The sequence below is a fragment of the Macaca nemestrina genome, chromosome 3, assembly GCF_043159975.1.
Source record: "Macaca nemestrina isolate mMacNem1 chromosome 3, mMacNem.hap1, whole genome shotgun sequence".
Taxonomy (NCBI): Eukaryota; Metazoa; Chordata; class Mammalia; order Primates; family Cercopithecidae; genus Macaca; species Macaca nemestrina.
Window position 1 is genome coordinate 40,656,191 of NC_092127.1, and position 126,182 is coordinate 40,782,372.

The 126,182-nt window shown below is 37.7% G+C and overlaps 1 long non-coding RNA gene, 1 other non-coding gene and 1 pseudogene across 3 annotated transcripts; 1 reads left to right on the plus strand and 2 right to left on the minus strand.

The window, feature by feature from the left end:
• Window positions 1-17,335: 17,335 nt before the first annotated feature.
• Window positions 17,336-18,669, minus strand: LOC139362245 (uncharacterized; annotated as a pseudogene).
• Window positions 18,670-47,081: 28,412 nt separating this feature from the next.
• LOC105463446 (uncharacterized) lies at window positions 47,082-118,022 on the minus strand. 2 transcript variants are annotated; one of them, XR_976330.3, is made up of 4 exons: window positions 116,950-118,012; window positions 96,304-96,509; window positions 78,732-79,530; window positions 47,082-48,185 (listed from the first exon to the last, which is right to left on the minus strand). It is a non-coding gene; the product is annotated as an uncharacterized lncRNA (long non-coding RNA). The 2 variants fall into 2 exon arrangements; XR_976329.2 differs by lacking the exon at window positions 47,082-48,185 and having other exon boundaries at window positions 72,519-79,530; window positions 116,950-118,022.
• On the plus strand, window positions 70,325-70,386 carry LOC112423457 (U7 small nuclear RNA). Its single transcript, XR_003013936.1, has one exon. It is a non-coding gene; the product is annotated as a U7 small nuclear RNA (small nuclear RNA).
• Window positions 118,023-126,182: the final 8,160 nt, after the last annotated feature.

Below are 126,182 nucleotides of genomic sequence, written 5' to 3' on the forward strand. Positions count from 1 at the left end.
GCACAGCCATAAAACATCCTGAGTCATATTAGGACAGTCCCCATTGACTCCTTGATGATGGAAACATACAGTGAAACGAGTCAGGATTCTGAGTTTACTGCTTGGAAGAGAGCCACCAAGGAGAGCCACTGACCAGGAACCTCCTCATGAGCCTCTGCATGAGCAAAAAATAAAACTTTGTGTATTAAAGCTCTGTGAGTTTCAGGTCGTCTTTTATATTTTATGGTAGTTAGCATACCCTGAGTAGCACAGATTCGAAGCATGGAAATAACAAGATCAAGCATTCCAGGTTCCATTTTTAAAATTCTACTTCATAGGGTTTATCCTTAGAAAAACCCTCTATCATCCTTAGGAAAGTATTATGGGTGTGCTACTCAATAAAGCAAAACTATTTATTATAACATGAATTTTTTAAAACATTCTAAATGTCAAAAATATACATTGATTAAAAATGTGGTACATTTGTAGGATGAAATATTATGAGAACACTAAAAATGAAGAAAAAATAGACACATATTTTGTGACAAAGTTAGGCTATCTAATGCCTTACATTTACATCTATGCATAGAAAATGTATTGAAAATATATGTTCCAAAATGTTAACAGTGATTACTTTAAGTTGTGGATGTGATTTTCATCTCTTTTTTGTTATTTTGCATTTTTAATATTAAAATTACAAAACCACATACACATATAATGTCTATCATCAGATATCTGCAAATTCTCACAGACAACAAGTAGGTGAAATTCAAGAATGGGTAGAATAGAGCCCTGGAGTATTCAGTGCCAGGGAAATGGCCATCAGGAGCTATGGAACAAAAAACTACTTCTGCAAAGAAGAGGCACACAGGTACCTGTAACAAAGCAAATAAACAAAAAGACTAAATGTGGAGCCATTGTCTCAGTCCCACCTGCTTTCACCTATCTAAGAGCTGATAATGACCCAGTTTTTAAATTTGCTATTGATCACTACAAATAACTGAGTACCTGAGGGGTAAATTCAGAGACTAGATTCAGACAGTTTGCTGGCAGAAGCATTTACCTGAAACTAACCTTACTTATGGGGTGAAGAGTAGAATGGCAGGAGAAAAGAATGGATATCATCTCCCTGCATTGCTAAATATCAATAAGTGTATTTATTGCAACATGTTTTGATCCAAAATGATAATGCAATAAGTATCTCCCTTGAATCTCAAAGGGAAAACAGAAAATGACAGATTCCTCTTAAATATTTTATTGTTCTCAGTTTAATAATACATCAACAGAAACAATTTTTATGCATTCAACTCAAATCATGTCTCTTTAAGTCTCTTTTCAGACTAAAAATTGTATCTTTGCAATTTGAATACTCTAGAGAATAACATCAAAAGTTAACAAAAATGTATAATATTCCTAATTTGCAAACATGGTATGTAACTAAAGAAATATATTCAGGGTTTTGTCTGTCTGCTTATTTACTTGGCTATTTTAAAATTGATCTTTATCTAGTTTCACTTCTTTCAGCTGTAGGCCTTTTTTGTTTCCCATTCTTCTTTGTGACTTGTCAGAGGTTTTAAAGAGTGGTAATCCAGAAACAAAAGTCAGGGAAATTAAACACTGTAGCATTTCAATGAAGGATTTAGCAAATCCCCTTTAATAAATGTTCAGAAATTCTGGCAATGAAGTAAGAAGTACTATAGGCTGAATTTCACCACCAAGACATTTGTATAGGTATTATACCAACAGGTAACATGGTGAAACTCCATCTCTACTAAAAATAAAAAAATATACTTGGGTGTGGTGATGTATGCCTATAGTTCCAGTGGCTTGGGAGGCTAAGGTAGGAAGATCACTTGAGCCTGAGAGGTTGAGGCTGCAGTGAGCCATGGTTGTGCCACTGTACTCCAGCCTGGGTGAAAAAGCAAGATTCTGTCTCAAAAAAAAAAAAAAGAAAATATTATAGCTACAGTATATTTCAATCTTTGGGGATATGGTTAACATAGATCATGATTTCTGATTGTACAATAGATCATATTTCATTCAGGAATCTCATTATGTAAAGCATTTCAAACCACAAAACCATGTTCTTTAAAGCATGAAGTTTGTGAGGGGTTTTTGTTGTTTATTTTTATCTCTTTTTTAAAATCTTATCTCTGTAAGACAAAATAAATGAAAAAATGTCCCATGTTCATGGGTTGAAAAAATTAATATTGTGAAAATGTCCATAGTACTCAAAGCAATCTACAGATTCAATGCAATTTTATCTGAATTTCAATGACATTTTTCACAGAAATAGAAAAAAAATTCTAAAATTCACATGGAACCCCAAAAGACCCCAAATAGAAAAGCAATCTTCAAGTAAAAAGAATAAAGCTGAAGATATCACATTACCTAATTTCAAAATATACTACAGAGTTATAGTAACAAAGACAGCATGGAACTGCCATTAAAAACAGACATACAGAACAATGAAACAAAATAGAGAGCCCAGAAATAAATCAACACATTTACAGTCAGTTGTTCTTAGACAAAGTTGTTAAGAACACACTATGGGGAAAGAACAGTCTCTTTAATAAATGGTGTTGGGAAAATTGGATATCCATGTATAGAAGGTAAAATTAGATCCTCACATTGTACCATCTACAAAACCCAAGTCAAAATGATTAGAGACTTAAATGTAAAATCTGAAACTATAAAACTACTAGAAGACAACATAGAAAAAACATCTTAACATTGGTGTGTGGGCAAATTTTTTTTGGATATGACCCTAAAGGCACAAGCAACAAAAGCAAAAGATATACAAATCAGATTTCATCAAACTAAAAAGCTTATACACAGCAAAGGAAATAATTAATAGAGTGAAAGGCAATTTATGGAATGGGAGAAAATATTTACAAACTAGGTATCTGATAAGGGATTAATACTCCAAATCTGTAAGGAACTCACCAACTCAATAGCAAGAAAACAACCCAGTTAAAAAGTGGGCAAAGGAGCTGAACAGACATTTCTCAAAAGAAGACACACAAATGATCAATAGATATATGAAAAAATGCTCAACATTTTTGTTGAGCATTATTGCAAAAATCAAAGAAGTTTCTCTAATCATCAGGGAAATGCAAATTAAATTCACAATGAGATATCATCTCTCAACTGTTAGAATGACTGCTATCAAAAAGACAAGATAGCAAGTGTTGGTAAGGATGTGGAGAAAAGAAAACCCTTGTGCACTGTTGGTGAGAGTGAAAATTGCTATAGCCATTATGGAAAGCAGCATAGAGTTTCCTCCAAAAAAAAACCAAAAACAGCACTATCATGTGATCCAGCAATTCCGTTCTTGGCTATATAGCCAAAGGAAATGATATCAATATCTCAAAGAGATATGCACTCCCATGCTCACTGCAGTATATTCACAGTGGCAAAGATAGGGAATCAACCTAAATGTTCAATGACAAATAAATGGATAAAGAAAATGTCTCATATACATATACAATGGAATATTACTCAAACTTAAATAAGAGGAGGCCAGGCACGGTGGCTCACATCTGTAATCCCAGCACTTTGGGAGGCCAAGGTGGGTGGATCACGAGGTCAGGAGATCATGACCATCCTGGCCAACATGGTGAAACCCCGTCTCTACTAAAAATACAAAATTAGCCGGGTGTGGTGGTGCACACCTGTAGTCCCAGCTACTCAGGAGGCTGAGGCAGGAGAATCACTTGAACCCAGGAGGCAGAGGTTTCAGTGAGCCGAGAGGATGCCACTGCATGCCAACCTGGGTGACAGAGAGAGACACCATCTCAAAACAAAAACAAACAAACAAAACAAAACAAAAAAACACCGTGCAAAGTGAAATAAGTCTAGCACAGAAGGACAAATACAAATACCGCATGATCTTACTTTTCTCCACATCATCACCAACACCTATCTTGTCTTTTTGATAGCAGTCATTCTAACAGTGGAATCTAAAGAAGTCAAGCTTATAGAAAGAGAGTAGATTAGTGGCTGCCTAGGGGCTGGAGGCTGGGGAAAAGGGGAGATGTTGGTCAAAGTGCACAAAGTTTCAGTTATACAAGATAAATAAGTTCTAGAGATCTAATGTACAGCATGGTGACTACAGATAATATCATTGGGTTGTATACTTGAAATTTGCTAAGAGAGTAGCTCTCACCACACACACACACACACGCACACACACACGCACACACACACACACGCAACAGATATAACTATGTGTAACTATGTGAGATGATATGTATGTTAATTAGCATGGCTGTGGTAATCATTTCACAATGGACAAAGCATGTTGTACACTAAACACATGTATTTTTATTTGTCAACAATACTTCAATAAAGCTGAAAAAAAATCCTGTCTCTTAATTATTGTAGAGAAAGTTACTATAGTCTGTTACACATGGTGATGGTACACTTCATATAAAGTCTTCGTGGCCAAATGTTTTCAATAAGGATGGAGGAAACACGGTTACGTAGATCACCACTGAGTGATCTCTCAGTTTCCTTGTGTGCAATATGATTTGTTGTAATAAATTGTATGTTTTATAAAGTACCAATTATTTTAAAAGTGTTTAAATGCAATTGTGCAAATATCTGTAGTGTGTCTAAATATGTACACTTTTCAATGATTTTACTCTTTTGAAGTTAAAAATGTCTGATGTCCAGAAATAAATTCATTTTCAGATATTTTTAGTTTCAAACTTATTTCTAATAAAATTCAATGAAACATTTTCTCCAAGCTGCTTTACATAAACAATTCCCATTGATTATTTCACTGGAAACAGCACAGCCAGTTAAATCCTCTGAAGCATTTTGGGGGATGATGGGGGCGGGGGTTCTTCACTAACAAGGCATTGAGTCATGAATCTGACCAGGGCTTCTTGTGTGAACACCAAGATGAACAAATTAACAGAACTAGGGCTAGAAATCCAAAAAATATATATCTTCGAGCAAGTCCAAAGCTATAGCATCCCTTTCAGGGCCAAACTGAGACATGTGGGCACACAGGGCATGCTAATGCTTTGGCACTGCTTCCAACTGATAGTTTTTGAACATGGAATATATATTAGCAGACAGACTGAGCACTGAGAGAAGCAAGAGCAGAAAAGTGTTGGTTCAGATAGCAGACTCTCCTTCAAACTGCAGAGCAATTCAGGGTACGTTCCCCACTCAAGGAACACACATTCTCTAGAGGGCATTTTAGAAGAAAATAAATGTTTCTTTGAAAGCATTTTAGAGACCATCAAGTGATCATTTCCTACTTGAACATGCCTCTGGAGGTCACACTTCCCATCATTTCTGGTTAATGAATATTATTTAGCACCTACTTTGTTTCAGGCACCCTGCTTAGCTGGGGCTACAAGGGTAAGGGAGCAGCTTATCATGTTATGTCTTCCAATCATCTGCAATTCCTCCTTGAGAGGAGCGCTGGAAAATGAAATCTGCTACAGCTCCCAGCATTTTCAGTCAGCTAGAGTGGCCTCACAGACATTTCAGTGCCCCTGGTGCTAGCTCTGCCGACCTATTCCTTATTCTGGCTCTGAGCATACTATTTCTCTATAGACAGAAATAGCTTGACCTTCAAGAAACCATTCTTATATTTCCTCTCTGCCAAACTATTTTAAATAACAACACAGGAATGGGCCATCATTACCGTGTTTTACTAACAACTTGGAGTTGGCTTAGCAAAGCTCTGTGAAGTCAGGTGGCAGGAATGGCATCTGAGGTGTAGGAGGGCCTGAGACCAGGGCTCCTCAAGCCTGGTGTGATCGGGCCATATGGGCTGTGAGGGTTTGCAGACTTTCACTGAATCTTTTTCCCAGGTAACATAGAAAGACAGGTGGACCACCAGGATTTTATGCGAGCCACTGTTTAACTCTCCTACTGTAGGTGGTTCCTTTGACATCATCTGTATTGCTGGGGAAAGACTTCCAATGGGTTTATAGATTCGAAATCTGTAACTCAGGAATGATACAAAAAAATGGGCCAACAAGCAAAAAGCATAATGCCTGTTCCACCTTCTCATATTCCCAAAGAGTTCAGAACAGATAAACAGTGATTTGTATAACAGGCGTTTTAGAGGTGGTAGAAATGCCTTTTGCTGTATCATATTTATTGTCTCCTTCATAGGCATAATACCAACTGACACTATTTGCTGAGGTTGAACCAATTCCTGAGGCTTGCTTTTGTGGCTTCTCCTGCAGAAGCAATCCTTTGGTACACAAATGTATTGTTTTGTGGTTTCAAGTACAATCCTTCACTCACTATTTTAACCTTAAAGCAATGGTTAATTTACTCCACTGAGATCATATGCTAATTTTAGCAATTTTTACTGCCTTGATATAATGGAAGAATCATAAAATAAGGTTTAAAATTTTCAATACAAAAATTATTTTCAGTCTGTAGAAGGAGGCCATTTTTTACATTAGTTTATCTGTACTTCTTGGCTTACTTGAAGAGAACAAAAATGCAGCACACCTATAAACGAGTAAAACTGGAATTTCCTCCTTCTTGAGAAAGTAAATCACAAGCATTCTTAGGCCCCATGGAGGTGTGTTTGTATGCATTTTTGGCTGTAACATAGCTCTACTATTGAACATTAACTTAAAAAGCAATAGGACCTTGATATTACAGTTGAACAATCTGTACATAACTTGCTTTCTCGTTTTTGCACATCATACCTCAGCCCCCTCTAGTATCCCTCTCTTCCCTGATTCTAACTAGCTCCATGCTTACTGATGTGAGGTGTTTTTTTTTTTTTTTTCTGATTTCACATTCACCACTACATTTAATTTGAACTAAGAGGTTAAATACTCCACCTCACATACGTGCCCTCAAAATGTGAAGATTTAAAGACTGGGCTGGGCTTATGAATCAGGAATGCAAATTATCAACCAAATGACAACTGTTAACTGAAGTCTCAAAGAAATTGTGCCTGTTTAACAGCTAGGTAGCTAATAACTATACTTATCTAAACATGCCTTGGGTTTTTATTCATTGCTGTATAAACAGAGATGGGGACAGCGCAAGAGAAGTTTTTCAATGTGGTAATTATTTTTCAGTCTCTTTGCTGTTCCTCTACATGTTGTGATATTCTGCCTCCCAAATTCTGGAAACAACTCTAATGATTTGATAAGAATGTCGTTCATGCAAACAGATGGAGTATTTGAGAGAATAAATAAAAATATTCAACGAAATTTCCATGCAGAAGTAGCATACCTTCTGTGAAACATCAATAATGGATTGATAGTTAATATTAACATTGTGAAATTATCAATTCTTACCAATAATATCCAAATTATTTTTGCTTTAAAATAAGAAAAAACTATTTGATGCTTTGGAATTGAGGAGGTAGAGTTAATGAATTTTTTTAATTTAATAAAACATGTATGTAACTGACACATGACCTCTGAAAATAAATAAAGCAGCCAAATGATCTCTCTATCCTTCTGGTGCTGTTGGGTAGATGCCAAAGTGCAGTGCAGCTGGTAGAAATGCATCTGTGCTCACAAAATATCATTGCTGCATATTCACTCATGAATGCAGAAGCTCTGGCATATCCAGAGACTGCTGGACAAATAGGCCAGACCCACACTGCTTGCACAGACATTTAGTTTCAATCACATATAGATTCCTTTACATTGATGTGTATTTGTGTGTGTGAGAGCACAATATTATTGAACCAAATTGTTCACTTAAAGTTAAATCCTCGCATGCACTTATCACAGTACCATATACGCAATACAGTAAGCACCAAGTAAATACCAATTAAGGTTGATGAGATGGATGGATATAAAGAAAAGATTGACCGCTTCCATGATGTGGAAAATGGTGTAATTGATACATTAGCTATGCAAATCTGAAAAAATTATACTTCTGTGAACATCTACACACACAACTGCTCAAGTTACAATTGGAATATGACATAAATGTCAAATGATATTGTTAATTTTCAGATTTCACAATAAAAGTAAAATATCTGAAATTCATAGTTTCTAAAACTGCACCAAAATATAAGAAATAAAAGATAGAGTCCTGATTTTGTAATTATTGTGCTACTGAATATGAAAAAATGGTATACACAAAATGCAGTTTTCAAATAGGTTTTATTACAATCTGAGAAATTTGTATGCTTACATCTCTGTGGTGCAAGGGACAGAAATGCTCAAATATTTCAAACCATTGAAAATTCACATCCAATATTTAACAAAAAGAAAAGATTAAATTGTGAATTAAGAGTAAGAGAAATAGACTTTGTGAAGAGGAAAATATTCTTCTGGATTGCCAGAGCATGTGTGGTTTGGACCTCACTTTCATGTTTTCCTCATACTGTTTAAAACATCACATTTTAAAGACAATGTGATTGTATTCATTTGTTTCCATAGATTCGTGTCATTACCACATAGTATTTTATGCAATTGTCTGTGAATTTATAACCAGTCATGTAATGAGAGAAATTTAAATACATATGCTCATTTTAAATAACATTTCTGAATTTAAAAATATATGGACACGTGAGTAAGATGTTTATAACCTTCACTGTGATCTGGCTAAGCATTTAGTATATTTAACATGGAATAAATGTTGGTTGTGTGCTCAGAAACACACAAATGACCACAACATGAATCCGTATATAATGATGGAGTCCCACACTTCGCACCTACAAATAACTTGTCTGCAAGAAATATGAATGAATGGAAAGATAAAGCTTGTGTTTTGCAACTTGATGTGTACAGGATCTCACCCATAATCACTTATTCCACAATCCATAGCACTGCAGAAAAACCTGCTTCCTGAATAGCACACAGCTTCTGTGAGCAAATAAGGCCCGTGGGTTAGCTACTCTGGAAGTTCAAGTTACACTGCTTCATTTGCCTGCCTTTTCACTGCTTTCCTTCAGCTGTGTGAACTATTTCATTTTGACATTTTAAATACCAACCTCCTTAAAATAAAATGTGACTGGGTCCTTTGGAGTGCTTCCTGACATGGATCCTCTTTGCAAAATGGATGTGCTTTAATAATAGAGATTATTCTAAAGCTACCACTGGGCTCCCACCTTTAGCAAGTGTCCGAAAGAATTACAGACCTTTAGTTTGGTAGGTGCCAAGCTGAGCACTGAAAAACCTGGAGGGGGAAGGAGAGGTGGAGGATAAGTATGCCATATATTTACTTACTTATTTATAAAATGGAAAGAAGAAATATTAGATAGAGCCTAATGTATTGCTACCTATGACCAAGTTGCTGCTGCTATCCAAGTCAGCTTTTAAAACTAATAGAAGCAATATATTTTAGTCTTTTCATTTGCTTTTGCCTGGTATTTCTGTGACTGTTCTCCTGTGTTAACCATAGAATCATCTCCTAATGCCACACTGAGATGTCTGGTAATATCTATAATTTAGAACAGCATATGAAGAATAACGGGCTATTGATGTTGTTCATGCAACCCCTGTTACTATACGTTCCAAAATACTATATGTAGGTTCTAAAGAAACAGTGGCTGGAGACAGCATCCAGGGTTTCCAACATGAAGATGACAGATTGCTCTAATACAGACCTGACAGGCAGTGTAATTTCTAAAAAATCTAATCTCACACTGCATGTGAAAAGAGTATACAGGAGTTACCCAAAAGGCCAAACAAAAATAAATAAATAAATAAGAGAGAAAAATAAAATCTTATGAAGCATTTTTTTCCCCACAGCATTTTTCTGAAGCAATAGCAAGGAGAAAAAAGCTATCGTGTCATAAAAAATAGATCTAAAATGTGCAGTAGCTGAGGAAGGTGGTGAAAATGCAATTGAACACCAGGCAGCTAAAGAGACATGGCCAACACTTTTGGAATAGCAAGCAGTTTGGTTAAACAATAAATGACATATAATTGAAGACTGCTCCAAAGAGCTTGCCTCTGGACTATGCTGTCTCTATTTACTGAACACAAACCTGCCATTGGTCTGTGCTGAGCAGACCTGCCACTCAGGTGACCTGAATTTGACTTCGAGAGTCCCCTAAGAAAACTAATCCAAGACAGGCTTAAGGAGAATCTCAGCATCTCACTATGTCTCCTTTCTCTTGCTATCTTGACACAATAGGTTAAAACTGGAAGATTTTCATATTAACTTGCTTTTCATTTTGAAACATAGAATATTTTGAAGCTGTATAAAAATATTATGTCAATTTCCTATTATAAGTACTACAGGTATAAACATTTAAAACAGACATATGGATCATGCTTAAATGGATATTTTAAGTGCAACCATTGGAGGGAAAGTACTCATCTCAGTAATATTGCTTAAAATAAAATTCCCAAGCATTTTTTCAAGGAAAATTCGGGGTTAGCAGGCATAAGGGGAGATTACAGAGAATGCAAGAACCAGACATTACAGGCAGGAACTATGTAACCCACTGCCCCCGCTCATGCATCTGCTGGATTTCTGAAACTCTGACTTGCATTTTAAAAGCTATTTCTTTCCTGTAGCCATCATGGGCTGACACCAGGGTCTGGTGGCATCACATGCACTGCCAACAATTGGTGAGACTGTGGGAGGACAAAATGAAACCCACAGACCTATCAACCTCTTTAACCACCAGGCCTGCAAGATGTTCATAGTTGAGCTTGTATCTTCCCATCTGTCTCCTTGAAGTGAAATTATTTTCATCAAAAAGAAAAAATGTATTCAGTGTTCATAGTGAGGAAAAAGTGCCTGGTGGAGAGTGTTTTCATTTAAAAAGAAATTAATTCCTAGCCCAAAAAAAGAGAGGTGAATCAGTTAGTTTTGACGGAGATGATAAGAAGTAGCAACGAGCTACTTAAAAAGTTATTAAATGAATATACTTTCCCTCGAAACTATACCTTAAGTTTATTTTTTATTCGCTTTCCCTAGTGTGGTATTTTCATCAACAGTGGAAAAGCCAACTATGAAGTCCCAGAGACAAGCTTCCTTCCAGTTTCTTAATTCAACTCAAACATACACTGAGGCTAATGTACCTGGCAGAGTGGAGGAGACGGAGAGGAGGCCTTCACAAAAGAGTAGGAAAATCTGCAGGAGAGGACAGGCATGATTAGTGACCTCTCAGCCAGGCAGACCCCCAGCCAGTCACAGGGAAGTTCTCTTCATATCCTGATGTGTCATGACTAAGCCTGTCTCTGGAACTATTAATCTGGTTCCCCACTGGGTCCCTGTTCGCCTCAATGAAGGTGCTCAAAAGCAAGTTCCATCAAGAGCAAGCAGCTGAGAGATGAAGGAGAAGCTAAAGATGCTGTTCATCCATAAGCCAGATGAGCAATGCTAGAATATTTAAGATTTCATCACAGCCATTTTTCCAAAAATAATAATATCAGAAAGGAAATTGTCTTCACATTTCACAGACATAAAACTTAGATTATCCTATTGGGAAGATTAAATATTGTAATGATACAATTCTTCCCAAATCAGTTTGTATCTTCAAATTTCAGTCCCCAAACAAATCCCAATGGAATTTGTTTTGTAATTTTGGAAAACTTACTGAAAAATGCATCTGAAAAAAATAAACAGTGAGGAACTATCCAAAATAATGAAAAAGAAGAATTAAATATTGGAACAAGAGGACTTATTCTGTTATAAGAGCCAATGATTTAAAACAGTGTGATATTGGCATAAGAATTCACAGACAGATCAAGGGAACAGAACAGATAACCCCAAAACAGATTCCAGAATAACAAGAGTCAGAAAATACTGCAAACTACTAGCGTTGGTTAATTGGCTATTAGGGGCAAAAATGAGTTGTGTTTTTACTTTTATAATATAAATGGCTAGATGGTAGATGGATAGATAGATATACATACATACATGCATAGATACAAAGATATATAGGTGCATAGATAATAGATATAATCTGAGCTGGATTACCAGTGTTCAATGTTAAAAAAAATCTATAAAAATTGGAAGAAAATACAACTAAATATTAATTGATCTCAGGATATGGGGAAAAAATTTTAAACATAAAAGCAGTTAAAGAGTTGGCATCTTGGAACTAGATATCTGCACATTGCATGTTCTTTATTGTCATAAAAAAATAAAAATAACAGCAGCCAATCACTAAGAGGGTTTGAATAATCGAGTGGAAATGCATAGCTTGCTAACGACTGTCAACTAGCCACAAAGAGTGCAATTTCCACGTCCCTGAGAATATAACTAAAACCTAAGCTTCTCATTTGTGTTTCAAATTTGATAAAGCATTTTTATGGCATGATAGTCACAGACCAGTTGGCTATTTAGCCTTTGGGACAGGTATAGAGGATGTGAGTTGTAGGATTCCTACTCTGTAATAATGTTAGATACCTGAAGGTAAGCAGAGCTTAAGGGCAAGGCAGGAGAACCTCCTCCCACTGAGGAGGAAGGCCTGAGACAAGGTGAGAGACTGGGAGTGGAGGCTGCTTCCCAGAGGAGGGCAGTAACTAGGTCAATCTGGCCGAAGAGCCAGGAGTTGAGAAACAGGGAAGTGAAGTGCGGCAAAGGAGGCAGACCAGGACCTCAGGGAAGGAGGCAGAGCGCCAGCTTAAGCTTTCAGGCCTTTATTTGCCCGCAATGGACAGGCTCTGCTGGTTGTAGAGGGTAGAATCAGGGTGGAAGTGAAATTATGAGGGTTTCCTCCAGAGTCCTTTTCCAGTATTTTCCCTCACCTTCTTTTACTTGTCTTGTTTTGGCTCAACGCAGCAATGACTTAAGAAAATCCATTTCTAACTAACAGCATTTTCAATGATCCAGCAAGATACTTCTCAGCTTTATTTTAAAGATCTTGGATGATGACTTTTATCAATGGCCTAAATATATGGCCCTTGAATAATACGCTCTATTCTCTGGAACACTATTATCTTCTGTCACAAATGCAGTATTTCTCTTCCGGTTCAGTATATTCACTACAATTTTACACATATTTTATCATGTTCATCTTTTTATTTTATAACTTACTTCCCCCGCTCCCCAATCCTTAATCCTAAATATCTAGGACTTAATGTTTGCATAGTTATCTTTCCTACCAACCATACGTGTCCTTCTCTCCCTTTCCTCTTTCTATAGCCTCACTTATATAGCTTTGCATTCTTAAGTGAGATTAGATGTGCACAAATATATATATATATACACACACACACACACACACACACACATATTTTATCTTTTCAGAGTTCTTTTCTATTTGGATCTCTGCCAACTCTATATCCCCATTTTACATTTCAGTGAATTAATTCAGGGGCTGAAATTGTTCTCCCTAGTGTTTTATGTATTCTGTCTAGCTCAAATTCACTAGTGAAGTATAAAAACTTTATCTTTTCCTTTAAAAAAGAAGAATTGGTGGGTGAGACAAAGCATGTTGAGGAACCAAAGCAGCAGTAAACAAGATAGGCAGCAACATGCTACCTTCTAGGGATCAGATCTGTGGGGTGTCCCCAGTCCCTGCTAGGAAGTGGTCTCCCCTGCATTCCCTAACTTCCATCTAAGGCATTTGCTGGCCTTAGATGTTCCTTGAGTGATTCGTGATTTAGGAAATCCCTTCTCAATCTTCCCACACTGCTTCAACCCTTTGTTCCCATTAAGAAAAGAATTTGTTGTCTATAGTTTTTCTCTTTATCGTGGTGGACAATTCAAATACTACATAAAAGTGTAAAGAAAAGACTATAATATTGATGAAAATTGATTTTAAAGAATTAACCCAGCCGCTCTGTCACTCATCAATATGTCCAATTGTCAGCTGGACTTTATTTTTATAAACATGGTTACAATTGCTACCATCAAAAATACTTTGCATAAGTACAGCTAATGTAGCTGTAGGGCAATATTTAGTGTAACAGCACAGGTATTTGAAAGAGTAGAGGTTGAAATACTAGTGTCTCAAGGGTTGCCTCTCTTTCATAATCCCAAATAGATTCCTGGCTTGGTAATCAAAGAAAATAATATATTTTACCTGATTTTAAATCTTCATTTTCCCTGAATTAAATAGACAATTTTCATCCTAGTTTGAAGCAAAGTCCTTCAGTTTCCAACCTATTGTGAACAACATATGTTGGTCTTCACATGCTCAAATATAGGCACACGCAGGCTGAAAGCACCAATGGAAAGAACCAGAATTCTTATTTCTGTAATCATGGTTTGATACAAAAAGGAAGCTACAGAAATTGTGTGTGGACAGAATTCTGCTTTTGAAATAAAGCAGCTCAGACGATAGAAGAAAGACATAGATGTGTAGAAGCCAATAGAATTTAGATTAGCCAATTCTCAAAATGTATTTCTTTAAATAATTTTTAATTTAATAGCTCCCTATCTAATATCAATGAATTTCTTAGTTTTCTTCTAGCATTGAAATAAACTCAGATGAGTTTGGTTGTCTTTATTCTGCCTGTGTATAAGGAAAAAACATCGTTAATTATATATTTGGATATATACACAGAAAAGTTTCCATCACGCTCAACAGAAGAGATGTCCCATCTTCAACAGCACAGAAAGGCAAAGACTAGAATTATGTCATATGTACAATTATTAATCCAGGTTGGCAATTTAGAGAGACAGTGTGGTCTAGCTGATAGAACACCAGATGGTGAGGCATGGGACCTGGTTTCTATTCCCAGTTTTTTCACTGTTAGATGTTTGGCAAGCGATTTCTCTCTGTGTCTATCTTCCCATGTCAAAGTGTTTATAATTCCTACCCTCTTTTGTCTTCACAGGTACAATACGAAAGGCAACCCAGAAAATGGCTAAGGATTCTCAAAAAGATATTAATAAATATAAAGATGTTTTCATGTTGAAGTGTTAACTGACTTTCTACCTCACTCTCGTTGAGCTCCAAATGCTTCCTCACCACAGCAGGTGGGTAGCTAGTTTGCTTGTGGTTGTTGACAAGCTCGGTCGTGGTAACATTGGCTCAGGCTTGAAAATAGCTTTCAAAACTCTTTAGCCTTCAAATATGTCTCATTTATTTACTTTGTACTGTTTCCCTGATACCTTCCTAACTTAACTCCTTTCTTTTATGATAATATCCACCTTCAACAACTCAACCAGGGCAAGGAAAGCATCTTTATTTTGCAGTCAATGCTAAGTTTATTAGCTTTTGCTAAGTCTGTGGGACTGCGGTGGGTACGATAGGGAATGCAGAGAAAGTCTAATACATCTTTCTCCATGAGAAATGATACAGTCAAATTTGGGAAGTAGACCTAACACAGATGAAACAATTAGATTAATTACTTGGTATGAACTATAAAATATGACAAGAGTTTACAGAAATAAAAACTAGTGGACTAAAAGGAAGGCTTCACAGAGTGTATGGAACTTGATTTATGCAAAATTAATAGGATTTGGGTCAGAAAAGAGAACAATAGAGGGCCATTCTGGAAGGCTGAAGTAAATACAGGAAGGCAGAATTAATTAAGAATTAGAGGAAATGGGTTTCACATAGATGCTATAGCTCCATTACAGAACACCTGGTTAATTATGGAAATTTTTATGCTCATAGGTTTTAAATAACCTTTTGGAAGTTTTCAAAAGAAGAATATCCTGATGAAAGGATCAATTTGGGCAAATTAGCCATGAAATGAATATTATGTAGGATGGCCTTGGGAAGGTCTGGATATTGGGAGACCGAGGGAAGGAGAAGTGAAGTAGAAGGAGAATATTCAAGGGGCATTTTTAAAAAAGAAAAGACCCTATGATTAAGAGCTGGTTTAAATGATCGGAAGAAAGAATGGGCATGAGTACTAAGGATTCCAAGGTAGGAAGAATAGCCTTCCCACATCAGGGGTATGATATTTTAGGTAATAGTGGGAGGGATTGAGTGATCATAGATACATGGAGATCCAAACTGATGGATTTGCTGAGAAAAAGTGACAATTGGCATGTTCAGAGAGGGACATTCCAAGGGAAGTGTTCATCTGAGGTATGGTGCTGTGTAATGGTCCGGAAAGGAAGCACACAAGAATGCAGTGATCAATGTAGACAGGGATTTGCAGTCACTGTGAGATGTAGGAATCTAATGTGAAGTCATTTGGGAGTGTATTAGTTAGGGTTCCCTAGAGGGACAGAACTAATAAGATAGATATATATATATATATAGAATAGTATATAATATGTATATATAATATATATATAGAATAGTATATAATATATATATACACATACACACACTAATAGGATATATATATATATATATATATATATATATATATATATATATATAGTGGAGTTATTAAGTATTAGCTTACATGATCACAAAGTCCCACAATAGGCCGCCTGCAAGCTTCGAGGAGCAAGGAGAGCCAGTTCAAGTCTCAAAACTGAAGAACCTGGAGTCTGATGTTTGAGGGCAGGAAGCATCCAGCATGGGAGAAAGATGTAGGCTGGGAGGCTAGGCTAGCCTCACCTTTTCACGTTTTTCTGCCTGATTTATATTCACTGGCAGCTGGTTAGATTGTGCCCACCAGATTAAGGGTGGGTCTGCCTTCCCCAGCCCACTTACTCAAATTTTAATCTCTTTTGGCAACACCCTCACACACACACCCAGGATCAATACTTTGCGTCCTTCAATCCAATCAAGTTGATGCTCAGTATTAACCATTACAAGTCCACCCCTTGTCAACTTGAACTCATATACATCTCCTGAGATCATATATACTCTCCAAATAAAGACAATAATAAAGTCATAATTTAGCTAACATAATACAAATATCCTTTGTACAACCAGAAACGCACCAACCCCCAACCCAAATACTGTTACGTAAAGTTAACAATACTTAATGGCAGATATGAAGTCAATAAATCTTATGTTACATGGTAAAGGAAAAAGAAATAAAAATGAAGATATTTTCTTAGTACAAGCATATACATGCACAAACATGTTTTTAATAAAAGAAGGAGGAAATACTCATGACAGTTATAGTCCTTGTTTCTGGATCTAGTCATATGGTTGTCACTGGTATTGATCACTACCTTCTTCTATTCCCCATTCTGTATTCCCAGCAAGCACCTCAGCAGGTCATGGTGTTTTTCCCAGTGGAGTGACCCGAATCTGCATTCCTGAGGGGTCTGGGTCATTTGTAGTCCTGCCTGGATTGGGCTGTTGTAGTTTCCTATTGACCTTAATCACAAGGTACGGTCATACTAAGAGACACCCTAATGGATTTCCTGTATTCCATGCATACTCTTCCTTACCTCCATTATGGAGTAGTAGACTGATTTCATCTTGACAGTCCAGGTCAATCACCCCACTGTAACTCCCTTCTTAGCCTGTTGACTTAAAGGTAGGAGAAGCCCAAAGTGTCCAGGTGGCAATCTTAACTTCCAGTGTCTTCTGGTGGCAGTGTTCCTCCCTCTGGAATGAAGACTGCTAGGCCAGAAGAACAGGGAGCAAAAATTTTGCTAGTGGATCACTAAGGGTATGGTGAATGGTACCACTTCCACTTCCACCCCTTGATTCCTGGACCCATGAATCCTGGCTACAGGAGAAACAGTATCATATGTTGGACGCTGATTCAGAGCATACATGGCCTTCTAGAGAACTTTGCCCCAGCTCTGCAAAGTATTGTTACCTAGTTGGCATTGTAATTGTGACTTCAAAAGGTCATTCCACTGTTCCATCAATCCAGTTGCTTCAGGATGGTGGGGAACATGGTAAGACCAGTGAATTTCATGAGCATGAGCCAACTGCCACACTTCTTTAGCTCTAAGGTGAGTGCCTTGATCAGAAGCAATGCTGCATGAAATACAATGATGCTGGATAGACCTTCCGTGAGTCCATGGATGGTACTCTTAGCAGAGGCATTGCATGCAGGATAAGCAAACCCATATCCTGAGTAAGTGTATATTCCAGTGATGACAATCCTCTGCCCTTTCCATGATGGAAGAGATCCAATACAATCAACCTGCTACCAGTAGCTGGCTGATCACCCTGAGGAATGGTGCCATATCAAGGACTCAGTGTTGGTCTCTGCTGGTGGCAAATTGGGCACTCAGCAGTGGCCAAAGCCAGGTCATCCTTAGTGAGTGGAAGTCCATGTTGCTGAGTCCATGCATAATCTCCATCCCTGCCACCACAGCCACTTTGTTCATGGGCATATTGGGCAATGACAGGGGTGTCTAGGGAAAGAGGCTGAGTGGTGTCCACAGAATAAGTCATCCTACCTACTTGATTATTAAAATCCTCCTCTGCTGAGGTCACCCGCTGGCAAGCACTCACATGGGATACAAATATCTTCACAGTTTTTGACTACTCAGAGAGGTCCATCCACATACGTCTTCTTCAAATTTCTTTGTCACCAATTTTCCAATCATGCTTCTTCGAAGTTCCTGACCAGCCAGCCAAACCATTGGCTATAGCCTGTGAATCAGTGTATAATTGCACATCTGGCCATTTCTCCTTCCATGCAAAGTGCACAGCCAGGTGCACTGCTCAACGTTCTGTCCATTGGGAAGATTTCCCTTCACTGCAGTCCTTCAGGGATGTCCTAGAAAGGGGCTATAGTGCCGCAGCTGTCCACTTTCAGGTGGTGCCTGCATATTGTGCAGAACCATCTGTGAACCAGGCCCTAGTCTTCTTTTCCTCTGGCAGCTGATCATAGAGAACCCCCCATTAACCATCAGTGCAGGCTGGGGAAGAGAAGACAGCGTGGCAGGAGTGGAGAGCATGGACATTTGAGCCACATCCTCATGTAGCTTGTGCCTTCATGACCTGCTCGAGCCTGATCACGTATATACCACTTTCATTTGATGACGGAGTACTGCTGTGCATGACCCACTTTATGGGTAGGTGAATCAGAAAGGACCCAGTTCAAAAGAGGCAGTTCAGGTCACATAGTGACTTGATGACCCATACTCAAATGTTCAGTTTCCACCAAAGCCCAGGAACAGGCCAAGAGCTGTCTCTCAAAAGGAGAGTAGTTATCTGCAGAATATGGCCAGGCCTTGCTCCAAAGTCCTAGAGGTCTCCACTGTGATTCACCTATGGGGACCTGCCAAAGGTTCCAAATGGCATCCCTATCTGCCACTGACACCTCAAGCACCATTGGATCAGCTGCGTCATATGGCCCAAGTGGCAGAGCAACTAGCATAGCAGCCCGGACCTGTTGCAGGGCCTTCTCCTGTTTGTGGCCCCACTCAAAACTGGCAGCCATTTGGATCACTAGATAAATGTGCCAGAGTAACACACACAAATGAGAATTGCATTGCTCCAAAATCCAAATAGGCCCACTAGGCGTTGTGTACCTTTCTTGGCTGTAGGAGGACCCAAATGCAGCAACTTATCCTTCACTTTAGAAGGAATACCTTGATAAGCCCCACACCACTGAACCTCTAGAAATTTTACTGAGGTAAAAGGTCCCTGAATTTTAGTTGGATTTACTTCCCATCCTCTGACACGCAAATGTCTCACCAGTAAGTCCAGGGTGTTGGATACTTCTTGCTTACTGGATCCAATCAGCACAATGTCATCAATGTAATCAACCAGTGAGATATCTTGAGGAAGCAAAAGCAATCAAAGTCTCTCCAAATAAGATTGTGACACAAAGCCAGAGAGCTGACATACCCCTGAGGTAAGAGAGTAAAGGTATATTGCTGGCCTTGCCAGCTGAAGGCAAATTGCTTCTGGTGGGTCTTATGGACAGGAATGGAGAAAATGGCATTTGCCAAGTCAATGGCTGCATACCAGGTACCAGGAGATGTGCTAATTTGTTCAGGCAATGAAACCACATCTGGTACAGCATCTGCAATTGGAGTCACACTTGGTTAAGCTTACGATAATCCACTTCTTCAAGATCTGTCTTCTGCACAAGCCGAATGGGAGAGTTGAACAGGGATATGGTGGAAATTATCACCCCTGCATCTTTCAAGTCCTTGATGGTGGCACTAATCTCTGCAGTTCCTCCAGGGATGCGATGTTTTTTATTTACTATTTTTCTAGGTAGAGACAGCTCTAATGGCTTCCATTTGGCCTTTCCCACCTTTCCCACCATGACAGTTCTCACTCTACCAGTCACGGAGCCAATGTGGGGGTTCTAGCCAGTTGCTAAGAATGTCTATGCTAATTATGCATTCTGGCACTAGGGAAATGACCACAGGATGAGTCCAGGGACCAAATGGATCCAATGGAAGTTGGACCTGAGCTAAAACTCCATCAATTACCTGACCTCCATAAGCCCCTACTTTAACTGGAGGACCACAATGACAGTGTGGGCTCCCTGGAATCAACGTCTGCTCAGAGCTAGTGTCCAGTAGTCCCCTAAATGTCTGATCATTTCCCTTTCCCCAGTGCACAGTTACACTGATAAAAGGCCAGAGGTCTCCTTGGGGAAGAATGGTAGAAAAATTAACTGCATAAACTGACAGTGATGTAGCGGGGTCCTTCCTCAAGAGGACCCAGCCTCACCTTCATTTAAGGGGTTCTGGGTTTGTAAACTGGCTCAAGTCTCAAAACTGATTGAGGGGCCGTGATTCTCTGTTTTTATAGTTCAAATTAATCTTTTGTCCATTAGACCTAGAACTTTTCTCCTTATATAAATTAAGTGGCAATGCAGTTGGCTTCCTATCAATTTTACTTCTAGGAACACTGTGATGAATTAGCCAGTGCCAGAGCTCTACACAAGTCAGATTATTTGTCTCTGCTGTCCATTCCAGTATCTATGCCCACCTTGTCTTTGACAGTTGAGTGCTGCCACTTGGCCCCTGCCACCTTTGGATCCAATTATTCCCATTGTACTTTAATTCTGTAGTTGAGTGACTGTGGTTCCCACTGTTAGATCCAACTTACAGAGAAGAGCAATTACAGGGTTCTTCAAAGATGCAGGTGTTGCCCTCACAAATCTATTTTGTAAGGCATTGGTCAACAGTATATTTTCTGGACCCTCCCAGCTGGAATGAGTAGGTCTAAAGTGACTAATCCATTCCACCATCCCAATCTCCCTAAGCCTTTTGATCCCTTCCTCTACATTAAGCCAAGGGAGATCAGGCATTACCAGCTCACTCACAGTGGACCATCTTCTAATCCATATTTCAGCTAACCAAGCAAATAAACTATTAGAACTTTTTAAACTCCCCATGCTGCAATATTAAACACAGAAACACAGAATATTAAACTTAGTGGGCCCAAATCTATAAATTCAGCCTAATCCAACTCTATGTTTCTTCCATCATTATCACATACCCTTAATATCCATTCCCATGCCTGTTCTCCATACTGCTGTTTATATAAACTAGAGAACTCAAGCAGTTCTTTTCAAGTATAGTACACCTCCTCATGGGTCACAGTCTTAACCTCACCTCTAGGGTTCCACCAGGACTTTAGTCTACTTATAGGTCTAGAAGCAAACAGGGGTGTTGGGGGTGGCTCCTGAGAAGAATCAACATTATTTTGCCAGGCAACTGTCTCAGGGGAGGCTGCCACTGTTGCCTCAGGCAGTGCAGGGTTTATCTCCTCAGACAAAGGTGGAAAGGCTGATGGCAGCATGGATTGGGGAGGGAACTTTGCCACTACTGGGAATGAGGAAGCTGTTCCTTCTGGCAAAAAAGCTTCATCAGAGTTTACAAACTCAGTGTCGCCAACTTCATCAGGGTCCTCCGACGCATCCCCATTCCAAGTTGCAGGGTCTCATTCTTTTCCAATCAATGCCCTTAGTTTAACATTAGACACCTGGCAAGGCTGTGCATGCACCTTTCATTGCAGGTCAGCTACTCACATAATAAGAGCTTGTGTCTGTTTTTTCACAATTTCAGCTCTTTCTCTACAAGAGATAAGACTCTCACTCACGGCAATGTTAGCATATTTGAGGCTCATTATCTGCTTCTGAAGCCAGGAGACAGAATGCCTGAGTTCATAGTTTTCTTTCATCACTTTATCTACCAAACTTAGAAACAACCAACCAGCTTCATTATGTTCCTGGTTCTCCACATATGGTCAAAGACATTATGTATAGAGTCACTAAACTCCTTGTCTCTCATGAGCAGGGAATCAGAAGTTTCAAATGCATTTATTTTGCATAACTCTCTAAACAGTTCACACCAAGGACTATCAGTGTTATCCATACTATTAGAAGGAGAGCCCTTAGCATCTTTGAGTCTAATTGTATTAAGCAGCCAACCCCAGAAACCCCAAAACCAATGAAAGAACTCCATTCTTAATATTCTGTTCCTCTACAACCACTCCTGGTACCAAAAGCTGTACTAGTCAAAGACTGTTTGTCTTTTGTTCCATATATATATATGTGAGTTCCACATATATATATATGAGTTCCCTATACACGGAATATATATATATAGGGAATAAACTCCTAGGCATTTATTTTATATATATATTATATATATATAGGAGTTTATTAAGTATTAACTTACATGTTCACAAGTTCCCAAAATAGGCTGTCTGTAAGCTTGAGAAGCAAGGAGAGCCAGTCCAAGTCTCAAAACTGAAAAACTTGGAGTCCAATGTTTGAGGGCAGGAAGCATGTGAGAAAGATGTAGGCTGGGAAGCTAGGCCAGTCTTGCCTTTTCATGTTTTTCTGCCTGCTTTATATTCTCTGGCAGCTGATTAGATTGTGCCCACCAGATTAAGGGTGGGCCTGCCTTCCCCAGCCCACTGACGCAAATGTTAATCTCTTCAGCAACACCCTCACAGACACATCCAGGATCAATACTTTGTATCCTTTAATCCAATCAAGTTGATGCTCAGGGGATAATTAACCCTCACGGGGGTAATTGCAGGGGAAAGACCCATATAGATATCTGAGAAAAGCAATCCAGAATGGAAGAGAGAGAAGAAATGTCTTTGGTTGAAATTCTCTTCATATTAGTATTGGATTCCTACTAAGTTGCTACCTTGGTTTTATTGGAGATACTTTAAATGTCCTTTAGACCTTGCCCATAAGGGACAGAGTTTATTTTGGTGAAAACACTGGCTGAACTGATTTTTTGCTGCAAGAACTAGTGAATAGGGTCAACAGTTGGCAAGAAAATTTTATGGTCATGTGACGGTCACTCATCCATCTACCCATTCATCTATTTCTTTATTTTTTCACTAAGCACTTCTTACATTCCAGAAATATACTAGTATAGGAAAACATGACGCTGTTCTCATGGAGCTTAAAGTATATGGGATTCATTTTTATAAAAGCTTAAGTAAAGACTTATGAAAATGTGTAGCAGTGGACACTGTGCTAGCCCAGAGTTTCAGGGAATGGTTCTGTGAGAAAACGTTATTTTTAGTAATTATTAGTAAAGAGGGTTAATATAAGAAGAGGAATATATAGCAAATCTGAAACTGTGATAAGAAATAAATACTAGGTCTCTATATGAGTCCAAAATTTCTGTGCTAAATCTCCATTAAATGCATATCTATGCATGTAAGCTAGTTTCTGCAGGCAATTGACTTCAGGCAGGAGCACGGCAAGACATCTTGGAGAATTGATACGAAACAAGGCAACTTCCCAAAGGTCAGAAATACAACTGCAGTAAATGTTTAGATTCTGGGAAATACAGCAGAGCAGCATTGGGAATGAACAACATAGGGAAATGTGCTCTGAAGATTTCTAGAGAACTCGGATAAGGAATAGACCTTATGAATAGGGCATTCCACTTCCGTCTAAGTCCCATGATGCTAGGTCAGTGCAGCTATGTCTGGAGGCAGAATGATGGCTATCAAAATTTCCGGACATGTGATAGAAACAACACCAGCAAAATGCATGAATATTATACTGACTTTATTTAAGGAATACTAAGCCTCTAATTTTTATTATTTCACTTTTATTCATTTTAATGTCACTTTTCTAATTACCAAAATAATATTGAAAAAATATCACCAGCTTTTGCTAGAGTCAGCTATATCTTTGTAAATACCTGGTTATATTCGTCCTTCTGCGGCATGTGTGTGTGTGTGTGTGTGTGTGTGAGAGAGAGAGAGAGAGAGAGAAAGAAAGAGAGAGAAAGAGAGAGAGAGAAAGAGAGAGAGAGAGAGACAGAATAGCTCATTTCATATTTGAGATGTTGCTATATATACTGATTTACACTTCTTGAGTATATTTTGGTAATCATAATTGGGGAAGAGAAAAATATAGTATCTTAGCAGCTGTCATTTGAGTTCCTTTCAGAAAGAATCTATTGTCTATTGGAAAATTACCTTGATAAGCCACTGGTATAGAAGATGAGATCTGGAAGACATGGGTGTTAGCAGAAACCAAGATTTTTACATGTATGCATAATAAAATGAAAGTATTATTGTCCTATGCAGTGCAGAGAGAAAAAGTTCGGAGTATAGAGAAGGAAGAGATGAGAGAGAGAAGTTAAAGAGATGTTGGGACAAGGATATGAAAAAATGCTCAATATCACTGATCATTACAGAAATGCAAATCAAAACCACAATGAGATACCATCTCACACCAGTCAGAATGGCTATTACGATAAGTCAAAAAAATGAGATATTTTGAAATTCTAAAATAATAGAATATGCAAATTTTAATAAGAATTTCAAAATATCTCATCTATTATGATACATTTTTGTCACACATAATGTCCTATATTTAATATTTTCTATCATTTTTATTCATAGTTTGATGTCTTCCAAAAGACCAAAATCTTGGATTAGTTGATCTATTCTCATCATTTTTGGTTTCCAATTCATTAATTTATAACTGTATTTAATTATTTATGCATATATTGGTCTTATGAATTTTTAAGATATATCAAAATACAGAGAATAAAATAATGTATACTCATCTACCATCCTAACTTAAAAATAATGCTCTTACTTTCTCGAATTGCCTTTTTATATCTTTTTGCCTATTTTCTGTTGGGTTGTTTGTCTTTTGTTACTGATTTTAAGAGTCTTCATATTTCTGGAACTTCCTTCTGTTATGTTGGTTATATTCGTTGCAAAAAAAACTTTTCTAAGCCTGTGTTTTGTCTTTTGCTTTTTTAAAAATGGTGCTTTGTGATGTATATACAATTTTAATATGAATGTGATCAGAGTTGTCAATTATTTCTTTATAAAATTATTTTAGGTTTGTAAAAGAAATCCTTTTTGGCCTCTATGGTCATGAAGGTATTTTCCAATATTTTATTTTTCCACTCTTGTTTCTGTTACATTTATTTGGTTGAATTTATAAATTTTGTATTTGTGGTGAGAGTAGTTCTTGTACTTTTCTTCATTGATTAAAAAATTCAATTTATAAATGTTCTGTCTATATCCCATTTGTTTATATATACAACATTGTCATTTCCCCCTAAATATTCCGTACAACATACAGCTTTTATTTCTTACTTGTTACTGAAATGATCTAATCAAACTACTTTGTTTAAAAGTTTGTCAATGATTTAATTTAAAAATGCCATCAGGATCCATCTAGGTATTGATTATTATCAGTTTTTTTTTTCTTATACAAATGTTATCATTCTATTTGTGTAATATTTTGTCTCAGGAAATTTCCTGTAAGCTTGCTTTTAGGATTGTTTGTATAGTAATATTTACCAGTGATCTGTATGCTGGTGCTTCACTTCTGACCTTTAGATCTACCATCTTCTCTCCCATTTGGTCTTTTTGTTCCTATTCTCTATGTCTATTTGGGGAAAGCTTTTATTTTACTCCTTTTACAACAAAAATTTATTTTTCTGCAGTGTCATTTCTGTCTTATTCTGAACCTGACTTTAATTTTGTGATTATACTTACGTTTTTACAATTTTTCCTTAGGCTATTCAATTTTTTTGTCATTTTAGTTGCGGTCTTACCATCCCATCCTTTCTCTTTTGTTTTGTAGCATACAGATTTCCATAAATGTTATCAAGAGGACAAAGCTTTCTAACATGCACTCCTTTTGAAGTTAAAAAAATCATTTGTATCTTACATAGTAATTCTGTTTTCATCTTGAAACATGTGGAGACTTTTCATAGACTTCACATGTTCTTTTCTTTATTTATAAGAAGCATATTCCGGTATGGATTACTAAGGGTTATTCAGGGTTCCCCAGGTTGACCTCTTGATTCTTGCAGAATCTTCTCATATAATGGGCTAAGAACTAGTTAACATTCTCCAGCCCTAATATTGGCAGTCTCTTATTTGAAATGGATCTGTTGGACTAGGGGAGGAGGTCTTCTACATCACCTGCCATGTCATTGCATAATCAGGAGTTGTAGAATTTATTCTTTGATGATCAAGCATGAGTATAGTGATTTAATTGCCCAAATCAGAAAATGAGACACTAATTTCCAGAATTGATTGTGCCCCCTGGTTCTTCCATTCCCATTGCTTGATTTACAATCCCTTCGTGTAAAGATTCTATTATTCTGTAATTCTGCCTCTAATTGCTACGCATTTCTTCTAATAGTAACAAAGGAGAGGTAACAATAGGTTACCTTGTAAAGTTCCTCCCAGGCAAATAGGTGGTGAATTCTCTTCCTCGGTTTCGTGTCCTTGCCTGGGAAATTGGGGTTTCCAGGAGGAGTGCTTGGCTGAAAATCAATGATCAATTTTCCTGCACCGTTCAACATATCTGTCTGAGAGATTTTATCCAAGCTTTGGATATTAAGAATTTCTAATATCCAGTATTTGAAGGGCCATATCCTGTATTTCTCATGTAAGTTGTGGTTAAACATTTGCATTTATCTTTTTGTGTGTGTTTTAATAGAATATTGAGAGAATATTGAGAGACAGAGAATTGGTCAATTTTGTCTTAGACTTCTGACAAAATTAGAGTGTATGTTATTTGGTCTCAGGTCCCCTTTACAGTTTTAGCAAATACTAAGAGCACAAAATAATCTTTGTTTACATGGTTCATTTCAATCAATACTTGCCATATTGGAAATTAAAAATGAAAAATATTTAAAATGCATATTTATTAGTTCACCTGAAATAACAATAAGCCCACTATACGTTAACATAAACAACACACTTTTATTTTTAAAAATCTATACTTTCCAAAAAAACAAAAGCCTAGGGAGAATAATGGTATTGTTTCACCCTTTTGCAGAACTCTTTAATGAGTAATTGAATAGAAGACAGTTCGATTATTCTACATTCAATCTGTTGTTATAAGTTACTTTGATTAATGTATATAAAACAAATCTGTCTTTATAAATACTTAATGCAAAAGTGAACCCCTTCCCCAGGGATCCTTGGATCACACTGAAGAAACATTTGAAAATGTGCTTTTTCATGTTGACATACCTCTATGCAACACAGATACTCTGATTACAGAAGAATAATTTAGAAGGATCAAGTGACTTGACTGACTAGTAATTAGTAAAAGCAAAACTTGAACTCGGAGGATCTAAATACAAAACCTTTTCTTTCCTGCACCTAAGCTTCATCTAATCAAGAAATGAATCAGCCATCTTGCTATTATATATTTTATGTTTGTATAACTCCAGGTAACTGGATGATAGGAGAATATCTCATGTTTAATCTCAGGTTTCAGAAACAAGATTCAATACTGCATGGCGTTCATCTTAGACATACAAAAAGTACAAATCTTTCACTTGTTCTCAATCGTTGAATTACAACAGAAGGAAAGAGAGTCAACGTGCAAGCTCCTTGAGGAGGGAAAACCTGTTCACTCTCCATTTGGTTCACCTTGTGCCTAGTACATAGCATATACCCTGATGGACAGATGTTTAACAGGGAATTATCAAGAATAAAAAAATTATCACTGTGTCCACAATGAGGAAAGTTTTCAATCACCTTAGGAAGGAAAAATCACAGGAATTGCCCTCATTTAAGGAAAGGCGCAGAGGGTGAGATGGGATTTTGGAGCTGGATCACTCATCAGCTGGCGAGCAATGAAAACCTAATAACTGGATTAGGAATAGCCATTGGTGTAAGGTAACAGGACAATTGTTAAACTTTTCACTAAAGGTGAACCGGAATGGTACAGCTGTGGAGGAAAGTGCACAGGCAGGTGCAGGTGCAAAGTGTCAGGTCTTTCAGAAAAGAAATGGGGAAATAGTAATGATAAAGATAATGGAATTGAATGGCAACTGCTGGGGACAATTAATGTTCTGGTGAAAGATGACAAAGGCTGAAGGTGATTATTCATTAATTACAAGCTAAGTGTGAACACCCAGAGGGTCTCCAGGGCAGCATACAAAGGCTTTCATTTTCTAGAGCAAAGATAAAGAAAGCCGAGGACCAAGCAGAGTTCCAAAGTTGGTAAATTCTCAACCTAGTCAGGTCCTCTCTGCTATGGGTAGAGGCCTAATGGGAAAGAATGGGACCTAGAAACAGGATGGGGACATTTGGGGTGATGAACTAAAACATCTCAAATCTCCTAATTCCATTAAGCTCTCTGAGCCTGCACAAGTAGCTCACCCCTCCCTGTAAAGACTTCACACTTTTCTTGTTACTTGCAGACAATGCAGAGGCCCCTTTTCTACAAGAGGCACCCCGCTCAGGATCTGCCACTATGTACTCCCCTTGACTCCAGGCCAACATGTAGGGTTAAGTTGCAGCATAAGACAACTAGAGAAGTGTTGGGCTTGCCAAGGGAGGAAAGCAAATATACACACATGGAGTCAATATGCACCAGAATGAAACTGGGGAGTACTATGTGCCTGGATTCTAAAGGTATTTGATTAAGGAAAGGCGGGATAGAATATAAAAAAGGACAAGAGAGAATTTACTATTAGAGCCCTCTCCAAGGATGTAGGATGTGATACCCTGGCAAGAGTCTTGGACAAAGTATAAATGTTCTGCTGGGATAGCTTGTGAAACTTGGAGAAAGCAGTGACCCAAATGAAATGAACTTGAGATGCCAGAAATATCATGGCAGGCAGTAAAAGTAGGGAGCAAAAGGGTTAGGCAAGTTGGCGTGCAAGAACGTATATACTGTGTAAGTCTAGGTAATACACCAGATGAATACATCCTAAGGAAAGGCCTGGAGGGCATGCAAATTACCAAAGTGAGTGAGATGGGTACCCACATCACTGAGAAGTTCAGAAGAGGCATTGTCCTGTAAATTAAGACTGATAGTAGGAGATGCTGTTGTGGAACTGGGCTCGATGATGGCAATGTGGATGATAGGCTCCCTCCTCCCATCTATCCAAAGTGGCCACCACTTAACCATAGGAAGCAAGATGGGCCAAATTATCATATGAAGTGGCAAAGGCGAGTAACATTCAGGGACTTGATCCACAGAAAGCTATAAATATGATTAATAGAACATGATATTCTCAGGGGCAAAATAAATGTATAGCCTGCAATGATGTTGTAAAATCTACAACCAAAATAGTTCAGGAAAGGATAATCAAGAGACTGAGGGCCACTAATACAATAAAAAGTCACAAACCCTGTCCAGTTTCCACATTTGCCCCAGTTTTCCAACTCAGAACCCACTGACTGAAGGAGGGGTGAATTTTCCAGAGGGAGCAGACTGGCAATACTATGGCAAATGCCTATGGTAAAAATTACCCTGATTCATTTCTTGATTAGATGCAGCTTAGATGCTATTTACTCAGGTAATTATAAACTGTGGAAAGAGAATTTTGAGAACAATTGTATACATTAGACATTGATACTTGATCATCCAAACATCATCAGGGCCTCCCTGTTAGAGTGGGGGCATGTAGAGTGGGTAGAACTCAGGTAATAAATTATAATCCTGGCTCAGATTCAGCTTACAAAAAATCCAATAGTTTCACAGACCCACCATCAACCATTTCATTAGTAATATATGATTGATTGGATATAAGTGGTAGTTTGCCCACCCTACTCCCAACCTTGGTTGATTGGACTGTGGGGTAAGAGATACCATTGTACAGAAAATCAAGTGGAAACCAAGAAGCCTCAGTCAATATAGTCAGAAACAAGATCATATTCCTGGTGAATGGGCAGGGATTAGCGTCATTCTTAACTACCTAAAAGATGCAGAAGATATAGTCCTTAATACGTCTCCAACAAATTTATCAGTCTGCTCCCCACAAAAGTGAAATGTTTCCTAGAAGAGGATACTAGACCACTACAACCTCACCCAAACATTAGCCCCAAGATTCTGTGCTAGATGCACTATCTCTGCTAGGGCAGATTAGCATGGCTTTGCTAATGCATGTAACCTCAAATGTTATAAATGTATCACTCTCCATTTTTATCAGAAAGGGTGTAAGGAACATGATTGTGCTGCAGTCAAGCAGGCATAAGGCAGCAGACATAGGCTGAGGTAAACAGCCTGGATGACTCAGCAGGTTTGTGGCACAGGTGCACAGTCCCATGTCTTACATAATCATAGCCACGTAGACATAACATAGAGAAGCTCCCCACCTGGCTTTCAGCCACTATTGTTTGTGTAGTGTAGAAATGTAACACTGACCCTGTGAAGGGGCTGCTGAATAAAGCCATGTCTCACCTACCTGCTGTCTTTCAAATGTTCTTCCAGCTCCCTGTCCGACATCCACCCACTCCCCTCAGCCCTCAGTTGGGGCTGGAACCTGACCCTGAGCATGACAAAGGGAATCAGAATCAATTCATGTTCACTCAGAAGGATCAAGAGTGAATACTCCTGACCAAGACTATGATATCTATCTTGACTTCTGTTATGTTATCAAAGATCACTTTGATCAACTATATTGATGATTTTATACTAAATTAAACCAGATACACAAGAAGACATAGAACTACAGAAAGAGGAGCCCCTTCTTAGGAAGAATTAGGGGTCTGACACAGCAGTAAACTTTTTAAAAGTCCAGTGGTCTGGGGCATGCCAGGATAAGCCTTCTAAAGTAAAAGACAAACTCAGGTTATTGCATCTCATGTGCCCTACCACAAAGAAGAACGCACAACAGCTGGTAGATGTCTTCAGGTGTTAAGAAGGAGCATATTCCACACCTGGGCATAGTTCTCCAGCCTAGGTATCAGATGTAAGGAAAGTCTGACAGCTTTGAATAGGATGTAGCTGGAAAGGGTTCTGCAGCAAGTCCAAGCTGTATTTATGACCTTATTTCCCAGCAGATACGATCAGATAGGAGACACATGGTGTGAGAAAAGATGCATGAGATGGAAGTGTGAGAGACCCCACTTAACATCCCTCCAAGTGACCCACTATGTGGATGTGAGCTGCCCATCCCCCAACTCCAGATGCTGTGGAGATAGAAGTCCTGGTTCTCAAAGAACACATCCACCTAGGGACACAGCAGAAGTCCCATTGAACCTTAAGTTACAGCCACTGTCCACACACTTACGACCCTTCATGCCAACAGAACACAGCTAAGAAGACAAGTCACCATTTCTGGAAAGAGTAATTGGCCCTAATCCTCAGGAGAAAGTAGAAATCCTGTTACACAGTGAGGGCATAGTGGAATAGGGTTGGCACCCAGGTGATTCACTTTGATGTCTCTACTTATTCTCACTCAGTTTTTGTGATTCATGAACAAATGATATGCCATGGCCTGAGAAGGGCATGATGGTTAGGGGCTCAGATTCCTAAGGCCCGAGGGTCTGTTTCAGAGCCACCCGAGAATGGAAGAAGTGCTAGCTGAGAATGAGCAGCATGCAGAATGGATAGTAGAGGGAAAAGCTGATGAGTGACAGTTGTGGCTACAAGTTCAGCTCAGGTGTTGAGAGGCTGTTGTTTGTCCCATTCGCCTTCCTCTAAGTTTCTCCCAGGACAAGAGGTCCATCAGAATTCGCTGCTCTCAGAGTCTACACAAAGAATTGGATTGGGACATCATATGGGGTGGTCTGTAGTGGGTGCTCTGATGCACCACCTCGATCTCCCTTTAGTACTAAGGGACATAATCTTTACGCTTCTGGGAGTGCTGTGGGATGACGATCCCAGCTGCCAGCCTCACAGGAATTACACTCACCTGGGGAGGTACCTTGCCAAGGCCATACTCCTCCCTGGGAAAAGCCTGTAGCCAATGAATAGTATGAATGGTCAACACTGTGGTATGAAGCTCAGCTGACTCTCTCAAGCTGGGAATAACTTTGAAGGGCCATCCCAGCTGTAGAGCCCTATATGGGTTTAATGGAGAGCTTTGCTGAAATTTCAACATAGCCCAGCTCCTCCCTCTGCCCCATCTTACTTACTCTTCTGCTACAGAGCTTGATCCTACAAGTAGTTCCTAATTTCTGCACATTAATCTCTATTTCAGAGTCTACTTCCCTGGAAAGATTACCTGCATGACCTACAACATGCACCTAGCAATCATTTATGTATTTGATATATTTTTTAATTCGAGCCACTATTATGTGCCTGGCATTGTGTATGGTAAGGGCAATGATTCAGAACACAAGCATAAAACATGAACTTATAAACAATTTACAACGAAGTTGTAATACACAGAGAATAAGACAATGCCACATAAAATAACATCAAACACGGGAATGACAGGAAGATAATGGTGACCAGGAGCTCAGACCTCTTAGACATGAGGGTTTGGGTCACGTTATCAAAGGAACTGCTTAGTAAGGATGAGAAGAGAGTTTGATTGTACACAATGAGTTCCTAATTGCATAGCAAAGCAGCAAGCAAAAAATGATTCTTTTTCTGGGAAGATATGGACTGTTATGCAGTTACCTTAGCAGAGCCTGCTGTTATCCCCAGCTATTTGTGACTGTGTGGGTGAGTCTGTCCATTTTATAGGTAAAATATTAGCAAGTTCATCTTGACACTTATCCTCCCACACACTTTTTAAAAACTCCACCTTATCCAGCCTGCCTTCATCATTTAAAAAAAGAAAAAGCTGACATTTTAACTCTCCATTTACTTACTGTCTAATTGGTTCTAACCTCTGATTCAGTGGAGCTGGTGATGGCAATTATTAACTCCCTATGATCCCAGTTGACTGTTAAAAAAAAGTAACCCAATTTCTGAGTATCTGGTCATCATTAGGGGAGAAACCGATGTTCAATTATACATGGGTAAGCATCCCTCTTCATTGCAGGTAGGTCTCTTTTGAAAAGAGAATTTATTCCACCTATGAACCTTTTAGAATCTTCAAATTTGAAGGTTATGCCCAAGATAGCAGGATTATTTTAAGAATAAGTATTTGGATACAGCTAAAATCTTGAAAGCTTATCCTTAAATATTGTAAGGAACGAAATTTCTGGGTTTTCTCCCATTCTCTGTTTTTTTATTACAGAGATTATTTTCTCTATCTTTTTTACACACACAAACTCACACGCAAGATAGAACTGAAACTAGTTTGTGTAAATATAGAACATCTACTAGCACATTCGTTAATTAAAACCTCATTTGTTTATTTTTTGCTCCATTTAAAATATAAAGAAGATACTACAGTATCCTGAGAATGATAACTCTATTAAAACACTAAAGAAAGATCCTTAATGGAAACTGTAAGCATTTGAAACAAAAACAAAAATTATCTCCTGCTGAGGTAAATGAGGAATACATAAACTTAGGAGACCTTGCTTAAAGTAACAATTATTATTAATTAAAAATGACTCTTAATAATGGTTGTATGCATTGTAATTCTTCCTAAAAAGAGATCATTATGTCTTCAGTTACTATATCACTTAGAACTCAGAGAGCAGAACCATTATAAGTGATATGGAAGTACAAATTTGTCCTAGGAGCTAGATGACGCATAATTTTTGAGACTGTTTGAAAAGGTCTACAGAAAGCTGTTGCTGCTACATCAGTTTATGGTTCTGATGCTGTTGTATGTCATCAGGGCTGCCAGTCAAGAAAAAACACTGGACATGAACTAGCATATAGCCAGGACCAACTGGAATCTGTAAGGAAAAAGTGGAACCCACGTCTGTCTCACCACCTCAAACCTTGATGACACAGATGGGGTGGGTGACCCACAGAGGAAGCTGGTGCCCTTTCCCAGAGACCTGCAAATGTGCCTAGTACAGGACATGGAAGAGCTGAAGGATGAGATCCAATGGGAGCTGAGACAGCTACAAGCCCAGTTACTGGCTACAAGCTCAGCTGCTAATTCACCTTGGCACAGGACTGGTTCAGCAGATCAGTGACAATGTGCATGAACTTCAGGGATGCCTGGAACCCTACATCAAGCTTCAAGGTGTAATGGCTGCTACTTTACTTTTACCTTCCAAAACTTGTGCAAATTTCTCTTGTGGCCAATCTCAATCAGGAGCCATAGAAGGAAGGGCATTCTCAGAAATGTATTTCTAACTCAGTTAATTTGACATTGAGCAAAAGAAGAAAATACGAGAGCCCACTCCTTGTCAACTTGGTACCCTTACAAAATTCTTTTAAGCATATTTAACTTCCAGGTAAACATGTTAGAACATGATGCAACTACAATTTGTACAGCCAAAAAGACACTTTCTCTATGAAACAGCCTCACACTCTCCCTCTGATATTCTGTAACTTAAATATTGAACTATGACATTAACCACTATTAACATTCCTTATATTGCATTATAGAAAAAGAGAAGAAGGGGACTAAATAATTTTTACACATACACACATATACAGTCATGCACCTTATAACGATGTTTCAGTCTACAATGATGGTCCCATGAGAATATAATGAAGCCGAAAATTTCCTATTGCCAGTGATGTCTTGATCCTGATTTTGTGCAGGCCTAAACTAGTGTGTGTATTGGTGTCTTCATTTTTAACAAAACATTTAAAAAGTAAAATAAAAATTAGAAATAGATAAAAGCTTTTAAATACAAATTAAAAAGAAGATATTTTTGTACAGCTATCCAATGTGTTTGTTTAAGGTAAGTGTTATTACCAAGATTTAAAAAGTTAAAAAATTTAAAAGCTTATAAACTAAAAATAAGCTACAGTAAGCTAATTTCTTATTGAAGAAAGATTTTTTAAAGTAAATCTATCGTAGCCTAAGTGTACCATGTTTATAGAGTCTGCAGTACTGTACAATCATGTCCTAGGCCTTCACATTCACCCACCGCTCACTCACTGACTCACCAAGAGCAACTTCCAGTCCCACAAACTCCATTCATGGTGAGTGCCCTTTGCACATGTACCATTCTTCATCTTTTATACTGTAATTTTTACTGTCCCTTTTCTATGTTTAGATACGCTTAGATGCACAAATCCTCACCATTGTGCTACAATTGCCTACAGTACTCAGTATGGTAACATGCTGTGCAGGTTTAGAGCCTAGGAGCAATGGGCTCTGTCATCATACAGCCTAGGTGTATAGTAGGCTATACCATCTAGGTTTGTGTAAGTACACTCCAAGATGTAAGTATGATGACAAAATTGCCTAATGACACGATTCTTAGACTCTATCCCTCTCATTAAGTGAAGCATGCCTGTATATAAAATTAAGAAAGAAATGCTCGTAACTATTAAGTCCTCATTGCTGCTATTGGCCATATGGTCATAGCTTGTATTGATGACTTCCTTCTTGCACTGCGCATTTCATATTTCCCTTGCCCTCAGTGAGCACCTCACCTTGCTGTGATCCCATGCCTAGTGGAGTGATTAAAACTCCATTCCTAAAATGTCAGCCATGAGAAGTCCTGTCTTTATTGGGCTACCACGGTTTTATATTAACTTTTACCACAGGATAAGGGAATAGTAAGCAGGACCCAAGGTGACCAGGGTATTCCAGAAAGCAGCTACCCCTGTGCCCACTGTATGCTGGAAACCCAGTTTCCCCCTTGATAGTCAGCATCAAACACTTCAGCCAATCTAGTAGCCACTTATTTGCAAGTTGATTTACTGGCATCACAGTTTTCAGGGAGGAGTCTCGACTTCCAATTTAACAGGAGTGTTAACTGTGTTTCCTGGTGGAAGCATTATTCTTCTGGAAAAGTAAAATGCCCTAAAGCAGCAGAGCCCAAAGTTGCCAGAATTAGAAGCAAAATTTGTTAATGGATCACAAAGGGTAATAATAAGAGCAACTGATTTCATTCCCATTCCTTGATCATGTTATGGGAGAAACAGCACTATACTTTGGTTGCTGATTTGGGATATGTACTACATCCATAGGACACTACCTCAGCCCTATAAGATGATGTCCCCCAGCTGAGAACATAACAAAATCTTCAAAAGTCCCTTCCTTATCCACACTTCATTAGCTGTGAGATGAGTTCCTTGGTCAGAAGTAATGCTACATGGAATATCATAACAGTGAATAAGGCATATACAGTGGTGGTTTTAGCAGAACAAATATGTGCAGTAAAAGCAAATTCATATTCTAAGCAAGTGTCTGTTCCAGTGAGGACAAAATGCTGCCCCTTCCATGATGGAAATAGTCCAGTGCCATCATCCTGCCAACACGTAGCTGGCTGACCCCTCTGGGGAATGGTGGTACCAGAAAATCTTGTAGGTCCTTTGGTAAACCAGACCCAAATATTTTCTTGTTCAGTGATGATCAAAGGGAACTCTGAAAGAGGCCACACCTGCAGTTGAGACAGAGGCCATGTAAAAGGAGTACGAACCATGAGCTTTTGCACAACTTGCTACGAAACTTACCTGTGCCTTCATGACCTGTACAGGTTGGATCTTATACTAACCACTTCCATTTGATGAGGGAATGTTGCTGTGCATACCCAACTTCACGGTTTTGATCAGACAACACCTAGTTCATGTTGGGTACCTCAGGTGGCACAGAAAATTGATGACTAATGGGCTAGCATTTAATCTTTACTAGTTCCCAGTAACAGACCAGAAACTATTTCTTAAAACAAGAATTGATATCTGCAGAAGATGGTATAGCCTTATTGTAAAATGATAAGAGTCTCCACAGTTATTTACCCGTAAGTGCATGCTATTGGCTCTTAACATCATCCAGTTGCCCATGGACACTTCAAGCACCATAAGATCTGATAAGTCCCAGGGCCCAAGTGGTACAGCAGCTTGCACATCAGCCTTGATCTGTTGCAGAGATGTCTCTTGTGCTAGGATCTACACAGAAAGCTGGCGTCCTTTCGAAGTTATTTCATAAATGAATGTAAGAAGCACACCCAAATGAGGCATATGATGTCTCCAAAATCCCCCTGTAGGTATGTCCCTTTTTTTTAGTGGTAGGAAATGTAAGACACAGCAACTGTTATTTTTAACTTTGGAAGAGATATCCCAAAATCTTCAGTCCACTGTTTCTCTAGACATTTCTAGGGATGGCAGATCCTAATTTTTGTGGGATCTATTTCCCACTACTTGACATGCATCTGTCTTATTTCATTATCTAGAGTAGCTTCTACTTCTGCTCACAAGTTCAATGAGCATGACATCAACAAGGTGATGGCCTACCATGATGTTCTTTGGAATTGTGAGGCAATTAAGCCCCCTGTGGACCACATTATGACTCAGGGCTCACGAGTTAGTATAGCCTTGAGGTAGGACAGTGAAGATATATTGTAGCCCTTTCAACTGAAAGCAAACTGTTCCTGAGATCTTTGCTAAATGGCATAGAAGAAAAAGTATTTGTCAGAACATTAGCTGTATGCCTTCCCAGCACCGATTTTTTCTCCAGAAAGAAAATACATCTGAAATAGCAGCTGGAATTGGAGTCACTACCTTTTTAAGGTTGTAGTCACTCACTACATACTGCAATATTGGTCCTCTGCACTGGCCAAATAGGCACGTTAAGTAGAGATCCCCAACCCTGTATTTTTCAAGCCTTTGATATTGGCAATAATTTATGGAATTTCTCTAGAAAGCCGTTTGCTTTTGGTTTACCATTTGGGTAGGTAGAGTCACTTCCAGTGACTTTCGCTTGGTCTTGGTCTGTTCTATCATAATAGCCCTGACTGCACGGGTTATGGAATCAATGTCAGGATTCTGCCAATAGTTGAGTCTATTATTCTATGTATTTCTAAGTGAATAAATTACCCCAGTGTAGGTTTGGGGGCCTCCTGGAGCCACTGTGAGAGGAAAGCAGTCCTGTGAGAGGAAAGAAGTGTTCACCTAACATCATTTGGTCTTTACTCTGACTAGTGGACCACAGTGATATTCTGTGTCTCCAAAAATTAAGATCAGAGCCAAGGACCAATAATTCTTCTGAGAAACGGCCACGTGTCCCTTCAGAGCAAAGCTGGGGAAGAACGTTTACAGTGTAAATTTTTGGCTGTAGGGCAGGATGCTTCCTCATTCATGTCCTGGCCTCCCCTTCATTCAGGGGCTCTAGGTCTATAAATCAGCTTGATTCTGGAGGTGGCTGAGATGCAGGATCATTCTAATGATTAAAGTTAGACTTCTATCCACCAGAAAAAATTGTTGCCATATATATATCAAATATTTTAAAAGTCTGCCAACCTATTTCTGTTTTAGTGATACTCTATTGGCCAACTCAAAGATCTCTGTGGGCCAAACCACTCTGTCTCCATCCATTAAGTGCCACAACTTGGTCCCTGTCACCACAGGATCACATCAGCCCCTCTGAATTTAGAGTCAAGTTGCAGTAGTATCCACTGATATTTCTCGACTGCTAGGAATACCCACCCTGGAGCTCCCTCACAAATGTGTGCTGCAAAGCCTGAGTGAGAGAATGTCCTCCAGACATAGTAGGAAGGTGAATGAGCAGGTCCTCTTCAGTATTCCAACCTTGGATGAGTACCACCATCTCCAGAGTACCAAGGAAGTTCACTCATCTAACCAAGATGACTATTAGAGTCATTCCCAGCTGCTAACATACTGAATCTACAATCTCTTTTAAGTGCACCCATATCAGCAAATTCAGCCTAATATGGTCTTCGATCCTTATCTAACACCCTTAGGATCCATTCTCATGCATGTTTCCAGGTGTGGTGATATAAATTGGATAATAACTTTGTTTGTTGATATAGGTAAATATTTTATTTTTTTGCCTTTACAGATACCCCTGGAGCCTTGCCAAGACTGGATTTTAATTGAAGGCCTAGAAGCAATAAGAGATGGTGGAGGCAGGTTCTGAAGAGGATCCACAGTCCCCAAACAGGCAATTATCACAGGGTAGACCAATGTAGGTTTTCCCGGCAAGGGATTTGACAATGCGGGTTACCCAGTGAAGAAGCTGGTATACTTTGCCACAAGTCTTTCATGCGTCTGGTCCAGAAATTGAAGAGCTGCAGGAGGAGATCAACCAGGCAAGAGCTGGGGGAGCTGCAAACCCCGCTGCTTCCCAGTGACAATCTGGCGAGCCAGGAGATCGGGGGAAGATGTGATCTGCTATGGTACCTGGAGTCCACACAGACAAATAGGGCATAAAGTCTACTTCCAAATCTCACACAAATTTCTCCTGTGGCCAACCCTAAACTGAATTTATACAAGCAAAAGAATTCAGGAAAACATGGTTCCAGCTTAACAGAGTTGATGCAGTAAGGAGAAAAAAAAATCGCAGTTACATATCCATATGAATGCAGATTTATACTTAAACATACAGTGATACTTAGAAAGAACCTTTTTTCCTGTTTGGTTTTGAACTTGATTTACATGAAGTGTCAAATTCTGACTACTACTTTCTTAGTGTCCCACTGAATTCTGATTGAATCCCTTTGTTTTCTTGCCTGATTATTGGATAGAACATTTGTATGATTTCAGGAAAAAAAATAATACAGAATTTAAGTTTTGAGTTTCTAGTGAAAATCTTTGACTGTGGGCAGAGTTTCCCAGATTAATATGTAGCCTCAGTGGTCTTCAGAATTCTTATCAGTCGGCTGGGCGCGGTGGCTCACGCCTGTAATCCCAGCACTTTGGGAGGCCGAGGCGGGCGGATCACAAGGTCAGGAGATCGAGACCACGGTGAAACCCCGTCTCTACTAAAAATACAAAAAATTAGCCGGGCGCGGTTGTGGGCGCCTGTAGTCCCAGCTACTCGGGAGGCTGAGGCAGGAGAATGGCGTGAACCCGGGAGGCGGAGCTTGCAGTGAGCTGAGATCCGGCCACTGCACTCCAGCCTGGGCGACAGAGCGAGACTCCGTCTCAAAAAAAAAAAAAAAAAAAAAAAAAAGAATTCTTATCAGTCCACATCATGATTATTTTTGCATGTAGATTTCAAAAGCACATTTATGTGTCAACATGGCCCACTGAGAAGAAACATTTCTCAGATATACAATGCATATTTTAATGGCAGAGACGAGATTCCTTGCTGCATCCTCAAGCATGGCTAATACATTATCGAATGCTTTATTCATTCAATTCAAACAAAACTCTAATTTGTCCTCATTATGTTCATTCACAGTATCAGAGATGGGAACTTTCTAGGTCCAATGTCAGGTCCAATATTTCTGTGCAGGGTAAAGTTGATTGGGAGGGGGAGTCTGGAGCTTCTAGAGATAGTACTTTACATGATATGAGGAAGAAAAATGGTCGAGGAAGAAAAACGGTCAAGGAAGAGGGAATTATAGCGATGAAGAGGGAGCCTAACTTCTCCACTGAGCCACCCTGGATGCTACCACTATCTTTGCTTTTGACTTGCCATTATCTAAGCCATTATCCTTTGAGATATCTCTGATGTGCTTAACTTCTTGGTTAGTAAAGAACAATGACTTGCCCCAATGGGCTGCCAATAAGAAGCAAATTCAATCCAAATCAAAATCTCTTCATTTATATTTCCTCAGCGAGTCTTGAGAAGTTGGCAAGGAGAACGGAAGAAAAGGAAGATATCAGGAAGGAAGGGGTCCATGTTTGTAACTCCTTGATTTACCAGACATGTGATTTTACAATATTTAGGTTCTCTCTTTCTTACGAAGTTTTGTACACAGTAAACCACTCAGTAGAATTTCATTTAGTTGAAAACACGGAAGTGATTTGCAAATGTGTGAAAGGAGATCAGTTTTAGGATTTCACATTATTGAGTAGTTGCAGATTTGAATCTATGCTACATTCAATAGAAGAAAAATAAAAGGCCACTTTAACCCTCTATCCGCCGGTTAGACGGAAGGGAGTTGAAAATGAAGGAGGTAAGAGGTAATTTATTGACACTGGGAATTAACTAAGCTTTTGCTTCCCTTTGCAGCTAGTCTACTTAAATATGAAAGATCCTCTAGACACAGTTATGCAGTGAAAACAAGCCACTAATTTTTGACAACTGCATTTTTTGTGTAGATCAAGTACAAAGTCTCCAGCACTTAAAGACTTTCTAAATGCAGATAAATGTTTTTTTTTTTTAAATTTATTTATTATTATTATACTTTAAGTTGTAGGGTACATGTGCATAACGTGCAGGTTTGTTACATATGTATACTTGTGCCATGTTGCTGTGCTGCACCCATCAACTCGTCATTTACATCAGGTATAACTCCCAATGCAATCCCTCCCCCCTCCCCCCTCCCCATGATAGGCCCCGGTGTGTGATGTTCCCCTTCCTGAGTCCAAGTGATCTCATTGTTCAGTTCCCACCTATGAGTGAGAACATGCGGTGTTTGGTTTTCTGTTCTTGTGATAGTTTGCTAAGAATGATGGTTTCCAGCTGCATCCATGTCCCTACAAAGGACACAAACTCATCCTTTTTGATGGCTGCATAGTATTCCATGGTGTATATGTGCCACATTTTCTTAATCCAATCTGTCACTGATGGACATTTGGGTTGATTCCAAGTCTTTGCTATTGTGAATAGTGCTGCAATAAACATGCGTGTGCATGTGTCTTTATAGCAGCATAATTTATAATCCTTTGGGTATATACCCAGTAATGGGAAGGCTGGGTCATATGGTACATCTAGTTCTAGATCCTTAAGGAATTGCCATACTGTTTTCCATAATGGTTGAACTAGTTTACAATCCCATCAACAGTGTAAAAGTGTTCCTATTTCTCCACATCCTCTCCAGCACCTGTTGTTTCTTGACTTTTTAATGATCGCCATTCTAACTGGCGTGAGATGGTATCTCATTGTGATTTTGATTTGCATTTCTCTGATGGCCAGTGATGATGAGCATTTTTTCATGTGTCTGTTGGCTGTATGAATGTCTTCTTTTGAGAAATGTCTGTTCATATCCTTTGCCCACTTTTTGATGGGGTTGTTTGTTTTTTTCTTGTAAATTTGTTTGAGTTCTTTGTAGGTTCTGGATATTAGCCCTTTGTCAGATGAGTAGATTGCAAAAATTTTCTCCCATTCTGTAGGTTGCCTGTTCACTCTGATGGTAGTTTCTTTTGCTGTGCAGAAGCTCTTTAGTTTAATGAGATCCGATTTGTCAATTTTGGCTTTTGCTGCCGTTGCTTTTGGTGTTTTAGACATGAAGTCTTTGCCCATGCCTATGTCCTGAATGGTACTACCTAGGTTTTCCTCTAGGATTTTTATGGTATTAGGTCTAACATTTAAGTCTCTAATCCATCTTGAATTAATTTTCGTATAAGGAGTAAAGAAAGGATCCAGTTTCAGCTTTCTACTTATGGCTAGCCAATTTTCCCAGCACCATTTATTAAATAGGGAATCCTTTCCCCATTTCTTGTTTCTCTCAGGTTTGTCAAAGATCAGATGGCTGTAGATGTGTTGTATTATTTCTGAGGACTCTGTTCTGTTCCATTGGTCTATATCTCTGTTTTGGTACCAGTACCATGCTGTTTTGGTTACTGTAGCCTTGTAGTAGAGTTTGAAGTCAGGTAGTGTGATGCCTCCAGCTTTGTTCTTTTGACTTAGGATTGTCTTGGAGATGCGGGCTCTTTTTTGGTTCCATATGAACTTTAAAGCAGTTTTTTCCAATTCTGTGAAGAAACTCATTGGGAGCTTGATGGGGATGGCATTGAATCTATAAATTACCTTGGGCAGTATGGCCATTTTCACGATATTGATTCTTCCTATCCATGAGCATGGTATGTTCTTCCATTTGTTTGTGTCCTCTTTTATTTCACTGAGCAGTGATTTGTAGTTCTCCTTGAAGAGGTCCTTTACATCCCTTGTAAGTTGGATTCCTAGGTATTTTATTCTCTTTGAAGCAATTGTGAATGGAAGTTCATTCCTGATTTGGCTCTCTGTTTGTCTGTTACTGGTGTATAAGAATGCTTGTGATTTTTGCACATTAATTTTGTATCCTGAGACTTTGCTGAAGTTGCTTATCAGCTTAAGGAGATTATGGGCTGAGACAATGGGGTTTTCTAAATATACAATCATGTCATCTGCAAACAGGGACAATTTGACTTCTTCTTTTCCTAACTGAATACCCTTGATTTCTTTCTCTTGCCTAATTGCCCTAGCCAGAACTTCCAACACTATGTTGAATAGGAGTGGTGAGAGAGGGCATCCTAAAAAAGTGGAAGAATTGATGGCTAGAGTAATTAATGCAGATAAATGTTAATTAATATATACCCTTATGTCTATTTGTGCTATTGGATCCTTAAATGAAAATTCTAATAAATGTTTTAACTTCCTCATTTTTGCACATAAATGAAACAATATATGGATTAAAGGTTATACTGCCTAAGCAGGTTTTTTCTTTAATAAGTTATTCAAATCAGTCAGTATTCAATGTCAACTATCACACATATATGAATTTGGATGGCCCAGAAAAATAGTGGATAGAAATCACTTGTTGGAATTTCTTATGAACAGAGATAGATAGATAGATAGATAGATAGATAGATAGATAGATAGATGATAGATAGAGATAGAGGTATAATTTCTTCATATATATTGTTCTTTATATTTTGAATTTCAGAAGCTTGTGCTTCAGAGGATGAATAAAGTTTGTCTTGAATCACGGACTGTTTGAATTATTTAGATATTTCCACTGGAAGCCAAAACATAACTGAAATTCTGAATATAATAGCACAATCTCTTAACGATATGGTTTGGCTGTGTCCCCACACAAATCTCATCTTGAATTCCCATGCGTTGTGGGAGGGACCTGGTGGGAGGTAATTGAATCAGAGGAGCAGGTCTTTCCAGTGCTGTTCTCATGATAGTGAATAAGTCAAACAAGATCTGATGGTATCACAAGGGGGAGTTTCCCGGTCCAATCTCTCTCTTTGCCTGCTGCCGTCCACGTAAGATGTGACTTACTCCTCCTTGCCTTCCACCATGATCGTGAAGTTTCCCAGCCATGTGGAACTGTAAGTCCAATTAAACCTCTATCGTTTGTAAATTGTCCAAGCTCAGGTATGTCTTCATCAGCAGTGTGAAAATGGACTAATACACCTCATCTTTCGGTGTCCCAGCCACCTCAGTAAACCCACATTCTTCCAAAACATAGTTGTTTTGAAAAGATAATTACATCTGGTCCCTATCTATGATTTTCCTTACGCATGTAACCATATCAACTATTTTGGCCTTTAATTTATTTAGAAGATAAACCAATTAGGTCTGAAAATATTCAGTTAAATCAATAGTCTGACTTAATCTGCTAATGTTATTCTGTTTTGCTTTGAGATTGGATTGTGCAGAGAAGGTATTTTGGGGAAATGGCCTGATGAATAATAACATGGGTTCTGTTGAGAGAACTTTTCCAAATAACACACCCCTCTGCAAAACAGAAGTGGGAAGAGACAGAGAGAGAGAGAGAGTAGAGAGAGTAGAGAGAGAAAGAGAAAGTTGGTGGTGGTTGTTTCCATTCCATGAAGTAAATGAGCAAGAATATCTGACAATCCAAATTTGTGGGCAGAAGCAAGTCCCAAACTATCTCACTGCTGTCCTCAGCCCTTGCCCAGTGATGCCCAGGCAGCTCTCCTGCTAGAATCCAAATAAATGGAAAGAACTGCTGAATCAGCAGGGGTTAAGTGACATCTAACAGAAACTGGAGAATAAAATGGATACTGTAAACCATAATATCTCCTGCGTCTGGATTAATTCCTTTAAGAATTTTCTTTTACTAAGTTCTGTAGGGAGATTCCTCCAAGGGTAACAAATGTTCACAAACTGCAGATCTTTTAAAGAAATAATTACTTTGCCCACATGAGACCTAAGAGAAATGTCTGCCTGTCTCTGCTTGGCATCACTGCCACCTCATGGATTAATGATTGGTGTGTCCTCCGGTCGCCTCATTATGTACCTCTGTTTCATGCGAGTAGCCAAATGTATCAGAATTCATTTTAATGAATGTGAGTCATTCCTCATTTTTCATAATTTAGACTCACTGGTTTGTAAGTAAGCCATTAACTAAGCTAAAAATAATAGATACTACCTGCTGGAAAACCTGTGTAGTAAAAGGGCTTATTGCCAAGAGCACCAAAGAAAGGGGTGGGAAGAAAAGGGGCTATGATGGTGGAAAAAAATACAGCCCCCACCATTTTTAAGGTTAAAGAAACAGTTCTTTTACCAGAAAGCTTAATTTTATAGTGCCGTGGATTCACAGAGCCAAACAATTTTGTGACCATATTCAGAACCACACTCAGTCTATTTTATAGTAAAGAATTCAAAACATCCATGTTTGTTTTCTCATAGAAAAAGAAGGCTCAGTCTTTCTGGTCATGATGACTCTCCCAAATTCTGTAGTTTAGCATCCCCAAGAGGAGCAAACAGGAGTCTGTGGTCTGAATTAGATGTTTCAGTATTTTAGTAGCTGCTTCTGCTAAATGATAGCTGCTTCTTAATAGTTCCCAATAAAACCCAAAGTCCATAAAACACATTTCCTTAAAAGGAGAGTCTCTGTCTGTCTATACATGTATGTGTTTGGTTCATTATGTGTCTTCTCCCTTAGAATGTAAGTTCTATGCGAGCAGGGATGTTGTTTTGTTAACTGCTATATATCTTCAGTGCTTCACCAGGGAGGGTTTGGCACATAGTGATTTATCCATAAATATAGGCGAGTGGATCACCTGAGGTCAGGAGTTCGAGACCAGCCTGACCAATACGGTGAAACCCCATCTCTACTAAAAATACAAAAATTAGCTGGGTGTGGTGGCATGCACCTGTAGTCCCAGCTACTCAAGAGGCTGGGACAGGATAATTGCTTGAACCCAGGAGGCAGAAGTTACAGTGAGCCGAGATTGTGCCACTACACACCAGCCTGGGCAACAGAGCTAGACTTCATCTCAAAAATAATAATAATAATAAAAATAAATAATTGGCCAGAATATGAGGTTATAATATCAGAAATGACTACAAAAAAATAAGTTCATTAAGTCAAAAACATGGGAACTAGTATTTCTCTTAATTCTACTCAATGATATGGTTATTCAGTATAGAATTTGTAAATGAAAAGGGGAGAAATTAATTCCACTATTTTAATTTGAAATGTGTAATTTAAATGGACTTCTGAGATTAGAGTTATTTTAAGATAAAATGCCATGAACTTCATCTCATTATATTGATTAGCTTCTTTGGCCAACTAGTGTTTATAATTAAATAAGTCCAAAGCATTAGCAGTTTCATTCATTCAACCAATTCATATTAATACCCCTCTATGAAAGGCTCTCTGCTAGGTATAATAGATACAAAGCTGGAAAAAAGAAAGGTCTTCTCCCCAGAATAGCTCATGGTCCAAAAGAGACACAGTAAATCAAAATTGTAGCAGCCAGTAATTCCTATGACAAATGTTCATGCAGTTTGCTGCCTGAGATGAGAGAAGTCATACTAATGATTGTGGAGAGTCCAGAGAACGTTTCCTGCGGGAGATGATGCTAGATTTGCCACTTGAAAGATAAGTAGAATTTGAGAAGAAGAAATGGAAAGGGACACTCTGGACAGAAGGGACTGTACATTGAAAGTAGAGTGGCCTGAAACATTATAATGCAATTTGAAAGCTGGAAGGCATTTTCTGTGCCCTCCCCCCGATAAAAGCAAGGAGATAATGTCCTGCTTCTCATGTGCACAGCCTTCACCAGTCTTCAATAATCATCTTGCCAGGCCAAGGTAGGGAGCCCACATGATACATGGATACATTTCTGGTTCGTTGGTTGGTTGGTTTTGAGTACCATTTGCATAGACTATAAAGGAGACACGTGGCTTTTCTCATTTTTTCTTTTTGAGATGATGTTGTGACATTGTGTCTGGGCATTTTATCTGTGTCATCAGTTGAAATGGTCATTGTCAGGTATTTACTTACAAATAAACCTACATGAACCTAATTCTACTGCAAGAGTGGTTTACTGTACACGTTGGAATGGGTTTCACTGGTAGAATATTGGGCCCATATCTCCACATAGGAATTTTTCCAATCTAGCTTAACAGTGTCCTCATTATGAGCTGCTCACAAACTCTAGAGTAGCCTGTCAGTCCCTCCCATCAGAACTCAATACCCAAATTTTCCAGTTGTAGTTAACCACAATGTATATGTAAAATAAACGAATTAAAAAGTCATTTGCTTTTTGCTATTTGCAAATCATAAAATTGTAAGGCTACATTTAACAAAAAGCATCTTCAAGCAGTAAAGGATATGACAAGTATAGAAAATTTGAATCCAATAACACAAGAAGAAGAGAAAGAAGTGGAGGAGAGGAGGGGGAGGGAGTAATAAATGGATGGCAATCTGCATGATATCTGGAGTACAGGACACATGTGGTGTGGTAGAGGGAGATTTGACTGGAGAGGGAGGCAGAGAGAATCATGAAGGACCATGGACGTGAAAGCTCTGGGGATAAGTTAAGGGTATTTTTACTCATTGGAGTGGCATGTAAAACTCTTCTTTTAAAATTTCAATATTAAAAGAAAATGCTGCCAGCAAGGTGTAAAACATAGATCTTCATTAAATAAAATTATTTTCAACATTTTCTTACACCAATGTTTAATGTCATCAGATGACTTGACACTACTGTCAAAAGAATTTAAGTATTTCTCCACTATCTTCAATATAAGTATTTTTCCATTAACATAAATAGCTATTATATATGTATAATGGAATATTATTTTGTATAATATCCTATTGGATTAATTTTTCTTTGTGTTCATGAGACTTCTAAATAAATCAAATTTAAATTTGTACTGTAGCATATATTCATGCCTCCTGCTACTTACACATGTGGATGGAAGAAACATCACCAGTTGTTTTTATTTTCTTTAAATGAAGAAAGAAAGTTGGAAGAAAAAGCTTCCCTTCTTTCAGGAAGATAGGTGCTTTTGTACAAAAAGAAATTGTTGAAGCATCTGTAAAATCTTATGTTTAATTAAGCACAGTTTTGTCACAATGAGTAAAACAGAAAAGACAGGGTTTTTCAACCTAAGGAAAAGTAAAATAATAAATAAAAACAGAAACATGAAAGCTGGTCTTCCATCCACCCACCTTGGTGGAGAACGAAAACAAACAATGACAACTAATTAGTATTGGCCCCAGTACTGTTCTAAGAAGCCAAAAATGAAACACCCACAAAAGAAAATGATTCCTTGTTCACTGCATTGTTTGCTTTTACTTTTGAATGATGAATAAATAAAATTCCAAATAGTCAAGATAATGCAGCAAATTCGAATACAGAAAGGGTTAGAACAGGAGACTGTTTAAACTTGTCTTTAGTCCATAGCCAAACCTGTAAAATTTTAAAGTAAAAATTTTAGAACATACTTCTAAGATTTTCCAAATTGAATATTTTATACCTCCCTTTCTCAATTGACAGAATGAATGAAATTTCTAAAATAAGTGAAAAAGGGAAAGAAAATAATACCCAACTCTTCTGCATCACAACACGATTGAATTTTGCTGTTGTCTTGAGGTGAGAAGCCTTAGCCGCTCTCCTAACAAACCTCACAAATATTTTACTTCCTGTTTTCTTTGTCAACAAACTGACATACCATGGGCATTACACAGAAGTCCTCTGAAAAGCTTTAAAACTGGATGTCTTTGTCCAGTACATGTGTCAAATTTATTTGACAAATTTATTACTTTCATTTCCATTTAAAGCTCTGTCTCCAACATCCTCACCTGTCTGCACTCTGCTGCTCTTAGGCCTGACCCTTTGTCTGTAATCCCGTTAAGAAAGCTGCAAGTTCAAAGTGGATATGAAATCTGAAACTTTTAAAAGACAGACACAAGGACAAAGAAGACCAGTTTATTCAATGGCCCTAACAGAAGAGCCAAGCAGCTCGGAAATATAGTGAGTTTAAGGTGACATATTTTAGGATGGATTATTTGGGAGATGGTGTAATATATATTTCTATTCCTTTTCCAGCTCAAATTGAGAAGACAGTAAGTTAAGTATAATTATTTGTATTTTGTGAAGAATAATAGCAGAGATTCCTTTTCCTTAAGAAAAATGAAATAAGTGACAAAATCAATCTTACAAATGAAATGCCTTCACACAAATCTAGGCACCCAGAGAACACTCAATAGTTATTGAACAGTTACTGTTGATCATGAGAGAAACCTACTTACAACAAGCTGCAGGGGACTTGGGAAAAACCGCAATGTCTTGTTTGCCAGACATAGGCTTGCCCACCCTCCAATGCTGGATTAGTAGCAAACAGTAAGAGTATTCGAAGCAGTGAACTCGAAGTTGGAATTCTTATTGAAATTCAATCACAGCTACCATCAAAACACAACTTTTGGATGGTCATACGTCCCTAAGTGACAGTGGCTCAGCTTTTATTCTCCACTCAGTTTAAAATTCGAACTAAAAAGAATTCTCTTCCCTATCATAATTACTAAATATCATCATTTTCCCTCAGAACTTTGTACTCCTCAAAAATGTTGGTTTTCCACTATACTAGTTAGTTCACCCTTAAGAGGACTTGAAAACACTTTTCAGCATTGAAAATGTGTTTGATGTTTCTCTTTAACTGTTTTAGTAAATGATGCTCTCTATTGGCAGAAAAATAAGTATTGAAACCATGGGTGAGTTTTTGCCCTTTTGAGTGAGTGACAGGTGTAAGTTGCACTCTACTGTTGGAGGCAGGAAGAAATGGAGACCCTGAGGCTCAGCATATGCTGCAGCCAGGAATCATTTTCAAAAGGGGAAACCCATTCTGCAGAAACAGAGGGGGTATTTTGCATCTTGTCATCGACCCAGGTGTGAAAGGGAGAAACTAGACTCAGCAGACTGCAGAATAGGAACTGTGAACCTAACTCAAAGTGGATTCACCCAGAAGGTATCTTTGAAAGATCAGTTTGTCTTTGGCAAGTTCAGTCTCCACTAAAATTAGGATTACTGTATATTCTGTTCTGGTATGATAGCTTAAGGGCAGGAAACAGTAATTGAAGTTTTAGAAAACTGTTAGCATTCTGTACTGAAAAATAAGTAAGTCTATAGTGCAAAGAGCCACCTTATCTCATGGACAGTGCAGGGTGGGCTTGGCCGTGGCTGCTCTGAAAAGGTTGCTCTGCACAACACGGTGGGAACTACCTTGGAATTCTCTTTATCATCTACAGAGTTCTCTTCTGAGTATCTTCAATGCTGCTGGGGAGTGTTTTCAATCCTGAGAAGAAATCAAGTGCTAATAAATGCATTATATTTTTTGAGGTTTAAAAAATGTGAAGCTGCAAAGCAAAGGTCAAACTGCAAATGCCTATAAGGGCCAGGCAGATAAAGAAGCAGGCCAGGTATAAGTGCTTGCAACATTGCAAGAGTCTTGTGGCCCATGGAAAAGACCAGAGCACTCATACCCAGGGAAACAGCAAGGGTTGCGTCCCTAGCCGGTTATTGCCATGTGAGATGCATATGTGGTCTTGATAAAGAGGGAACAAAATCTAGCATTTTAATATTGTGTATTACTTTTCTATTTATGTATAACAAACTACCACAAACTTAAATTACCACAAAAGCTTAAAACAATAGAAATTCATTTTCTCATACTTCCAGAAGACAGAAATTCCAAACCAAGGTGTCAGTAGAGTTGCTTCCCTTTGGAGATTCTGCAGGAGAAACCATTCCATGATTGTCTCCAGTTTCTGGTGACTGCCAGCAGCCCTTGCTGCTCCTTGGCTTAGGGCTGCATAGCTCCATTCCCTGCCTCCTCCTTCACAAAGGCTTCTTCTTTCTGTTCCTCTGTGTTACCAACTTCTCTGCCCACACTCATTCAGGATCATCTCATCTTGAGATCCTTACCTTAATTACAGGCAAAGACCCAATTTCTGAATAAGATCAGATTCTGAGGGTCAAGTAGACATATTTTTGGCAGCCACAATTCAACCCACTACACTTGGAACTTAAAATAATACGAATTTATTATCTCACAGTTCTTGTAGGTCAAAGCTTGAATGAGTTAGCTGAATCTTCTCTGCATCTCACCAAGCTGAAATCGAGATGTTGGCCAGGACTACAAACAATCTCAGCTCTAGGTCTTCTTCCAAGCTCACTGGCTGTTGGCTCAATTCAGTTCCTTCAGGGCATATGACTGAGGTCCCACCATTTTTGCTGGCTGTCATCTAGAATTTGCTCTCAGCTTGCAGGCTGCTTGACATCCCCTGCTGTATTGTCCTCTCTACAACGGGGCAGTTTGCTCAGTCAAGGCCAATAGGAGAACACAAACAGTTTTGAATCTGTGTGACATCTTCTCTCTCTGACCTCTAGACTGAGATTTAAATGACCTATTTGATTGTTTCAGGCTTACCCGAGATAATTTCCCTTTTGATTAATCTAAAATTAACTGGTTAGGGACCAGTTACATCTTTCCCATATAACATAATCTAATCCCTAGATTGAAATTCTATCATAATCACAAATCACTCACACTCCAGGTGAGAGGATTATGCAGTTGTGTGTACTAAGGGCGGGAATCTTGAGGGCTACAACAGAATTCCACTTTCCACAATGGGCTGTCTTTTTTTAACTACTATATACATAATACCAAAAACATATGCCCCATTTGCTCTGAGATCCCAAAGCAAAGAGATGGATTTTCTAAGCTGGCTCTAAAAACAGATGAGAAAGAGTGAAACTATTCTAAAAAAAAAAAAAATGAAAAAAAATGTATATTTTAGAAAGGTTGCACATTGAGAATGCAAATGATTCACATTCCAATGGAGTTAGTGCAAGGGAATAACAATTTTAGATACTGATTAGTTTGTTTAACAAAAAACCTAGTTTTCTTTAACTATCTTTTGATATAGCCTAGTATGGAACATTACTGACACACAGCATGTCCATGATATACATTACTGGGTAAAAAGCTAGCTAGACATACTCTGTACTGCACAATCCAATTTTGACCCCCCAAGATAATAACAATGCAGCCATATATGAGTCTATATGATACATGTGCACATGTGCATAAAGATGGATGTATGTATTTTAAAAGGCTCCACTGGATCACTGGAAAGATACATATCAAACTGATAAAAGTGACTAGCCCAAGTAGGAGCAGAAAGAGTAGAGGTGTTGTGATGGGGAAAATCTATATATACATTAAATCTATGTATACTTTGGTATCATTTCAAATGTCTACAATGAAAAAATTTTGTTTTTGAAATTTAAAATAGATGTTTAAAATCAATGTCTTCGGCCTAGGAAACAGAAGAAGACCTTATCTCTGCAAATTTCTTTTAAAAAAATTAGCAGGACACGGTGGCATGTGCTTGTAGTCCCAGCTACTTGGAGTGCTGAGGTAGGAAAATCGCTTGAGCCCTGGGAGGTCAAGGCTGCAGTGAGCCAGGATCGCACCACTGCACTCCAGCCTGAGTGACAGAGCAAGATCCTATTTCAAAAGAAAAAAAAGAAATCAATGTCCTTATTATATGAATCCCCCAGTTGCTAGGCTACAGAAGCTGAAAGGTGGCATTGATGAGTAAAAGGGGTTGGAAGTAACACCAAGACAGCCAAGTACCTCATGTGGCTGCTACAGGTTTCATCTCTCCCTTCTCCACTCAAGTTTTTACCAGGTTTCCACCATGAAGAAAGTAAGAAAAGAAGGAAAAAACACTGTGAGTGCTACATTCACTGGCCAAGGAATGCCCCAAAGGCCAAGAGGTGAAGGATTGCTCAATCCTTTATGAAAACTCCTCCCATTGTTGAAAATAAAAACCTACTTGGCCACCAGCTCTTGCTCGCTGGAGTACCTCATAATCCTGAGAACCTGATAGAGGAATGGTAAAATCTCCAAAGACCTCAAGAAACCTGATGGGTCATTGAACATTATTTGAAAAATAATGGCAGTTAAGCTACAACTATATATTAAGACTTAATAACTAACTTCAACCTCACTAATCACCACGATTTTATTGACGAAAATCTTAGACAGAAAATCAATGTTCTTGTTCAAGGCAGAGAGTTTGTTTAATTAGAATCAGCATTTAATAAGGGATAAACATTAATGTCTTACCCAGGACCATCACTTTTTAAAAGCCAAACCAAATGAGTTGATTGCATTAACTTCCCTTGCCAACAACAACAAACACTAAAAGAGGGACATCTTTGTCATAAGCATCTTTATCATTGAAGAGCTGAACCTTTTCTCTGGGATAGTTTAGAGTGTCTCTGTACTCAGTGGCAAAGCCCAGAGGTATATTTGCAAAGCATTTGCCTCTCCTCACTCAGGCATGCGCTATTGCATCCAAAGCACAGCATTCCTCACCCCATCAGAAACAGAGGCCAATAATGTGGCCAGAGGAGATGTCTCAAGAGTTCATATTTGCCCTATGAATATAAATGAAATTGGCAAATATTTTAAGAGAAATAAATTCTTAACTGAAGTGCCAGAAAGAAAAGGCAAACCAGACTCTGTGAAGGCGTTTACAAAGTGGGCAAGTTTGCATAAAGCACAGTGTCAAACACCAAGATAAAATGGCTTTGCCCCTTGGAGGCTGCAGTAACTAAAAGAACTGGGAAGGACTTAGCAGCCACTTAGGTGTTATTCTGGAGAGTTCCCTGCAGAGAGGCCCTTCTGCCACTGCAGCTATGGTAACTCTGACACTGTGAATATTTGAAGTCCTGGATCTATCAGGAAATTTCCCAAAAACTCTGGAGCAAATATATTCAATTTGGCACTTTATAAAGAAGCTATAGCCAATATACATCTAAGCAACCATGCTGCAAACAAAAGGCCAAGGTCAATGCAACACAAGCTAGAATTATCCATAAGCAAAGAAAAAAAAATGGAGGTTTTGTTTACACAACAATGTGGAATGATAATTCTTCATTTTGTGACTGATATGACTAGTTTTAATACATACATGTCTCCAAGAGCCAAATTAACTATACATTTTCCAGTTCCTTGTATCACTTTGCAGTATGCAAGCCAATGTCTAAAAGACAGCAAGTTAATTTATGTATCCTTCCCTTGCCAAGTGTGATTAATTGATGTAATATGTCAATTCCCTTTATGCAAATATTAAAAATGCATCTTCATTTCTATCCATATATATTGTAGATAAATGCTTTCAGAAGCAATGATCTCACTGGGGCAGTCGTGGCAGTTGTTTCTTCACAGTTCAATTTAGGAGATATTTATTGTACTTACTACTCAAAAGGCTCTGTGCTTTGTGCTATGAAGGACATAAACTCTTCCTTACTCTCAAAAAGCTTAAAATCTAGCAAGAAAGATCAGCTTTGCTCCTTACAAATCTGTCCTCTGCAGCCTCTTGTCTTCTTGATCCCAGTAAATGGAGCTACTATCTACTATATTACTGAAGCCAAAAATCTAAAAGTCATCCTTTATGCCCTCTTCTTCACTCTCTACATCCCTTTTCTCTGCAAGTCTTTTAGATTCTAACTCCAAAATATATCATGGATCTGCCTTCTGTCACCTTCTCTATAACCACTCGTTTCATTTTGATTTCTAAGAAACAGTCACCCCAAAAGTTAGTTTCATGAAATAACCTTTAAAAAAAGTGCTCACAGATTCTGTGAATTAGGAATTCAGACAGAGTACTACAGTTTGTGTTTGTTCATGATGCCCAAGCTTTAGCTGGAAGACCTGAAGACTGAAGGCAGAGATTATCTGAAGGCAGAATCACTTGCATGCCTGCAGAATGACACTGCCTGAGGGCTGGAGGTCTCACTTCCTTTTCATATGGGTCTCTCCACATGAGTCCCTCCAAATGGCCTCTTCACACAAGATAATTTGCGCTTCCTTACAGCATGGTGGCTGACTGCCCCTAGCATGAATGCCCCCCAAAGAGAGATAGCAAGGAGGAAGTTGTATCCTTTCTATTGTCTAGTCAATGAAGTGACAGTATCAAGTCTACCCCACTCTACTGTTTGGAGCAGTCGTAAGCCATTATTCAGTTTAAGTGGAGAGAATATCAACTCCACCTCCCCATGGAAGGATGATCAAAGCCACTTGATGGAAGGTAATATCTGGTCGTTTATCCATAAATACAATATGCCATATCTGGACTATTGCAACACCCTTCTAATGAATCTTCCCCACTCTACTCAATCTCAAAATCCGTTTTCCCCTCGAAAGGCAGGGATCATTATTTTTATATTACCATATTTAAAACAGAAATGTCCCTCTTCATCTAGAGCCTATAGATGGATTCCCATTGCACTTACAAAAAATCCAAACTTCTTACTGTGGACCCCAAGCCCCTAAACATCTCCCTCCCCCTTGCTTTAGACAAAAATCATCATTCATTTCCTCAGGTGTGCCAAGCTCTTTTCTCCTCCTGGGCTTTTGTGCTCTTTCTTCCCCCTGGGCTTTTGTATATCTTTGCCTCTGCTTGAAACGCTCTTCCTCTGCTCCTTCCATAACTGTACCTTCTGATCCCTACCTCTTACCTTCAATTTCATCTTCTCAGGGAGGCCTTCCTTGACCAAGTATCTAAAGTTCCTCAGCCTCAGTGATAGTTCTAATTTGTTTGGTTGGGGGATTTTTTGCAGCATTTCTTACAATAAAATTTCATTATTTATTTGCTTCTTTTCTTCTCTCTCCTCTCGCTCCCTTTTTCTATGTTTTGGTCTATCCGTACCACTAAAATATAGGATCTCTGAAGTTGTTCACTATCATAGTCTAACACCAGCATTTTGCCTAGCACATAGTGGGTGCTTAAGAAATATCTGTGAGATGAAAAACAATATAAGTATATTTTCTAACAATTATAGAAGAATCTATAATGTGACTAAACATATAAAATTTAAAGTTGGATGGATTACATCTAACCAGAAGGATCAGAAAAGGTTTATGAAGACAAGTTTGAATTGGGTTTTAAAGTATGTACATAAGAAGAGAAAGATATTATGATAGAGAAAGAGAGTTATTCAGGTAAGAAAAGCAGAGACTGTTAAGGGAAATTCAAAGAAGCAAGAGTAGACAGAAAATAGGGTGTTTAAGAAGTTAGTGAAGGAAAGAATGGCGAGATAGTATGAAGCCAGACAATGAATGACCTTCAATGCTATATTTAGGGATTTTGACATTATTCTGTAAGTAGTAAGGCCTTATTTAATGGTTTAGAGCAGAGACCGAAATATGAGGCGAGTTATACTAAAAGACCATCCTGGCAATAGTGTGTAAGATAAACTGTATAGGATGAAACGGATTAGATATTGGGTAGAGGTTTTATTCCTATATATATTATCTGCCAAAGGTCTAAATTTTTCTCCATAACTTTTAGCTAAAACCCAATCCAGAAACATGAGGCAATTATTCTAGCACACAAACTTGAAATATGACACCTTTTCTACTTTTTACTAGCAGAGATAAGGGATATTCGCAAATGGATCCTTATTTACCCTGGAATTTACCAACCAACTACTAAAACTCCTCCTGCCTAACATGGATAGGCTTGGATTCCAAGTGTTAACATTATGATTTGTCAGCTTTCCTCTTAGATGATAGCATCATTTGCTGTATTAGTCCATTTTCACACTGCTATAAAGATACTACCCCAGACTGGGTACTTTATAAAGGAAAGAGGTTTTATTGACTCATGCAGCTGGGGAGACCTCAGGAAACTTACAAGCATGGCAGAAGGGGAAACAAACTCAGACCTTCTCACATGGCAGCAGGAGAGAGAGAACTGCTGAGCGAAGGGGGACGAGCCCATCAGCTCTCAGGAAAACTCACTCACTATCAGGAGAACAGCATGAGAGAAACCATCCCCATGATTCAGTTACCTCCACTTGGCCTCTCCCTTGACACGTGGGGATTATGGGGATTGTGGAGATCACAATTCAAGACGAGTTTGGATGGGGACACAAAGCCTAACCATGTCATTTGCCTAAATAAAACATGGATTGAGGAACATTATTTCCCTCAAATTCCAGGTTTTAGGCCTAAGTGGAGGAAAAACATTGTGATTAAAAATAAGGGAAATGCTGACCATTACAACAATTGAGATAAAAAATCTCTAAATGCAGAAACCATTTGTGAAAGGAAAATAAATCGCAGGACCCCCAAACCTGCCTCCCATTTTATTCCTAAATAAGAAAGCTACAAAGATTTTTAAAAAGCTTCATACCTCCCTCACAATTTGTCCACACGGAAATTCTTTGCAGACAAGGGACAGACAGAACTCAAAGTCATTCCTTTGCTCACGTGAGACAAATGCACATCTGATGGCTTCCTCTGCCCTCTTGTTTCACTAAGCCAGACTAGGGCATAAGTGACTATTCCTCTACCCACTTTTCACATTAAATTGTGCATTCAGCTAATCAGAGACTCAAAAGAATGCAAAAGGTTGTCTCTTATCTACCTATGACCTAGAGACCCCTCCCTGCTTGAATTGCCCTGCCTTTCTGGACCCAACCAACGTACATCTTACAAATTGATTGATGTCTCATGTCTCCCTAAAATGTATACCACCAAGCTGTGCCCCACCACCTTGGGCACATGTCATCAGGACCTGCTGAGGCTGTGTCTCCTGCACATCCTTAACCATGGCAAAATTGAGACCTGTCTCAGACACTTTGGGTTCACACATTCATTCATAAATTTCCAAGTTCAGGGAATAGCAATTTGTTACTTCTCATTTTGACTAAGCTTTCCAAGCAATACAGGTAGCACTCCTTCCCAAAAATGACCCTTAAGTTTTTTCTGTTATGGTTTCCAATGTAAAAGCCACCTCACTTTTGTCAAATCTGTTTACCTGACAGCAGGAGACCTGAAGGCTTGGAGCAGTAATGGTAATGCCATAGCTATGGATTATCTCAATCAGTAGGATTTTGCCCCATGGTGCTCTTTTCTGAGGATGGATAAAAATTCAAGAGGATAATAGCTAGTTAAATATAAGCACAATATTAAATTTGTCAATAGCAATCCATGAACAAAAGCCTGCTGTTGATCTTTTAATATTTAGACTATTTCTGTGTATTGTCACCCTTTGGGTGGATATATTTAGTGTCTTTGCCTATTGACCCCTTTATAGCTGTTGCTGCACTTGCTTTTACCCATAAGTAAACTTAGAGCATCACAAGGGAGCCACTAATATCTAACAAATTGGCTACCAAATTTTATAAATAACTTTTGTTGGAGAAAATCATTTTAGAACTATCTCCTGAGAGAGGGTTTCCTCCATATCTCTTACCAGTCGATTATTTAGATAATACATTTGGTTTTCAATGCCCCATGTTCTGATAAACAAGGTGCTAACCTCCTGGCTTTTGGTTCAACATGAATATTTTAGAAACACAGAAAAAAAAAAAGAACCCGAATAAGTTAGCACGTGGCACTTAAACTGAAGTATAAAAACTGCCTATGAATGTGTTGAGTTTAACAAATGCCCTATTACTTTTAAAAACTCGCAAAACCTGGAGTATAATAAATTCTAGTGGGAGGCCCTGGATTTGGCAGTGAGGACTAATAATTATGGTAGATTTTGGAACACAGTTGCTGACAGCATGGCTCTGGGTAAGGTTTCTCTGTGAGCCCAGATCTCTATTGGCATGTGGGAAGCTCATTCTCACAGCTCTCTGCCCCCAAGGCACCCCACATATCACTATCATGGCACAATTATAGCACATTGTTTTATAACTCTTTATTTGTCCATCTTTACCACTAGACTGTGAACTCTTTGAAGCCAGATTTTCTTCCCATTTTCATCTTATTGGGCTCTGTAGTCCTAGTAACTAGCATAAGTCTGACCCATAGAAAAAAATTATCAAAAATTTGTCGTGTATATGTGTTTTTTTAAATAACATGGACAATTGTCTCTAAAACTATAACCAAACTGCTTTTTCTAGGCGAGATCAATAACATCTTCAGTCATTATTCATCTTTACTAAGCATTCAGTTAAATAAGGACCCAGGAAAAATCTCTTACCCTCAGGGTTATATAAATTTAGGTGGATTTTAATCCTTGCCAATCACTGCAATCTATTCCTCAGGCAATACATTTTGTGATCATTCAATGTGTCTTACTCTTTAAAATCTTTAGATTCTATATATTTTCTGAATAGTACCTGAATGGATTACTATGTTTTCCTCTTCTTGGAAAAGGAAATGAAATACTTTGAAGGCATCAAAAAATTAGAGAACTATATAATGTACTCACTACCCAGGTTTATGAAATCTTAACACTAGGTCACATTTGCTTCTTTATTACTTTTGAGAAGTTGAATACTATATATATAAAGTCAAAGGTCATCGTGTACCTTTCCTGGTGACTTCTTCCTCTCCTTAACATCCTATAGATGTTTTTATACTTTTCTTATGTGATTCTGTTACTTAAGCATTGTAGATTACTACTTTGCAGGTTTAAATATCCAAATTAATGATATAACATTTCATATATACTTATGTAATTCACACTAATTGTCAATTTATTTATTTATTCAACTAACATCTATTGACCTTCTACTACAGGTCAACCAAAGTGCTGAAGATACAGCAGTAAACATGACCAGTAAATTGCCTTCATAGCATATTCAAGAAGGAAGAGGCAGCAAATGAACAAATAAGTGACACTTAACCTAATATGTCAGATGGTGACAGATATTACAGAGAAGAATCAGGCAAAATAAAGGAGATCCTAGTACTTAAAGAGGGGATGTGTTATCCAATGCTTGTTATTACGTAGAGTTTTCAGGAAAGACTTTATTGATAAGGAGACACTGGAGTACAATTTGAAAGCCAAGAGTGTGAGCCAAGAAGACAACAAAGGGAAGAAAATTCCAGACAGAGGGCCCATCAGGTGCAAAGGCCCTGAGGTAGAAAATGGACTGGGATGGTTGACAACGACAATGATATGTTGTATTTGGAGTAAGGAGCTATGTCATAAAAGGACTTGTAGCCATTGAAAGGACGTGGCTCTTACTTTGAGTGAAGTGGACAACCTTTGAGTGATTTTGAAGAGAGAAGTGATATAATAACACTTACATTATATTTGTTTTAGTCTGGCTGCTATGTAGAAAACAGACCATAGAAGGGCAATGGCGAAAGCAGGAAGACCCAGTTAGGAGGCCATTTCATAATTCAAGTTGAAATGCTGGTGGCTAGTAAGAAGTGGTCAGATTCTGGATACGTTTTTAAAGAAGACCTGGCAAAAGTTGGTGATGATTGGATGTAAAGTTTGGAAAATAGAGGAGTCAAGGATTACTCCAAAGTTTGAGATTTGAACAACTGGAAAGAGAGTTATTAATAACTGTGATGGGGAAGACTGGGGGAAAAGTCGGACCCAGAGAGAAAAACTTCCAGATTGATTTTAGTCATGTTGCGTTAGATATATATGTCTGTTAAACAGCCAGGAGTGTTCAGTGGTATATATCTGGAGTTCTGGAGTTCAGGGGAAGGTCCAATAAAAAATATGCAAAACTGATAAAGCTGGAATTCGGCCCTAATGTGTGTGCAAAACCATGAGACTTGATGAGATAAGCAAAGAAGGAGGTATGGATAGAAAAGAGAAAAGAAAAGGCTAAGAATGAATCCCTGGCATATCCCAATGTTTACAGTTTAGGGAGATAAGAAAGAATCAAGACAAGATCTCTAGGAATAAAAAGAAATATGTAAGGTTATATGAAAGGAACTTGCCAGAAAAAAATAAAAGAAATGAATGACACACCAAGCTCTTGGATCAAAAAACTCAATGTTACAAAGATATTAATTCTCTGTAAGTTAATTTATAAATGTAATGGGTTGCTGATAGAAAGTACCAATGAGATTTTTTGTGGCACTAGACACCTATGCTATCTTTGTGTGGAAAAATAGACAAGAATAGTGAAGGAACTCTCAAAAAAAGGTGGGGGGCAATAATGGAGGAATTAGCCTGATTAGATATTAAAATCTGCTTGAAGCCTCAACCCCTAAATTGAAACAATGTGTTACTGGTACATAAATAGACAAATAAATCAATATATAGAAATAAGGAAATCTAGAAGTAGCCTAAAGTTGGCCTTTAAAAGATGGAATACTCAAAAAAGATGGAATAACCTGGTAGCTATCTGGAAAAATAAAATAAAATTGGATCGAAGCCTTATACCATATTCTAAGCATAAGTTCTAAGAGGTCCGGAGATTTAAATGTTTTAAATAACAGCTCAATAAAAGCACCAGAAGAAAACTTGGGGAAATTGTTTTATAATTTGAGTGGGGCCAGTTCTTCTAACCAAGATATAATATCAACAAGTTACAAAACAAAAAGAAACGTCTGCATGGCAGGAAAAAAAAGAACAAAGTAATAGCAATAGCAAAAGTAAAAATTATGTCACAGACAGAATGACTATTGGAGTTTCTTTTATAGCTCCAATATTTAAAGAGCCCCTAGAAATTGATAATAGCAATAACCCAGTTTTTTTTTAAAACGGCAAACGAGAAAAACAAATAATTTGCAGAAAAATAAATACAAAATTTTAAACATATGAAGAAATATTCAACTTCAGCTAGAAAAATGCAAGTTAAAACTAGTTGCCATTTTCCACCTATAAGAATTTTTAAAATAAAAATTTCATGATAGGACTTCTCGGAGAGGTGATGGGGAAGCAGGTACTCTCATACATTGCTGGAAGTTTAAACTGTCATGATCCCTTGAAAAAGAAATTTGTCAATATCTAAAAAAAATTAAATGCCTTTTTTCTTTGACCTAGGAATTCTGCTTCTGGAAATTGATTCACATATCCTTACACACATACAAAATAGTATATACACAAGGTCATTTATTGCAGCATTGTAAATGCAAAAGTATGGAAACAATTGAAATGTTCATCAATAGAAAAGTGGTAAAATAAATTAACTAGACACTTGCTAAAAGATAATTGAAAAGCTGTTATGTGCTGATATGAAATGGCCTCCAAAACACATCATTAACTGAAAAAAAGAATTATATAGCAGTCAGCATAATATTCTACATTTATGTAGAAATATTCTACATTTATGTAGAAAATAGAGGAAAATAAGAATATTTATTTGCAGTTTCATGTGTTATACAAATAAACTGAACTAATACACAAGAAAGAAATAAGAGTTGAGAAAAGAGAGTGGAAATTGTGTAGAAGAGAGATTGGGGTGGATGGAAGAGTTTTCACTGCATATAGAATCTTTATATTTTAAAGTTTCTAAAATATGAGTCTATTATCTATTGAAAATATTTAATTAATAAAAGAAGAAGAATTGAAATTTGCAAATAATATTTTGGGAGTCATATATTATTGATATAAGAATTTAAAAAGATTAAGCAAGAGAATGGTAGGAGAATTGGAAACATTAAGTATAATCAACTCTTCAAAGAGTTCTACTATAAAGGAAATGGAATAGTAGCTGGAAGGGAGTATAAGACAGGACAAGGTATAGCAAGTTGTATGCTCATGGGAATAATCCAGTTGAAATAATAAATTTGATCATGCAGATAAGAGAGAAATTCTTAAGAGTGAGGTGCTATAGTGGGTGAGAAGAAATGGGACCTAGTGTACAAATCGTGATTAACATTATGTTTTTGATATTTATCCATGTTGATGGACATAGCCCTTGTTCTTGTTCATTCATTGTACTGAATGTACAGCTACTTTATATAAATTTACCACTATAGTATTTATCCATTCCTCTACTGAAAGACATTTGGGTTTCTTCCAGTTATTTACCATCATAAATGATATTATTAAGAATATTCTTATATGTTTCTTTTGCAGCATTCATACTAAATCCCTAGGGTTTATATTTTGGGAGTACAATTGTTGGATTATCTACCATGAGCATCATCAGTGTTCCTTGATAATGTCAAATTATTCATTATTCTCCAAATTGGTTGTAGTAATTTACCCTCCTCCGCCTCCTCCTCCTCCTTCTTCTTCTCCTTCTTCTTTTTCTTTTTTCTTTTTCTTTTCTTTTTTTTCTTTTTCTTTTATAGAAACAGTGTCTAGCTCTGTCACCTAGGCTGGAGTGCAGTGGCCTGACCTTGGTTCACTGTAGCCTCAACCTCGGGCTCAAGCAATCCTTCCACCTCAACCTCCCAAGTAGCTGAAACTACAGGCACATGCCACCACATTCAGCTAATTTTTGTACTTTTTGTAGAGATGGAGTCTCACTATTGCTGCCCAGGCTGGTCTCAAACTCCTGGACTCAAGTAATTCTCCCTCCTTGGCCTCTCAAAAAGCAGGGATTACAGATGTGAGCACCGCCCCTGGCTGTAATTTATATTCATAGCAAGTAGTTTGTTGATTTTCTATTGCTCTACACCCCTCCCTACACTTTGAATTTTGACAATCTCATGAGCATGAAACAGTATCTCCTTGTAGTTTTAATTTACATTTATCTGATCACTAATAAGTTTGACTATCTTTTCTAATAGTTATTGGAAATTTAAGTGTCCTATTCTTTGAAATGCTAAACCACATATTTGCCCATTTTTCAATTTATTTGTCTTTTTCTTACTTATTTTTAGTATTTCTCTATATATTTTAACACCAATTCTATAACATAATATCTAACATTATTAAGTGCTTATAATATGCCTGACCTTGTTTTGGGCACCTTATGTTAATTAACCCATTTGATCTTCATAACAGCCCTAAAAGATGGGGAGATTTATTAGCTCCAGTTTATGTATAGGGAACTGAAGCACATAGACGTGACATACCTTGCCCAAAGTTGTCCAGTGGTTAAATCTGGATTGAACTCTGATAATTTAGTTCCAAAGAATATTTCTCAATGTTTCTCAGTCCTGGTTTCATTTTGTATACTGAAAATATCTCCAGCTCTGGCACGCCTTTCTATTTTGTTTATAGTATCTGTTCATATGCAGACTTTTTCCTTCTTGTGTTTTTATTTTTTTAACTTCGATCTATCAATGTCTTCCTTATTTTTAAAAAACCGTTCCATTATCTTAGGATCATGATGACATTAATACTTACTTTCTCTAAAAGTTTTCAAGTTTTGCCTTGGACATTTTGGTCCGATTCCCCGCCCCACCTTAGGATTAATCTTTTCTCTTTGTATGTGTGTTGATGTAGGGTTCTATCATTATTTCTATATCCTCTGTGAATTATGAATTTCTCCATCAGCATTTATTGCTTAGTCCACTGGCTTATAAAGTCACCTCTGTCATATATCAATATAAGGATTATTTTTCTGGATCTCTGTTCTGTTCTCTTTGTCTGTCTGCCTCTGCATAATACACACTGTCTTAATTTCCAAAGTTTTCCAAGTTTTGTTATCTGCTAGGACTTGCCCCTCCCAATTTGTTCTTCCTTAGATTTTCCTTACTGTTTTTGACCTCTTGCTATTCTATATTAACTTTAGAAACCGCTGGTTTAGTTCCATGAAACACTGTACTTAGATTTTTATTGAACTAGCATTGAAATATATTGATTATTTGCCTAGAATTTATATTACTGCAATATTGAGTCTACATTTAAATTGACACCATGTATTGTTCCTTTACATACTAGCTTATTTTATGTTTTTAAGAATTTTTATAATTCCTACATAAATTCTTAGAGATTTTTGTGATATTCAGCATTACATGCCTTTAATATTTTGTAGCTTAAAAATGAGTTTTTTTCTATTATATTGTCTAAATGGTTATTGTAAAAGAAAGCGATTGAGTTGAGTATGTTGGGTTCATATCTAACAATTTAGTGTTCATATTAGTTGTAATAGTGTGCATATTATCTAAATATATGATAATTATATTGCCTGAGAAAAAATATTTTATTTTTTCCTTTTTTTTTTTGAGGCAGAGTCTCCCTCTGTCACCCAAGCTGGAGTGCAGTGGTGAAAACATGGCTCACTGTAGCTTCAACTTCCCAAGTGAGCCTTGACCTCCCAGACTCAAGTAATCCTCCCACCTCAGCCTCCTGAGTAGCTTGGATCACAGGCACACACCACCACCACATTCAGCTAATTTTTTGTATCATTTTGTAAAGACAGCACTTCAACATGCTGCCAGGCTGGTCTTGACCTCCCGGGATCAAATGATCCACCAGCCTCAGCCTCTCAAACTGCTAGGATTACAGGTATGAAGCAATGCTCCCGCCCCCAACCTATCTCTTCCTTTTTAATTCTTAACATTCTTACTTCTTTGTTTTGCCCTATTATAATGTCTGGGATATTAAGACAATATTGAATAGAAATGTTGAATGTAGGCATTATTATTTGCTACTTAAATGAGAATACTTCTAGAAGTTTAACATTAAGTATGATGTTTGCTACAAATTTCTAAACATGTATTTTCATATCAAAATCTACTTTGTCAGAAATTAAAATTAAACTGTATAAAGCTTCACTTTATTCTTGCTTTGTAAAGCATTTTTATCATGCATTAGTGTTAAATGTTATTTATTTCTTTTGAATTAATTGATATAATATGCATTACATTACTATATTCTGCCAGTGTTATATCTTCCTTCCTTTCACAGAATACTCAGCCACAATATGTTTTTAATACATTTTAATTTGCCAATTTTTAATTTATATATTTTTACATCTATATTGTTAAATGATATTGGTTAATAAGTTATTTTATTGTACTGATCTTATCGTGTACTTTATTGTCTTTATCAAGGTTATATTTACCTTGTCTCTTTTTCAATTCTCTGGAGTAGTCTATTAAAAGTGAGAATTATTGTTATATGAAAGCCTGGTAAAGCTCATTTATAAAACAATGCAAATGAACCCGTGGAGGCAGTATTTGATTCTTAGTTGCTATTAGTTTATTCATTTTTTTCTATTCTTCAGTTAGATTTGGTCACTGACAATAATATTAACAAAATAATAGAAAATATTTATGAAGCACTTAATATTTGTCTGGTGGTGTTCTATGCATGTTACAACCATTCTTATTTTTATCTTTATATCAACTCTATGAGATGTTATGATTACCCACATTTTCCAAATGGAAAAGTTGAGAATTTAATTAATTTGCTCCAGATCACACTACGAGTAAGGAGTAAGCTGAGATTCAGGCCCAGGAAATATGACACAGAAGCTACACTTTTAATCATTATACTATGCTGCTTCTAAAGAAAAACAATAACAAACATTTTTTCTAGAAAATTATTTCTTTTTCTAAGTATTCTAATTTATTGCAATAAGGTTGTTCATGATATTTTCTTACAAGTTTTAAGGCTCAAATGCATTTGCACTTGCCCCACTTCCATTCCTAATCTTGTTGATTTGTGTCTTTTTTTTAGATCAGTATTGATTGAAGTTTGTGGATTTTATTCATCTTTTTAAACAACCAGCTTCTGAGTTTGCTCATACTTGGTATTCTTTGCTTTCCAGTTTATTAAAATATGCTCTTATCTTTACTATTTCCTTCCCTCAACTTTCTTTCATTTATTATGTGGTTCTCTTTGCAGCATCTTAAATTGAAAGTTTAACTCCTTTATTTTTTATTCTTATTTTTAAATAAATGTCCTTAAAGCTGTACATTAATTACAAATATGGATTAAACTGGGTCACAAATGTTTTGATATGTAGCTTTATTGTCATTAACTGTAATTATTTCCTAATATCTATTTTACTTCCTTCCTTAACCAATAAGTATATGACTAAGTTAGTAAATTTATGTGGGTTGTGGGAGATACTTTTTACTATTGTTTTCTAGTGATCAGAGAAGGCAGCATACTAGCCTTTCTTGAAATTATGCTGTGACTGGTATTTTTAAGTAGTATATAATCAATTTTTTATAAATGCTCCATTTGTACTTGAAAAAATATGTATTCCCTGTTGTGAGACATTTTAATATATTTATTACATCAAGTCTATTAATTGTACCTTTTTTTTTTTCAGACAGGGTCTCACTCTGTTGCCCAGGCTGGAGTGCAGTGGCACAATCATGGCTCACTGCGGCCTCGAACTCCCAGGCCCAAATGATCCTCCTACCTCAGCCCTCCAAGTAGCTGGGACTTCAGGCGTACGCCACCATGCTTGGATAATTTTCATAATTTTTGTAGAGACAGGGTTTCCCCATGTTGCCCAGTCTGGTTTCAAACCCCTGGGCTCAAGCAATCTGCTCACCTCAGCCTCCTAAAGTGCTGGGATTACAGGTGTGAGCAACTCTGCCTGGTCATAATTGTACATTCTTGTACAAACCTTTTTTGTAGACATGTGTTTTCATTTCCTTTGGGTAAATACCTAAGAGTATAATTTCTGTGTCATAGGATATTTGTGTGTTTAGCTTTATAATAAACTGCCATTAGTGTTCCAATGTGGCTGCACCATTTTGTATTCCCAAAAGCAATGTGTGAGATTTCTTGCACCATATCCTCATCAATACCACTTATTGTGAATCTTTTTACTTTTAGTTAGTTGCAGTTCATTGAATTTTTTTTCTAACTAATGATAAGGAACATCTTTTCATATGCTTATTGGTCATTTGTATATCTTTTTAAATATCTGTTGGAGTCTTTTGCCTTTTTTTGTTTTTGTTTTTGTTTTGTTTTTTTGAGACAGAGTTTCACTCTTATTGCCCAGGCTGGAGTGCAGTGGCACGATCTTGGCTCACTGCAACCTCCATCTACCAGGTTCAAGCAATTCTCCTGCCTCAGCCTCCCTAAGTAGCTGGAATTACAGGTACCCACCACCAGGCCCAGCTAATTTTTTTGTATTTTTAGTAGAGATGGGGTTTCACCATTTTGGCCAAGCTGGTCTTGAACTCTTGACCTCAGGTGATCCAGCCGCCTTGGCCTCACAAAGTGCTAGGATTGCAGGCATGAGCCACAGAGCCCGGCCTTGCCCATTTTTTAATTGGGTTATATATTGTATTGTAAGAGACCTTCATACATTCAGCACAGATGTTCTCTTCTCCCAGTGTGTGGTGGCATTTTGATTGTCTTAATGATATCTTTTGATGACCAAAAGTTTTTAGGTTTTATATAATATCGTTTATAAGTGTTGATAAATCTTCGTCTACCCGTAGCTTGCAAATTTTTCTTCTAGAAATTTTATAGTTTTAATTTTTACATGTATATCAGATTAATTTTGAATTAATTTTGTGGTGAGGCAGTTAATTATAGGAAGTCCTCCTAGTGTCTCTCTACAACGTGCAGCATGGGGAATCTAATTTCCTTGAACTTTGAGCTATCTCACAAACAAAGTATGCAGAAAATAACTTCTTACACAGACATAGATCAGAAACATCAAAACTATAATATTAGATAATGCAGTTACCGTAACTGCTGCATTTTCTTCCTAACATCTCAAAACCCCATTCCAATGCTACCTCTCCCACGAATTTTTTTCCTGAATGGATTAGAGAAGGAATGATACCTTCATCTAAACTCCCAACACAGTTCATCCCTGTGTTTCTTCAGGAGCATAGCTCTTCCTGCCACATAGCAGAGTTATTTGTTATTTGTCTCATTTTGCCTACAGACGAAAAGCTCCTTGAGGGCAGTTCTCTTGTCTTATTTACTTTGTAATCTTGAGATCCTGGAAGAGGATGTGTTCTGTACATTTTTTGTGAGATGCATGGATATACTGGCAATTGATATTCTGTGGATGACAACAGCTGGTATTCTCTTGTTGGAAAACAAATCTTCATTTCATTCTGGATTTCACCACTCAACTTTACTGATATAACTGAATAAGAAAATAGTTCAGTTTATCAAACACAAAGATAACATCTGAATATTTACAATGAGCCGCTCATAGGTAATATTTAGGAACAAAAAGAAAATGGCCATATGGCCATGTGAACTAGGAGTCAGCTTTTATAACACGTGAAGCTTTTATCTCCCTCTCACAAACATCCCATTGGTAATCATTGTAGTTAACAAGCACTAGTCTTAAAAATCATTTATTAGCAACCAAACAGTGTTTAAGTGTTCTATGCATACTATCTCTCCTTCAATCCTTATAGCAATCTGGTAAAGTAAATAGGATCATATCATAATCCCCATTTACTTCTGAGAAAAATTAACGCTTAAAGAGATTAAATAATACACCCACAGTCACAGAGCCAGTTAGTGGTAGAGTCTGGATTTAAACTCAGGTCATCTAATTCCAGAGTCTGTGCTCTTAACCACTACCCAAGAGGGCCTCCCATTATTGTCATGAAGCTAGCTGCCTGGCAAGCATGCCTGCTAAAATTAAGCCTGCAGAGCAATTATTCCATTATTTTAGTTTAATCACACATAAGATTTTAAATATCTGGTACACATATTTGGGCTTCTACAAATAGTTTCTTCTTAAAATTTAATTCTTCAAAATTAAACTGATTGAAGTATACTTCAGTTATGTTACCTTCTCTAGTGAAAAAAATAGCAAAAATTTTGTATGAAACAATCCTGTAATGTAACATTTTTTGTGTGTATTTAATTCTGAACTCTGCTCCTTCCCTAAAACAATCCTGACACTTTTGTGGTATAAATTTCCCTTAAAGTTTGCCTTATCATGGGCTACACAGAGTTAGAGACTATTTTTCTTTGTGATTTTCAGACAGAAGGTATAACTCAGAGTGCAGAAGGTAGGGAGGTTGCTATCTCAAACTGCAGGGTGAAGGGAGCCATCAAATATGTGTTTATTAGAAAAACTCTCTACTATCTTATTCCTGGAGTCTGTGGATCCAATGGAGAGAAATAAGAGAAAGATAATTTCAAATTCGATATCCCAAGTTTGATAGATCTTTTTTTCTTATTGAAAAAACAAACAAACAAACAAAAACCAACAAAAAAAATAACCCGATGCTTTCCATGACTTATTGTTAAGGGCATTTGAATCATTTGGGAAAGTGTACACAACTATAATTCAACAGTAGTTATATCTGAGTATATCACACCCACACACAAAATCCATCCGAAGGAGAATGCAATTGCCTGTAATATGTATCTACTCTGTCAAGAGTTCTGGTGCTCCAATATGTCTCATTGCACATTTATGCCTTTTGCAATCAATGGGTTGCCTGTAATTATTGATTTTGATATAGTATATTCAGGTGATGGGAGAATTGCCCAAATCCAATGCATGACTTTATGAAGGTGTTAAACCATGAGAATAATACGTTTGTAGCTGCAACCAGTGGGGGCTATGAGAAGGGTTTAAAAGCCTGTCATATTTCACAAGACTCAACTTGCTACACAAGACATAAGAGATTTGTTTACAGATTTCAATGGGAATTTCTCCATAAGTCTGGTGAAACATGTAGTGTGTAGTTACACGGCAGCCCTAAATGTCAGGTGAGAGAAAATTTAATTATAACAGATGGCATTAACTATATAAAATTCAGGGGTTCTAGTTTATATATGAGTAAGCATGGAAGAATTGAGTGTTTGCCTGTATTGCCCCAGAACATGACTAGACTGTGTGAGATTATTGTAACTGGTTTCTAATCTAGGGATAGGTTAGCGATTTAGAAGGTTATAGGTAATGACACCTTCTCAGTAGTTAACTAATAATATTCCTTCTGAATGCTTTTCATAATGGATGTCCCTAAATGTTACAGCTCTTGTAGAATTTTTCTAGTAGATTTTCTGGTTTTTATTGGGAAACCACACCCACTTCCCAACCAACTCTCCGAAAAAAAAAAAAAAAGAAAAAAAGAAAACAGGAAAAGAAAAAGGTATCCCTAGATAACACTGGTTTTTCATCTTTTTTTTTCTACTAAGCTAAATAGTTACTAACCTGAGTTTGTTCGTTATTGGCCCCACCATTCATCCCAGACCATTAACCATATTTGGGTTCATGTTGACTAGCCTAATACCACCATTGTGAATAGAAAATAAGTAATATAAGGAGAAAAGAGAAAAAAATATTTTCTAAAAGTCTACAGGCTTTAAATCCAAATTTCTGAAAATTTGCAATAAGTTTTATTTTTAAGCAATTAAAGTAATACAAGCTTATTATAGACAAACTGGAAGCTAATTTAAAAAATTAAAAGAATATAAAAATCACACATAACTCCACCATCCAAAATAGATACTCTAATATTTTAGTATAGTTCCTTCTGCTTAATTTTAATAATTTTACATGGTCAAAATTACATAGGTTATAATGTTATGTAATTTAAAATTGTGACACATAAGCCAAACATTTTATGAATATAACTTATAATTAAAAGCTATTATTTTATTCTATGAATCGACTGTAATTTTCCAAATCATATTCCTTTATGGAGGATACTAATTTTTTTTCAGATTACTTTTAGTATTATCGAGTTATCAGAACATCAGGGAAAAATATTATTTTTTATTAATTTGCAAGGAGGAGTGAGAATATAATACGATTTTAGACACACACACAAAAAATGACTCATGTTTGAACAAAACATTTAAAAAGTCCTTTGGTTTAAAAACTAAGGCAGGTCCAGAGCAAAGTTTAGAATGGGATGTCAAAATTAAGGAATCTAAACAGCTCTGCAAAATAAAGTGAAAATATATTTCCTCTAAAGGAAAGGGTTTTGAAATAAAAAATGATTTGGAGCAGCTCTCTGGGTCCTCAGAGAAAAGTGTTGAGGCTGGAGGAAGGAATCCAGGAGGGCTAAGTTGCTAGGACCCAAGGAAGAAAGGACAGGAAAGGAAGCTTTGAAAGAAGAGACCAGGGCCCAGCAACATGGCTGCTGTGCAGAGCCCAAGGAGAGACTCAGCCAGGGAACAACTCCTGGATGGCCAACAAACTCTAACAGCATGGATGTGGCCCGTGTATTTTTAAGTAATTTTCTATTTTGCATTGTAAATCTTTCCACCACTCTAAATTCTAAATGCTGGAGAAATGACGGAAAAGGCATAAAAAGGAACCAGCAAAGCTTACATGACATACAAAGGCAGAGATGAGATGTCATAGGGATTAAAGAAAGGCCTGCTACAGGGCTTTAGAGCAAGTTATAGCAGAGACAAGGTAGTATAAGTATCTCTTGTCCCCACCTAATCACCCTATTTAGGCATTTTGAAAAGTCACTGGGACTCTGCAGTTAATGTGGGTGAGAGCTTGGCTTATTTAACTAGCATATTAAAACTATCTGGGTAATCCCAGATAGTTAAAGGACCTGGTGATCTTTGGGTTACATGAAAATCAACATATTGGCTTTTTTATTCTGTATCTGGTATTTTTTCTTATGATATATTCTAAAAAGAGAAATGACCAATTCAAGAGCTACATTGTTAAGATTCTTACAGCATATTACCAAGCTACTTTCTTGCTTACACCAATTTATAATCCCACAGTCACTGGACAAGAATGCCTAAAGATACTGAATATTTTAACTAAAATATGAAAGAATGATGTTGTTGCCAATGACATCAAGATGGGTCTAGAGATTTTCTAGGTGTTTACACTCTCATTTAAGACTGACAAGTTGGGCCGGGCGTGGTGGCTGAAGCCTGTAATCCCAGCACTTTGGGAGGCCCAGACGGGCGGATCACGAGGTCAGGAGATCGAGACCATCCAGGTTAACACGGTGAAACCCCGTCTCCACTAAAAGAAATACAAAAAACTAGCTGGGCGAGGTGGCGGGCGCCTGTAGTCCCAGCTACTCGGGAAGCTGAGGCAGGAGAATGGCGTGAACCCAGGAGGTGGAGCTTGCAGTGAGCTGAGATCAGCCACTGCACTCCAGCCTGGGTGACAGAGCGAGATTCCATCTCAAAAAAAAAAAAAAAAAAGACTGACAAGTTGCTAAATCAGACATTAATAAGATGTGATTCTTTCTTCATTGAAGGCCTCAGTATCTCATGAAAGAGTGAAATATCCATCACCTTAAATTAATAATGATGAGAAAAAAGGTCTGTTTTTAACCAAAATTGGCCAGTGATGCTTTTAGCTTACCCACAGTTCACACCTCTGGTTTTACTTTAAAAGTGAGTAAAGAAAATGTAAATTGTGATTCTTGATTTTTGCAATTCACTACAGTATGTCTTCTCCTTCCCCAGGCTCTATTTCCAGAAAAAAAAAAAAAATCTGACAGCTGAACATTCTTAAGAAATCACATAATTAAAGAAGGCAAATACAACACTTTGATTATGAGGCACAAATTTACCCACAAATGAATGCTTTAAAAAATAATACACTGGCTTGCTATTTTCTTCATGGGTGTAAACATCAGTGATATTCTGCTAACTGCTTTTTGAAAACATACATGACAGAAAAAGCAATGGTAGCAGGACCCTGGCATTTCCACAAAAGAGTAAGATTTATCTACTCTTTTTAATCAACACTGTTCTTTTCACCAAGCCCAAATCCACATATTCTAAAGCCTACTATTTTCTCTGGTAGTTTAAAAGGTAATAAATATCTGTTTGGTCAGCCTGGTGACAGGGTGCAGGTTGCAGCTCAGACCAGGAGAGGTTTTCCTAACATTTTATTGAGAAGGTTCTGTTTCTACTAAACACTCTTACTTGGAATAGCTTTTACAGAAAAAAAAAAAAAAAAAGAAAAAAATAAAGTTTTTTAAATGCAATATCTAAATAGAAGGGGAAAATAACAAGAAAACAGTATTATTTTTGGAAATAAACTTTTATTTTGGTCAAAATCTGTATGGCAATACAAGATAATGTAAACAGTTTTGTTTTAGCAAGAACAATTGTCAAAAGTCTAGCAACTTTGAACATTCATAAATCATTTCAGTTCCCTGAGGCTTTTATAAGTTTTGATTCTTCAAAGATAAGAAAGATCTGGCTCAACTCTAGAGACATTTGGTGTTTTGTATTTTGTTTTGTGTCTGAATGATAGATGTGTGAACAGGGGTGGTTACTACGAGTCCCTAATCATGTATTTGGACACATGAATGGGATTTAACAAACTGTCTCACACAGGATCAGCAAATTCCCATGATACCAATCTAGTAATCAAGTTTCTCAGAACCCCAGCTCACAGCTGTCCCCTGCCCCACCTCTACATGTATAGAAACTGAGGTTACTACATAAAAGAAAGGGCACATCTTAATGTACTCTCCAAATCTCTTTGGGGGCTTTATTAAAACCAATAATTAGGCCCTAAATAATTTTATATATTGGGCCAGGCACAGTGGCTTATGCCTGTAATCCCAGCACTTTTGGAGGCTGAGGCCGGCGGATCACAAGGTCAAGAGTTCCAGACCATCCTGGCCAATATGGTGAAACCTGATCTCTTCTAAGAATACAAAAATTAGGTGGGTGTGGTGGTACACACCTGCAATCCCAGCTACTCTGGAGGCTGAGGCAAGAGAACTGCTTGAACCTAGGAGACCGAGGTTGCAGTGAGCCGAGATCACACCACTGCACTCCAGCCTGGGTGACAGAGCGAGACTTCACCTTGAAAATAATAGTAATTGTAGATCTATGGATTTTTATGTCTTAATATACCTCCTCCTTCCACCCACCACTTCCAACTATCCTTCAACTTCTTAGTTGCTTCGATGTTCAGACCCTCAAATGTCATTTATGCAAGTGAAGTCGGCCTTCTTCATTTAAAGACATATGTTCTTATTAACCTGTTTAAAGTCAGAAAGTAGAAGGATCTCCGGGTTATGTTGGAGATCTCCAAGCTATCATTTTCTTTTTGCATTTGCAGAGTATGAATCAGGGAATATAGTCCAAAACATGTCTGTGTGGAAACAGTTTGCACTCTTAGCTTTTCGTTATGGCTTTGTACAAAACTTAATAAAGAGAGCTACTCTTGTGCAATTTAACTCTCCAGCTCACCCACCAAAGTTGACTGCTAGGTTTTTTATGTCACTACATCCAATTGTCCTCACATCATCCTCTTAATCCAGCTTTACAGGATATTTCTGGAAAAGATGAGGACATCCATATTTCTAAAGCCAGAAAAGTTGTGCACAGGAGAGAAGGAGATAGAAGAATTATAATTTTTTGCTACATTTTTCCCAGAAATACTTCAAACAGATACTATCTTATTCTTTTATTTGCATATTGTCTGTTCTAAATAATTCAATGTTTTACCTGTGGTGACCTGCCCTTGTTGAAAGTCTTCATCGAGGTATTCAAACTGATAAGAGTAATTCCTTTAAGTTCCTTTGACATTTTTGCTTTGGGAGGAGGGAATGATAGCCATAAGGGGTTAAAGTAACAGGCAATGACCTAGAAAGATAGGTTATTCAGAGTAACTGCCAGCCTTAGAAATGTGTGGGCCTTAGAAATGTGTGGTACCGGTGCCAGTACAGTAAATACACTTGGCATGTATTCTTCTATCTGACTCTCAGATGACCTTTAGCACAATACTAGAGGTGCCAAGGAAATAATAAAAGTGTCAGGAGGGGACCAACACACACCCAGCAACAACACAGCAGCCTATGAGTCAATGAAGCCTGTTTGATCAGGTCTTTAATGAGAATTCCTACAAGCACCACTGTTTCCATCTCAGAGTCTGGGAAGTAAGCAGGGGTTTATTAGCACAACCAACTCCCCCTCTCATCTTCTGGAATCAAATGGAAATAATTAGAGATATCATAGATTAAAAGCTAAGTGCATAAAAACGTGATAGTTTATGTCATTGTATTAGTCCATTTTTCATGCTGCTGATAAAGACATACCCAAGACAGGGAAGAAAAAGAGGTTTAATTGGACTCACAGTTCCAAAGGGCTGGGGAAGCCTCACAATCATGGTGAAAGGCAAGGAGGAGCAAGTCATGTCTTTCATGGATGGGGCAGGCAAGGAGAAGAGAGAGCTTGTGCAGGGAAACTCCCCTTTTGAAAACCACCAGATCTTATGAGACTCATTTGCTATCACAAGAAAAGTTCACGAAAGACCTGCCCCATGATTCAGTTACCTCCCACTGGGTCCCCTCCCACAGCACATGGGAATTCAAGATGAGATTTGGGTGTGGGCACAGCCAAACCACATCATTCTGCTTGTGGCCCCTCCCAAATCTCATGTCCTCACATTTCAAAACCAATGGTGCCTTCCCAACAATTGCCCAAAGTCCTAACTCATTTCAGCATTAACTCAAATGTCCACAGTCCAAAGTCTCACCTGAAACAAGGCAAGTTCCTTCTGCCTGTGAGCCTGTAAAATCAAAAGCAAGTTAGTTACTTCCTAGATACAATGAGGATATAGGCATTGGGCAAATGCAGCCATTCCAAATGGGAGAAATTGGCCAAAATAAAGAGGCTAGTCTGAAATTTAGCAGAACAGTCAAATCTTAAGGCACCAAAATGATTTCCTTTGACTCCATGTCTCACATCCAGGTCATGCTGATGCAAGAGGTGGTCTCCCACTGCCTTGGGCAGCTCTGCCCCTGAGGCTTTGCAGGGTATAATCAAAAGCAAGTTGCTGCTTTCATGCGCTGGCACTGAGTGTCTGACTGTCTGCAGATTTTCCAGGCATATGGTACAAGCTGTCAGTGGATCTACCATTCTGGGGTCTAGAGGATGGTGGCCCTCTTTCACAGCTCCACTAGACAATGCCTCAGTAGGGACTCTGTGGGGGCTCTGATCCCACATTTCTCTTTATCACTGCCTTAGCAGAGACTCTCCATGAGGGCCCTGCCGCTGCAGTAAACTTCTGCCTCGGCATCCAGGCATTTCCAAATCCTCTGAAATCGAGGCAGAGGTTCCCAAACCACAATTCTTGACTCCTCTGCATTTGCAGGCTCAACACCAGATGGAAGCTGCCAAGTCTTGGGGCTTGCACCCTCTGAAGCCATGGCTCGAGCTATACACTGGCCCCTTTCAGCCATGGCTGGAGCAGCTGGGACTCAGGACACTAAGTCCCTAGACTGCACATAGCACGAGGACCCTGGGCCCATGAAACCATTGTTCTTACTAGGCCTCCAAGTCCATGATGGAAGGGGCTGCTGTGAAGACCTCTGACATGCCCTGGAGATATTTTCCCCATTGTCTTGGGGATTAGCATTCAGCTCATTACTTATGCAAATTTCTGCAGCTGGTTTGAATTTCTCCTCAGAAAAAGGGATTGTCTTTTCTACCACATTGTCAGGCTGCAAATTTTCCAGCTCTTATGCTCTGTTTCCTCTACAAAACGGAATGCCTTTAACAGCACCCAAGTCATCTCTTGAATGTTTTGCTACTTAGAAATTTCTTCCACCAGATACCCTAAATCATCTCCCTCAAGTTCAAAATGTCACAAATCTCTAGGGCAGGGGCAAAATGCCACCAGTCTCTTTGCCTAAACATAACAAGAGTTACCTTTGCTCTAGTTCCCAACAAGTTCTTCATCTCCATCTGAGACCACCTCAACCTGGACCTTATTGTTCATATTACTATCAGCATTTCTGTCAAGGCCATTCAACAAGTCTCTATGAAGTTCCAAACTTTCCCACATTTTCCTATCTTCTTTTGAGCCCTCCAAAATGTTCCAGCCTCTCTCTACCTGTTACCCAGTGCCAAAGATGCTTCCACATTTTCAGGTATCTTTTTAGCAATACACCACTCTGCTGGTGCCAATTTACTGTGTTAACCTGTTTTCATGCTGCTGATAAAGACGTACCCAAGACTGGGAAGAAAAAGAAGTTTAATGGACTTATACTTCCACATGGCTAGGGAGGACTCACAATCATGGTGGAAGGCAAAGAGAAGAGAGAGTTTGCCAGGGAAACGCCCATTATTAAAACCATCAGATCTCCTGAGACTCATTCACTATCACAAGAGCAGCACAGAAAAGACATGCCCCCATGATTCGATTACCTCCCACTGGGTCCACCCCAAAACACATGTGAATTCAAGATGAGATTTGGGTGGGGACACAGCCAAACCATATCAGTGATCTTCAGATACTGCATCCCGTCGGTATCCCAGAACTGTTACCTAAATACATACTAAATATTTGGGCAGTACGGAGCAAATGATCTTGGAGAACAATTACTCTGTAGATAAGACAGGCCTTACTAGACAGACCACATTGATGGGACAACCCGTCTATAAACACAAACAGGTCCAAAGTCATAGTTGATACTGCTTTTGTTTCTTCTAGAGATGGAGCCTTTATAAAATTTAGACAGGTGAAATGTTAACATACTGATTCACATCAAGAAAGCCAGTGTAGGAATATCTCATCTCCACCTACACATGTGCACACACACACACACACACACATACACCACACATCATTTTTATTTTACACTTCTCTCAAGAGAGTGGTGACAAACTGTCATTTTTATCAAAGTCCCTGTTCAATCAACATATAGAGCTTTCCAAAGGTATTGAAAGGTTACGTGTTCTGTAGTTGTTGTTTTACACATATTTACATCAACCACAGCAAGACCATTTGCATTCCCCTTGAGAGACAAGAATTGCAGTGTGCCCTGGTTCATGTTTAGTACCTCTTCTGGCAGCGTTTCTATTTCAGTGATACCTGGAACCATCAGCTGAGAGGCTCCTGGAAGCCAAGATCTTGCTTTTAGCCTGTAATTCATTTTCATTTCCTTTCATTTTACTTAAATGTGCTTAAACTGTTGAACAGAACATACTATTACCTGTAAAAAAACCTGAGGGCCTTTAACCCAGAACTCTCTAATATATTTTTCGCTACCACCAGAGAGGAAAAATAGAAATGCAAAAATGAAAAATATCGTTATATTAGCTCACACGACCTTGCAAAGTTTTTCATTTGTTTGTTTAAGAAGAGGCCTGAGCAGAAAATTTCAACATACTACCTAAGTTACATCAAATCTCTGCTTCTGAAACTGACAACAGATCTAACCTGCCAGAGGGAAGAAATAACAGGAGCTGGCACCAGGAAATGGATTTGTCATTCTTACTTGGGGTGAGGTGGGGCGGGGAATAAAACACCTAAGCAGTTCATCATCTTACATTTGAACTTTCCAGCAAATTATAAACCCACAAGTTTAGTGTTCAAGATAGCAAAATTGGCATGCACGCACAAAAGGAAACCCAAATAATTATCGATGCAGAATAGAAGGTCTCTTCCATGACTAAAATAAATCAGACTCACCATTCTTCATGGCTGTTCAGTGCTCTTGAGACTGGAACTGTATTTCCTAGGAAGATGAATCAGAATCGTAGAAATGCAGAGCTAAAAGGGAACTTAGAGGGCAGCTAGTTCCTTCCTCTACAGCTGTTCAGCAATGGAGTCTGCACTCGACTTCACAGGTCCTGATTTCTTGTCAAGCACTCTCATCAAGGTGCCTTTCTTTCAATTACGTATTCATATTTGTTTGTCTTGTTTTGTTTTAAAAGCCAGTGTGTCCCTTCTTTATTTCTTGACCCTACTTCCTGTTACTGAATACCATAACTCTTTACCTAGATGAAATTATCATGGATGTGTTTAAGTCTTCATACGGTAATGTCAAAAACAGTCAAGACCTTAGCATCTTCAACAAATTATAGCATAGTTCAAGTCTGGTTCATTCACAAGGAATCTGGCTGAGCGTCATAATTGTCTATTTGTTACCCTGGTGCAGGACTGCTTCTCCAGGCAACAATTTTGCCAAAGCAATAAGATTTGGGTATTGAGGGGGAGAAAGAGCTGCTATCTTTACCGTTGTTTTCCTTCTTTGAGCCATGCTTTGCAATCTTTGGTTTCTTCATCTCTTGTTGGAGTGAGTAACATCTAAATTTGGGTACTTCCTTTATCAAGTTTCCTGCCCACGTGTCTGTCAGGACACAGAGTTCCACAGCATGCATCAATGGCCATCATCAACAAGGGTCCACCTGACATGCTCATTCAACATGGAAGTCCTCAAGAATGCAAGGCCACAGTGCATCCATAGTTCAGTCAGTTCCTATGATAACTAAAGGAATCAAAATATATTTGAGAACTTGAATGTTCCTAAGCATACCACAATCAGAAATAAATTTAGCACAGTAAGAAAAGAACACAAAATAACAAGGGTTTATTTGTGGTACATAGTTATATCTCTGCTGTTTTAAAATTTGCTTGTGAAACAATGCAGAATCTTTTATCCTCTCTTTCATATTCAAAATATTTTATCTATGCATTCCCATCTTAAACATTCCCTGATAAATCTTCTTTTTGATATTTTTTTCTTGTTCTTTCTGTCTCTCTTGGTCTTAGCTTTCTCATACGCTTCTTCTCTCATTGCTGGTCTATATGCAAAAGTTCTCTGCCATAAGGCACTGGAATGGTTTATGAATTCCACTCCCTGAGTAATGCCTTTGGGTCAAGCTTCCAAGACCCCAAACAGGCAACCAAACAAGACAGATGATGAGACTTGGGAATATCTGCCCCAACATGGATGACACTCTCAACTCCCAACAGGGTCAAACAGTTACAAGGAAATGCTTCACTTCCCTCAGTTTCTCCTGATGTCATTTTTGTAGACTAGTGAGATTTTCAGCTTTAGAAACGTGTGTGACCCAAAGAAAAACTGGGCCTACATTCAATTGCATATCCCTCTCTTTTCCTGATCCTGCATCTGCCCTGACAGCCTCGCAACCATCCCTACTCCCTCTGTCCAATGGAGTCTGGGCATTGCAACCCGGGGCCAAGCCCGGTTCTGTGCAGCTGGTCCCTCAGTGCCCCCGTTCTTGTCCTCAGAGAAGGGAGGCAGAGAATTCTCTATAGTCAGGTTTCCTTTTACTTAACTGCAGGAATAACTCTCATCCTAACCCAGAGCAGAAGATTCAGAAAAGTCTTTGGCTCTCCCAAAGGCAAATAGAGCATTTATAAAACATTCCTCTCAGTCAGTGTGAGCATCCTAGGCTACCCCAGGCCACATTTCTTCAGCTACTGTCACTCTGTGCCCATGGTTGCTTGTTTTTGTTAAGGAAAAGCAATGAAGGAAGGAAGGGAAATGGCAGAATCAGAAATCTGCCAAGGAATGAAGACACTGCTTAGAATTTCTTAATAAGGATAAATTAATGAAAGCAATTTACTGAGTGTTTTCTGTGTGTCACCATTGATGAAGTTTTATGGGTATGATATCATAATTTGGCTGTCTTTGACCTGCCCCTCCTGGCCATTCTAAATTCTGCAGACATTATGCAGATATCTTGCCAGCTAAGAGAGCTGAATGCCAAAGGCCTGCTTTATTTGGGCAGAAATCAAAAGGCCTTGTGGGCTTAAGGAAAGGCAGGCACAGTTACTTTCCCCAGGTCCACACTGCTCAGCTGTGGCTAGAATCTGTTTGTAAATATAGCTGGAGCTTGAACTAACCTCCATCACTCCCCAAAGATAAATGAATTTCTAAGCATGTTTGTACTTACAAATGCATACCATTATACACTTCATGCCACCTTAATCCCTATTAAACTAATCTGAAGTCATGTCAGGCCATCCGTCCGTAGTCAAATGGATTAGACAAGCCAATTGATCAAATATAGGAACAGGCCAAAAGCTTTTCCGTCTGGCACCCATGCATTTAAAGCGTCGTTTCACACCAATATTTGTTCTTTTTCTTTCTTTTGGGCTTCAGCATATTCACAAATGAAACCAGTTCCTTGAGAATGATTACTTTAAAATCTAAGGCAGAGGCTGAAATCTGTATATTTCTTCAACACATATGAGAACAAAAATATGGCAATACTACGAACTGCGTTTTAAAGAACTACTGACATTTCATGAAAAAGAAATTGGAAAACATTCAACTTAAATAATTTGGCATCTACCCCTATATTTTCCTTTATCCCTGCTATGCAGGACAATGGAAATCTTCAGGGATTTGGCAAAATTGATGGTGACTGAATCCAAATAATACAATATTTTTACAGTAGTACCTTTGTGTTTTCATTTTGCCTTGACTATTTCCCTGTGTGTTAATGCCAGCACCGAATGGACAGATCTGAAACCCTTTATTAGTTTCATAGACTACAAATGGCATTACCAATGCTGGAAGGTGTCAAAGAGTAGGTGCCTCACCACATCTCAAATTTCAAAACATATTGATTTGGCCTTTGTTTAAAAGAATATTGTACTCAGCTGTGCTTCATATTGGCTTGTGCCACCTGGCTTTGGGTTTTTTTTGGGAGGGGGAGGGGCAAATCTGGCTGTGTGGTAGTTTTTTTGTTTGTTTTGCTTTGTTTTTTTCTGGTCTTCCAACCTCTAAGCTCTCTGTCCTTTAGCCAATTCAATCTGCTAACAAAATCTTGAATCACTGCATCACTACCTTCTCCCTAGACACTCATGAGGACTCTATTGCCTTTCAGATGAAAACTATAGTTTATGACTAACTATATGTGTGTGTATATCCATTGTGGCCAACCCCGTTTCCTAAATTATTTCTAAACCCTCTTCTTTCCATCTGTCTTTATTCCCAAATCCATTCTCAAAGGAACATCTTCCCACATTGTTATGGGTTTTGTCATGGATTTTCAGATAGTAAGAACTTTTCACGACTGTGTAAATCAGGCAATATGGAAAGGCTACATTATTTGGAGAGGAGGAGAAAGGAGGGGCTAATATTCAATATTTTAAACAAAGAAAATTATTTTTTAGCCAGTTGCTGAACTCAGAGACATACCCTTACCCCAAAAATTCATGGAATAGTTAAAGCACAAGTCCTAAGTGTGGCCCCTGGTGACAGCTTAAGCTCCCTCTGCTGATAGAGCTTGGTGAATAGATGAGACCTGGGAGATTCCTAGAGAATAATGGTATGTCACATGGCTCAGGAAGCTCTGTGGAGGTGGCACGCAGAAAGAAGTTTTATTATCCTTGCAGAAAGTTAAGAATTGAAATGGCTCCCATCACTTCTGCGTGTAGATCAAGAAGATATTCCCGGGCAGCTTTGCCAGACATATTTGGCAGGGCAATCTTTGGAGGCAAGCTGCACCCCTTCAGTGTCAGCATTTGTTCAGTGGTAGAAATAGCTACAGCTGGAGGACTTTATTTGAAGAAAATTCTGTACTTTAAAATGTGAACAATTGTTGAAGGATACTTAGACTTCTCAGCAGTGGATCTATCCAGCAGGGAACATGCAAAGGGTAGATCTGGCTGGAACACATTTCATTATGGGCCCCAAAAAAGATGAGTGAGTGGCAGGACAGTGAAAGAAAAAGTCTATTCCAGAGCTTAGCGGATGCATCATCCTTTGCCAGTGCTGCCTAAGTGATTAGGTAAAGAGGGTTGGCCATTGACACTGAAATCATACATTTATCTCTCTATTATTCAAAGTTGCCATAAATTGTTTTAGTAAATTATATGTGCTTTATTTCACAATGCTGGTTCAGATCTCAACTCCTTATTTTCATCACCCCTTTAAAGACCAGTTTTAAAGTGTCTCCTTCATTATATTTAAAGAGAAAGAACTACCTGGGTTCAAATTCGGGTTGTGCTACTTATAATCGATATAACCTTATATAAATAACTAAGCTTTGTAAGCCTCAGGTTTTATAACATTAGATAAGAATAGGATTCATCTCATGGTTGTTTGAGGATTAAATGGCAAGCACCCTGTCTGGAACAAAGTAAGTGTTCATTTGTTTATTTGACAAATACTTGTCTTAGAGCTGTGACGACAGGAAGTCATTTGAAAAAAACTGGAACCAAGGCAGGCTTCATGAGTGTCCGACCTGGGCAGTCATACAGCACTTAGAGGCCAGAAGGCTTCTGTGCTTGGTTGTATGCTCTGTGGTTATGGTCTTGAAACGCTTATGAATTTTATGTTTAAACTTGTGTTTTGAAAGTAAAGTCTGATAGGACAATGGAGCATGTGTGAGCAAAGGAGAAAGATGCAACATGTGTGTTTGCAGTTCCCTGAAGCCCCATCACATACAATGTGATGCCCCATGAGCACAGACCCCTAGAGGACTCACAATGCACAGGAGCTTGGTGAGACTCAAAGCAAGTACAAGGTAAGCTTGCAACGTCTTCCACTGACAGCTCTGGTAGGTTGCAGTTTCTGTTTGAACAAGAATTTGCTTAGAAGACAGAAGAAGGCAGTGGCATTCTAAGAAACACAAATGGTCCAGGAACTTTATCATATCTTTTTTACTTGTATTGCTTCCCCATGTTAGCCAACCATTTAGGCTGAAAGTAGTGGCATAACAAGAAAGGAAAAGATGAAGCAACCCATAGTTCCTTTTCCTTTTATTTCTACCTTTACTCTTTGAGAAATCCAAAAATAGAGTATTGGTAGAATGTGTATGCATTACAAAGTGAAAAAAAATCAGTTGAGTTAGCTTTGTATATAGTTGCCACTGCATGTGGCATATGCATGTAGGAGCTACAAAATAGGAATTGTGTAATTTCAGTGATTCCACATATGAGTTCAATGTTCTTATCTCTGCCTTTAAACTGGCCTTGCATAATATAAAGATGAACAGTAACATTTACCATTAAAGAGCAAATAAACACCATAATAAGTTGAGATAGAGATAACAGAAAAAAGAAAAAAAAAAAGCTTTATATTTTAGAATCTTTAGTGAACCCTTTTTGCTGCTTTTTTAACAGGGAGTCCCAGATAGAACTTATATAGAAAAGATTGGCACCAACTATGTGAATATTCTAAAGGGAATCAACAACCAAAGAAAAAATTTGATGACGTTTAGTGTGGAAGGGCATAAGATGTCAATAGTTAAAGTACTTCTAGAATCTGATGTCACATTTGGAAAACTAGAAATGACAAACTAATCAACTCACCTAATTAGACACCTGACAAGTATGAGAAGTGAAATGAAAAGCCAAGCCAAGATAGGCAGTAGTCTATACAAATGCTAATAGCATAAATAATACAAAGGAATCATTCTAAATGCTTGGCAGCAAGAGCAAAACCTTGAGAAAAACTCACTAAAGACTTGATGCATGAGAGGAACCAGTTAGATGTGCTATTTATTTACCAACTCTAAAGAAAAATTAGGAAGTTACATGCATGGAAAGCACACTTCTTATTTGGACCATTGATCTTTTCCCACTTCTGAGGAGTTTTGTTTCAGTAAGCATGTGACTTTCTCAAAATTTCCTTATTTTTTAAAAGCAAAACTTTGTAATAGCTACCTCCTTTGGTGAAGATTAACTGGGCTAGTTTATTTTAAAAAGACAACAGAACTTTATGGAGTTTTGCATGAGGAAGTCAGCTAGCTCACCCTACAGCCAGTGACTCAGTTTTCACACCAGCCCGGAAGCACTCAGGATTCAAATCCTCTCTTAGGAAGAGCAAGATTTGCTACAAGGGTGTTCATTGTCACATTAATTTATTCACAATAAATAAATAAATATCTAAACAGGTAACCAATTAAGCACATCTTGACGCATCATGCAATGGAATGCTATGTATTTATAAAAATTATATTGTAGAAGAGTATTTAGTGATTTCAAAAGGCTATTCTATTTTGTGTATAAAATGTAAATAATGCAACATTATTTATAGTATGATCTCATTTTTCTTATATATAGTTTCATTGAAAAAAAAACACATAAGAAATTATATACATTCAAGTGTTCACAGGAGTTTATCTCTCAGGATACATCGTGACTAATATTTATTTCATTTTTCTGCTTCTAAATTGTATACCATAAGCAAATTTTAGTTTTGTGTTTTCCAAAGAAAAAAAATTTATCTTACATTTTTAAAAGTTAATAAAAAGTGCCTCAGTGTAGTTACATATGACTTATTACATGACTTACAAGTTACATGTCTTTCAGGGCTATTTAAACATACCACAACTGTAGATATCAAATCCACAATGACGTAGAGCCAGGGTGTCCACTCTTTTGGCTTCCCTGGGCCACACTGGAAGGAGAAGAATTGTCGACCAGGTGCAGTGGCTCACGTTTGTAATCCCAGCACTTTGGGAGGCCGAGGCTGGCAGAGCATGAGGTCAGGTGTTCAAGACCAGCCTGGCCAACATGGTGAAACCCCGTCTCTACTAAAAATAAAAATAAAAAAATTAGCTGGATATGGTGGCAAGTGCCTGTAATCCCAGCTACTCAGGAGGCTGAGGCAGGAGAATCACTTGAACCCCGGAGGCGGAGGTTGCAGTGAGCGAAAATCATGCCAATGAACTCCAGCCTGGGTGACAGAGCAAGACCCGGACTCAAAAAAAAAAAAAAAAAAAGTCTTGGACGACACATAAAATACACTAACACTAATGATAGCTGATGAGCTAATATATATATATATATATATATATATATATATATATATATATATCTCAAAAAAACTTCATAATGTTGTGAGAAAGTTTACGAATTTCTGTTGGGTCACTTTCAAAGCCATCCTGGGTCACAGACAGCCCATAGGCCAAGGGTTAGACAAGCATGGCCTAGAGTTTCCTGCATGAGCTGCAAACCTGAATGTCTGGAGGGGCTTGGCAAAGGTAGTGGATGCCTAGAGAACATGCCCTTTCAAAAGACATTCAAATTCAAAAATTATTAAGACACTGCAGACCAAACGGAATGTGTCTCTCATCTGTACTGCTAACTCTCCCATACTCAAAAATAAGTCCTTGACCTCCCCTTCCCCTCCAGTTCCTTTCCCATAATTCTGTTCCACTTTTGCTTTCTTATAGAATTTCTATACTTTCGTATACTTTCTTTTTCTCTTTTTTTCTTGATCTATCAACATTTGTCACAGTTGATCACTCTTCCTTGGAGCATGTTTTCAAGGCTGCATTAGTTTCCTTCCTACCTCACTGATTTTTAATGGTTGCTTTACAGGTTTCTCCTCTTTTCTGCTTAATATAGAGGTTCCCAGGGCTCAGCCCTCAGACCTCTTCTCTGCCTTGATGCTCCATCTCTTCTTGACATTCCCTAGTATCACAGTTGGAAAACTGTCTATACCCTGAAGACAAAAAGATTTCTATCTCCAACCAACCCTTTTACCTGAATGCTAGTTTTCATATCCAATGGACTGTGTAACATCTCTATTTGCACCTAACAAACATCTCAAGATTACCATGTGCCACACTAAATTCCTAAGTTTGATGAAACTGCAAGTCATAGAAACTTCGTTACTCCATATTCCCAGACTACTAAATTTTAGAGCAATCCTCTCTTTGTCTCACACTCTGTCCCCAAGTCATCAGAAAATCTTGCAGTCTCTACTTCTGAATTATATCCATCATCTGATGACTTCTCACTCTTAACCCAGCAGTTGAGTGACTTCAGTCGGATCATGTTACTCACCTGCTCAAAACCTCCAACAGCTCTCTACTTCTAACAGATTCAAAACCAAGGTCCTGATCTATACTATCGGGCCCTCTCTGACCTCTCCAACTTGGTCTCTCCCTACTTCTCTCTTGTTGACTCTACTTTGCCATCCTGACTTTGCTATTCTTTGAAAACATCAGGTATGGCCCTGCCTCAGGGATTTGGCTCTTTTTCTTCTGCATGAAACGTTCTTACACTGGCCTGGCTTGTTTCCATAATTCCTTCGGGTCTTTGCTTAAATATCACCTTTTCAGTGAGGTTCTCCCTGCCCATCTAATTTAAAATTGCACATACACAACCCCCAGCACTCTGAATCCTTGTTATCCTCATTTAGTTTTCTTTATAGTGCTGATAATCTTCTAACATACCTTATATTTTACTTATTTTTCTTGTTTATTGCCTTGCTTACCCTCTAGAATATAAAATCCATGGGCACAGAAATTTGTGTATTTTTGGTTGAATGCTTTACCTCAAAGCCTTGAGCAGTGCCTAGAACATAGTGATAAAAAAATGCTTCCTGAATGAATTAAACAATTTGTGATACTTGAACTACTGTATATTTTATATTCTCATCCAGATTGCCAGTATCGTAAGAAAAGAATGGATACCTCACATCTCTCTGTAAAAAATGCATATACTGTTCATGAAAATGGCAACAGAAATGATGCTAAAAGATAGTAATAGTGAAATACACTTTTCACAAGAAAGAAACAACATAAAATTGCTGTTGGTGAAAGTTTCATACTTAAATAATGTGTAAGTGCTAACAGAGCTAAATACATTTAGTGGAATAGGGAAAGCATCAGAATTTATCTTAGTAGTTTTAATAGAAAATTTTAAATTGAAAATAAAGTAGATGACTCTCGTGAAAGCAAAAGTAAAGGAAATGTACTAGGCTTCCTAAATAGTAAATAAAAAATAGAGGTGATACCTCCATATGAATCACTTACTGAACTCCCATTTTACAAAAGGATATCACATAGTATTGTTCACTGGGTGTTTGGATCTCAGTAGGTATCTGGATCTCCATTATTTAACCAGTTCTCACAGTTCCATTGCTACCAGATCCACTATCATTTCTCACTGTACAGTTGCAATAGATGAGTGGTTTTAGGAGCAGTAATTTTGTTTTCAGGAAAATACTTTCCCCTGGGAAATCAGACAGAGCTATCAATACAATCTAAAGAAATTAAAGCTGAAAAATGTTTGCAAAGACACATGGTGTGAGTTTATTTTAGCTATATATATATATATATATGTATATTTACATATACAAAAAAATGTATGAAAAAACAAACTCTAAACTGATGATAATGGTCACCCCTGGAGATAGAAGTGGTGGTGACTAATGTAGGGAGAATAATTAGGAGACAATGGATAAATATTTTTCACTTTTTACTTGTATATGCCCTAACTGCTTAAAGTTTGAACAAGGAGTACCTTTTCTAATTAAAGGTAAAGTAGAAATGTTATGACCATTTATCTAAATAGCACTCCCAGCATCCAGAATGAGTCAGGAATGTGTTCCAGCAGACTGGGGCACCTTGAAGTCAGGTAGTCAAACAAAGGCAGTGAAGCCATTACCTTCAGTGCTTTCTTGTAGTATTTTCAGTGGATATTGGTCCTGGGATGGAAGTTTAAAACAGTAATGTTTCCTGAATCCAGGGTTGTCGCAGCCTGGTTGGGTAGGTGACAAATATTGTCTCAGAAGTTCCCTGAAGAATTCTGCTGCCGTTTCATCTGCCTCTGCAGCCAATGCTTCTGAATTTAGAGTCCTCACATGTGTTTGGCCTGGCTCCTCAATAGATACCACTGACAGGAGTGTCTTCTTCAGAAGGTTAGCAAGCTCAATGATGACCCCTAACATACATGTCTACATCCTAATTCCAGGAACTTGTGAATATTACATTATATGGCAAGAGATGTGACTAAGATTCTTGAAGGGGCCAGGTGCAGTGGCTCATGCCTGCAATCCTAGCACTTTTGGAGGCTGAGGGAGTCAGACTGCTTGAGCCCAGGAGTTCGAGAGCAGCCTGAGCAACATGGTGGAACCCCGTCTATACAAAAAATACAAAAATTAGCCAAGCGTGGTGGCATGTGCTTATAGTCCCAGCTACTTAGGAAGCTGAGGTGAGAGTATCACTTGACCCCAGGAGGTCGAGATAGGAGTGAGCCATGATTGCACTACTGCACTGCAGCCTGGTCAACAGAGGGAGACCCTGTCTCAAAAACAAACAAACAAAAAAGATTCTTGAGTTTATCCTGGATTATCTGGGCGAGCCCTAAATTCAATCACGTGTATCCCTATATATATATCCTTACAAGAAAGAGACAAACGGAGTTTTGGTAACAAGCACACAGAGGAGAAGGTGACATGTAGATAGAGGCAGAGATTGAACTGATACCACCACAAGCCAAGGAAGCCAAGAAATGCTGACGCTTACCAGAAGCTAGAAAAGGCAAGGAATGGACTATTCCCTAAAGTCCCCAGAGGGAGTATAACCCTGCTACATCTTGATTTCAGACCTCTGGCCTCTGGAACTGTAAGATAGTACATTTTTCTTGTTTTAAACCATTGAGTTGGTGGTAACTTTTTACAGTAGCCACAGAAAACTAATGCAGCTGGATAGTGCAGAATCAGAGACTGAAGTACCAAATCACTAAATGACTCAGTCCCAAGCTCCAGGTTGAAGGAATGTATTGCTCCTGTCTTCTATACGCTGAGCATCACCAATGGCTCATGGACATTTGCATAGTGTCCAAAATTATCTTAGATGATGCACAGTAAGTGCATTACATCATTGATCCCAACCGCTTTCCTAAGTTCTACCTTTTTCTTGTTTTTCAGATGAAGAAACTGAAACATAGAAAGATGTTCAAAGTCAAAACTATATATGCTGGAAGCTGGATTCTATCCTATGCAGTCTGTCTTTAAAAACAAGTTCTAAACTACCAATATTCTATTGATTGACTTACAGTAAAGGATATCAGAAAAGAATACTATTGTCCAATATAAGTAAACCAGTAAAGTACTATAAAATTGTTATCTCTTTATTCACATTATGTCTAATGAAAAAGAATGATTAGGAATAAAAGGAAGCATAAGGAGAAAAGACAGAGTAATTTCAAAAGAGTTTAAAGTACTTCTGAGAATTTCGTTATTATTTCCTTTGAGTCTCTTTTCTTTCAAAAAATGTTTTGTAGGGAAGACTAGGTCTGTCATTTTTCTGAAGTTATGTCCTTAATAAATTGTAGATTGTGGATGGATCAGCTGGGGTTGTCTCAGCTAATACCTCTACAAGCTTGCATAATTATGCTTCCTCACTTTTCTCTTATGCTTCTACCTTTCTTTCACTCAAATGCCAGTCTTTTCTATGCAGCCTATTTTTTTCTCATGAAAACAAAATAGCTGTGAAGCCCTAGATCCTGAGGATGTTTTCAAAAACTTTTTATGGTGGAAAATCTCAAGTATATACAGAAGTAGAGGAAATAATATAACAGACCTAACATACCTATCACTAAGCTTCAACAGTTTTCAGTAAATTAACATATTGCCAATCTTGTCTCCATAATTTTGAAGCAAATCTCAAACGTTTTATTACTTCTTCTGTATTTTATTATTTATCTCCAAAAACTAAGAATTTATCTACATAATCATACCTACCATATGATGATCACACTTAGAAAATTAGTTATTTCATAATAAGATCAAACATCCAGTCAGCATTCCCATTATACTGATTGGAATATATTAAATGTATACATTAACTTAGGTGAAAACTGACATCTTTATGATGTTGAGACTAGCTATACAAGATAAAGATATATCTTTTCATTTGTTCAAACCCACTTTCCAGTTCTATACTTTCCATTTGTTCTTTCTTATAAAATTTTTGTTTCTCTGCTGAGATTTTATGTTTTCCATTTTTTTTCAAGAGAATTTGAAATTGCTTGGTGAAACATTTTTGTGACAGCTGCTTTAAAATCCTTTTCAGATAATTCTAAAATTTGATTCACTGGCATTTACCATTAGATAATTGTCTTTTCTCATTCAAGTTTTGAATTCCTGATTCTTGGTATGATGTATATATACATATACATACACATATTTGAAACAGAGTATTACTCTGTTGCCCAGGCTGGGGTGCAGCGGTGTGATCACAGCTTACTGCAACCTCCATCTTCCAGGCTCAGGCCATCCTCCTACCTCCCACCTCAGCCTCCCAAGTAGTTGGGACTACAGGCGATGCCACCATGCCCAGCTAATTTTTGTATTTTTTATATGCACAGGGTTTCACTATGTTGCCCAGGCTGGCCTCAAACTCCTGAGCTCAAGCAATCTCCCTGTCTTGGCCTCTCAAAGTGCCAGGATTACAGGCGTGAGCCACCATGCCTGGCCGATAGGTAATTTTTGATTGTATGCTGGACATTTTGGCTATTATGTTAGGAGTCTCTGAGTCCTACTTAAATCTTCTATTTTAAGAGACAGTCACTCTATTTTGGTCTAACACACAAATACTGGCTTACTTTGTAGGCTGTGGTTCCAACAACAATTTAATTCTCAGAGCTTCACAATGCTATTTTGAGCTGTTTAGTTTACTTCCTGCTCCTGAGGCTGCCACTGGTCCTTGATGGTGCTGCTTGAGGAGACAGAAAGAGCTTCCAAAGTCAGGGCTTCCTGGTTCTCCCAAGTTGGGGAAAAGAGTCCTCAGCAGACAGGGGCAAATAGGTTTCCCCTGCCAGTCCACTTGCTGTAGTGGGGTTCCCTTTACTAGTGCTGCAGAGCTGCCAGGTCGCTCTCAGTAGGAGAGGGAAGTCTCAAGAACACAGAGACAAAATCTTCCTGGGCCAAATGCTTCTTGTCACAGGATGCCCCTTGTTGGCAACTCCTAGATTCCCTGTGTCTCTCCTGCTTGAAAGGGTGGGGCACTTTTTGTGGAATAACTTTTTAACTAGTGACTGACTCTATTTCACTTATGATAATTTGTGACTCTGTTTCTAATGAGGTCATTTTGGAAATGCACTTTTTTAAAAAGAAAATTACCTATTTCTCTAAGTCAGGAGTCATGAAGTATTTTCTGTAAAGGATACTGATAGTAAATATTTTTTCCATAAGATCTCTGCCACAAGTACTCAACTCTGCCATTTTTGCAAAGGAAGCCGTATATAATACATAAAAGAATAGGTACGTTCCAGTAAATACTTACAAAAATAGGGAGCCGGATAGATTTGGCCATGGGCTGTAATTTATCAAATCCTGCTCAAAGTTTTACAGTGTATTTGCATAGAGCATTGCAAAGTAGTTTCTTACAACTTTTTAAACATTTTCTTTTGTTTTATTATTTCCTCCTTGTCATTTTGGATTTTGTGTATTTGTGCTTTCTCCTTCTCTTTATTTGATTAAGTTATACATACAATGGTTTGTCTATTTTGGTAAGTTCTTTCCAAAAACTGGGATTTAGTTTTATTTTCAGTCCTATTGGTTTTGTTTTTTAATTCATCAATTTTGTTATTATCGCTATTAATTCATTTCTAGTTTATTTTGGTTTTGTTTTTCTCATTGTACAATTTTGAAGTAGGGATTTAATGTATTTATTTACATTGTTTTTTATATACATAATTCTTTAAATTTTCTTCTGATAGCTTCTTTTCCTGTTTCCCACAGATTCAGATGTCATATTTTTATAATTTTTAAGAAATTTTGTAATTTTGTTTTGTATTTTCCCATTGATGTATTAGTTCCTTAATAGAAGTTTTAAAAAAATTCTACATGGAAATGTCTTTTTTTAAATTTTGTTATTAATTTTTGTTTTTTATTTACTATGGTCTAGACTATTGCTTGTATTATTTCTAGTCTTCCTAATTTATTGCATTTTTTTCTATACATTGATACAGTTAATTTTTATAAATGTTCCATGTGCACTGGATAGAAAATATCTCCTCCATTACTGGGATTGATTTTATATGTAACTCTAAGATTTACTTTATTGATCATATTGCACTTTTCTCTAACCCAACCAATATTTTGTCTACTTGGTTTGACTTAGATTTAGAAATAGGTGTTAGAGATTTATCTTACCAATATAGTTTCTGCTTTATGAAAGTTAACACTGAGTTACTGGATGAATTATAATCATCAGTGCTATCAAGTCTCATTTTTGTATCTCAATGCATTTGGTCTTAATTCTACTTTCTTAGATATTTAGTATTCAATATTCAATTTTGATTTTTTAATCTGTCTGAATATTCTTTGTAGATGGGTGAGTTAAGCTTATTTACATTCATTGACACGATCAATATGTCAAAATCTTTTGCCTTAGTTCTATTATACACACACACATTACATGAATATTTTTTAAAATTTAAATTAATATCTTTCAATAGTAACTTTCATTTTATCCTTGGCTATTGGTTACTGATTCCCTACTATAAGCCACATTGAAATTAACTGGTAATCTTTTCTTACCCCTCTTCCTTTCTGTACAGCATCAAATTTGAAGTAATGCTCTTTTTCTCTCAGTCAGTATTTTTAAAGCAATCAGTAGGTTAGTCAATGTTTTATACACATTCTCCATTTTCTCCCAATTTTTGATCATTATTCCCTGTCTATATTGTCAGAAATATAACATTACATTTTTAACTTAAAAGTCTCTCCAATCTTTTGGTTAGCTGAAATGTACCCTTTAGTAAATCACTTAGGTAGAGCTCAGGGGAACAATATTTCCTAAATTATCACATGTTCATAAACATTTATTTGGAGCCTTTATATTGACAAATTGGTTTGGTTACATAGGAAATGTGGCTCACATTTTCTTTCCTTGAGTATCTTAAATATGTTACTCCACTGATCTCTGAAATAAAGTCTTCCTGATGAAAATTTCAATGACAATCTGATTTTTTCCCTTGTGAATTGCTTTTTGCCTCGATCCCCAAATGATTTTTTAAAATTTAATATTTTTACTAGACTGTGCCTCAATGTTTGCCTTTCCATGTAGATTTTTTCCAGTATGAGATATACATTTTAATATGTTTCAAATAACCTTGTAGTTGAAGACTTTTAAATTGATCATTGTTAGAGTATATTCTATCCTCTTGGTTTGGTTTTCTCACAAAGACTTCTATCACATACATGTTGCATCTTTTCTACGAACTTCTATATCTATCACTTTCTTTTGAGTCCTTTTCAATCTTCTTCCTGATTTATTTTTCACTGTTAATTTTTCCTCCTTTCCATCTTCCATTTCTATGAAGGCATTAGCAGTAGTTTTATTCATTCTAGTATCCTTCGACTTTATTCTTTATTTCTAAAATGACTTTTTCTTTGTTTCCTTCTTTTATGCAACTATCATCATTTTCCCCAAAATTTAACTCTTCTCCAATTACCTCATTCTAATTGTCAACATTTGCGTCAATATTCATATTTCATAGCTTTTATCACTTTCTTAATTTCTTTTGAGTAATTTTGAAATATTAGTATGTTAATTTCCTATTCCTACCGTAACAAATTATCATAAACTTAATGCCTTAAAGCACCTCATATTTATTATTTTACAGTTCTCAGGGTCAGACATCCAAAATTGGTCTCACTGGGCTAAAATTCAGGTGCCAAGAAAGGTGTGTTCTTTCTGGAAGCTCTAGGGGAGAAACTTCTATAGATTACTCACATTCCTTGATGAAGGCCCTGTTCATCCATCTTCAAGCCAGTGATGTTGGGCTGAGTTCCTCCTACACTGCCATTTCTCTAGTTCTCCCTCTCCTATCTCCTCCTTCCACTTAGAAGGATCCTTGTAATTGCATTGGACCCACCTGATAATCCAGGCTAATTTCCCTATTTTACAGTCATCTGGTTAGCAACCTTAATCTCATCTGTGACCTAATTCTCTTTTGCCATGCCACCTAACATATTCACAGGCTCAGAAGATTAGGATGTCAACAACATCAAGGGGTCATTATTCCTCAATCAGCTTACTGTTTTCGAATATTTTGTGGCATGTCAGTTTTGTATGCTTTCATTTTCTCTAGGAATATTAGTCTCCTTGTTCTCTTGTTTTAAACAATAATACTATATTGTATACAAACATAATCTCTTTAAGTAAATGAAGTTTTTAGAAGAAAATAACAATGTGATATCCTTTGAAACTGGTCCTCCTCCCTTTCTTTCCACACCTTTATCTGGACTGCCTAGCCCTTTGGTGCTTCTGTCTGTATTCTGCTCAGTTTGGATTCTATTTCTAGCAATTTCTCCATAGTACAAGGCTTTGTCTTGGAAGACAGCTTTGTTTTCATAGTGTTGTGAGTTTATAGGACCCAGATACCTCCAGAACCATTAGAATTTATAGCAACATAATCCACTGTACTCATCTGTGAATTGGATCCTGCAGGATCCTGTCATAGCTTTTTAGACTGCAGTTCTCACATGAGTTCACCACTCACCTATTCTGAGAAATAACAGAAACCCAGCTGGCTTCCCTCTGCTTCTGCCTACACAGATGTAGACACCAGGTATTTCAATTATTGGTGGTTTGTTGACAATCATGTTTGGAGGTTCATGGAGATTCCTTTTTCACATAGTTTTGCTTATGGGTCTTTGCTTATGCTGTAGGCCATGCTTGTTTATTTTAATGGGGAGTCAGGGATATTCAAAAAATATGCCATTACCATATTCCACAATTTCTCTCTATCTTTTAGGGATATCACAGAACTAAGTGCAGCAGACCCAATCTCCTTTTGAGTGATACATGATAGCTCTGTAGTGTATACAGGGTGAAGTGAGGAGACAAAATGTCATTTGTTGCTATCTCTTTAATGCTGTCTCTTTTCTTTAAGGGAGGTAGAGTAATATAGGAGAGGAAGAATAGTCAAAGAGAGACAAACGGTTCATTCAGATGGGCCACTTATCTGGTTCAACCATTCCTTTTTTGTGTCAAAGGAGTTCTTGGCCCAGCTCATAACTTGGATTTATTTATGAATTTATTTGTTAATTTTAATTTTTTAGATATTCATAATGTATCTTCTATATGCTGAATTCTTGGGAGGCCAAGCTGGGCGGATCACGAGGTCAGGAGTTTGAGACCAGCCTGGCCAATATGGTGAAACCCTGTCTCTACCAAAAATAAAAAAATTAGCTGGGCATGGTGGCATGCACCTGTAGTCCCAGCTACTCAGGAGGCTGAGGCAGGAGAATCGCTTGAACCCAGGAGGAAGAGGCTGCAGTGAGCCAAGATCATGCCACTGCACTCCAGCCTGGGCGGCCGAGTGAGCCCCTATCTCAAAAAAAAAAAAAAAAAAAAAAAGAAAAGAATATAAAGATAATTAAAAGCTGGACTCTACTCTCAAACAGCTTGAGTCTAGTACAGAAGATAAGATGATTACACAAATAACTATAACTTAAATGCTGTAAGGATATATCCTCAGAGAGAGGACTAATTAACCAGAAAAGGGCCAAAGGAAAACAAAATACCATTTTTTCTTCTACTTCATTTGTATCTGAATCTTCCCAGTAGCTCAAGGATACACTGTAAGTAGGACAGGCAAGCCTTGGTTTTCAATCACCACAGAAAAGGAGAGTGATGACTTTGCTCATCTGTAGGGATGTCCATAAGGGAAGTGCTATCCCTCAAGGGATGCCTGTTCAGCGGTGATCACCATGTGATTAAGTCCAACATTCTGGCAAGAAAGGAAAGCCAAAAATATTCATCATGAAGTTACTCTGTTTTAGAAAGGGGAACTATGAAAAAATATAGGTTTTATTAGGAGGAAAAAAATTAAATAGTTTTAAAAGTAAATAACCACGAAGAAGCTGAGAGACTGTTTAAGAATGGCTTATTGGAAACTTGGGGAAATTGTCTGACTCAGCCCAAACAGGACAGGCATTTAAAAAATAAACACTAAATGGCAAAGGAAAGAAGGCTGTTATGGGGAGTGGGAATGAATCTTTTTATGGAGGAAAAGAATTTTCCAGGAAGAAGAGTGGTAATTCCGTAAAATGTGACACACCAAATGCAATGCAAACTAGTAATTAAGTAGGTCAAAAGCTCTTTAATTACCAGGGCACCTTGCAAGTAAATCCAAAATCAAACACTAAAGTTTTCAAACAAAGAAAGGAAAGCTGGTAGGAGTATTAATGGAACTACTTCAGGCTGATAAAAACATTGTACTCAAGTGCAATATATATATATATAAAATATATAAATTATAATTTATATAAAGACAATAGTGCAAAAAAAGGAGTTTGTCAGAGTATTTAATTTTTAAAAAGTCATTTTATGAAGTTCTCCCAATTTAAATACTTTAAATTGTACTTTCAACAGAAAATCTGTATCAGTTAGCTTTTACTGCATAACAAACCACCTCAAAACTTAGTGGTTTAAAAAACAATTACTTATTAGTTCATAATTCAATAAATTGGCAATTTGGACTAGGATCAGTTGGGCAGTTCTACTGGCTCATCTGGTTCTCACTCATGTGACTGTAGCTAACTGGCAGCTCAGCTGGAGCTGGATGGTCAAGATGGCCTCATTCCCATTCCTGGCAATTCTGAAGCTCTCTTCCATGTGGTCTCTCCAGCGGGCTACTTCAGACTCTTTGCATCCTTGTTTGATGATGACATTTGCAGCAACAAACACTTTATAATACAAGCCTTGGCTTACATCCTATTTCTTCATGTCCCATTGGCCAAGGAAGTCATTTGGCTAAGCCCAGACTCAAGAGATGAAGAATTAAACTCCACTTCCTGATGGGAAGAGTGGCAAAATCTCGTTATAAAGGAACGTGCATAAAACATAGGAGGAAGTGTTGTGGCCATCTTTACAAGCAAGCAACCACAGTTTGCCCTCAGGTCACAAAATTAACTTGCTTTCCACAGGCAAAATACAAATTCTGTCTTCTACAAAAGTCACATCCCACAATGGTATCAGGCTTGAAGGATCTTCATCGATATCAGTTCCAGATATAGACAAGTCTCTTTAGGTGTAGCGCTTCAGGTTCAGTTCCTCTTAATCCAAAGACCTACCCACTAAAGTTAGCTGCCGTCTTCACACACACACACATCCAACGTGTAACAGTGAGAGGGGACAGGTAACAGCAATAAATGCTCCCACTTGAAATGGGAAGAACACCGGCACAAAGCAGTCACCAGTTCAACTACTGTGAGATCCTGCCAGGCAAATTTTAACAAGGACCTCAACTGTTGGAACAGGAATTAGAATTAGGGTCCAATTCTAGCTCCCAAGAAGTTCTGTGCTGCTCTTGGCTATACCCTTAAGAAGCCTGAATTCTACCCATAGAAAGTTGGGGCCCACAGATCTCCTTTGGTTTTAAACTGCTTCAGTCCTTTTTAGCAAAAGCTGGCAGTGCTTTCACAAAGCTTTGTGAATTCTCCCATAAAGCAAAGTCAAGTGTACTCCATACACCAAAAGCCAAACCCACACCTTATTTGAAAATAAGCATCTCTCTTATTTGGGTATCATTTCAGGCTAATTGGGAGAATGCCCGTAAAATTACTGAAAGCTCTTTTGCCTGGCTGAACATCTACTAGGCACCATCTTAAATCTATCAGAGGGCTTTAAAGAGGACCTTATAGCCATACCCTTACTTTAGCCTTATTCCTAAAGATATTTCTTGTTTTGAAAATATTTTGCTGGCTGGAGAAACTGGAAATAAAAAATAGTTTTATTTTCCAATCCAGCAAATTTGTCTTCTATGTATACCTCTAAATTCTGCTTGCCAAATGGTTATTTATTTAGCTCATCTTTCTCTCACCGTTTCACATCAGGTACAGCTAGCAGAAGCCAACAGACACTTTCCCCATTTTGCCATAAGATCTTCTCAGTCCTATCTCTAAGTTTATTGCATACATTTTTTAATCTGTGACAGTTTTGTCAATTCTTCTGCAACAATGTAATGTGAATTACCATCTTTCCAACCTTCTATTATGGTTTCCTCACCACTTTTCTAGCCTCCACTAACAGCTTGTTTGCCTTTTTGTTGTTGTTGTTCACACTTTGGTAGAAATTTCCTCACTGCTTTTTTAGCCTCCACTTGCTGTCTGATCCCAAAGCCACCTCTACATGTTTTAGGTTTTTATTACAGAAGCCTCCCACTTCTGGTAGCAATTTCTATGTCAGTTAAGTTTTACTGCATAATAAACTACTCCCCTGAGAAACTGGCTCAGAGCAAAAAAAAAAAGCATCTCTTTTTTTTTACCATGATTTTGTGGGAAGACTGGGTAATATTTCTGGTACGGATTTGCTCAGCTTGGGGCTGAATGGTCTAGGATGAGCTCTTTCAGAAATTTGAGGCAGAGCTGGCCCGGGACAGCTGGGCCTCTCTCCAGATTGCCTCTCATCCTCAAAATGGTGAGTTCAGCTTGTTCACACGACAACAGCTTTCCAGGAACAGGAAAAGAGGGTAAGGCTCAAGTGCACAAACACTTTTTAAGCTTCTTTTTGCATAACCTTTGCTAATATTTCATTGGCCAAAACAAGTCACATACCAAGCTCATATTCAAAGGATGCAGAAATAAACTCCACATCTTGATGGAAGAAGCAGCCATGTCACGTTGCAAAGAGGTGTATGTGTAAGAATGAGAATAACTGTCTCCCTCTTTGTAAACAATCTACCACAAAAGCTAATAATTATAGTTCTAGCAACGGAAAATGCACACAAGTTTGCTGCACTGATTGATACGCTAGATGCAGATAAATCACAGGGTTTTGGAAAAATGTAAGAATAGAGACAGTAACTATAATATATAATTTGCCAGAGATGGCCACAGGGCTTGAGGCTTGTTGAATAAGCAGCGATCACATTCTCCACTCTACGTGAACATCTCTAGAGAAAGTTCTGGGGAGTGCAGAGATGAGCATGAACTGATAGAATCATAAACGGATAGGATCCAGCCTAACTGAGGGTATGAAAAGCAGTACAGTATTTTATACGCCCTCACTATACAACTACTCCCTTACATGTATTCAAGTGAATCAGAGCAAAAGCAATATCAAGGGAAAAGAAGATAATATTTTTTCAAAATGACAACATGAAACTCAAAGACTGCAATGTGGAAAAAAAATAAGTTAAAAGAAGTTGAAGGCTGTTTCCCCTGACCTCCCTTGCCCAACAAAATGATACCTGCTGAATGTAACCGTAGGAGGGTCTCAGGTAGTGCTAATCCTCATTTGGGATTACATACTTCTCTTCCAGTTATTTCCCAGAAGTTTCAGGAATTTACCCTCCATTGTGTTATGAATCTTCCCAAAGCATAAAGTCTGAAGTGATGACCTCAAATGTTATAAACCAGAAACAGTCCTGAGTGGGAGCCATAATAGAACAGTAGAACGTCTAAAAATAGCCTGTGGGGAAAAGGCATTTGTACCAATCTAAAAAATGCTATAAGAATGCACACCATGATTTCTTTCTTTTATGTCATTACTACATGAGAAGACTAGAAGGAAATACATTAAAATAATAACATGTTTGTCTCTGTTGCTTGGGCTCTAATATTTTATCTCTTTTATTTTGTATGTTTTATATTTATAAGAATTTCTTTACCAAATAATAACAGATTACACATTAGAAATGGTAATAACTAAAGATATAAAGCGACTCCATATAACAGCATAATTAGTTTGCTTTAAATACTTTTTTCCAAAGGTAGGATATGAAACATACATACATGCCTCAACATGGGATTATCCTTTCTAAGTTAAAATCAATGTTACCCCTCCAACTGAATAAACAGTCTTTTATCCAGGAATTTGCCCTAGAGAAACACATTTTGTTTAGCACTTTTATAAAAGATTAGGCATATAGCAAAACATTTTTCCAGTTTGTAGATGGCTCTGCATAGTTTGCTAAATAGGAATAAAATGCCAAAGCGATAAGAAGAATGCATAGAATAATCACACAATAATATGACATAGGCAGAAAAGTGACTGCTGAGTTTTAGGGTGGGCAGAGTAAGGAAAAGTTGAGGTGGCACTCACAGAGCTGATATGGTTGCTGCTTTGGGAAAGTTACAGTCTAGATAAGATAAGGCATGTGACACTCATCAAAGCAGGGAGGATACATTTGAACTGACTGTGAAAATACATTAACACATTGGGTAGGGACATATTTATTGGAGACAGATATGAGTCTGAACTCATTTAGCATTCTCTAGAAAGGTTTTATTTTGACTTTGAACAAAATATTTACGTAAATCCAAAATTAAACTCTTCCTACTATATTCCCTGTTTAGCTCATGTTTCCCAAAAGTTGGGAAATAGGATGGGGAATAGAGAGACCAACCACACTGTATGTTCCTTACTGAATGTATTATTACCTTCCTCTCCACAACTGCAATAACATCTAGTAAGGTGAAATGTAACTATTACATATTTAGACAGTGAAGTCGTAAGACAGGACCATATAATAATTTCTGCTTGCCAAATATAATAGGAACCATTTGAACAAAACGTGTAAGAGTGAAAAAAGGAAGAATTATTTAATCACACACACTTTCCAAAATCTAAAAAATATCTATATATGTACACATACATACATATATATATATATATAAAACAATGAATCAACATTTGAAAACATCTGCCTTATCTACTAAATGTCAATAATTTTCTAATCATGTTTTGTTTTGTTTGTCTGTGTTGTTCATTGCTGTTTCTCCAAATCTTCAGTCTCTGGAAAAATAGATGGCAGATAGAGTAACTGCTTAATAAATATTTGCTAAATGAATTAATGAATAAATGAAAAATATTTTTATATGTAAGAAAATTCCTGAGAAGAGGTAGCTGCAGGCATCCAGGGAATCAACTATTGGGTTCTCTTAACAGGAAAGGAATATCATATCATTATCCTTGGATCCACCCAAATTCTATGATCGTCAAGATTCAGGTTGAGATCTATTTCTTCTTTTAAGGTTTCCTGACCACACTGGTCTTCACTGCTCTCCCTATGAGACTTTATCAGCTCATCATTTAGCTTGTTTATTTCTTTCCCATTGTTTACTCTTAATCTGCAATTTTTTAATGGTTCAAGCTGTAACCTCTCCTTAACTCATTGATGCAAAGGTTAATAAGACATGGCCCCTGCCCTTGAGGGGCTTGCAGACTGGCAGGAACTTACATGTGAAGTAAATGAGTGCAGTGTGTCAAATATTATACACGCTTTGGTGCATTTGGGTTGGCCTTCCCAATCACAGCTCTACTCTCCCTCTATTTGAAGAAATCAAAAAACTGATTCCAATATTTCCCACTGGCACTTAAAAAGCTAAGTTTCTAAATCTGAGCTAGGACATACCAGATGCACTTGCACAACAGTTTAAAATGAATGTGAGCTGGTAACGGTGTTCCTGCCTCTATCAATACCAGTTTGTGGTAACTAGGCCTCATGTCTCAGAGTCTGGTCACCAGCTTTATGGGTATGAGAGCAAGTGGGGCGGCGGCAGCAGCAGTTTCCGACATCTGGATAGCAGTGATGGTGCTGTGACTGCCAAATCAATAGTCCAGTAGCTGTCTTCTAACTTCCATTCCTCTTATCCTACGAGCATCAAATTCCCTGAATTAAACACCGCTTAAAATTGCTAGTATTTTCACTGTATCAAACCCTGATTGATTCTCATGGTATATGGAGAATAGAGTAAGGACACTAAGAAGAGAGCAGGTGGCTGTCCCATGAGTAAAGTGTTAATGGAAAGATAATTTTCCAACTGAGTCAGGCAGACGAGGGGTGGAAGAATTTAACTCAACCTGAGTACATAGTAGTAACTCAAAATCTCAGGATATTTATGTACACTGGGAAACTTAGCAAAGATCTACTCTATTCCCTTTACCTTAAAATAAAGGAAAAAGAAACTCAGAGAGGGAAAGAGACTCTCCCTAAGAAATGGAAGGTGTGAGTCCAATGAGCAGCAGGGCGAGGGCAGAACCGGAGCCCCTGCTTTCTAATCCAGTGTCCATCCAGCTGGAATGCTCCGGTAATTTCTATTAAGCAAAATTATTCAGAAGAGTATCTAGGTATTTCACTTCTTATAGAAAATAAGCACCAAAAATGTTAATATGATGTTAAGATTGTATTTCCATTGATGAACACAATAGCTGAAAATGAGCAGAACATCCTTTCATGGGAACATTGAAATGGATAGCCCCAATAATAAATGGGAATCAAATTATTCTAACCATTACATTATTTTTCCCACCCCTTATATGGCCTATTTTTAATAAACATGTATTTAATACCCCTATTTCTCAGCAGATCTATCTACTCAGAATCCAGTGGGCTATCTAAGCACTGCTCCCACTCAAACAACATGGCATCAGTGAAGACAGGATTTATTGTTCTGTTTATTCTCTAAAGTTCCTTCAAAGATAGGCACTTGTGAATCAACCACACCTCTTTAGGAAAACACGACACAGCCTCGTGTTCCCTGTGACACTCCTGAGTCCATGAATAAATGGATTTGAAAATGCTCCTTCTTCTATTTAGAGTGTGAGATTTTAACAGTCTTCATCAGAAGAGCCAACAGTCTCTCTGCAAACATTTAACTTGCTGAAACACACCATAATCTTATGATGGTAAGTCTTATTTCTAGAAGATATTTCAAAAGATTTCCTGATCTAAATCCCTGATATCAAATAGTTTAGGTGTTACTACTTTCATTTTACTGGGCTGAGGCCTATAAGATTAAATTTCCCTTATAAAGTCATAAAGTTAGTCAGAGGCAGAAACAGTGTCATTCCCTGCATTTCCGTCTTCTAAAGTTTCAAATGCAAAGGAATTCACCCCATGGGTTCAGCCGCACCCAAATCTCAAGCCAATCCTAACTGAGGTAGGAAGTATACTTGGAGCTCTGTCCAGAATCCAAGTACCCATTGCCCACTGCAGGTCTCAAGTACCTGCAGATCTATAATCTTCAGACTTCCCCCAACCCCTGCCATGATTATTAAATCCTTATGAATGGCCCTCAACCTCCCCTGTTTACATCCCATTACTTCTGGTGTGATTGAAGCCTTGTAAGAGACTCAGTGGGCCTTTGGGGTTGAAGGAAAGTGCTGACACCATACTGCATCCTTCCAAAAAGGAAGCAGTAGCCTTTGGGATATTGGAATAAGTTAATATTCCAACTTATTCCAATGTACACTGGGAAAACTTAGCAAAGATCTACTCTAGTCCCTTTACCTTAAAATAAAGGAAAAAGAAACTCAGAGAGGGAAAGAGACTCTCCCTAAGAAATGGAAGGTGTGAGTCCAATGAGCAGCAGGGCGAGGGCAGAACTGGAGCCCCTGCTTTCTAATCCAGTGTCCATCCAGCTGGACTCCTCCTGTAATAAGTTAATATTCCAACTTATTCCAATATCCCAAAGGCTACTACTTCCTTTTTGGGTCCCCAATTCTGACTGGGCTGTTGCTCCAAACAGAAGAAATCATCTGGAACTAAGATATTGTTCCCAAGACTCAGAATATTAACAGGTGTCTAGATAGCATTCTTGATTTGCAAAATGACTGATTAAGGTGCCAAAGACAATATTCACATGTCTATTTATTTTTATTACATTGATCCTTTTCAAATGTATATTAATATGCACTAGTAAAGTAGTCTATATGGTAAATGAATAAATGAATAGAGAAATTTATATAAGGAGGATGTGCTAAAAAATATGTATGATCAAGAAAATTTAGAGATTCACTTTAAGAACATGTGCAGTGGGTCACATCTACCTAAGTGGCGTCCTTTGGATGCTTCTAGACTGTAAGCTCCATAAAGATATCATGCCTGTTTGTGGAAGCCATCCCCACTGCCAAACACTATGTCTAGCACATAACAGGTCTTCAATAAATATTTGTTGAATAAATGAATCAAGAAATGAATCAAAATTAGCCAAAATCAAAATAGTTCCTATGTATCTTTAGATACTGTAGCGAGTGGAATAGTGTCTCCTCAAACTTTATATCCATCTGGAACCTTAGAATGTGACCCTCTTTGGAAATAGAGTCCTTGCAGACATACTTCAGTAAACATTGACATGAGATCATACTGGATTAGTGTGGCCCCTAAATCCAATGAGAATGTCATAATTACAGACAGAAAAGGACACACAGAGTCACAGAGAGGAAGGTAATGTGAAAACATAGGTAGGCAGAGACTGGAGTGATGCAGCTCAGCTACAACCCAAGGAATGCCTGGGGCCACCTGAAACTGGAAAAGCAAGGAAGCATTCTTTTCCAGGGCCTCAGAGGGAGCATGGCCTTGCTGATACCCTGATTTTTTACTTCTGGCCTCCAGAACTGTGAGAGTATATTTCCAATATTTTATGCTACCAAGTTTGTGGTAATTTGTGAAGACAGCCCAAGGAAACTAGTACAGATAGTATATTTTAGATGCCAGGCCTCTTGCCTCAGTCAGTCTTATTAGACCTGACTCACCTGCCCTTCTCCAGTGGTCTATTGTAACAAATTCAACATGCCCTCCAGTGCAAGTAGTAGAATCTAGCTCCCCTGACACCTAGTATAGCATTCTGTTCACTACACATGACCATTTATAGCCAGAGAACTTACCTGATAGGAAAAAGTTCTCAGTCTAAGGTGTGGGGACACACTGCGGGTACGTACCCATGAATTTATGATGTAACCTGAAACTCTCTGCTCTTAAAATTGTTTATGAGACTAAGCTTCTGACCTCTGATATATGCTGGTTCCAGCCAGTTCACAATAATCATGAGACGTGTTATAGTTTTATTTATGTACTTGATCTTCTGGTCAGGGCAAAAACCAGGAAATGAAGTTTTTGATTTTTTTTAAAAAAACTCATCTTTGTCGTCATTTAGTATTACTAAACTCTCATTATGTATATGCATCTATATAAATAAAAAACGAGTTAAATTTTAAGTCAATCACATTTTCTGAAACTTTCAAAGAGAATCAAATTTCCTTCTAATTGAGGTAAAAATAAAAATTTAATTTACCATTCATCTCCCTAACTAGCCTTGCCAACAATATAATTTCCTTCAAACAACAGACTACCAAAATGTCTTTTGTATACTTTACATATAACTTATATAAACATAGATCTGACTGTGCTTGCCAGAGAGGGGGCACTCAAGAAGTGTTAGGACTGTTTTTCTGGATTAAGAAAGAAAATTAACATTCAGAAGTACCCCTTTGATTTGAATTGCTCGCTTGCTTGTTGTTATTAGTTACTGTTGATGTGATTGAAATGATCATATCTTCTTCATCTTGAACTTATTTACAAGGGTACTTGATTTTGAGCATCAAGAAAGAATGTTATTGGTGATCTGACCTGAGGTCAGGAGTTAGAGACCAGCCTGACCAACATGGTGAAACCTCATCTCTACTAAAAATATAAAAAAATTGGCTGGGCATGGTGGTGGGCGCCTGTAATCCCAGGTACTTGGGAGGCTGAAGCAGGAGAAATCTCTTGAATCCGGGAGGCAGAGGTTGCAGTGAGCCAAGGCTGCACCATTGCACTCCAGCCTGGGCAACAAGAATGAAATTCCGTCTCAAAAACAAAAACAAACCAAAAAAAGGATGATATTGGTGATCTGGAAGTGTCATAATTGAGTCACAATCACTGTGAAAATAACAAAGTGGGTAGCAAACCAAGGCAAACGAACCCCAATCTATAAATCACAAAATTTTACAAGAGAAAAACAAAAAAAGGAGGTATCATCCCGAGATTAGTCATTCAGAAAAGGAAGGAAGATTAGGAGGTGTGGAGAGTTCAGAAGTGAAAGTCTGATGAAGACAAACCCAAGAGATCAGAATTCTGTTAGACTGAGATCCACAAACACGTAATAAGCACCCACCCTGAGACAAGCAGCAGGTGAAAGTGAGTAAAGCATGGAGCTCGGACCCACAATCTAGAGAATGTTTAGACATTCTTTGAGAAAGACAAAAGGTAGAAATCTGAAGAAACTTTTGCATTCATGCATGGTGCAATTTTTTGAACTCTGCTATAAAAGCAAGCTCCAGAGAGCAAGTCTTAGAAGTATCCACAACACTTAGCATGCATTTTTGAATACACATAGAAAGTTCCCAGTAAATGAATGCGTTTTGTGTGTTTTACTTAGCCTATAAATTAATGTGCGAAGAAATGGGCCATAAAACCAAAGATGAATATATTCAGAAAGAGCCAAGAACAAACAGTATGTAAGAATAATGTCAGTAAGGCTAATATCCAGATGTGGCTTTAAAAATTAAACAACTATTCTTACCTCATGGTTTTAAAAAACAAAAAGAAAAAACAACAACAACTACTAAAGATTATAAGAGTAGATGGCTGACGTGTCTCAGACAGTCACAGGTGGAGGCCTCTGAGGCAGCTGCCATTATCTCTGCAGGGTTCAGGATGACTCAGGGAACCCTAGAATTACAGCCAATCAGATGGACTGACCTGGAGGTATCCCTAAGAAAAGCACATGGAGTCATGTTCTAGGAATCTGTTTTACACATAGCCTAGCTCAACACTTTTATCAATTACTTGACTGAAAATAAAGGGAAAAAAATTATGTGAAATGTGAGGATGTCAGAAAGCTACGGGCCAAAAAAAAAAAAAAAAAATTAATCATCAAATGATGGAAATAATTTAAAAATATACTGATTGGTCAAGTTGGTGTGTACAAAGTTATAGTAAGAGCGTAAAGTTTCATGTTGAGTTCAAAAGGTCAATCACACTAGTACAGAAAGGATGATCTAGTTGCTAGAAATTTATGTTCCTATTTGTTTTCTACTTGATTCCAAACTTAACATATAATTTAGGTGCATGCATGCACACACACACACACACACACAAACACACAACCATTTGAGTCTACATGTAAAAAATATAAGATGCAAATTAAACCCTATTTTATTCTACACTGGTCCAGGTTTCAGTGTGCCCCATTCTGAGCTTATTTTGGAGGCCCCTGAAGGATCTGGAAGCAAGGATTTGGAAAAAATTTGCACAGAGGAGAGATCCATTCAGGGAATCAGTAGGGGCATCAAATAGCTGAAGGTATCACGTAGTGGAAGGAGTTGACTGATTACACTATTATCAAAGGTAGAGGAAAAGCAATGGGTAAAAGTATAGAAGGACAGTCTTCAGTTGAAGATAATGAGTCATACTCTGTCATTAGAGCTGTTCAGCAATGGTCAGCCTACCTTAGGAATACATGAGCCCTGCATCACCAGCAGCATTCTAGGGCTGGATGACTATTGACAATGAGGGGCAGTGGAAAATAGACTCTTTACATCCTTTTCTACTCTAAAGTAAACAGTACAAATAACAGAAAAAATGTGGAATCAGATAAGCATATGTTCCCATATATACCGTCTCTGGAATGTCAGACAACTTTTTAAATCTCTGAGAAAACTTCTTAAGCCTACTTCTCAGATTAAATAACCTGTGTAAAGCACCTGCCACATAGTAGATGCTAAGTAAATCATGGAAAAACAAATTATCATGATATCATATAGTTTCTACAGAATAAGGAATAGCAACCCTCTTAATACCACTAAATGAAAAAGAAAAACAGAGAAATGAGATAATGTTCTTTAGCTTTCTGATCCTACCTCTGTAACACAAACATGTGGGTCACACTGATTACCTGCTGATTGTTTAAACAAGAGATCTTCCTTTTGCAGAAAACATTTACTTGAATTAAAATATTCATATTTCACAGGCAAGTTGGATTACTGATAGAAATAAAAAATAAACCACTAAAGTAACTAAGATGCAAAATTCTATTTTCAGACAAGTACCTTAAATAGAAAAATATTAAAAATATACAGTTGAGGGTAGAGCGTTTTTCTCAAATGGTTTTCCCCGCAATATTATCTGAAGAAGGGGCCCTTTTCAGAAAGAGAAAGGCATCATTTAAGATAGGCATCATATGTTAACCCATTAAAGCTGATGTTTGATAACTTTGAAAATCGCTTTATCTTTTAGCTTTTCCTTTAAAAAAATAGACAGACTTTAGGTAACTTAGTATATAGATAAATTTTTAAAATTTATTGAAATGTCCTTTAAGTGTTAGTGAATTAAGATTCCCAATTAAAAGTTTGTATCCTTAAGTGCAAGTGAAATTGTGCTGGATGTTCTCATTATGAACTTGCCCAATAAATCACAATTAAGATATTCCTAATAAAAGCATTCATCTTAGAAAGAAATTTGCTTGAACATAGTGCTAGGAAAAAAAGAACTGCCCTCATGTAGATAGAGCGGGGAACATGGGTTTACACAGAGACCTTTACCAAACAGGCCAAAAATATGCACAAAAAATTATTTTGAAGAAACTTTTTTTCATTTTTGAGATCAGATGAAAGACATTTGTGATATTAAAAGCAGTAGCTGTCACCTAATCTGTGAACTCTGCCAATTCCAAGGATCTAGGTAAAACTAGTGTAATGAGAACTGCTTCCTGGACTGTTAACAAATACAGACAACAAGAGAAATGAAGCTTATGTAAAGATATTGGAAAGTTAATCCAAACAATTATCACCAGAGACAGGCGAATGGAAAGAAAGACAGAGGGAAGGTACAGGCGCGGGGAGGGCATGGGGAGAAGGGGGAAATAGAAGAGTGACATTTGGTGATGAACCATATGTGCGTGGTTTGAAAGACATGACTGAATTGTTTTTGGTGCAGTATTATTCTGACATTTAGAATGAGGCAATTTTCCATTTCCATTAATGTACTGCCAAATAGAAGGGGAACTGTCGCGAATTAAAGACTAAAGAAAGCTGTTCCTCAAAGTTGTATTAAATCATTGCTGATGAACTCATTAAGAACAAATTAACAAGGTAAATTGTACTAGGAATAACCAGCAAGAAAATCCAAGTGAAATTATACAACTTCACTAGTTTCTAAACGGTCCAGCATTAAGCAATGCCAGCACATGACGTCAAAGTGGGAGATACTCTTTGGTCTCTACAAATTTCCCAGTATCCTCTGAAAGGACCCCGGGTTACTTCAGAAAGAGGAGAAAATTTGACGTAGTATCTCAACAGACTTCATAACAACTAAAAGATGTTAAGGGAGATGACCCCCACCCACCTTTCCACTCCATTTTTCAAAGCTAAAACTTTGTACGAGGCATGATAAAAAATAAAAATGGGTTGTCTGTTATCCAAGCAATACATTTAGCCATTTTCTAATGATCAGCATAGAGAAGATTGTTAAAACTGTACAAATAAGTTTCCTCATTTTCCATGAGATCAGCTAGACATGAATTTTTTTGCCTTTCGCAGATGAGGGTGAAAAATCTTCTCTGTTGTCTTCAAATCCTCCTAATGGATTTCACCTTTCAGGTGGAAGAGCTGAAAAATAACATCGAGGTGCTCCCATCTCAACATTCCAGGATTCGCAAATCCTCTAAGGTGACCAGTGCCTTATATATCTAGTTACAGAGCAACTCAGACTTGTCATTTCTGTTTTATTCTCAGCACTGGTGCTCTAGGTATTGTAGACAAGCTGAGAAAAAAAAAAGGCAGCAGAAACTCACAGCAACATGCTCATTAATTTGCCCAACGGCCACACTCTACATTTCCTCATGTTGAGTCCATATTCTGGAACTCAGCAATGAAATCCCAAAACCTTTTTACATGATGATGTCCACCCTCTCACTTCATGTTTTCTATTGACATTTTCATAGGTCTTCTTTCTGCAATAAAAGAGAACTCAAGACATCTCCATTATAGCATGAGTCTAGGTCCTGGACTCCTTTTTTCTCCCTATGGCATTCCTAGGGCCTAGCATGTTGCTTAGAACACAAAGGTCACATAATAAAAGCTGTGTTATTTGGATAGAGGAATAAATAATAATGTTGTGTACTTATATTATGGTCCATATACAGAATTCTCTCCCATATACTAACAAATGATCATTTGAAATTCCAGGAAATACTGGTTCTAACTTGAGATTGATACAATAACAGCCATGTCTTAAGTGTGAATTAATCTGCTGCATTTTCTCCAATTTTTCATAGTCACTAAAGCTCAACTTCTCAAAAGTAATTCCTTTATAATGTATTATAATTTTTTTCTTCAATTGAATTAATTCATTTATAAGAATCTTTTTTAAAACTACAATTTCAGTTGGGTTCATTTTAAATGATTTTGAATAATTCACATTTATGTAGCCCTTTATCTCATGATCTCAAAGTCCATTTATATGTTATTTATTTCTAACGTAGAGCAGGATGGAATCATTGTTCCCATTTTACAGACACACTGAAATAAACACTAAATATATGGCTTTCAGTAAATAACTCAGATGGGAAATTTGAGACTCAGGATCAAAACCATTATTCCTCATCCAATAAATCACACATTTCCATCATATTGTTGCTTAAAAATTTATTTTCTATTGTAACTTCAGTCTCCCTCATGAAACGCTTAACTTCTGCTTACAAAATTTTAAATGGAAATACACATGTGGATTGCTCCAACCCTTCCCTTCCCCTAATTCATTTTCAAGGTCATTGAATGTGACCAATTGTTGTTAAACTGGTGCTAAAACAAGTTCTGCTGAAGTCAACAGGAACCAGAAATGTGCTTCATCCAAGATTTAAAGTCTGTATAGGTATCTGATCTTAAAAGTTGTAGCCCCTTTAAATTAATTGAAAGGACTACTGAGTGCTGGCCAGAACATGCTGCCTGGCCATTTCCATAATAAAGGATTGCAACATGGAAAACTAGTATGTCTGGACATGTTACCCCAACTTTGTTTATATATTCAATATATCGTAATCAAAATGTATAAAACCAAGATAAACCACCTTTGACTTTTAAATCAGACAATTCCTTTTGCTTTTGCGGTTCATGGTTGCAGTTTACTGATCTGATAATTATATCCACAGAGAAACTGATCTTACCAAGGAAGGAGAGAGGTCTAGAGAGGAAACCAAAAAATCCTTTCTCCTTTGTTTGGTTTGTTATTTTTTCAAGGAATTTTTTTTTAATCATTTGTCCTATAGATAACAAAAAAAATGTTTGATGAAGTAAAAACCATTTAAATAAAAGAACCTAAGTCAACTCTCTCCTCTGAAAATGTTCTGGCCTAAGGGTGCATTTTTCCAGCTTCATTGCTTGCCAGTGCAAGGTCAGGGCTCCTACTGAATGTTGTTTTCTGAAATCAGGATGCTTCATTTTAACCTAAGTAAAGTCACCAAGGACCATGAATCCTCTTCTGACCTCCTTGGGGCTGAGCTCCATGCTCTGTTAGCTGGCTAAGCAGAGCGTAGTGAAGGCCCATCTAACCCTGGATACATACATTTCCAATCATCCCTGCCTAGAGTCACACTAACAAGGACACTTACAGGGTGTGAAAGGAGGATCCTCTTTTCAGTCATCTGACTTTATAAACACCATCTCCATCAGTGGAACACCACAGTTAAAACCTTTTCCAATGACCTGGTTATGCTTTCCTTCCTGATTTACATTTGCTCACTCATCACGGTAGCATTCTCAATTTTAATGAAAATAAAAATGTATTGGAATTAGATCATTTTTTATTTAAAAAAATTTTTGACTCTAAATATGTGACATGGGCAGCTTCATAGGCAAATGACTGCTTCTTTATTTACATTATGAATGTAGGAAGACTCTCCCTCTATTACCAGGCTTGAATCTATGAATATAAGGATAAATAAGTTTTACTTTAATCTTTATGGTAACTCAACAATGGCAATGATCCTTCCAGGGCATGTTAGTAGCAAATATCCAAGGACAAATTTAGGTCAACTCAATTCACCCTGAACCTCTTTGGTCTCCCCTCCCCCTCAGGCCAATTGCCAAATCTTGCTTTCTAACCCAATTAATTACATTCTGTAGGTCTTTAAACTTTGATATAATAAATCTCACCTTCTACCTCTTCAAAGTATTCTTCAGTCTTCTCCCTAGTTATAAGAATCCTCAAAGGCCTTTCTATTCTTCTTCTACAGTTTTCCTTAGCAAGTCATTCTTAGCCATTTCCATTCTATCAGATTATCATGTTTGATGGGATATAATGGTCTAACATTGAATGTTTTTACAGAAAAATGCATTTTCTCTAATTTCATGTTTAGGAAATCTTTTTCTTTTCCATGTACGTTGCTATAAAATTAAGCTGACTTCGGCACATAGTTTCCCTTCTGGCACCTCTCCAAGAACAAATATTCCCATGGAGAAGCATTCCCTATGATGGGACTACATCTTGACACCTCATCACCTGAGACTGATGAAGCTCCTTCCAGATATTTTATTCATGTCTTTTGATAACCACCACTAAATTATTTTCCCCAGACTTGGCTTGTCTTCCATCATTAAGAAAACTCCACACCCAATTCTCTAGCTGCAACCTCTATGTGTTCTAATCCAGACATACTATCTCTGCTAAAATAAACCTTTTTTTCTTTTTTCAGATTTACCACTCTCCAAATCCTTGCATTAGCTTTTCAAAACCTCCTCACATTGGTAAGACCCATACAAGTGAGAAGTTACTCCTTCCTGTTTTGTATGCGCAACCCACTGTCCTGACTGTCCTCCCAGGTGCTATTTGCTAATTTGTAGGCTTCTTTATCTAATTTGCCTCACAGCAACAGATATCTGAAAGTAATATCCTTAAAAATAGGAGAAAACTTGCCTCTCCAATTGCTTCCCATGGCTAAGCATAGTGATTTGAGCCTCCATGCCTCCCTCTTTCAGCGCCTCTGAAATTCAAAGCTTTGTCATTTAAGCAAGGCTCTTCCCATATCTCACTCTAGACCTCTTTAGATGATTAATACACTCAATTAAGAACCCAAACCAATTTCTTCAGCACACACTAGTGATGGACAAGAAAAGCTCAGCATGCATCCAGTTGTCCTACAGGAAGGAGGTGCAAATAGCTAAAAGCATATTGGAGTTAAAGAAACTGGAATTTGAATCTCAGTTTTGCTACTGACTAACTGGGCAAGACATTGGGCAAGAGTCTTTTGCCCAGTTTTGGGGGCTTCAATTTCTCCACCTACAAAATGAATATAATAATAAAACTACCTTATTGGCTGACATTTTGCATGTGAAGCACATTTAGCATAATACCTCCCATATAATAAGTATAAGTGAATACTGTCTTTCAATTAAACTTCACATGCTGCATTTGACTATTTACTGTGGATCTGAAGTCACATTATACTTTATGACAATATAAAATATGATCAAGAATTTTTCCAAAGGAATATTTTTATATCAAAATATATATGTATAATCAGAGTATCATGGAAAAGTTCATAGTGAAGAGAGGCTCAGATAAACCAACCAGCTGTTTGAGGTTTAAACAGTTGGTTTGTTACAGAGTTCTGCATGAGAACTCAAGCTGCCTGACTCCTAGTTAAGTGCTCCTTTGCCATATAGAATTGGCAGTGATCACTCTTCTCTGAGAATTATTAATTTTAGTTTGTGGAAAAATGCATTTTTTGGAAATAGAAATGATTCTGTATGCTTACCCTAGAAAGCCAACCGAGTTGCTTCAAGAAGAAAAATGCTCAAGTTTTAAGGTGAAATGTCCATCGGCTGCCAAGGCAACTCCAACTACAACAAATGTCTGTGGTCCACTGTTCCTCTTTCACTCAGCACAGACCTTTGTCTCATAGTAGAGTTGTTTCTTCTCATTGAACTTTTTCTGTGTTGTTATTACTGAGTATTGTAATTAAACATTCTTCTTGAATCTGCTTGGCAGCTGCCACTGTGTTCTAAGGAACCATTCAGAGCCCTGTGTATTATTATCCTAATCCTCTGTTGTAAAGAAAACTACTTAATGCCAAAAATCAGATACAAATACTGAAAGTACTTTACATTTGGTTTTATTAGAATGAGTATTAATTGACATATTGAGGGTGGGGGTGGGTCCAATTCTTCAAGACACTAGGACCTCTGTTAAGTTAAAGTAAGCGTGCAATTTTGAGTTCCACTTGAGTTATATTCAGCTTATGTGTTAACTTCAACATAGCTTGGGAAGCATTCACTGCACTGAATATTCATATGGCATGCGTGATACAGACACTGAACCCAATTTAGTAAATGAATACTTGTAATTTCACCAAAGCCCCGCCGAGAGATTATTATGCAGATTTATGAAGGAATATCACTGAAGCAATTCTTGGCTCTGTCTTCACTCACCAAGGACTCAAAAGTGTGTAAACCTCAAATCATTTTCTATATATTTACCGCTACTGGTTTCATCTTCTGAACTTTTCTGACATTACCTCTCACTTTCTGTTTTATCTCTAATTTTCCCTTTAATATTCTTGCCCTTGAGCAAAGAGCCAGCATCATAACACCTACGAGCACTGCCAAGTTCCTCCTGACAATATCCTGGCTGCCATAATGCCAGCAATCTGTTCCAATCCTGTCACTGCAAAATCTCATTAAAGGCAAAAGGATGCCGGGTCACAGGCATATAGATACACAGCAGAAGGGGCTCACATTTCCAGGACTGGCTATGCCCTGTGCTAGGTCTCCTGATGTCTTCAGAGAAATCACATATTGGCAAAGAGCTGGGCTCAGAGAGCAAAAGCTAGTGTTGCTCGTGCACGCTGCAGTATAGATACCTAACATTCCTATTCCCTTGAGGGACATTAACAGGTTATAGAGATCAGATTCAGAACCAGCACATTTCCCCAAAGGTTTGTGCAAAAGGAAATGAGACACAGCCTGACTGAATAAGGCCTGGAGTGCATTGCAGGAGACCTGGATTTGAGTTTAAGCCTACAACTAGCTCATGGTCACCCTGGAACAGTCACTTAGATCCTCTGCACCTCATATTCCTAGGCCATTGGAACATCCAGGTCTTCAATTCTATAGTAATTTTCTAGAATTTAGAAACCCCAGAATTTTATAGGTGACAAACTCCAACTCATACTACAAATCAGCATGAGAGCCAGACATGTAAACTTGCAGGAACATCAGCTCACGAAATGACAAACACTTAAGTCCATGTAACAATTCAGTTCAGGCCTAACAAGTTATCATCACATCTCAGTAAGTGTGCGTTGGAAGTTTGTAGAAACCTCCAAATAATTTAGTGGCAAGCTTTTTTTATTACAACTTACAAAATCATCTTACAAACATCCATCTATCTATCTTTATTTCTTTCTGTAGCTCACTGGAATTACCTCTTTTTCTGGGATTAAAACCAAAAAGATACTGCTATAGCCATATATACCATGACATCATGTTACATTTCACATCTTGGGCTTTGGAGTGAAGCTATCAATCCTAACTTCTTTCTTAACTTCTCCAAAGTTAAACCATCTCTTTGAGCAGATGTGAAAATTAACAAAATAATGCAGGAAAAAGTTATCAATACTAGGCCTGGCATTTATTAATAGTAATGCTTAATAAACTTCAGTTCTGATTGTTATTACAGCAAACAATTTCATTGCAATTTTTGTGAAAATTGCCCTAGCGTGCAAGACACTATCACAGTAGCAAGAATCATTGGGGGAAAGGGTTGAAGAGAGACTGAACAGAATGGAATTTTTTCTTGGTTTGTGTATGTGTCATTATGTAATCTTGGATGAGCAATTTAACTTCTTGAAGCCTCAATTTCTTCATCAGTAAAACAGAGATAATACTAATGTTATGTGAAAATGAAGATAATACATGTGACAAAAAATACTGAAGGAAACTTTTTATGCTTACCTGAAATCAACAATGGAGCTCAAGTTCAGGGAACATGATTTAGAACCCCATATTTACAGGGCAGCAGCCAGCCATTGGGGCCACAGTGCCCTCTAGGGCCTTCTAAAAAGGGGGAAAAGGCTGGGCCCGGTGGCTCAAGCCTATAATCCCAGCACTTTGGGAGGCCAGGGCTGGCGGATCACGAGGTCAGGAGTTCAAGACCAGCCTGGCCAGCATGGTAAAACCCTATCTCTACTAAAAATACAAAAAATTAGTTGGGCATGGTGGCATATGTCTGTAATCCCAGCTACTCAGGAGACTGAGGCAGGAGAATTGCTTCAACCTGGGAGGTGGAGGTTGCAGTAAGCCAAGATCGCACCACTGCATTCCAGCCTGGGTGACAGGGTGAGACTCCATCTCAAAAAAAAAGAAAAAAGAAAAAAAAAGAAAAAAGGGGTGGGGGGGAATAGTCTTACCACAATCAACCATGATCACTGGACCCTTGCTAATCTACGTGTGGTCCATAAACCAGCAGCATAAGCATCACCTAGGAACCTAATAGGACTCTCAGGCCCCACCTCACAGTTACGGAGTTAGAATCTTCACTTTAAAAAGTTCCGGGGTGACTCAGGTGCACATTAAGTTTTGATTAACACTCACTTAGACCATCTGTATAAACTTTAGCTCATACAAGCAAACAAGCAAAAGACAGGTGAGAAAAAGAGAAGGAAATCTTCAGATTAATGAGTTGTCAACTCCTTTAGGTTGGGAGAGACATGACTATGGGTTTTTTTCTCCCAAGGGGCATGATTTAACTAAGTGTGAAGAGGGGCTAGGTAGGTAGAGTATCAGATGAATCACTTGAAAAGATTAAGGATCTCTGCAAGAAGGAAAAGTTGGCATTTTAAGTAGCTTTTTGATCAATTTGTGGCTACCTGAAACAAAAAAGAGCAAATTGGTGAGAGGTAATAGAGTAGACATAGAGGGAGCATAATGCAGAGGCAAGCTGCATCCTCTTCATTTTGTGGGGCTGAAATGCCTGAGTTTCTGTATGGCAAGAAACACTGCTAGAGATAGCCAGGGTTGAGCCGCCATTTTGCTAGGGCCCTCCTTCAGAATGCTGTCCTGTAAGCAAAGGACATAGGAGGTGGGAGGTGGGAGATAAGGAGGCAGGAAATTGCTCAGTCAGGTTCAATCTTGTGCTTCTCCACATCAGGGAACTCTGTGATGAAGAAGTCTCTGCAGGACTCTGGGAAGAATGGTCCTATACTCGAGTTTGAGTTTTAAGCTAGGAAAATGGCTAATAATTGAAAATGATGGGAACACTATGGAATTTTCTTTGTATGTCATTATGAAATTGCTGTGTAACAAAGAACCAAGAGCCAAAATAGCAAGGCTGGGAGGTATGACTGCAGAAAAAATTAATCCCATGATAAGAACCAATGGGTTGAAACTGTCCAGTAAATGTGCTTAATGAAGTCCAGGAGAGATTATAAACATCCAATGAAGGGTAGATATTATTATAAAAGTAATATTGAAAAACAACAAAAATATAATTTTCAACAATAACATACTGAAGTATGATACATCAATATAATCAAATAAATATTATCACGAAGAGAGAAATAATGATGAGATGCACAGAAGACAGACACATTATTAAATAAATGTTCCAATGGTTTTGTTGATATGCACATTTATATTATCTACACATATTTAGGAGGATAGACTTAGTAAGATATAACAGATGATCCGAGTGTTTGATTTTGTGAATAATTTTTATTTTGTGATTTTTCTTAGCTACACTTAGTACATTTTCTTTCATGTATTTACTCATCCTGTAATTAGAGGAAAAAAGATGATGCTATCTATCCCCAAATCTCCTGCTATCATTTTACCCCTGACCTATCTGTTGAAGAACGCTTATGTGTGCACATAACTGTTCATAATTTTGTTCACAAAGAGTTTGTGTGCTGCAGGAAGAGACGAATAAGAAACAGATCAGTCAGTGCATGGGTAGATGACATCTGTGCATCCCATTGTGTGAAAAATAATCTGCTTATTTTGCCCTTTGTTCTAAAATAAGTTCATTACACAGGCTATATCATGACTGCTTCTCAACATCTTTATGTATAAAGATGCTTTATATTTGCAGAGCTGTATCTGATTTGCTTTCAATATTCTAGTTCTGCAAACAGCAAACCTAGGTGATTTGACCCTGCTTTCTGTTTTATCAATAAAACTTCATCTCCTCTCTTCTGCTTCTCTTTGCAGGCAATAAGACAGCTGTGTATCACCTTTGATTGCTGTGAGCATGGGGAGTGTCCCAGGCTAAGTGGGCCTTGGAAGGAGCTGAGAGCACTGCTCTGCTGGGACTTCAATTCGGAACCTGAGGGAGTCATGATGACCACCCCAGAGTTTTTTCTTTTTTGCTAGGTTTGCCCATTTCCCAAATTTCTAGATTGCTATCCCTATACTAAAGGATTACATTGTCAGAGTTGAGACCATGTTGAGCTTTTCTTTGCATGCTCCACCGCACCTACCACAGTCTTCGGCATATGAGGGGCTAACTTGGTGTGAACTGAATTTCTATTATGTGAAAACATTAAAAGCCTTGAAAATTCATGTGACCCTGCACTAAAACAGATAAAGTTTATTATAAAAATTTGGGGGTCAAGAACAAACTGGAGAGGAGATTATTATAAAGTAAGGGTACAAATAAGGTTTTTACTTATATACAAAATGTTTTGCTTTTTTTTTCTTTTTATTACCTCAATTTGGTTCTGTGTCTATGGCTTTTATTCAAAAGTTGAATCCTTCAGAATCATTGAGCTATTATTGTTCCCTATCCCATGTAAAGAAAAACACATCTAGTAAGAAGAACTCAGGAATGTAAGTTAAGGGAACCGGTATTGTTACAGGGTCTCCATTACTTACTTTTTTATGTTTCCTCGCAAATCATAGATACTGAATTTTGAATTGCCAATAAAAAAGAAAAGAAAGAGTAAAATGTGGCTGTACAGCAATACTTATAATACTCTTTAGATAACAGCCTTTTAATCAACCTATGTATTATTGATTTCTGTTTACATGATCTCCAGAAGTAAATATGCAGGAGATTGGAGTGAACAGAGACAACCCATAAAATTTGCTCTGCATGACACCACTTGTAAGCATTTCCAAACCCACGTGGCCACTGGAAATTTACACTTTGTTTTTAACTATTATTCTCTTATTACTCTTTCTACCGCTTTCTGCAGTGGTGTTTCCACAACCTTTGCTCTCTTATGTCACTGTCTGTAACCAGCATTCCCTAGTAAAACAGTTAACAGCAGAATGGATGTGTTTGCATTCTGTGGTTCTACTGCCCTCCAGGCTTTAGCTTCTCTTTTCCTTCTCCAGTAATTTCAGAATGTGCTTCTGAGGATCCCTGCTCCTGGATTTACCGTGTTGTGTGGGCAGATGTGTATATAACGGCCTGGTAATGAAAAGGGGGACATGGAAAGCACTCAGGAAACTGTTCCTAATTCCTCTCAAAGCTACCTTAATCTAAGCATTAAAAAAAAAAAAAAATGGAAAGAAAAGAAACAGAAAGTGCTCCACTTCCAAAGGAGTGGAGCCTATTTACCCCACACTGCACTTTCTGTCCAGCACTCTCCCACCTCCAACCCCTGCCAATTACGGAGGCCTGTTAATGACTCTCAGACTTCCAAAGCTTGTTTCTAGGAGATCTCCCAATGCTTGCACACTTTGCTTAATGCCACATGGTTTCATGCCCCTAGTGTCATTTCACTAACCGACTAAGAAGTGATCATCCTAAAAAAGAAGAGTGTTTTAAACATGGTACCAAAGGGACTGACAGAGCAAACGCACAGGGAAAGGCATTGCTTATACCTCCGGGGATACTAGACACCAAACAAAATATTGGACATCGACAAGAAACTAATGAGAAAGAAGACAAACATGTAACATTTCAAAAAAGAAGAGAGTGGTGAATAAATTTTCAAAGAGCAACAAACCTGTGTTAGTTAAAGATAAACATTTATACGGAGTGTTCTTGGTCTAAAGAGAATTGATACTAAGGGTAGAAAGCAATAAAATAGGGGAAAGGGCCAGGCGCGGTGGCTCATGCCTGTAATCTCAGCACTTTGGGAGACCAAGGCAAGTGGATTGCCTGAGGTTAGGAGTTCGAGACCAGCCGACATGGTGAAACCTTGTCTCTACTAAAAATACAAAAATTAGCTGGGCGTGGTGGCAGTTGCCTATAATCCCAGCTACTCCGGAGGCTGAGGCAAGAGAATTGCTTAAACCGGGAGGTAGAGGTTGCAGTGAGCCAAGACGGGGCCTTAGCACTCCACCCAGCCTGGGCAACAAGAGTGAAACTCTGTCTCAAAAAAAAAAAAAAAAAAAAAAATTAAGGAAAAGCGGAAAAAGAAGAAGCAACCTTTTAATTTGAGACATTTATTTATTTGTGCTTTTATTATTGACATTTTTCTTCACTTTTAGAATTCAAACCAGAACAAATGAACAGGCAGTGCTGTATGCCTCTCTATAAAATGTTATCAACTCAAATCTCTGTTGAAGTTTACCTTTATAGTATACGGGGTAAAAATGATTAGTAAGCATACAAATAGTTTAAACAAAATAGAAAGGGAATGTTTATTCTTTACTTGCTAAGATTACTATTTCTTTGTGGAAGTTAAGCAGACAGCAGACAATTGACCAACTTAAAAAGAATATTTGCAACATGTCTCACAAATAAAGGGATAATAGTATCCCTCATTTTTAAAGAACTCTTAAAGAATAAGGAGAAATTAAAAAAAAACCCCAATATAAAAATGAATAAAGGATATGAACAGACAATTCACAGAAATGATGTATGATGTCACAAATAGCTGAAGTAAATGAAAAGATGTTCAGTCATACAATAAAAGAAATGCAGATTAAAACTACACCAATATGTCATAAGTAGAGTTATTTAAAGTATAATAACATACTTTGTTGGCAAAGCTGTGGGAAAGCCGGAACTCTTACGTATTGCTGAAGTGATGCAAACTGATTCAGCCCTTATGAAGGTGAATTTGGTAACATCTAGAAAAACAACATATCTGCTTGTCTTAGATATGTCCTACTTGTAGAAATTACCTTACAGATATACCTCCAATAATATGAAAATATATTTGCAAAGGGTCAGCATTATTTTTCACTGCAAAATATTAGAAACAAATGATAAAGCAGAGTGGTTCACACTGTAGGATGATTTCAGTTAACAATAACACATTTTTTCAAATAGCCAGAGGGAGGTTATTATTCAATGTTCCTGATACAAAGAAATGACAAATGTTTGAGACGATGGATATGCTAATTACTCTAATCTGATCTCTATGTATTACATGTATTGAAACATCACTATGTACCCCGTGCATACATACAACTATATTTGTCAATATTTAAACATTAAACTAAATTTTTTTCAAAAGGGAGTGGTTCAATAGCACATAAGAAAATATCCTTGTATCTTCTCCTTTGTTCAAAAAAGAAATATAGGAAAGAAATAAGGAACTAATAACTGGAACTTACTGGGGTGAGGGGGCAGAAGGCACTGAGTGGAAAAGATAGGATGGAAAAGGATGAAAGCAGTAAGTGGCACAGTGACATGTCTCTGAGTTTACCTCTTTGAACACTTCCGGCTCTGAGATTAAGATAAGAACCCATATGGAATATATACAGAAAAGAATAAACTGAAATATATTTTAAATGAATAACATAAGTGTACTGAAGAGGAAAAAAACTAATGCAAATTACTTCCAAATATATTATTTGGACTGTACGTCTTCAGGCTAAAGAAAAATAGGAATGAACAAATATTGAGCTCTGGGCATAAGTTCCTTTCCCACAGAGGTATGGGTAAGCAATTCTGGCATTACTGTATATTCTAGAATTGTGAAAATAAGCAAATGGATTGTGGACATTGGGCATCTTATTTCTCACTATTGGAGAAGGCCATTATAAATATTGAAAAAGGAAAACTGTGGTATTTAATGGGAAATGGAGAAATCAGTAGGAATTCACAGTGCTTCTATACATACTACATATGTAAACTCACATATATCTATGTCTTATCTCTTTTCACTGAGAGAATCTACAATTAATAATACCCTTATAGCAATAAGCACACCTAATGCTTAGCTCTTGGTTTCTAAATCCTATGTATTAAAAGAAACCAGGGATCTTTCTTTGGGAAATGGCTGATTCTAAGGCTGGAGCTGGGAAAATGCAAAATGAGCCTGGATCAACTTGTCACAGAAAGTAAGGAAATGTTCAAAGAATGATGGGGACATGTCAAAGCTAGCTTAAAGAAACTGACACTGAACAGACCTCAGAATTATCATCCTGGTTTCATTTTATTTAACCACCAAAACAAATAATGACAATAAAAAACTATAACCCATTGAGTAAAATAGGAATCTGAGTTCATGGTGATAAAAATATCTTTTAAAAAATGAAAAAACCTATTTTTTATAGTAGCAAACCAACCAATAAATATAGAAGAAATAAAATATTGAGAAAATCACTATTAAGAAACCACCATATAAATAATTCAGGAAGGTATCGCTTAACATGTTAAAATCAAAGTAAAAGCTTGAGGAACAGTGAGATGTTTACATAATTTCAAATTAGCTCCCCCAACAGATACTAATTAAATAGAAAGGAAAAAATAGTGACTTAACCATGGAGAAACCTGGCAGACATGAGGAAATCAAAGCTACCAGCATTAGTAATAGGACAAAGCAAAATCATTATGTCTACGGATAGAGTCCCCTAAAAATGACACAGTATCACCTCTGCACTTTTTCTGCCCCAAATTCATTATCTGAATATCAACACAAGCAAACATCAGACAAGCCCAAATGGAGAAACAGTCTACAATATTAATTTCCTGATTTTTAATATTTGCACTATGATTATGTAAGAGAATATCCTGATTTTAGGAAACATGTAGTCAAGTATTGCAGTAGCCAGTTTTGGATGGCTATAAATACCTGAGGCTGGGTACTTTCTAAAGAAAAGAGGTTTATTTTGGCTTACGGTTCTGTAGACTGTACAAGAAGCATGGTGCCAGCATCTGCTTCTGGTCAGGACCTCAGGAAGCTTTTACGCATGCTGGACGGAGCAAAAGAGAGAGAGGAGGAGGTGCTGGGCTTTTTAAAACAACCAGCTCTGGCATAAACTAATAGAGTGAGAACTCACTCATTACCGGGGGAGGGCACAAAACCATTCATGAGGGATCCTACCAGACTACCACAACTCCTCCCACCAGGCCCCACCACCAACACTGGGAATCACATTTCAACATGAGATTTGGAGGGAACAAATATCCAAACTATATCAAAGATTTATAAATGAAAAAGTCCACTATGTCGGTAATTTACTCTCATAAAGTTCAGAAAATATCTGCAGGGGGATGTGTGTGTGCATGTATGTGCATCTGTACATGTATAGAGGAAGAGGGTAAAGGAAAGGAAAATGTAGTAAACATCCGGGTTAAATATATATTGGAGTTCTGTATACTATTTGTGTGACTTTTCTGTATGTCTGAAATTACACAAAAAGATTTTTTAAAATAGAAGACAACTTGAACATGTTACATCTCCTTTTGCAATTTTCCAGCAGCTTCTATCAGAAAGCTTAGTAAGGACAGAGAAGCTCAACGCCCCTGTCTCACTTCCTACCCCGGACCTACACTGCAAAAACACAACAAGAACAAAATGTGATTAACAATGTGTGCCAGCGGCTGGCAAAAAAATACCATCTCCTCCAGTTGCCTCTCTGCTTCAGCATAGGGGAGGTAGGAATAGAAAGGACCTCTCCCTTCTAGATTACACTCTTCCTAGCTAATAGTACAGTTTTTCCTAAGTGAATTCCCTGCCTCCTCAAAGAGGGAAAGTTAGCCTCATTTCTACTAGGCTATTTCCATTTTAAATGTTCCCTAGTTAAAAATCTACAGGTTTCACAGTGATACTCACTTAACACTTTCTTTACATAAGTGAGGCAGCTGTGAAAAAAAAAAAAAAAAAAAAAGTAAGAATGCCAGACCTTGTTTCAGAAATTGTAAATTCGTGTCTTTGTGTCCCTGCTCTGCATTCATGAGCTGTCTACCTTTGGGCAAATCACTTGAACTTTTTAAACTGTTTCCACATCTGTAAAACTGGGCATCCATACTTGTTGCAAAAATAAAATATAAAAATGCACATGAAACACTTTATAAACTGTAATATACTATATGCCATCATGTCTTTATATGAGTGTGCCAAAAAAAAAAAAAAGACTCATTTTCTGATTTGTTTTCTCTTACGGTCACTTTTTGTGTATTGTTAAGGGAAATGGTACTGCAAGTCAGGTGTTCTAAACTACTGGCTCTGAATAATCACTTTGGAGCTTAAGTTGATGTTTTTATGTCGAGAAAAAAAGAAGCAAATCACAATTTTATAACCATAAGCACTATACTTCTTGGGAGCCAGCTTCCTCTCTTCTCTTCCCCTAAGAATGGAACAGGTTTTTGCACACAGATATTGCTCAAGGTTGGTGCAAAAGTAATTGCAGGGTTTTGTTGGTTGGTTTTTTGTTTGTTTGTTTTTAGTGATCCTCCCAAAGTGCTATTTCTACTGCACCCGGTTGGAATTTTCTTTTTTCTTTATTTATTTTATTTTAGTTTTTGTATTTTTTTCCATAAGTTACTGGGGTACAGGTGGTATTTGGTTACATAAGTTCTTCAGTGATTCATGAGATTTTGGTGCACCCATCACCGGAGCAGTATACACTGCACCATATTCATAGTCTTTTATCCCTCGCCACCCTCCCACTCTTCCCCCTACATCCTCAAAGTCTGTTGTATCATTCTTATGCCTTTGTGTCCTAATAGCTTAGATCCCACATAACAGTGAGAACATATGATGTTTGGTTTTCCATTCCTGAGTTACTTCACTTAGAATAATAGTCTCCAATCTCATCCAGGTCACTGCAGATGCTGTTAATTCATTCGTTTTATGGCTGCATAGTATTCCATCATTATATATATATACATACATATACATACACACACACACAGACACACACACACACCCACACACCCAGAGCACAGTTCCTTTATCCACTCGTGGATTGATGGGCCTTTGGGTTGGTTCCACAATTTTGCAATTGTGAATTGTGCTGCTATCAACATGCGACAGTGCAAGTATCCTTTTCAAATAATGACTTCTTTTCTTCTGGGTAGATACCCAGTAGTGGGATTGCTGGATCAAATGGTAGTTCTACTTTTAGTTTTTAAAAGTAATCTCCATACTGTTTTCCATAGTGGTTGTACTCGTTTGCATTTCCACCAGCAGTGTAGAAGTGTTCCCTGTTCACTGCATCCATGCCAACATCTACTGTTTTTTGATTTTTTTATTATGGCCATTCTTGCAGGAGTAGGTGGTATTGCATTGTGATTTTGATTTGTGTTTCCCTGATCATTGGTGATGTTGAGCATTTTTTCATATGTTTATTGGCCATTTGTATATCTTCTTTTGAGAATTGTCTATTCATGTCCTTAGCCCACTTTTTGATGGGATTGTTTGGTTTTTTTCTTACTGACTTGTTTGAGTTCATTGTAGATTCTGAATATTAGCTCTTTGTCAGATGCATAGATTTGTGAAGATTTTCTCCCACT